General features: G+C 41.1%; 4 protein-coding genes across 8 annotated transcripts; 3 read left to right on the top strand and 1 right to left on the bottom strand.

Annotated features, from left to right (window-relative positions):
• The first annotated feature begins 15,994 nt into the window (after positions 1 to 15,994).
• On the top strand, positions 15,995 to 60,629 carry SCN4A (sodium voltage-gated channel alpha subunit 4). 3 transcript variants are annotated; one of them, XM_075845764.1, is made up of 25 exons: positions 15,995 to 16,252; positions 17,973 to 18,091; positions 18,821 to 18,910; positions 19,165 to 19,293; positions 21,261 to 21,352; positions 23,489 to 23,776; positions 25,017 to 25,080; positions 26,444 to 26,585; positions 26,989 to 27,201; positions 30,989 to 31,143; positions 31,720 to 31,829; positions 32,571 to 32,809; positions 34,032 to 34,205; positions 34,385 to 34,741; positions 38,709 to 39,167; positions 40,613 to 40,736; positions 46,196 to 46,350; positions 47,265 to 47,438; positions 48,510 to 48,632; positions 48,736 to 49,014; positions 50,388 to 50,441; positions 50,618 to 50,755; positions 50,886 to 50,990; positions 58,672 to 58,942; positions 59,455 to 60,629. In XM_075845764.1, the coding sequence occupies exons 1-25, from the start codon at positions 15,995 to 15,997 to the stop codon at positions 60,615 to 60,617; spliced, it is 5,475 nt and encodes a 1,824-aa protein (XP_075701879.1). In that variant the 3' UTR covers positions 60,618 to 60,629. The 3 variants fall into 3 exon arrangements, with proteins under 3 accessions (XP_075701879.1, XP_075701877.1, XP_075701878.1); XM_075845762.1 differs by having other exon boundaries at positions 30,989 to 31,141; positions 31,715 to 31,829; XM_075845763.1 differs by having other exon boundaries at positions 30,989 to 31,141; positions 31,715 to 31,829; positions 40,616 to 40,736.
• A 1,917-nt stretch (positions 60,630 to 62,546) lies between these two features.
• Positions 62,547 to 121,063, bottom strand: RDM1 (RAD52 motif containing 1). 3 transcript variants are annotated; one of them, XM_075845766.1, is made up of 10 exons: positions 120,883 to 121,063; positions 103,679 to 103,858; positions 101,849 to 101,971; positions 101,122 to 101,284; positions 97,779 to 97,877; positions 96,348 to 96,436; positions 95,986 to 96,075; positions 69,726 to 69,821; positions 69,459 to 69,589; positions 64,412 to 64,576 (listed from the first exon to the last, which is right to left on the bottom strand). In XM_075845766.1, exons 1-8 carry the CDS (start codon positions 120,979 to 120,981, stop codon positions 69,807 to 69,809), a joined length of 858 nt encoding a protein of 285 aa, XP_075701881.1. In that variant the 5' UTR covers positions 120,982 to 121,063; the 3' UTR covers positions 64,412 to 64,576; positions 69,459 to 69,589; positions 69,726 to 69,806. The 3 variants fall into 3 exon arrangements, with proteins under 3 accessions (XP_075701880.1, XP_075701881.1, XP_075701882.1); XM_075845765.1 differs by lacking the exons at positions 69,459 to 69,589; positions 69,726 to 69,821 and adding an exon at positions 62,547 to 62,928 and having other exon boundaries at positions 64,401 to 64,576; XM_075845767.1 differs by lacking the exons at positions 64,412 to 64,576; positions 69,459 to 69,589; positions 69,726 to 69,821 and having other exon boundaries at positions 95,905 to 96,075.
• On the top strand, positions 71,862 to 86,590 carry CD79B (CD79b molecule). Its single transcript, XM_075845087.1, has 6 exons — positions 71,862 to 71,916; positions 77,016 to 77,057; positions 78,982 to 79,272; positions 82,398 to 82,516; positions 83,093 to 83,134; positions 85,031 to 86,590. The coding sequence occupies exons 1-6, from the start codon at positions 71,862 to 71,864 to the stop codon at positions 85,127 to 85,129; spliced, it is 648 nt and encodes a 215-aa protein (XP_075701202.1). The 3' UTR covers positions 85,130 to 86,590.
• Positions 90,850 to 94,494, top strand: GH1 (growth hormone 1). The gene is made up of 4 exons (XM_075845459.1): positions 90,850 to 90,987; positions 93,592 to 93,708; positions 93,809 to 93,961; positions 94,128 to 94,494. The coding sequence occupies exons 1-4, from the start codon at positions 90,862 to 90,864 to the stop codon at positions 94,329 to 94,331; spliced, it is 600 nt and encodes a 199-aa protein (XP_075701574.1). The 5' UTR covers positions 90,850 to 90,861; the 3' UTR covers positions 94,332 to 94,494.
• Positions 121,064 to 121,764: the final 701 nt, after the last annotated feature.

Consider the following 121,764-nt stretch of genomic DNA (forward strand, 5'->3'; position numbering starts at 1 on the left):
GAGTGGGGGAATGCTTGAAGGGGGATTCCACCAAAACCTTAAAAATGGCCAAGTACGGTACATCGGAAGCTAAGGGTGCAGCTACTTACAGACACATTGTCATTCTTCTGTTTTGTTGTGGCGCCCACCATTATGGCTGCATGTTTCAAAAATTACCGCTACAACAAAAACTAAATATGACTATCTCTGTAAGGTCTTGTTCATACAGTGCAGATTTGCTGCAGATTTTGCTTTAATTTTTTTTAATCCAAAAACAGAATTGGATTCAGGAGAGCACACCTATAAAGCCTTCCTTTATATATTTATTCGCTTTAGGTTCAGTTCCTGGCTTTGGCCTAAAAAAAATACATACAAAATCTGCAGCAAATCTGCACTGTGCGAACAAGTCCTAAAGGAAACAAACCATAAATATAAAACTTAAAAATGTCATGTCTATAGTGAGTTTAGGGCCATTGTGGGTGCATGACATGTCGGGGAGCTTTCCAGGCCGGGAGATCTCACCTATGTGATTTTTGCTTGAAGGGGTGTTCCAAAAAATAGGTTTATGACATATCAATTAGACGTGATGAGTAGAGGTTCAGCCACTAATGCAGAGAAAGGGCTGGTGGCAAACATGAGTGGAGACATGAATATGCATGAGCAGTGATTCTCCATTGAAATTAATGGGAGTTATGAAAACCTTTGAGGGGCAATTTCTCCATTGATGGTTGGCACCGGTACAAAAATGGTGGGGATCCCACCTACCCAACCGCTATCAATAAGACATTTGTGGCATGTTTCAAAAAGTATTTGTCTAAGCTGTCATGGTTAATAACGGAAGACATGATGCTAATGTGAACAGAGTCTAATTGAGTCATCTTAAAAAACATCAGTGGCCACATTCATTATAGGTGTCTAATATTGACAACAGTTTTTTGGAATATAAAAAAAATAATTACTGACCTATGTACTTCCGTTTTGTAATCCTTCTTATATGCGTCAGATCTGTTGTCTGACAGTTTTTCGTGTACAAACCGTGGCGCATGCTATATAATGTGATGCCCTTTTGCAACAAATTAGACTACAACCCTAAACAGGTAACTTTTTACCATGAACGACCTACTGTCCCGAATTTCACCCTGAGAATTACAACAGTTAAAATCGGCAGTGAAAATCGACTGCGTTCTGCAGATATGGAGATCGCGCAGTTCTGATTTCCGCTCTGAAGTTTTCCGGTAAATGTGGGTGGTGTTTTAATAGCCCCATCCACGTGTATTGTACTATAAGTTGCTGCGGAATCCGCCACGTCTAGACCCGGTCTAATCGTGGCATCCGGGGAGGAACAAGGGGAAAGTTACAGATGGTGCTTGATGTGAGCACACCACAATGTTCTGCTTTATTTTATAAGAGCAGACAAACTTTTTAACGCCATACATGACTTAGGCTTCGTTCACATCTGCGCTAGGGATCCGTTCCAACGTTCTGTCTGAGCTTTCCGTCGGAACGGAGCCCTGACAGACACAAACGGAAACCATAGGTTTCCGTTTCCATCACCAGTGTGGTGACGGATCCGGTGCCAATGGCTTCTGTTTGTCTCAGTTGTGCAAGGGTTCCGTTGTTTTGACGGAATCAATACCGTAGTTGACTACGCTATTGATTCCATCAAAACGACAGAACCCTTGCACAACTGAGACAAACGGAAATTATTGGCACTGGATACGTCACCATTAAAATCAATGGTGATGGAAACGGAAACCTATGGTTTCCATTTGTGTCTGTCAGGGCTCCGTTCTGACGGAAAGCTCAGATGGATTGTTGGAATAGATCCCTAGCGCAGATGTGAACGAAGCCTTAGGGTGCGGCCTACTTGATGCGTGGAGTCTCAGGTGCCAGACAGTCGGTAGTTTACTATTGTTTTCTACAAAATTATCTCTGAAGTGGAACTCAGGACCCCCCTCTATTAGGCAGATCTGCTAAGTACCAGCGAGTCCCATTGTTCCAGTTTCGGCTCACCCATCTATTACATGGTTTCCCAATCCTTTTAATTTCACATTTCTTACAGGTAAAAGATTCCAGGGCAATATAAGCGCATTACCAGGGATCTGGGAGTCAGACCATTAGCGATCAACTGATCACCGGAGCAATTTTCTTTTAGAGAAGGGTTTATTGTATCAGAAGACTGTGCCAACTGTCATTCCAAAATAATATATAATACAATGTACATGTAAGGTGAAGTTTGGAAGATGCCAATAATCAGCAGAAGACTGGCGCTATGTGACTGCTGTAATGATCTTGTTTATGACGAGTCTGAAAATGAGCTGAAGCTATATTTATAGAAGAATTATTAGAGAAGGTCCATTTTTAGATGAGTTCAGTAAGAGTGCAGTCATTTGGCAGTGTGAAAATATATTTTATTTCTTATATAAACTGTACTTATAAATGATATACGATTTTTTTTTTTTTTTGTAAGAAAAATGGGATGTTTGCTGAGACCTCTTGTTCCTACCCCGAATTTCGAAACATCTTAGGGCCTGTTCACATCAGCGTTGGCTTTCCGTTCCGGCGTTCCGTCTGAACCACGTGCGCCGTGGATTCTGATTTGGCGCTTGTTCGCTTTCACAGTCATCTATGAGCATTACGCAAGCGCAAAAGCAAGCCCTAGATTGGCTGAAGCTTTAGCACTTCTGATTGGAGTATATACATGTCTATCGCTATTCTGAAGGGCTAGCCGAACGAGGACTGTTTTATTGAACCTCTGTCCTGACTAGCCCGAGTTACGTCAGGAGAAAAGTTATAAATAGGGAATTTAGCCACGTTCACCGCCATAAGCCCCATTTCCCCTGAGGACGCTACTACGGTGGTGAAACATGTCGGGGGGGCTATTCTCTTTTTAAAAACAATGCAGTCTGTTAGTTGAAGTCTTCCGTAAGCGGACTGCCGCCGCTGTTTACGGTTATCTCACACAGGCGGTGTGGTTTCAGAGTCCGCATTCTGACTCCGTATTGAGACGATACGCACGGTTTAATGATACCAGTAGAATACTATTGGGACATTCACATCACATTGGGTATTTTAATTCTAACTGTGTGCTTAATATTTAGTTATAATAAAAGTTATGTTTTATACAGATTAGGAAGTATTCGTTTGGTACCTGGGAAACAAGGGCTAATTTATTTGGTGTTTTGTGTCTAAATATTTACCCACCAGCTGCCTGGGTTCACTATTCGTCGCTTGGCTACCAAGTCGGCTCCAAGTGGGGTTGTTTTCAGCTAGATTTTTTGGGACTCATTTTTGGGTCAGAGTCTGGGCCCACCTAAGGATCCTCTGGAGGGCCAGTCCGACCTTGGAAACATGGGATTATGATTATTTTTCAGTTGAATCTGAAAAATCGGAGGGATACGGAAGTGTAGTAACACCCAATGCACCTCTAACTTGTATCTGTCAGCTGGACTTCAGGCCGTTCGGATCGTTCCCGCTGGACATAACATCGCCGGAGATGTCTGCTAGCTGCTCGTGTATATCAATGGGTCAGATGGCGCGATAGCGGTCATCCACAAGCCATCTAATGTTTATCTAACATGGCAGATGTTTGCTTTGGACAATCCCTTTTTGCTAGAAAGGTCCCCTGTTGAGACCCCTAGTTATTAGCTGTAATCAGGAACCTAGAGCCAGTGTACAATTTCCTTGCATCGCTGCCACAGGACAAATGGTACATAAAATAGTGCACATTGAAATCCGTGTTGTATTTCGCACCTGGGCGGTTTGTGGTCACCCAGGAGACAATACGTCATTCATACTACTACCTAAAATGATCTACATCTGTATTTACCGTAAGCCAAGTGCCTCATACTCACACAGCATTAGGACAGTACAAGTACCCCCTAGAGACCTGGCATGTACCCCCGGGCTACACATACCAAAGGCTGAGACCAGCCAATGCTCAAGCTAAAACTCAATCTTCTATTCAACGCATCTAGCTCAGTGCTTCTATTCTGCGTAAAGTAATAGGAAGGGACAGATACAATCTTCTTGGTGTGAGAGCTGCATCTTCTTCTCTACTAAGATTGAAATAACTTTGTTGTTCTGAATAGTGCAGCAGTCCAACCAAATCTATTATTTCCCTTGTGAATATGTAAAAAAAAATATGAAAGTAAAGAGCTAACATAGAAGAGGTTGTAAGGTGCAGAAGAGCTGAGTTTGTCATCCGGCACAATTTATGGTGTTGTTGCATTGTCATAGTAAACCTACTGAATTTTCTTATAGGGGAAGTCTGGTTCAGAAAACTTATTTTCAAATAGGCTATTAGGGAATTCTGAGTTAATAAATGGAAGTCCGTAATTTTGGGCATCCAACATTTAGCCAGAGCAAAAAGTGGCTACAAAAAGCATCTCTAGCTCTGGAGGAACGTGCGTGCGTGCGTGCGTGCGTACAGTAAAGAGAGCCCATTTTTAAAAAAAAAATTTTTTTAAAAGGCACTATGCAATGCCCCCTTTCTCCTGTGGTGGCGCTGCAGAGGAATTGAACACTTGTGGCTGGATTCCCCTACAGATTACAGGTGATCACTGGGGTTCCAGCAGCAGGACACTCTGTGGTCAGCTTATATATCAAAAAAAGACATTGTCCAAAGCAGGTGACCCCTTTTAGAAAGTTGACAAATGTTGGGCAGGATCCTCTCCATAAGCCAAGGCTGCAGCAGGTGCGGGATTCCTTTCCTAAGAACTTCCATAGAAATAATTGGACCCCATCATTTGCTACCGCATGTGGGTGTAGTTTCCAAAGCTTCTACGCGGGTCTGTACGCTAAATGTTATGCATTTTGCATTCCAAAGTGGACAAACTATCACCATTTACAATCAATGCAGTCTCTATATATATATATATATATATATATATATATATATATATATATCAGACAAAAAATGGCGACAGCACCCTGCGACACTAATGCCACCTAAACCACTAAATATAAATAAATATGCACTAAAGCTAAATCTACTTATAATAGGGAGGTTCTTAGTGCACATTTTGATCAAAAAGTGTTATCCCACCTGCCACGACAGCCGACCTCTGTAAGGTGGGAACCTACTCTGCACATACACCCAGAACTGGGACTAAGCCTACATATATACCTGGGGATGGTAGGATCCAGCATTGAACTGATTAAAATCACCCAGGGCAGAATTGGAGGAGTAGAAGAACAACAAGTGGAGGCAGTCACTAACCCCACATATATGAATCACATAAACACAACAAAAATTGAACAGCACATTCCAACTAAATGATACAAAATGTATATACACTACCGTTCAAAAGTTTGGGGTCACCCAGACAATTTTGTGTTTTCCATGAAAACTCACACTTATATTTATCAAATGAGTTGCAAAATGACTAGAAAGTATAGTCAAGACATTGACAAGGTTAGAAATAATGATTATTTGAATTAATAATTATCTCCTTCAAACTTTGCTTTCGTCTTGGAATGCTCCATTTGCAGCAATTCCAGCATTGCAGACCTTTGGCATTCTCGCTGTTTATTTGCAGAGGTAAATCGGTTGAAATTTCACCCCATGCTTCCAGAAGGCCCTCACACAAGTTGGATTGGCTTGATGGGCACTTCTTGCGTACCATACGGTCAAGCTGCTCCCACAACAGCTATATGGGGTTGAGATCTGGGGACTGCGATGGCCACTCCATTACAGATAGAATACCAGCTGCCTGCTTCTTCCCTAAATGGTTCTTGCATAATTTGGAGGGGTGCTTTGGGTCATTGTCCTGTTGCAGGATGAAATTGTCTCCAATCAAGCGCTGTCAACAGGGTATGGCATGTCGTTGCAAAATGGAGTGATAGCCTTCCTTATTCAAAATCCCTTTTACCCTGTACAAATCTCCCACTTTACCAGCACCAAAGCAACCCCAGACCATCACATTACCTCCACCATGCTTGACAGATGGCGTCAGGCACTCTTCCAGCATCTTTTCAGTTGTTCTGCGTCTCACAAATGTTCCTCTGTGTGATCCAAACACCTCAAACTTTGATGTTATGCGGGTACTATTTAATGAAGCTGCCAGTTGAGGACCTGTGAGGCGTCTATTTCTCAAACTAGAGACTCTAATGTACTTGTCTTGTTGCTCAGTTGTGCAGCGGGGCCTCCCACTTCTCTTTCTACTCTGGTTAGAGCCTGTTTGTGCTGTCCTCTGAAGGGAGTAGTACACACCGTTGTAGGAAATCTTCAGTTATTTGGCAATTTCTCGCATGGAATAGCCTTCATTTCTAAGAACAAGAATAGACTGTCGAGTTTCACATGAAAGCTCTCTTTTTCTAGCCATTTTGAGAGTTTAATCGAACCCACAAATGTAATGCTCCAGATTCTCAACTAGCTCAAAGGAAGGTCAGTTTTATAGCTTCTCTAAACAGCAAAACTGTTTACAGCGGTGCTAACATAATTGCACAAGGGTTTTCAAGTGTTTTCTAATCATCCATTAGCCTTCTAACACAGTTAGCAAACACAATGTACCATTAGAACACGGAGTGATGGTTGCTGGAAATGGGCCTCTATACACCTATGTAGATATTGCATTAAAAACCAGACGTTTGCAGCTAGAATAGTCATTTAGCACATTAACAATGTATAGAGTGTATTTCTGATTAATTTAATGTTATCTTCATTGAAAAAAAACTGTGCTTTTCTTTCAAAAATAAGGAAATTTCTAAGTGACCCTAAACTTTTGAACGGTAGTGTATATATAACCAATTCTGCTCTGCTACTTTTCTGTTTGTCCTTGCCTCTATGTTAGTTTCTTCTATCATAAAATTGACTCGTGTTATGTAGGTGTTAATCCGATTCTTTAGGTAATTATTATGTGATAAGCTGCTGATCTGTACTGTGAATCGTATAGGGAAGTTTAATGCAAAGATATCTACCGACGGCGTAAGAAAAATCACGTAAACTGAGGTCTCAATACAACATCCTTCTGGTGGTAATTTAGAAGTTTACTACTCCCAATTTCGTGTAATGTCTCAGCATGGGAATTAAGCCTCCTATATGCTCCCAAAAATTATGTCTGTTCATTTTATTAGCTGCCAAAGACGGTTTCGGGATTAAAGCTGTATTGACGCTGCCCTAGCAGAGGTGTAATATCCACTTGTTTACATCCCTCGCTCCTTTCAGACACGGCAGGGGCAACATGGCATGTCAAAAGATCTGGCGGCCTTACAGAGAGACACCTGCCTGTGGTACATGCCTGTCATTCCACGGGACCCTCCGCTTAAATCCACCATGTGCAACAGTTGTGAGTTAATGACTTGTATCACGGAGCAATTACTGACCTATGTGTCACTGGGTGGACGGATGTTTTCACAAGATGTAAGCCTCACTACTCGACAAATGACAACCTATTGTGATCCTGTTTCATTATGCCTCCTAATGATTGCTAGGTTGTACAGGTAATTTATTCATTTCTATCTAATCGTATTATTTATGTGTTCTTTTGTGATTATCCTCAGAGAGAACCTTCACTATAAAGCAAGGTTTCCCAATATTTTATCCATGTACCCCCCTAGTCAAGGATAGAACATCCAAGAGCCCGCAAGACTATCTGTTGTGGTTTTGGATGGAATTGCTCAATAGACAGCATATTAGATCGTGTTGTGCCGATTTGGTACGGATGATGCAGCTTTATTTCATATTTGAATCCTCTTGTCGCTTAAAGAGCCACCTTTCTTAACATGTCTATTTTACTAAATAATTGTATTCCCCATAAAATAACAATTCTGGAGAATTTTTTCTTAAAACTCTACATTGTACCCTTCCTCTGTTGTTATTCCTCCTAGAAATTTATGAATAAATTGACAACTGGGGGTTACTAGTTGGGGGAGTGCCTGTACACAGACTAACATTGTCCAATCAGTGCGGACACAGTGAGACTGTGTAGTGACACGCCTCTTTGACAATGGGAATGGTAACACCCAGTTGTCAATTTATTCATACATTTCTAGCAGTAATAACAGAGGAACTGCACAAAGCAGAGTTCTAAGAAAAGATGTTGCAGAATTGTAATTTTATGGAAAATACAAGCATTTCCTAAAACAGACATGTCAGGTGTTGTCATAGGTCTGCTTTACAGGGATTGTCCACTTTAATTAGCAGGGTTTCCTGATAAAAGGCTGATAATAGTGTCCCTCTGCTGGGACCACCAGTGAATAGCTTTAGTTTATCTATGAGGAATCCTGGAAGGAAGTGTTCACTGTCCCTGCAGCGCCACCACAGGAGAAATGTTACCATTAAAATCAATGCATGGACGTGATGGGTCCTCCAAAGAGAGAGAGCTGCTCTCTCTGACCATTCTTTGCTTTGGCTAATAGATGAGAATCTGACAGTAAGTGTTAAATTCCCCTACAGTGCCACCACAGGAGATAATAAGTATTACATGGGGCCCTTTGAAATCAACAGCCCTCCGCTCTGGCTAATGGACTGGGTACTTGAACAGAGGACCTCCTGTTCCTGGGACCTCATGGTAGTACTGTAAATGATGTCCCCTTTTTACAAAATCAGTCTTTTCATGGAAAGTGAGTGGTCTTCAGTGGTTTAGCTATAGGATATGTTGGGATCAGCGTCACACCCAGGCTCTGATGCATGACGAGATCCTAAGGACCATCTGCCACATAAGAAAAAAAACATGACTATATCCAAAAGTTACCGCTTTGGGACCATCTGAAATTTACCCAGGGTAGGGCAATGGTCTGTTTAAGGAGTGGAGGGACAGGAACATTATGGTTGCACAACATCTTTCTACAATATTGAGATGTCTCGCTATGCTGTAGCTAAAATAAATATATAGCTTGATGGACAGACTACTTCCCCATTATGCAAATTTTGAAGTTCTGCAAAAACCGACTAAACTTGCTACATACAGAGGCGACCGACCACATCTCTGATGAAATGATGGGCCCTAGAGCAGAGAAGGCCACTATTTCCTCTATATACAATCTAGTCTGGAACAGGTCCATTAAAATACAGCCGATAGAATGTGATAAAGCCTGGGAATAGAGAACGGAGATCCAGACATGGCTAATATCATACTTAAGGGTAGGGAGACTCAACGAAAGATGGAGCGAATCTTACTTTAAACTCATGCACAACGCAATATATGGTTTCAATATTCCGGCCTCGGTCTCGTGCCCAGATAGGATCACAGCGTGCCCTAAGTGTAAAGCAACTAGATCCGATATGTGGCATGGCATTTGGGTGTGCCCCGGATACCTAGACGTTCTGGGAAACCACAGGCCGATTTATCGAGTCCTTATGGTCATATTCCACCAAGTGAGACCCCATGATAAGGAGACCTCTTCTACTCCAAAAGCTGTTCCTTCGGTGGTTCATATTACCTTATTAGTGGTAAAGAGATGTTTGTTGCTACACTGGTTAAGCCCAAGCGCTCCTTCTATCATAGACTTGGTAGCCCAATTAAAAAAAACTTCTAGGCATGGATCGCCTGGATATGGAGAGGCATAAAGAAAGAGCGACCAGAGTTTTTTCAGGAAATGGAGACCCTTTAATGGACGGCATCTGAACAAACGGGAAATTGTAGATTTGGTGTCTCCTTTTCGTCATACGGCATGGTAGGCAAAGGAGTCCCTAAATGGACCACTTGATATCTCAGGGATGGAAAAACCCTGGATGAGAATAGAAAAGGCGGGCTTCCTAGGGGATGTATAGAGGGTCCACTAGTGATAATTTATACTTCGTGATTGGTAAACCTGTAATAATTAGACAGTTGTCGGGAATTGTGAATGTTTTCCGCTTTTTATATGATACGTCTGTTTCCTTTGATTGCTGTAACTTGCCGTATCTGTCCTACATCTCGATACTCCTGGGCTGCGTCTCAGAGGAATAATGACGATAAGCGACATAAGCACCGCAATTGTGAACTGTATTGTCCCTTCTCAATCTCATGTATTTGACAATGTTGTTATGTTTTATGTTTTGTTAAAAAAACAGAAAATTACAAAAAATTACGCATAAAAAAAACATGACTATAAATGGGTAGTGATAGGGTGACATGATAATTGTGCAATAATGTAGTAATACTAGACAACGATCTCGTTAACAAATATTTCACACACAAACCCATGTTCTGTCTCAACTGACGCCTAAGGTGTGGGGCTGTTGTAGGGAACGTTTGTGACCGGCACTAAAGGGGGCATCTGTGGCAAACACTAAAAAGAACACGCCTGTGGCTGAGGCATCTGTGACTGGCAGACACGGTCATGCCAGTTTCTGTGGTTTACCTTTAGGACCTTTGGGCCTGGAAAAATGTGCCCTGTGCCACATAAAAGTAGCTTGGAAATTTGACACCGCAGACTGGCATAATGTTTCGAGGCTAGGCACAGCATTCATGCTCCTAACTTGGGAAGGTCTGTAGTATTATGACTTTAATGGCCCTTTTACACAGACCAATGATCGAGCAAATAAATGTTCATATAACGCTCATTCCCGATCATTGCCCCGTGTAAACAGGGCGACAATCAGCCGATGAACCAGCAAATGCTGGTTCATCGGCTGATCGTGTTGTTTATGCAGCACAAAATGTTATCATTGTCGGCAGAAAATCTACCTGTGCCACTGACCTGATAGTAACGTATTGGGACAAGCGATCATAGCAATCATTGCTCGTTCCCATACATTAAGAAAAGATGGGGACGTGTGGGCACCACTATGTATGAAAGAAATCTATATGGGGTTCTGCAGTAACATGCAAAAAATATGCATAATAGGAGAGAGGAAAAGGCACATGTACAAGATTGCGCACACCCAAAATAATAAGAAAGGGATACGAAAAAACGGGAATGAAAAGACCAAACTTTATTATACACTACATACAAAATATAAAGCCACTTAAAAAACAGAATCAACAAACCTGTAAAAATGAAACCGGAAGCAAATGGGACAATATCAAAATAATACAATACAATAGCCGCATAAATGTATTATATGCAACTAGTAAACCTGGAAGGTAACCACATGCTGAACCACACAAGAATACAAAGTGCAAGATAATATCTATACCCCAATGAGGGGAAACTATAGTCACATAAATATGAAAAAATTATATATATTTGCTTGGTGAACCGATCTGTAATAGGCGGGTACAGCACTGACCCCTCGTCGTCACACGCTGTATGGTCCTAGGCACAAAAAGCGGATGCTATTGGCTCTAAAGAGAAATGATCATGATAGAGAAAAGTGATGCATGACCCAAATAGGCTGGGGAATAAGGACAGACGGCCCCACGTGTATCGCTGCCTCTGGGTGCAGCTTCGTCAGGGGTTCAGCTTCGTCCCCATACATTACTGATCATAGCTCCTTGTGAAAGAGCAATCGGCGTTAGCAGGTAAGTCGATGTAGCTACTTACCTGCAAACGCTGATGCTGCTGCAGAATCAACTGTAGCCTCTGGTGCCGGTGTCCTCGCTCGTCTGACACGATGCAGGACCTGTGAGTGACGTCACAGCGTGATCTCTCGAGAACACGCTGTGTGTCTGCACTGCCAGAAGCTGGGCGTTCTGAAGAGAAGTGGATGATACTTCTCGTCAGAACGCCCAGCTAGTAAAAGTATTAAAAACGCCCCGATGTACCGCACATAATACACGCCCACTTGGACTTTTACTTTTAAACACACCCACTTGGACTTTTGCAAGCCTCATTTGCATAACTACAAAAATGGTCATAACTTGGCCAAAAATGCTCGTTTTTTAAAAATAAAAACGTTACTGTAATCTACATTGCAGCGCCTATCTGCTGCAATAGCAGATAGGGGTTGCAAAATCTGGTGACAGAGCCTCTTTAAGTATAAAAATCCACAATGTCTTACAATTGAGTGATAGTCCACTATTCAATCTTAAAACATTCTGGATTTTTAGAATCCGGATTATGTTACCAATAGCTTGTTTTTTTATATAGATTTTAGCTGTTTTTTGCAATGTTGCTGGATTTTTAATGTCATTGGGATTAATAAGTGGGGATAACGTTTGGCTGGTTGTGGTGTCTATGCAATAATGTTGGTAATGGAATCCCTTAACCGCCAGTAAATCATTGATTTTATAAACTGTTTTTGGCCTTTTCATAGGTCTATTTATTTCAGGGAGAGCAGGTTAATAACCACTTTTGCTGCGGTTATAGCGCGCCCAGTTTTTCCTAATTATTCCTAATGTTGCAGTAATATAGCCCCCTGTCCATATCTTGGTAGATTTATTTAGAGCTCCAGATTTTCCATCCGGCACTAGAGTCCTACGCCTATGGGTGATCCTGCAGGTCCTCATGGCCGGTAGGAGCTGATTCAGTAGTCTCCATTCATCACTTATAAACATGCGATGTAACTCTATCAAATAAATACCAATAAGGGGTGTAATGGTTGCAATTTCACCTGGGCCCTATCGTATGGGGGGGCCTAATGGTCTCTCTGCCACACGAGGACACCATTACTACAAATGATACAAACTACCAAACCACACTGTTCAGAGGGTGGTCTGAGAAGCAGGCGTATATTATATGTATATGTGTATATATATGTATATATATATATATGTGTGTGTGTGTGTGTGTGTGTGTGTGTGTGTGTGTGTGTGTGTATGAAAAGGGAAATGGAGGGCACCGGGTATGTTAACTATACATTCTGCATGTATAGTGACATTTTTACTGTGGACCGGAGTCGCTTAAAAGAAAAGAAATAAATCCTTGAACATGAAACTTGTTCCAAAAAAGGAGCAGCTTGGAGGAAACGGGTCAAAGGACTGGCACTAGTCCACATGCTTTATAATGTTTGAAGGAAGGTATCAGTTCACAGCTAATCCAGCCGACAGGAGAAAGGTTAATTCCAGCTCCAGATTGAATTTAGTAAGAAGCGGAAGCGAGGGCATTTTTAGGTGTGCAAAATAGTAGGGAATGGGACGGAGTATGCAGAAGAGGGAGGACTAGTTTGGCAACCCCCGGATGTTAGTTTGTGCTCAGTTTTACTCTCCCTGCCCTCCTCATGCGTCTCTTGCTTTATGCATCTTTCCTTCTTCAGAAGGAATGAACAGAGTCATCAGGCTGCCGAAACTTGACCCCCTTATGGGTGATCCGGGATGGCAGCTGAGGAGCCAGCCTAGTGCCTGGAATCACTTCAGAGCAGCCCAGTGCTAAGAGGTCCTCACTTTCTCCTGTCTGTGTGCGATTACGAGACTAATTTTTACATAGTCACATAGGTTGAAAAAAGACACAGGTCCATCAAGTTCAATCTTTCACAATAAATTACCGGTCATTCATTGCTTGATTCATTTTAACCCTCAATGCCATTCGTCAGTAAATAATCAAGCCTTTTTTTTTTTAATGCTGACATTAGTATCTGCCATTACTACCTCTTGGGGAAAGCCATTCCATAGTTTGACCACTCTAACTGTAAAGAACCCTTTCCTATATTAATGCCTGAAACTTTCTTCCACATGCAATGAATGTCAATGTCCTCTGGTCATTTGTAGAGTTCTTGGAAGGAACAGATCATGTGCTAGTTCTCTGTATTGACCACATGTATATTTATACAGACCTCTAAGGCGTCTTTTTTTTTTTTTTTTTTTTCCAAGCTGAACAAGCCAATTTTTCTAGCCTTTCATTGCAAGCGACACCTCCCATTCCATTTAATAATCTCGTTGCCCGCCTTTGAACCCTTTCCAGTTCTCCTATGTCCTTTTTTACAATGTGAAGCCCAAAACTGAATTCCATATTCAAGATGTGACCTTACAAAGGATTTATAGCGGGGTAATATTACATTTGAATCACAGGTTTTCATCTCTTTTTTTATATACCCTAAAATCCTATCTGCTTTTGCAGCTGCTGCTTGACATTGAGTTCTCCTGCTTAGCTTATTTATTACCAGAATACCCAGGTCCTTCTCTTGTTCCGTTATCCCCCATTTTATTCGATTTAATGTATATTCATTAATTGCTATTATTGCGTACTAGGTGCATCACTTTACATTTATCGACATTAAATTTCATCTTGCCCATGCTCCCAGCTTATCTAGGTCTTTCTGTAATACTTTATAGTCAAGCTGAGTTTTAAGTATCGTACAAAGTTTTGTATCGTCAGCAAAAACTGACACCTTGCTATCAATCCCATCCACAAGGTCATTAACAAAGCGATTAAAAAGAATTGAGCCTAACACCGACCCTTGTGGTACCCCACTGCTGACTTCAGCTCATTTTGAGTAAGTACCATTTATAACGACTTTGTTTTTCTGTCCCTTAACCAATTCTTTACCCACATGCATACATGATCTCCAAGTCCCTGTGTCTGTAGCTTCAGAACAAGACTGTTGTGTGGACCAATATCAAATGCTTTTTCAAAATCCAAATATATCTCATCAACCGCATGACCAACATCCAGATTTGCACTTACCTCCTCATAGAAACCAAGCATGTTAGTTAGGCACAACCCGTTTTCCATGAATCCATGCTGGTTATCCGTTTTTAGACTATTCTCCGCTATATATACTGTTGCAGTTCATCTCTTAGAATACCCTCAAATATTTTGCGTACCACGGACGTCAAATTTACTGGGTGGTAGTTACTCGGTTCCACCTTTTTTACCCTTCTTAAATATTGGTACAATATCAGCCGTCCTCCAAATTACAAAATTGCTTTATACCTTTCCAAAGATCCTGACACATCGTACTACAGAGCAAGGCGAGAGGTTATAGATGGGGCCTAAGGAGCCAAATGTGACTGCACTTCTAAAAGAAAGCGTCACCCAGTGCACTCATAGCTTGAATAGCATCTGCGGCATCATCAGCTAGTTATCCTTTCCTATGGACCCGTTTTTCCATTTGTCGTATAGTTGCATATGTCGCCCATTGACTTCTATGACCAATATAAAAAATAAGTTATTTTGCCGGATCCCATGTATTGAAAAGCATAGTTGACTACGACTTAGAACGCCTGAAGGACACTGTCTTTCTTTTTTTGGCATATGTTGTGGCTATGTGGATACATTTGGCGCAAGTGCCATGAGCGTTGCCGGCGTATATTGCAGTTGACTGCAGCTTAAGCTAACAGACGCATCCCACTAATTTCTAATAGGATACATGCGACCTGCACTCAAACGTATTCAAACAGTCGCTGTCGTGTCGCGCTTTTTTTTTTTTTTTACTGCAGCTTCTGCAACATCGCAACGAAGGCTCTAATTCACTAAAGGGGCTGTGGGCCCTCTATTGCCGTGCTCAGACACTGCCCTAATACCTGAATGGTCAGTTTATCTCCTGGTTCCATGATCCCCTTTTAGAATTGAAGACTACCCATTTTTATATGCCCAATTAGGGTCCCCCGCTCAGGACCCCCCTCTATGAGCCAGAGTGTAAAGACCGTAAAATAGAGCACCTCTCGCTATGGTGGCGGACAATCCATTTAAATAACCGGCGTAACTTTTCCTGGTGATTGTGGCTAATGGGTTTTTAGAAGCCGGACCTCCAGCAAAAAGGGGATGTCCATATGAGACAATCCTTGTGTACAATTACAACTAGTATCCCTGCTGTCAATCTCCATAAATAGCAGATCTCTTCTGCCCTTTACTATATTGTACATTTAGGAATTCCTTCTTAACGGTAAGTTATATCTATTTGTAAACTTGTGTATTTTGAGGTTGAACTCAGGATAATGAATGTGTGACAGACATTTTTTTTTCCATATCAAAGCACAAGATACACATATTATATAGGCATAGTTGGGGGGGGGACTGGCAGGGCATATGCGCGGGGTGCTGGGTGCCAACAAGCTACACTACCTAGTTTGGGGTATTTAGATACTTATGATATTGTGAGTATATGTTGTAGTCTTCGCTTTGTATCATTGTAGTTACCTTATGTTGTTTGACAATATCGTGCTTCATCGTATGCATGTTATTATATTATCGTTATTTTGTTATTTTAGGTGTTCGATTCCCAGGCAGACACGCCATATTACACCTCTCCTAAATACAGAATGACAATATGGCCGGCAAAATGCTCCCTCCCGGCCCTGACAGCCTGCGGCGACTTACCAGAGAGAGCCTTGCAAAAATAGAAAAGCGATTTGAAGAGGAAAAAATTCGGAAAGCCAAACAGATTGAAGTTCTTGAGGACGCGGTACTAAAACCCAACAATGGCCTGGAGGCTGGGAAGAGTCTACCACTTATTTATGGTGATCCACCATCGGAGCTTATTGGGGTGCCCCTGGAAGATCTGGATCCTTTTTACAGTACCCAAAAGGTAACATGTGGATCTTCAGAGACTGTATATGGCTTGATTCTGTGAAGTAAATTTTTTTTTTATTTCATATAAATGGGTCTGTGCAATTTTTTTCGGAAGGAGTTTCCAGGACCTGTATAATTGACAATTGTAAACTAATAGACACTGGGCCAAAGTGGCCAGTAGAAGGGCAGGAGGATCCTTAGGTGGGCCTAGGTTCTAGCATAGTAAGGGTATGTTCACTCACAGCAGATGCGTTGCAGAAATTTATGCGACTGTCTCACACAACTCAAGGGGGTTTCCAGAAATCCATGGACATGCTGCAGAAACAACCCCATTCACATGTATAAAACTGATTTTCAAGTGCAGACATTTCTACAGCAAATCGTGTGTGTGTGTGTGTGTGTGCGTGTGTGCGTGTGTGCGTGTGTGCGTGTGTGCGTGTGTGCGTGTGTGCGTGCGTGTGTGCGTGTGTGTGTGTGTGTGTGTGTGTGTGTGTGTGCGCGTGCGCTGCATAGAGACACCACTTGCAGATTACAAAACCACTTGCTTCGGGGATCTTTTATGTTTTTAGGTTGTTTCAAATTGGACATGCTATTATTCTGCATAGCAGCTTGGTGGACCCTCAGGATAATGTCCTCTGGTGGGCACATTGTACCCTTCTCTAACACTGAATAGAGAAAATTGTAGATTGGAAACCTCCACAAATAATATTCTATTCTGCTTTAATTCACATTATATTTATTATAATTTGTATGTTCTGGGAATTGATGAAGTTTTGGCTACCATATGATCTGGATCCTCATACTCCCCTTAAGGTTAAGGGGATTTTCCAAGAATACACTTTGGCATATCAGATGAGCAGAGCACCTCTACAATCTTGATCATAGTGGGGGTCCAGTGCGTGGCAACCCCCAAGGAGAGAATTTACCCTATATCAGAGGTTCAATTAAATCCAGGACTTGACAGACAACTCCTGAAAGGAACATCACCATCCCAAAAATAAAAGGGGTAGGAGGGCAACTGCCTGAAAAATCTTATGTCTCCTGTATATCTTATATGCCAAACAGATCACCTAAGTGTTTATGAGAGAACCTCTGAAATTAACTAATTGTTGAAATCATATGGATTAGGAAACCTAAAAAGGTGGACTATTTTGCTGTCTTAAAACATAGTTGTATATGCATACTGTGAAAAAACACATGAAAAACTGCATACAGCTGTGACGAATTTATGCGCACATGTCGCAAAATGCTAATGTTTTAAAGAAATTTAGTAAAAGTTATTTTTTATACATACACTCCGGATCAATCTCGTTTATCTGGTGGTATTAACGCAGATTTTTATTGGCTGTGCTGACCCTTTTGGGTTTTATCCTTTAAGACGTTTGTATAGTGTCTGGATATTCACATTTTAAGTGCCATCAAGCAGCTAGGATATGTACAGCACCCATAGAGATCTATAAACCCATACTGTACCTCTGTTTTCATAAAGCGGCATACAGGTGTTCTTTCTCATGGATCACATGCCATATAAAGAGGTATTCTTCCCCTGACACTGTGGCTTGTCTACACCTTTATGTACTGCTACATCTGTTCTATTGTAAGTGCAGTGTTACTCTATGGAGTACGTCAATATCGCCATCATTTCATAACTTTTATTGTGCTATTTGTAGCTTCGGAAATTGCTTCCATGTCCTGCATTTCAGCTCGGTGTCTAAACTTGTCTTATCTTCCCACAGACGTTCATAGTCCTGAATAAGGGCAAAGCAGTATTTCGGTTCACTGCCACCAAAGCTATGTACCTACTGGACCCTCTCAATCCACTGAGAACAGGAGCTATTAAAGTGCTGATCCACTCATATCCTTTATGAAATAACGGGTTGTCTATAATGTTACTATTGATACCGTTCTATAGTTTTTATGTTATATAATCCGCAAGTGACCAGGGAATTTACAGCAACTCCACTCAAAAGCCAATAATTCAGGTGGCCAAAGTGAACCCCATTATCTTACTCCTCTCCAGCCCCACATTCACAGTGATCCAGAAAACCGGGATATGGGGATTTTTTTGTATTCACTTTGTGGAGTTTGTAGTTAAGGAAACAACGGCTCTACAAGGTTAAAGGGTCAATACGATTTTTTTTCTCCATGCAGGATGTATATTATATTAGAGGAAGATCATCACCTGTGAGAACAGGTATCAACCAACACTACTGTTAGGACCTTGTCAAACAGCTCCTCATATCTCAGCTGCCTTGACCCTTTTGGTATAACATTAAGAGGGAGTGGAATATTTGAGTTATTTGCAGTCACTCGTGAATTTTTAGGTTTTAGTGGTCGTGCTTTATAGAGATTGTCTGAGATTTTTTTTTCCCAGAAACCGCGCCATTCTTGTCCATAGGCTGTGTCCAGTATTGCAGTTAAAATTCATTTAAATGGGGCAGATGCAGCCCATGGACAAGAGTGGTTCAGTTTCTGGAGAGAAGGCAGAACTTTTATTCTGATTTCATCATGTAGAGAGTGGAGATTTCAACACTTAGATAGATCACATTGTGCCTTGGCTTATATTTCCTTAACTCATCTTCACAATATTCAGTTTTTTTATTATGATAACAATTTTAACAAATTGTGTCTTCATGACCATGAGTGACCCGCCACCTTGGTCCAAAAATGTGGAGTAAGTAGCATCTATCTAGTTTCTGCCAAATAGTTATACTTTATTTATACTCTTATATATTGGATGTATATACACTGCCACTCAAAGCTCATTTTCTTCAATCGGGCATCTTCTTCTTTTTTTTTTTTATCCGTAAAGTAACATTATTAGAACAAATCTATGTATCTCATATCTATCTAATCTCATTTTTATAAGATGTCTGATTGACATTCTCTGGAAACCTCTTATAATTTTTTTCATCTGTGACGTTCTAGGTACACATTTACAGGCATTTACACTTTTGAGTCTTTGATAAAGATCTTTGCCCGAGGGTTTTGCATCGACAGTTTTACATTCCTCAGGGACCCATGGAACTGGCTGGATTTCTGTGTCATTTTAATGGCGTAAGTAGAAGGTAGACATTGTTGTGGTTACTAACCTGCTCACCAAGATAATTCATTTTAGAATGATTGGTATATATATATATTTTTTTTTTACCAGCTAATTATTTTCTTTAATGATCTTATTAATATTTTTTTTTTCTGCATCCAATATGTATGTCTCATTTATATATTTTTTTTGTCTATGTCTCTGGTATGTATAATATCAATGAATAGAGCATATGGCAAGCTAAAACTCCATCATATACTCCTTCAGCTCCGAACTTATGGCAGATGCATGTAAAAAACCTATACTCTCCCCTTACTGCAAACTTTGGTCCCTGTGATCAGCTCAGTACAGAGAACCCATTTAAGAAGGCGTTTATGTAAGAAAATAAAAAAAATCGAAATCTTGTAATGGTTTCGAGTATTTATATGATAGAATCTAATGAGATGTCAATCAGTCCATAAGTGACATCACTGGCGGTCTGGTGTGTGGCCCTAACTGGGCTAAAAACTAATCCCAGTACCTGATCCTACCATGGAAATACACTGTTGACTTTGGCACTCTAACCCATTTCGTGCCAATGTCGAAGGTTTCATAAAGCCCACAGATGAGAGAACATTTATATCCTGTACTGAGGATATAAGCTTTAGGGGAGAATTCACTAACTTTTCTACGGCAGTTTTCTGTCATAGAAATGTCACAAATCTATCAAAATTCGCAATTTGCATAAAAAAATTAAGACTTTTCATGCATTTACGCCGCCCAGGGCACTTTTCTGTAAAGTGATTGGGGCTTAACGAAAAGGGACGTGGCATGCCATGGACCGACAAATTTAATTTACGCTAGAAACTGGCGTCAGTTATAGCAGAAATCTATACCAGATCGCAGCTGGCGTAGATTTCCATTACAGGTGCACGGACAGCCAGAGATGTGCCTAATTTAATAGAGCCTTGCGCCTCTTCATAAATTAAGCTTTCTTTCTATTAAATGAGTTCTAGAATTGACAATTATCACCTATCCACGGGATAGGTGATAATAGTCGGATCGCTGTGACCCACACCAATCGTTAGATCGGCGGGGGTCTCTAACCCCCCCCCCCCCCCGTACCTCTTCAGTTCGGGACCACCATTGTGATCGGTGGAAGTCCCAGTGATCAGACATGAAACGCCAGGTTCCCCGATTGTGTGTTTATGTTAACCCCCTGGTCTTGGACATATGTTCATAATGATGAACCTCTGCAACCTATACTTACCTGTACTTACCTATATCATATAATTGGTTACTTATTTATTAATGAATAGACTGATCCAGGAGGTAAAAATGGTCATTCACAGTTGCTCATTCGTCCATCTATTTGTCAGATTATCTAAGTTTGAAAGGTTACGTGTTGAGATCAAAAATCTGATGGGGCAAAAATATTCTTTAGAACCACGCATGCACATAGTTTTATTCTCTGATTTATATTCTAACATACATGCATTCCCCGGAATACCATTCTTTCAAAAAAATTCTCTCAATATAAGCATGCACATGGTCATATTATGGCTCTGTTCATCCTATAAGTTGTACGGAGGCATCGTAGGGCACCCATGAACTTCTCTGGGGCCTACTGTACCTCTGCATTTTTTTTTGTTTTTTTATTTGTTATATTTACTTATTAGGATGCATCAGATGTTGTATCAGAGCCATCCTCTTCTTGAAGCATTGCTTTCGGGGAGAATAACCCTGTAATACAGGGCTGCAGGGAGCACCATTCAGCGGCACACCGCATGGCCACGACTCTTTAATACGGACCTGCCAGGTCTCTGTGTGCCGCCATGTAGCTTCCTGTTCACGGCTTTGTTGTGTGCATGAGGCCTTATCTTGGTTAGTTTGGTTTTAGCTAATCTGCATGACCTGCTAAGTGCACGGGTTGTGGTCGCTTGCGTTGGTCTTTCATTTAAACGGCTTAGGGTATTTCTATGTTTTATTATTATCCTTCTAGTTATACCACAGAGTTTGTAGATCTGGGGAATGTGTCGGCTCTCAGGACATTCCGTGTCCTTCGTGCACTTAAAACAATCACTGTAATTCCAGGTTTGTATCGTTTTATATCCTATTTATGGTTTTGTCAGCGTTACAGTATGTGTTCTTCACCTTTGTTGTTGAGGATTCATGAACTCGGCAAAGCTGTGTGTGGGCACACCGAGCCCCTATAGTTCAGTATTATGGCCCCATAGGCACTTCGTGTGCTGCCATATTATGCCTCCATATTCTCCCCTAAAAGAAATGCTTCTGGGGAGAATACCTTCATTATACTTCGTGATAGAACATGACGCAATTTTTTTTTTTTTTAAACATACTTTTTGATATCTATATTACAGATCCGTACAACACCGTTCCGTAATATGGCCGTGTCCATGAGGCTTTATATACATAGGCTTTCTGTTTATACTATAACTAGTTGTTTTACCCAGGCTGGAATTTCTTGACTCCTCTTTTGTCATTAAAGGGTTAACACCAAGCTGTTCATGTCAGTTTTTACAGATTCACACCGACTCGCTGGTTGTCTCCCGTATCGTTTACACAAATTGTCCATGTTTGTTTCCTTACTTCCCTGACCCCCTATAACCTTCTGTGCTTGTACGTCTCCCTTTATTAGACTTTGACCGTGTCCCTATTTTAGTAAGTAAAATGTCAGGTGTTACTCACTCTGACAATATAGTCCCCAGCTACATATACTTTATCGGGAGAGTCAGGCAGGGCTGCAGTCATGTCTTCTCCAGAATAAGGAAACTAGGGAACGTATCCAAATGTCCTGGCCATGAAGACGACCCAAGGGAGAATAGTACGATTAGTTCTGCAGTGTTGTGTAAAGTCGGAAAACTAGTGCAGCGTATGTGATCGTCGGGGCTAAGCTGCGTGAAAGAGAGACACCGTGTGGCATCTGTTCATCTTACACGAAGAAGACTCGCAAAACGCAACCATCTAGGTCAAGAAACACTGTAGAGCACCGATTTCCAACTTTGGTTCCTCAGAACCTGTCAAAGGGTTACCCAAAAGATAGCAGCAAACCATGTCACTTTTCCAGCAGGGATGGCATAAGTGTGCCCTACGATGCTTGGCATGGGAGCAAGCAATAAATCTCGGCCAGAATACAATGCTATGAACTGTTTTACCAGTCCCTACACCAGGCTTTTGTGAGGTAGTAATGTGAATAGGGGTCTCCTTGGGAGTGGAGAATTTTTATTAAGGGATTCTTTATGGTAATCAGGATCATTGGATTACTAAGACATTGACTCTAGCAATGATTACCAACCGATCGGTTTGTTTTTTTGCAATTTGGTAGGAAACCAGAGTGCCAGTTATTGCCCATGAGTGGTGGATTTACCCAAGGAAGTACGTATCATAGTGACAGTCCATGTGGCTGCTATAGGGTCCCTGGAGAGAGGGGTCTAGTACCCCTTTTAATAAGAACCTAGACAGGGATATGGGCTCCACAGGTTGCAGCAATGTTCGCAAACAAGGAAGCGGAAAATTTACTCCATTAGGCCCTGTTCACACTGAGTTTTTTGACGAGTTTTTTGGGGCAGAAACCACACCAAAAAACTCCTCAAAAACCGCCCGAAAATGCCTCCCATTGATTTCAATGGGAGGCAGACGAGTTTTTTTTCCACGAGTAAAAAAAACTCGTCGTGGTAAAAAGAAGCAACATGACCCATCTTGAGGCGGTTTCCTCCTCCAAAACCCCATTTCAATGAGTCAGAAAGAGGAAAAAAAACCCTCGACGAGTGTTTTGACGAGTTTTTGTCAAACCACTGTGCAAAAACCTACTGGAGCAGTTTTTGCAGGAGGAATTTTCCTCCTGCAAAAAACTCAGTGTGAACACAGCCTTAATGAAAACGGGATGGGAGTACAGAACCGCCTGTCCTAAGTGGTAGGGAGTGTGTTGGTGTCAGGCAGCACGTGAAAGGGACCTAGTTTTTAGTTTTGCTATGGAGATTGTCCTCTGTGTACTGTACACCACTGCCAGGGCCCCAGTGCTACATGTCAACAGTGCTAAACATTGATCCACTGTGCATTTGACTATAGAAACCCCATACACAATTACTCCTACTTCATGACTATGTGTTAAGAACGCTCATACATTTCACTAACGTACATATTTTCAGTAGATCCTCTTTTTGAGATTTTGTGAGGTGTTGTGATGATGATCCACTTCACTTGTTCCAGGCTTGAAGACCATCGTTGGAGCCCTCATTCAATCTGTGAAAAAGCTGGCGGATGTGATGATTCTCACGGTCTTCTGTTTGGCCGTCTTTGCACTTATTGGTCTTCAGCTGTTTATGGGAAACCTGAGACAGAAATGCGTCCGCTGGCCACCCCCTGAGGAAGCGTATGAATATTACAGAAACCAGACTATGAGTTCTATGGATTTTGATGACAACTCCACCTTCTACAATAACACCGACATGTTTACCAACATATCCATAGACTGGGGCTCCTACCTCAATGATGAGTGTAAGGCAAATAACAAATTTAGTGCAAATCCATAAAAGTTACTTATCTTTTAAAATCCTTCTTCATTATTCACAGTGCATGTATCTTAAAGTGTGTGTTAACTTTTGAATGCTATAACTGTTCCGCTGCATTATAGGAGCTCCGCTAAGCATTAGGGGGGTGTCTCTCAAAAATGTTGACTGTTTTCAATAGCGACCAGCAGAATGGTGAATTCGGCTCTGGAGTATAATACAGGCTGTAACTCCGGATCAGTGTATAGTTGTCAGTAATGTATTTTAAAAGTTACTTGACTTCTTCACCCCTTATGACCAAAGTGGAGACTTTCTAATACTGGTGCACCGTCCAAGCAGTGCATTATTTTGTTACGCTAGTAACTTGTCATATTCTCTAATAGGTCTGACTTGATCAGAAAAGTGTTCAAAAACACTTGATAAAAGTTTTACACGTGACGAGATTCTGAAGCCGCAGCAACTTTTTCCAACATAGGGTTATGTCGGACCAAGTGGTGCAGGAGCTCGACAAGTATTGTCTTCTGTCCGAATGCTATTATTTTCCAGAAATTGGACTAAATACAATACAATGATCGCTCCCACTGTACTTTTTGTAGCATTCTTCTATTCTTATTTTTGTAGCGTCTTTCTACACCACTGCTCCTTGGTTGTTACTGCTTATATTGAGTATATGGTGACATGACATTCATGTGGTGTGCCATCAGCTGACCATGGAGGCCAATTGCAAACTTTTTATGTGACGTCCTTATAGAAAAACATCACTGCAGTAGACCGTAACCGCATGAAGCTATTAGGGGCGCAATATCACCTAGACATCACATCACCATTTACTCTTTTTTCTTATGGAGACTGGGGAGTAAAATTGTGTAGTAACACTAGGGAATTCAAAAGTTGAGTATCTTGCAAAAAAAATTCAAGAAGTTGTCCAGGATTAGGAAAACATTACTTTTTTCTTCCAAAAATAGCACCACACCTGTCCACAGGTTGTGTGTAGTATTGCAGCACAGCTCCATAGAAGTTATTGGGCTGAGCCCCAAAGCAACATTTGTAGCCTGGTGCTACTTACCATGGTATTTATAATGCCTGTGTGCTTTTATATGCCTTTGGACTCCCTCCTTATAACTACGTCCCCGGTTCAAAATGAACATCGGTTAATAAAGATAATTATTAGTTAATAAGCTATAGCAGATTCCTCAACTAATTTATTCCTCACCTTTTCGCCAATGTAGCTAACTTTTACTACCTGGACGGAGCGCTGGATGCTCTTCTGTGTGGGAACAGCAGTGACAGCGGGTGAGTGTCATTTATTTTCCCCTGCAGACAACATAAATAAAGTTAAAAGGGTTGTATGAGATTAGAAAAACTAGACTGCCTTATTCCAGAACAGTGCCACTCTTGGTCATAGGCTGTGTCTGGTATTGCAGCTCAGCTCCATTCAAATGAATAGAGCCGAGCTACAATACCAGACACAGCCCATGGACAAGCGTGGCGCTATTTCCGAAAGAAAGCGGTCTAGTTTTTCATATCTTCATCAACCTCTTAGAGCTTTAATTTCAGTGTTAGTATTTAATATACCTCTAAATGTCTGCTTTTTTTCATATTGGCTCCGTGTGTTTACTGTATTTTATTTCTCATGTGTGCTTCTATGTTGCAATGTTTTTGCACTCGTCGTTCTCTGTTCCCATTTTTAGTTTCTGACAGAGAGAGCCGGGACATATTCGTTTTTAATGGTTGAAAAGGAAGCCTAATAAATCCAAACCGATCCCATTGATTTTATTGGGATACATGAGATGTTTTTTGTTTTTTTTATTGGGTAGAATAGTTTAGCAGATTATGCTATTCCGTCTGTCCAAAAAGCAGTGGAAACCTGATAGAATGGAGACTATCCGAAGCTGGTGTGAATCCACAATATTGAGTCCAGGGCTTGCTATGTGTCTATACTATACCTACTTTTGCCTCGGACATGGGGAGTTTTCTTCCTGAATCTGCATGTTCCTTTAGATGTCATATAACTTACATCATAAAATGTATAGCTGAGGGCAGACCGGGGTAACTTACATCATAAAATGTATAGCTGAGGGCAGACCGGGGTAACTTACATCATAAAATGTATAGCTGAGGGCAGACCGGGGTAACTTACATCATAAAATGTATAGCTGAGGGCAGACCGGGGTAACTTACATCATGAAATGTATAACTGAGGACAGGCCGGGGTAACTTACATCATGAAATGTATAACTGAGGGCAGGCCGGGGTATCTTACATCATGAAATATGTTACTGAGGACAGACCGGGGTAACTTACATCATGAAATATGTAACTGAGGACAGACCGGGGTAACTTACATCATGAAATGTATAACTGAGGGCAGGCCGGGGTATCTTACATCATGAAATGTATAACTGAAGGCAGGCCGGGGTAACTTACATCATGAAATGTATAACTGAGGGCAGGCCGGGGTATCTTACATCATGAAATGTATAACTGAGGGCAGGCCGGGGTATCTTACATCATGAAATGTATAACTGAGGGCAGGCCGGGGTAACTTACATCATGAAATGTATAGCATGTATACAGCTGTTTGTTGTGGTTATTGAGTTCTATTTGTCTTTTTGGAATTCTGACCTTGTACTACGAGTGTAACTTTTACCAACAGGAAATGCCCAGAAAGCTTTACATGTATGAAGATTGGAAGAAATCCCAACTATGGTTACACCAGCTATGACTCCTTCAACTGGGCCTTTTTGTCACTCTTCCGGCTGATGACTCAGGACTATTGGGAGAACCTGTTTCAGCTGGTATAACGCTCTTAACAGTACTGACCCTAACCATGAGTAGTCCCGTGTTTTTGTCATATTCCAAATTCACCCTAATTAACCATTTAGTAAAATGAAGTTTTGTTGTTCGAATGTCATCTCATTCAGGATAAACCAAGCCTTCATGTTGTATAGAACCAGAAATGCCAACATAGGTAGAGGTCAGTGGTCTCCAACTGGTGGCTCTCCAGTGGTTTCACAAATACAACTTCCGGCCTGTGGCTGTCAAGGCATGCTGGGAGTTGTGGTTGTAAAACCGCTGGAGAGCCATTGGGCGTAAACAATCGGTGTAGGTAATGTTCTCATTCAATAAATCTAATGCTATACAGTCACTTTGAGTCAAAATTGGTTGAATTAAAAAAATATATTTTATTTTTGTTCCTAGACTCTCAGAGCGGCGGGTAAAACCTACATGGTTTTCTTTGTCTTGGTGATATTCCTGGGCTCATTCTATCTTATTAACCTTATCCTCGCTGTGGTGGCCATGGCTTATGCCGAGCAGAATGAAGCCTCCATTCAGGAAGCCTTAGAAAAGGAGAGAGAATTCCAAGAGCTGCTGGAACAGCTAAAGAAACATCAAGAGGAGCAGGGTCAAAGGGTCAGTATGTTACACAAGTGATTTGTATCTGCCTAACCTCAAGGAGAAGGTCGGCATCTTGGAGTTTGAAAAGATTAGGTTACAATTCTACAGGTTTCAAAGTTTCAATCTCCCGGCATTCCTTGCTGGTTCAGTGTCTGCACAGAGCTGGTGATCTGCATTCTGGGAAGCATAGTCTTCAGATAGTGTAGTCAGCACTGTACAGCTATCATATATGTAGGAAAAAAAGGTATTAAAGGAGCTTCGCTGTTATGTTTGCTTGTTGACTGTTTCCATTAACAAGCGGCAGAATTGTGAATGCAGCTCTGTAGTATAATACATGCTATAACCCAGGATCAGAACAACATAATGATTGCAATAAATCTAAAAAGGTATTCCATTTTTTTAATGCAGATAATATTTAGATGTAACTTTTTAAAATGGTATTCAAATTATATAATGTAGCCAATCAGATCCTGGAAACAATTACAGCAGCAGAAGATGAATGTGTTGAACTTGTGAGAGGCAGTGACCTGCTCATGTTGGCTATATGTGATATACACAATGCCATAATATCAGAAAGGAGGTAAAGACCAGATGGAAACCAGCAAATGAGAGGCGAAGTCTTTCACCAGAATAAAAAACATCTGTCAAGCTAGTTTTACTTTTTTTTTGTTCTGCTGTACATCTAGGAAACAAGTTGTTGTTGTTGTTGTTGTTAAAGGCCATGTACACCTTTTGATAACGTGGTTTATATATATATATAGGTATGTATGTATGTATGTGTGTGTGTTTGGTGCAACTTTCTAATTACATTTTATTACAAATTATTTTTACTTTATGAGATACAGCTGCTTTGTGTCCTGTATACAGAGCTGCTGTGTCTTGTGCTGAGACCTGAATCCATCATGTCCGCAGCACTGAAGGGTCTCTGACATGCAGGTTCGAGCTGTTATGGATCACATTTAAGTTCATAATTTAGATGTGATCAATAACAAGTGGATCCTGTGTGTCAGAGACCCGTCAATGCCGCTAACCTGACGGATTCAGGTCTCAGCACAAGACACAGCAGCTCTGTATACAGCATACCAAGCAGCTGTATCTCAAAAAGTAAAAATACTTTGTAATAAAATGTAATTAGAAAGTTGCACCAAACACACTGATAGACACACATATATATATATATATATAATGTGTGTGTGTATATATACATACAATGTTTTCAAAGGTGTACATGGCCTTTAACCTTCATCATCTGCCCATGACTGTGCAGAAATCTTTTTTTTCTTGTCTGTATTTGAGAATTTCTGAACATGTGAGATACATAGGGATGGGGAGCTCTATAGCAAACATTAAAAATTAGGCCATTTTCAGGTGCTGCTTGACATTACCACACTCGTAACCACTCAGGACAGAAGCTTCGCAGCACCTATGTATACCGGTTCTCACTATCTATTAAAATGGGGATGAGACCAACCTCAAATGGGTCTTCTCTCTCCTGAGGTATCCTACACCCTTGAGAGTAACTTCGATTTCCTATGTCGACAGTCATCGTGAACATGAGCGGACGGCTCGCCGGAGAAGTCACTCGATAGACGGCCAGTGTACGCGCCATCCCACCCTGCAGCTGCACTAGAAATGGAAGTGTTTTGTCAGTGTAATGTTCTGTAGTGACAGCAGCCTGTGCAGTACACAAAGTGTTATTACTGCTAGCAGTAGTAATGTACGGTGCTCCTCTGACCTTTCATATAACTGTAATCCGATGAGCTGATCCTTCTCGTATTTACGCTTGCACAACTTGGTAAAACAGCCAACGCAGCACTGAACAAGAATCATAAGAAGTATGATACTTACAAACAGCAAGACTTCAAGAAGTATACTTGGGGTCCTGGAGATCGCTCTGATTGCTAGCTCTGTGGGCAGGATTCTTCACCTACGTTAAATGCTTGTTTATAATCTGCCGCCCCTAAGTCGTCCTTAGTATCTCCTCTCAAGATCTGTGCCTCTGTTACCAAGTATCACAGTTCACCTGCATAATCCAGTCGGGATCTAAATATAGAGCCATCAAGAATATCCTTCAAGGGCTTTGATTGACCGGCATATGGAAAAAATGACCCAAGAGCATTTTTCCATAGTCCCTGACTATTGTTTAGAGAAGACGTGAGGATTCGGCGGGATAGGTTGAAAATACAATTTTACCGATCTGGAATATGTTGTTGACATGGAAACCTCTGGCAATGCCACATTGACAGCTTGGATAGTCGTAGCTTCTGAAGGTGAAGATGGCCCCATATTTAGACTTGTCCAATCTGATACATGGGAATAATCTAGTAGGATCAGAAAAACATGTTTTCCAGGAATGCTTCCTATCTTCACCTGGTATATAACTGCTAGAAGGGGGTACTATTAACGCACACGTAAAAATGTATTACATCTTCAATGTGAATTCAACCAAATGCAGAATATTTAAAGTGGGGGTTTTTACCAAATGCCTCGGTGCCCACGACAGAGACTGCAAAATTCTCCTTCTCCACTCCCGATTTATACTCACATTTTCTAAATGTACTACATTACATATTTTTACATAGGGAGGTTTTAGGCTTAGTGATCGCATTCCTGTAATATTCCTGGGGGTATAGGGTGTCTTAGCGGTTTATACCTAGTATCTCTCGTTCTCTAGTGTGGTGAAGGAGTTAATTTTGATTTCCATTAGCCTTGGTGGTCTAACGAGGTTTATTTAGTAACACTTCATAATAATAATAATAATATAATTCTATTGTTTATTATTATATAGGTTAGGAAGGTGAAGGGGTTATTGAAAGTGGTCCAGGGCAGGAAAGTGTACCGATTTTTATTTAATTTTCGTTCATCTAAAAAGATCAGGGGTTTTCTCGTACAAAGCTCCAAATCCCCTGCTTCCCTTAACACAACCATCCAGAGAGATTATAAAATTCTGTCTGCCTGCAGCTTTCACTAGAGGGAGCTCATACAGAGATTTATACAGCGCCTTTTAAACTCCATAAAATAAAAATCATCATCGGTGAGCAACCCATTTTTTTATTTTTTTTTCATTTTAAAGGGGTTTTTCCATAATCCATATTAATCACCTATCCATATAAATATCTGATTGGTGGGGGTCCGACCACTGGGACCGGGACCCGTACCGACCACAAGAACGGGCTTACCTTGCTGTTCCTGGGAACCTATAGGAATAAAAGTAGTAGCGCGCATGCTCGGCCACCGCTCCATTAATTTCTATGGAGCTGCCGAAGATAGTGCTCGGCAGCCCCATAGAAATGAATGGAGCGGTGGTCGAGCATGCGCACTACCGCTCCATTCCTATGGGGCTCCCAGGAAGGGCAAGGTAAGCCCGTTCTTGTGGTCGGTACGGGTCCCGGTCCCAGTGGTCGGACCCCCACCAATCAGATATTTATATGGATAGGTGATTAATATGGATTATGGAAAAACCCCTTTAAAATGAAAAAAAAATAAAAAATGATCGGTCGGGGCCCCAGTTCCAGCGGTCGGACCCCCTCCGATAAGATATTTTTTTTTCCCTATCCTGTGGATAGGTGATAAATGTTGATTATGGGAAAACGCCTTTAACTCTGTTTTTCCTGATCTGTTTAGAAAGGTATTTCCGAATATTAGGAAGCCCCCTCTAAGTTTGCCCATGCCCTGTATGATGCCACTGATTGGTTGAGACACAGAACTACAGTTACTCTTACTGACGCACGGTTTAGTGTCCTGATCTTCATTATCTCTAATGTATTGATATCTAGTACAGCTATTACTATTTTTGTTTCAGAAAGCCAGCATGGCCTCTGTGGGACTTGTCAATGAAGAAAGAAAAAAATCAACAGATATGGATTTAGCAGAAGAAGACCGAGAGAAGATGGACTGTAATGGACGAGTAATACCCCGAGTGGTGATAGAAACAGTTGGTTCTATAGATGAAGATGTGCGTCCCATGACGTTTCCTCTATGTGAAAATAGTATAAAGATTTCGAATGTCTTATTTTTACTCAGCCTGATTGGTAAAAATTGGGGTCTGTGTCTTAGGGGGAACAATAAGGATGCTACATTTACTTATTAAAAAACTTATATCTTATCTTTCTTCCTATTCAGCATGTCCCGATGTCCAATACGGCTCCCAATATAATTTCCCTATCTCATGAATAAACTCTAGGGACGCTTTTTTTTTTTTTTTTATAGGCCCATTAATCTATCTGTATGTTCTTGGAGTGTGGAGGAAGCCGGGAAACCCGGAGTAAACTCATGCAAAAACATAAAAAACTCCATGCAGATGTTACCTTTGGTCAAATTCAAACTCGGGACCCCAGTGCTAAGCACTGAGCCCCGGACCATAGCTCAGAGCAAGAATAAAGTGACTATTTTAAAAAAAAAAAATTTCATAGAAATTGCAAAAAACCTACAGACATTAATCCATCGCTACTTACTTAATTTGATATATTATTTAAACCTAACCCATCCCAGCTTGCAGTGACCACCTATGTCTTCTCCTTGTTCCCAGGCCAGCTCGGTAAATACTGATCTTGAGAAGAACTCCAAGATGTATTTGAAGGAACCGACATTAGAAAAGAGAGCGGGCAGTTCTGTCAGTGTTGTCTCTGAAGCCATGATAGAAGGTCTGTGCAATGGGAAGGTATTTAACACCAATGTTGTACACCTAGTCTCCTAGATCGGTATTCACAGTTCATCCATATGTTGCATAGTAAGACACTGTTCATAGATTGGGCAGATATCACTATGGTATCTGTTATCTTGTATATAACATTCTTGTGGATCATCGTTTATCCTATATAAGCAAGGATTCGGATAAGAATCAGGTACCCAAGACAAATGTAAACCTGTGCGTCCAGTAATTTGGTGCCTTAGTCCTTTTTTTTTTTTTTGCTTAGTCACTGGTGCCATTTGGTTCTGGCTTGGTTATCCAGTGATTTTGCTGCCCCAACCTGTGGTTTCCAAAAAGGGTTATCCAAAATGAAAAAAAATAGTCTTTTTTTTTTTTTTTGGGTGGGGGGGCAGCGCCACCTTTGTCCATAGGGTGTGTCTGGTATTGCAGCTCAACCCCAAAGACCGTCTTAAGTACTACTGACGGAGGTTATAAGAGATTAGTAATTTATCCAACATTTTTGCAGAATAAGATAAGCTAAACGTCACTTATTGGGGTCAGGGGAATTTCAATATTAACTCCAGGACATGGGAGACGGCTCCCTCTCACAGCTATGCCTCATCCAAGCCCTTCTAGAACAAATCGGTAGGGAAAGACTTATAATATAATTTGTTCAAACACATATAATATTCACATCTATTATTCTCCATTGTCTATATCTTCGTAATCTGGCTCAATGTCTTCCTTCATTCAGAACTAGAGGAGGCTCAGCAGCAGTGTCCACCTTGGTGGTACAAGTTTTCAAACCGCTTCTTGATTTGGGACTGCTGTAAACTCTGGGTGCAGCTTAAGGAGTTTTTAAAGTTTGTGGTCATGGATCCGTTTGTAGACCTTGGGATCACCATCTGTATTGTTCTCAACACACTTTTCATGGCTATGGAACATTATCCAATGACCGAGCAGTTTGAGAATGTGCTATACGTGGGGAATCTGGTAAGTGTCTACTGATCCTTGGGGGGGGGGGGGTGTTTATGTGAGGGATTTAAAATGTAGGGTATTAAGCATTCTAAGTATGGGGATACAGGGCCAGATCATGGTCTATGGAGACCCCTGGTCTATACATTGTGCGGCTACAGTTTTTGTAAGGAAAGGAAGCAGCCAGATACAGTTACAGTATCCTAAAAGATGACATACAGTAGCACAATAAGAAGATTCCCATGCAAAGCCCAAATAAAACCACCATACAGTGCCCAAAATAATCTGACCCTAATGCCCATATAGCAACTATATAATAGTGCCCTAATAAGACTGCCATACAATGCCTATATAACCGTGCTATACCCTTCTCAGATAACAGTGCTCATGTTCTAGGTTTAGCCCCGGCTGTCAATCATCCTGAGGGTTGTGGTGGCGGCCATTAGATCAGGGTTGCCACCGTCCCTGAATTCCTGGACAGTCCATAAAAATATGGCACTTTTTTTCCCAGTGTTTGTGGGGAAAAAATTGATGCGTCCGTGAGTTTTTGGAAGGTAGAGGAGCTTGTAGAGATCACTGTGATTGAAATGATCATTTTACAGGTCACCGTACATGCTGCTGTATTTAGTTCAGTGTTCTAAAATATAGACATAGATTAATCTATATAATTCATAATCTATAACTCATTATGGTTTTCCAATTTGTACATACGTAATCAGGTTGGCAACTCTGCCCTACTAGATGAAAGTCCCAGGTTAATTTCCCCCTTCTGCACTCCCCATAATCTGGCCCGGGGGGGGGGGGGGATTTTCTTTGACCCAATTGACATCTAAACCGATTGAGACACATGATTTCTAGTCTAGTCCACTTTGCCCTCTAGTGGCCAGATTTTATATTGCACCGTAAACAAAAATAATAAAGGAGACCCAAGTTTTGACATTTTTATTTTTGTTTTATTATTTCAAAATATGTTTCATGTATTTCTTTATTAAAAAGAGACTTTCAGACTTCCTAGAAAAATCTACATTTTTGTTTTGTTGCCTTCCCGTGAGTAGCTTTCTCAAGTTTTCCAGAGTATGACCTGATTTCTGCTGAGGTCTGTTGGTATGATCTGTAATAAAGAAATTACTGGTCCAAAAAAAATAATTTCTTATATATTTTTATATATAATAATAAAAATAATAACTTTATATAGTGGCAGCATTAAATAGGTCAATTTAAATTTTCTACACTTTTCCAGGTTTTCACTGGCATATTTGCAGCTGAAATGTTCTTCAAGGTGATTGCCCTGGATCCATATTACTACTTCCAGGTGGGATGGAACATCTTTGACAGTATAATAGTCACCCTGAGTTTGGTGGAGCTTGGTCTAGCCAATGTGGAAGGTCTGTCAGTGTTGCGCTCCTTCCGTCTGGTAAGTCCTGAACCCAACTTGAGACATCTGCGTAAAAATATTATTTGTGTCTGTCTAGTCGTAGAAAAAAAAAATGTCCAACTGTTCCCTAAGCGGAATCGAGTTTCTAAGAGACTATTGATATCGTTTTATATGTTTATCCTGTTTGTAATAACTCGTATATGTTTTTATCCTTCTAGCTCAGGGTCTTCAAACTTGCTAAGTCTTGGCCCACGTTGAACATGCTCATCAAAATCATTGGTAACTCGGTGGGCGCCCTTGGGAATCTCACGCTGGTCCTGGCCATCATCGTCTTCATCTTTGCAGTGGTTGGGATGCAGCTTTTTGGAAAGAGCTATAAGGAATGTGTTTGCAAAATCAACTCGGACTGTGTTCTTCCCCGGTGGCACATGCATGACTTCTTCCACTCCTTCCTCATTGTTTTCCGGATCCTGTGTGGGGAGTGGATTGAGACCATGTGGGACTGTATGGAGGTGGCGGGACAAGCCATGTGTCTCGTTGTATTCATGATGGTCATGGTGGTTGGTAACTTAGTGGTAAGTGTTATATTTAATATTATTGCGTGTGAGGAAATATTTACGGTGCCGTTGGCCTGCTATAGGCGTATACTGTATCTCTGATTTTATACATAGCGCTAATTCTTTAATGTATTCCAAAATAGTGGTTCAACCTGTAGCATAATCCTATCGGGAGATTTGTTAATCCTGGTCCTAGGTCCCTCAGGGATCTAAGTTGCAGTGGTATAGCTACAGGAGTTGCAGAGGAAGCAATAGCCGCTGAACCCCCAACTACTTTGGGACCCAAAGACTAACGAACCATGCAAAATGCTGGACTATGTGTTTATGCAACTGGTCTATGTAGGGTAGAGTCATTTCTACTTACTAATCGATATAATTTATGATGTACATTAGTGTTAAAAAAAAATAAAAAATACCACAGAGTTTAAAAAAAAAAAGCAAATAAAGTGCAAAATCATAACTTTTATTTGCCTAAATGCACTGGAAATGCAACACATTCAATTCCAAATCAAAACTAGAACAAAATGTATCCGGTCTGTGTTAATCCTTTACAGAAAGTAAAGAAAAAGGAATATTAGACCGTTCTAAAAACAGCAGTGCCAGCAATTTCATTAAAAATATAATGTATAAACTGAAAAGAACGGCTTGACATCTGTGTTGTATGGAGTCCACAATTTCTGGCACCTCAGAACAGGATCCAGTCCAGGAAGATTGGACGACATTCCCCAGTTCTTCTGCGTTTTTGGGTTTTGCCTCATAAACCGCATTCACAAGTCACCCACAAGTTCTCCATGGGATTGAGGCCAGGGGATTGGGCTGCCACTCCATTACCCCAATCCGGTTTGTTTGTAACCAAAATGTTGTTCGCTTACTGGTGTGTTTTGGGTCATTGTCGTGTTGGGACATCCATTTCAAGGGCATTTCTTCTTCGGCATAGGGCAACGTAATCTCAAGTATTTTGATATATTCAAACTGATCCATGATCCCTTGTATATGATAAATAGGCCCAACACCATCGTATGAGAAACATCCCCATATCATAATTTTGCAGCACCTTGCTTTACGGTCTTCATAGTGTACTGTGGCCTAAATTCAGTGCTCGGGCGTCGTCTGACATACTGTCTGTGGCCACTAGATCCAAAAAGACCAATTTTGTGTAATTTCTCTTTGGGCCAGTCAATGTATTCCTTGGCAAATTTGAACCTATTCAGGACATGTCTTTTGTTTTCAACAACGGGACTTTGCGGGGCATTCTTGCTGGTAATGTGGCTTCACTTAATGGTCTTCTGATTGTAGTAGTGCTCACTGGGAACTTCGCATCTTCTTTGATCTTTCTGGAGGTGATCATTGGCTGAGCCTTTGCCATTTTGGCCATTATTCGAACAGTAGTTCCCGGCTTCCTTCGGCATCTTTCAGGGTTTCGTTGCCCCTTCTAGGTATTTGTGATTATTTTAGCGGAGCAGCCTATAATTTGCTGCACTTCTCTATATGTTTTTCCCTCTCCAATCAACTTTTTAATCAAAGTCCCTTTTTATCAGAACAATGTCTGGAACGACCACTTTTCCCCAGTATTTCAGAAGGAAATGCACTATAACCAACATGTGCCACATTTGCCACCCTCCTACCATAAATAAGGGCCAAAATTTACACCTGTTATACCAAACCATGCCCCTTTCAATCATTCAGAATGAGCGGCCGCGTGTCCTAATTGTTGCATCTGTTTTTTTTCTACTACTCTACAACACTTACAAGTAAATTATTTGCTATGTAGAAATATCACAAAACATTGATTTATTAGGTTAGTGATGTTGGACTGCTATTTTGTTGAACATTACTGTATATAGATGTGATCATTTCTATATGGTAGCATGCTTAGTAAGGCCCAGATGTAGCCCAAAGGTCCTATAACACAGTCCAATATGGGCCATGAAAAAACACCGATCAACGATAGATCATTGATCGGCGCTTGTTTGCTCCTTTTGCAAGGAGCAATGATTGTTTATGTATGGAGAGGAGCGCTCATTACTACGATCACTCGTCCCCATACATTTCTATCCTGTCCGCAGCGAGTCTCCCTGTTTACACCGGGAGATGTGTTGCCGACTATTTCTTGCAGCATAAAAGATACAATCAGCCGATGAACCAGCATTTGCTCGTTCATCGGCTGATCGTTGCCCTGTTTACAAAGTACAATGATCGGAAACTAACGTTCACATGAACGCTCCGATCATCGGCTCGTGTAATAGGGCCTTTAGTAATAGGCTCCAAATAATCCAAGCTGCACCCATGAAATACAATATATACAAACACTTTTTAAATAGGCAGAAGAGATATTTTTGAATGAGATATAAAGCAAGAACTGGGCTGAAGCATAAATCACTATAAAGCATGAAGTGACGGCGAGATATTACCGCTCACCACTGATATGATTGAGCCAAACCTCAAATGGATCCATGGGAGAATATACTTTAAGGCTGTTTGATCGGCCTCTTTTAGGGGTCATTTGCTGCTAAAGATGCAGAGAACTGTGTGCTGTGAATTGATGTGCATGAGCCCAGGTTCTGACAGACCTGAGAGCGGAATAGTAACACCTTGGCAGCTGGACAAACCATTAGTAAAGCTCTATTCTAAGCAGCCAGACATTTCCTCCAGCATTACTTTAAAGTTATAATAGGATTTAAGGGAAGCAACTCAAGTAGCAAAGTAATCCTGCCCGCATGGAAAATAGAAAACTAGAGGAAGGTGTCCTGGGGTATAATGCAGATATTGCAGATATGGGGAGATGAGATACATATATAAAGATGCTATTTAAATCTCTGCATCATATATCCCTTGTACCAGTTGACTTCTCTATCACATTTGCTTTTGGCCTTCAGTCCATACACAAATCCGAATGAAATATTGTCATTAAATCCTTAAATTAGCCAAGATTATAAAAAAATATATTTTTTTTCCCGACAAACCGCGCCACTTTTGTCCATGGGCTGTGTTTGGTATTGCAGCTTTGCGCTGTAATACCAGACACAATATGAAGACAAGTCTGGCGCAGTTTCAGAAAAAAATAATCATGGCGCTAAGATGGATTCATTTTCAGATGAATCCAAATGGACATGGATAGGCCCCCTTGATTTTAGTGTTAAGGTACCAGTATTTTTGGTGGCAAACCTAGTCCGCACTATTCTTGCCGCCAAGAATACCTGGGCGCTAAATGGAAACCCTGACGGGACTCAGAACAGTAATGTGGAGGCAGCGCAAATGTTGAAAGGCAATTGTATAGTATACACAGTTGTTGAAGACGTTGAGTCCCATGATAGATTCTTCCTTTCCTCCTCCAGGAGTGCATTAGAGAAAAACACACGCATATACTTACTGAGATAGCCTTGTTTTATTGTTTGGGAGCCGAAGCCCAAAGTCATAGCTATAGATGGGGTGCAGAAGAAGCAGGTACCTGATGGGGGCGCAAAGCCCCCTCTGCCACATACGAGAACACCAGTTTTATAAAAGTCAAATAGTAGATGGAGGCGTTTATAGATTTTGCATTGGGGCTTAGAAGCTTCAAGTTACACCTCTGCGGAAACCATCCTGATTCTTCTATGACAATGCAAAGAAAATGAGGCAACCTGTATCTATATACTCCAACAGCGCTTCATATGACTGAATGAATCATTCAGATCCCGACAAAAGCATGTGATCACTCAAACAGATCTCCATCGGACCCATAAACTTTGAATGGAATGGCAGTATACGTGCTCAACAGCCGCTCCATTAAAACTCCTCCCTGCGGTGATCGTGGGGGTCCCAGTGATCATACATTTATCCTGTGGATAGGTGATGTCATTGGGAAAACCCCTTTAAATACATATAGATGCATATGGCGGTAGGATGTAGTGAGCACCCCCATGTTGCTATATAGGGTGACGATGTATGTTCATCTATTTTACTATAGTAAACACTAATTCTGTATGGCCTCTGGTTCTGTTTCCAGGTTTTGAACCTGTTCTTGGCTTTGTTGCTGAGCTCCTTTAGCGCTGACAACCTCACAGCCTCTGATGATGATGGGGAGATGAATAACCTACAGATTGCTATAGGGAGGATCACTAGGGGCATCGACTTCATAAAGAAAACGGCCATTTCCTTGCTGCCATTGAAGAAGAAAGATCAGAACAAGGAGGGAGAGGAAGAGAATGGGGATGTAAATAAAGAGAGTTTTGCGCTAAACCACATAGAGACTGAAGAGGAGCCCAAGGCTGAAAGTCCAGTTGTTGATGCCCCGATGAAAAGGCCACGTTATATCATGACTGAGTTAGATCATATTAACCTGATTAACAACCCGCACTACAGGATAGAAGTGCCCATAGCATCTGAAGAGTCTGATCTGGATGTTCCTGATACCGATGACATCAGCACTCAGTCAGAATTTGAGGAGATGGTAATAAAACCCAAGGTAAGGCCATTGTCTACAGGGCAGGATTTGTGGAGAGCCTCTTTACCGCTGCATTTTGTATTATTACATATATAATACATGTAGATATTAGTTATCTGATGTATTATGTGTTTTATATCACGTACATGGGACACAATATAGCTTAGTGATAAGGTGGTAGATGGCCAGCTCATAATGGTTCATCTACAGTAGGTAAATTATAGCACATGGTAAAGCCAGAACCTCCTCTCGAGCAGTGATGTAACAGTTGTCACATATATGTGATTTGCAGCTCCTGGTCTGTGATCACATTCAGTGCGGATACTGCAGATCAGGTGTGGACAGACTTACAACCATGAACTTGGAGCCAGTAGGAATGAACTTGGCATATCCTCAATATTAGATCGGTGAGGGTCCGACTCTCGGCACCACCGCCGGTCACCACCTTTGTTTACCCACCTCCATACTTTTAGTAGCGGCCATGCTTGGTATTACAGCTCAGTCCCATTCACTAAAAGTACGGAGCTGTGCCTGGTAACCAAAGAAGGGGACACCGTGCACGCTGGAGCGCCACGGCCCCTTTAAACAGCTGATCGGGGGTGCCAAGAGTCGGACCCCAACCGATCTAATATTGATGACCTATCCTAAGTTTTAAATAACCAGATAACCCCTTTTAAAAAGCTGAATCATTTTATATAATAAACATTTCTGCATCTTTCTAATATACTTTTGTGTTTTGTTTCTCACCATTTTAAAGATCTCTACTTGCTGACAGTGAATGGAAATATTGTTTATATTCAGAACTTACTTTTGAAGGTTTGCTACAATTGTATGCAGTTTATTAAATAAGTTGCGGGCTAGACACATTACCAGCATACATTTTTTTTCTTGTCCTGATCGTTTGTTACAATGTGTCATTACAAATAAATTGTAGTCCAGACTGTTTAGCTCACAGAATATTGTGTAGATTGAATAGATAATACTTCTCAGCTGTGAGAGGTATTAGATCTGCATAAGCCTATGGGTCGAAACCAAGACTATTTCCATTCATGGACTGCAAGCAAAGATCTCTGAAATGGTGAGGAATAGAAACACAAAGTCTACTAGAGACACCAGTAAATATATTAAGAATATTGTTCACTTCAAGAAAAAATGTTCCAGCCTGGGGCGACGCCACTGTCCAATGGGTTTGGCTAGCCCATAGCGATCTGGATAAACCTACTATATTGTTGTGAAGCCAAGAATTCTGGAATATAATAAAATCCCTTTAATCTGCCATTCAACACAAACCGTCCCAAGCAGGTAGTCCCTCGGAGTTCCGGCATCTCGGTGTATGAGCAGCGGGGCGTAGAATTGTCTGATGATGATTTCTTTTAATCTTCTGGATTATATCTGTGACTTCTATGACACCGTCCTTAAGACTTGTTCATTCTTCTTCACTAACTTCTTTTTTACTGTCCCTGTAGAAGATGTTTTATGATGGTACGTCAGCGTGCAGCACAGCAGATTATAGACCTCCGGAGCCAGAGGAGGAGGAAGAAGCCTTAGAACATAAAGAGGAGGAAGGACCAGACGAGTGCTTTACAGAAGGTACAAAAAATATTGCAGTCAAATCAGTTATCCAGAAACCCCTATGATCTGAATGGGTTTGGCACGTCTAGATCTGGAGACCAACAACTGTGCCAAAAATGAATAATTCTGAAGGATTTTCATTTATAATATGATAATGCCTCATACTGTATCTCACTATGCCTAGACCCTCCTAATACTGTATATAATGCCTAGACCCTCCTAATACTGTATATAATGCCTAGACCCTCCTAATACAGTATTTCACTATCCCTAGAACCTCCCAATACTGTATATCACTATGCCTAGACCCTCCTAATACTCTATATAATGTCTAGACACTCCTAATACTGTATCTCACTATGCCTAGACCCTACAACGTCCCAATAATCTATATAATGTCTAGACCCTCCTAATACGGTATCTCACTATGCCTAGACCCTCCTAATACTGTATATAATGCCTAGACCCTCCTAATACTGTATATAATGCCTAGACCCTCCTAATACTGTATATAATGCCTAGACCCTCCTAATACTGTATATAATGCCTAGACCCTCCTAAGACTGTATATAATGCCTAGACCCTCCTAATACTGTATATAATGTCTAGACCCTCCTAATACTGTATCTCACTATGCCTAGACCCTCCTAATACTGTATCTCACTATGCCTAGACCCTCCTAATACTGTGTCTCACTATGCCTAGACCCTCCTAATACTGTATCTCACTATGCCTAGACCCTCCTAATACTCTATCTCACTAAGCCTTGACCCCACAACGTCCCAATACTGTATATAATGTCTAGACCCTCCTAATACTGTATATAATGCCTAGACCCTCCTAATACTGTATATAATGCCTAGACCCTCCTAATACTGTATCTCACTAAGCCTTGACCCCACAACGTCCCAATACTGTATATAATGTCTAGACCCTCCTAATACTGTATCTCACTATGCCTAGACCCTCTGGTCCCTATAGGGTCCTAGTTCTGTATCTGACTATATGCTTTAGACCCTCCTGTCCCTACAATGTCCCAATACTGTATATAATGCCCAGACCCTCCTGTCCCCACAATGTCCTGATACTGTATATGATGCCTAGACCTTCCTCTTCCCACAATGTCCCAATACGGTATATAATGCCTAGTCCATCCTGTCCCAATACTGTATATAATGTCTAGTCCCTCCTGTCCCCACAATGTCCCAATACGGTATATAATGCCTAGTCCCTCCTGTCCCAATACTGTATATAATGTCTAGTCCCTCCTGTCCCAATACTGTATATGTCTAGTCCCTCCTGTTCCTACAATGTCCCAATACTGTATATAATGATGCCTAGTGTCTCCTGTCCCTACAATGTCCCAATACTGTATATGATGCCTAGACCCTCCTGTCCCCACAATGTCCCAATACGGTATATAATGCCTAGTCCATCCTGTCCCAATACTGTATATAATGTCAAGTCCCTCCTGTCCCCACAATGTCCCAATACAGTATATAATGCCTAGTCCCTCCTGTCCCAATACTGTATATAATGTCTAGTCCCTCCTGTCCCAATACTGTATATGTCTAGTCCCTCCTGTCCCTACAATGTTCCAATACTGTATATAATGATGCCTAGTGTCTCCTGTCCCCACAATGTCCCAATACTGTATATGATGCCTAGACCCTCCTGTCCCCACAATGTCCCAATACGGTATATAATGCCTAGTCCATCCTGTCCCAATACTGTATATAATGTCAAGTCCCTCCTGTCCCCACAATGTCCCAATACAGTATATAATGCCTAGTCCCTCCTGTCCCAATACTGTATATAATGTCTAGTCCCTCCTGTCCCAATACTGTATATGTCTAGTCCCTCCTGTCCCTACAATGTTCCAATACTGTATATAATGATGCCTAGTGTCTCCTGTCCCCACAATGTCCCAATACTGTATATGATGCCTAGACCCCCCTGTCCCTACAATGTCCTAATACTGTATATAATACCTAGACCTTCCTCTCCCCACAATGTCCCAACTCTATATATAACGCCTAGATCCTCCAGCATCTAGAATGTCCCAATGCTGTATATAATGATGCCTAGTCCCTCCTGTCCCAATACTGCATATAATACCTAGACCCTCCTGTCCCTACAATGTCCCAATACTGTGTATAATGTCTTGTCCTTCCTGTCCAAATACTGTATATAATGATGTCTAGACCCTCCTGTCCCTACAATGTATATAATAATGCCTAGTACCTCCTGTCCCCGCAATGTCCCAATACTGTATATAATGCCTAGACCCTCCTGTCCCTACAATGTCCCAATACTGTATATAATGTCTAGTCCTTCCTGTTCCCATAATGTCCCAATATTGTATATGATGCCTAGTCCCCCCTGTCCCCACAATGTCCCAATATCGTATATGATGCCTAGACCGCCCTGTCCCAATACTGTATATAATGCCTAGTGTCTACTCTTCCAATACTGTATATGATGTCTAGACCTTCCTGTCCCCACAATGTCCCAATATTGTATATGATGCCTAGTCCCCCCTGTCCCTACAATGTCCCAATACTGTATATGATGCCTAGACCCCCGTCCCTACAATGTCCCAATTACGTATGTAATGCCTAGTCCCTACTGTCCCCACAACGTCCCGATACTGTATGATGCCTAGACCGCCCCGTCCCGATACTGTATATGCTGCCTAGACCCCCCTGTCCCTACAATGTCCTAATACTGTATATAATACCTAGACCATCCTGTCCCCACACTGTATATAATATCTAGACCCTCCTGTCCCTACGATGTCCCAATACTGTATATAATGTCTAGCCCATCCTGTCCCCACAATGTCCCAATACTGTATATAATGTCTAGTCCCTCCTGTCCCAATACTGTATAGGATGCTTAGACCCCCACAATGTCCCAATACTGCATATGATGCCTAGACACTCCTGTCCCCACAACGTCCTGACACTGTATATGATGCCTAGACCCCCATCCCTACAATGTCCCAATACTGTATATCATGATGCCTAGACCCACCTGTCCCTACAATGTCCCAATACTGCATATAATATCTAGTCCCTCCTGTCCCCACGTTACAATACTGTAATATGATGCCTAGACACCCCTGTCCCTACAATGTCCCAATGCTGTATATAATGATGCCAAGTCCCTCCTGTCCCAATACTGTATATAATGCCTAGACCCTCCTGTCCCCACAATGTCCCAATATTGTATATAATGTCTCCTGTCCCCACAATGTCCCAACCCTGTATATAATGAGGTATAGACCCTACAATGTCCCCATACTGCATATGATGCCTAGTCCCTCCTTTCCCAATACTGTATATAACGATATCTAGACACTCCTGTCCCAATACTGTATATAATGTCTAGTCCCTCCTGTCCCTATACTGTATATGATGCCTAGTCCCACCTGTCCCCACAATGTGCCAATACTGTATATAATGCCTAGTCCCTCCTGTCCCTATACTGTATATAAGCCTAGAACCTCCTGTCCCCACAATGTGCCAATGCTGTATATAATGTCTAGTCCCTCCTGTCCCAATACTGTATATGATGTCTAGTCCCTACAATGTCCCAATACAGTATATAATCGTGTCTAGTTCCTCCTGTCCTAATACTGTATATAATGTCTAGTCCCTCCTGTACCTACAATGTCCCAATATTGTATATGATGTCTAGTGTCTCCTGTCCCCACACTGTTCATAATGATGATGCCTAGTCCCTCCTAGGTCCCAATACAGTATTTAATGCCTAGATCTTCGGGTCCCTATGCTGTCTAGTGTCTCCTGTCCCCACAATGTCCCAATACTGTATATAATGTCTAGTGTCTCCTGTCCCCATACTGTCTAGTCCCTTTTGTCCCAATATTGTATATAATGCATAGACCCTCCTGTCCCAATACTGTAAATAATGTCTAGTGTCTCCGTCTCCACAATGTCCCACCACAATGTCCCAATGCTGTTCATAATGATGCCTAGTCCCAATACTGTATATAATGCCTAGACCCTCCTGTCCCCACAATGACCCAATACTGTATATGATGCAGACCCTCCTTTCCCTACAAGGTCCCAATACTGTATATGATGCATAGTGTCTCCTGTCCCCACAATGAACCAATATTGTATATAATGCCTAGAACCTCCTGTCCCCACAATATCCCAATACTGTATATAATGAGGTCTAGTCACGCCTGTCCCCACAATGTCCCAATACTGTATATAATAAGGTCTAGTCACGCCTGTCCCCACAATGTCCCAATACTGTATATAATGAGGTCTAGTCACGCCTGTCCTGACAATGTCCCAATACTGTATATGACAATAAAAGGTTCTAAGCATTCCTAAAGGAATGCAAAAAGTGTATTCTCAAAACAATGACAGTCAGAAATGTTACAATAATCTTGCACTTAGGCTGGTTATAGATGGTCCTAATATGGCTGCAAGACACCAGCAGAACTGCAGAGGGTCTGGGTTTTGGGACCTTATTATGATTTATTGCTTCAAAAATTTTTTTATTAGGTTTTTCAACATCATGAAAAGAGGGACGGAGAAAGTTACTTTACCCTAATTATGATCTAATCTTTTATTAAAAACCTAAGCAATAAACGTCAAATTATACGGTACATTTTTTTGTCTGGTGGCTGGGGAGGATTTTTAGTTCCTCCTGGCAGCTGTATGTCAGATACTTCTGGTGATAAGTTTGTCAAGGTTGGTGGAATAATTGTATATGCGTCAATGAACAGGTGAACACAGGCTTCAAGAAAAGAGAAGAGAAACCAGCACATTTACAAACTCTTATCTCTGTAATGGTTTCCATAATACAAGAGGATTGATTTACATAGATATGCAATTTCATGTCTCTAGGGACCAATAGTTCCCCAGTAACTTGTGAGTAAGATGGTGGTTGCTCACCTAACAAAAAAAACAGGTGGGCGTAATGACCAAGAATGAAGTATGGTGGCTTTCTAATTTATGTTAAATACAAGAGTATTGCCTTGAAAACCCAATAACTGCAAGAAGGAAGATTGTTCTCTAAATAGGTCCAAATCTCTGACCGGATTTATTTAATAAAATATCTTTATAGGGGTCAGAGCTCTGTTTTCCATTACAAGCTCCAAATCCTTCAGAGCATCCCAAGTTAAGTGATAAAATGGTAACTGTCTGCAGCCACCACTAGGGGGAGCTCACTGAAGACAGATTTATTATTGGGTTTAATGGATGCTGTGTAAGTCAACTGTTCCCAGGTGAAACATGGCAGATCAAAATTTTGCCATATTGTCTCTTGGTTATCAGTGGCCAATTAAAGGGGTATTCCAATGAGGGACCGTTATGGCATATCCATATGTTATGCCATTATACATATTGACTTTTATCACTGATATTACTCGACCAACATTTCCGTCTGGTTCAGTCACAAGACGTCTATCTGTATTAATAGTTATCGGTTTTTTTCAGCATGCGTACGAAGATTTCCATATCTGTATGTTGACATCAAAACTGAAAAGGGAAAGCTTTGGTGGAACATTCGTAGAACCTGTTTCAAGATAGTTGAACATAACTGGTTTGAGACCTTTATCATCTTCATGATCCTGCTCAGTAGCGGAGCCTTGGTAACTACTGAGTGATATTGTTCCTTTGAGATTAAGTAGTGATTTTAGTGTTTTATTTTTTGTATATTGGCTATTTGTTAAAATTTGCATTAAAGAGGCTCTGTCACCACATTATAAGTTCCCTATATTGTACATGATGTGATCGGCGCTGTATTGTAGAAGTGTCAGGATTCTGAATAGACATCATGTCCTGGCTGGTAGTGATATCTATTCACTGTCAGGACACTTGAGTAACGTTAGTGTGTGTGTGTATGTGGCTACACATAGTGATCTAGTAAGATTACTATGTGCTGCGTAAATGAATGGGGAGAAGTGTATGACGCTGATTGGTCACTGATTGGTCAGCGTCATACACTTCTCTTTACTCGGTCAAAAAGTAAAACACGCCCAGTTGTCAATTAAGAAACTCATTAGCATAAAGCTAAAATAGGTCATAACTCCCGTCAAAAATGATCGTTTTTCTAAATAAAAAACACTTTATGTACAAGATAGGGCACTTAAAGAGGCTCTGTCACCACATTATAAGATATAGGAATAAGCTGCATGCAGTTAGAAATTTTACTTGATACTGTCCTATATACCTGAATTATTTTTTTTGAAATCTGCATAGGAACATTTTTTGCTTTTAAATTTCATAACATATTCTTAAAAGTGTCGGGGATCTATTTTATATGTTACAGAGCTCCAATTACCCGGTTTACCTATAAAGTTATATGAAATAAATAATTCTGTCTACCTGCAGCCAGCACTAGAGGGAGCTTACTGCATCTGAATATATACATCTCCCATTGTATTTAATATTATGTGTAGTAAGTGCCCCCTAGCGTGGTCAGGATTTTAGAATTTACTTCTATGGCAGTGTAAAGGTATACAGGAGATTAGGATTTACAATTTATAGCTTTTTTTATTTACAGGCATTTGAGGATATCTACATTGAACAGAGAAAAGTTATCAAAACTATGTTAGAATATGCTGATAAAGTCTTCTCCTACATATTTGTGATCGAAATGTTGCTAAAGTGGGTTGCTTATGGCTTCAAAGTTTATTTCACGAATGCCTGGTGCTGGCTGGATTTTCTCATTGTGGATGTAAGTATTTAAAAAATACTTGTAATTTTTATGGCAGGCGGTGGATGGGGTAGACCTCTATGCAGTGGAGAAGATTAAGGGCCTGTTCACACTGAGTTATTTTGCAGGCCGAAAAATCAGTGTCAAAATTCCGTCTGGAATTTTGAGGCAGATTTTGGACTGCCAGAACGGCGTTTGGCACATTTTTATTGACTAAAAATGTTTTATCTGCCTCCCATTGATGTCAATTTGAGGTCAGAGACGGAAACGCCCCAAAGAATGTTGCTTCATTTTCCCGCGAGCGTTTATTTCCGCTCGCATGAAAAAACGCCTCCGCTTCCCATTGAAATCAATGGGAAGCGATTTTGGCCCTTTTTTTTTCCCCTGCGGTTTCCGTGGCAAAAAACTCTGTGTGAACAGGGCCTAAGTGTTACGGACCCTGAATCAAACGCTATACCTAGGTAACCGATCCCTAGAATGGGGCCACTCCATTCAAAATCCTCCTGCAGTGCGGAACGGAGGGGGGGGGGGTCAGGGAGCTTGCTTCTTGGTTACCCCCAAATTACAGCTCATCAATGAGGATCCCAGCATCTTGTGATCAGTTTATCTTCAGCAGACCCTTCTTGTCCAAAGTGGACTACGCTTAATATTGACGCGAAGTACTTATATACCAGGGGTCAGCAACCTTCGGCACTATAACTGTTGTAAAACTACAATTCCCAGCATGCCCTAACCGTCTTTGACTGGAGTACTAAAGCCTTTGGCTGTCAGGGCATGCTGGGAGTTGTAGTTTCAGAACAGTTGCCGTGCTGAAGGTTGTTGACCCATGTAATGCATTGTACAATGTATTCATTTTATATAATTACGTAGCCAGATTATCACGCTTTTAGAGGAAGTTTTTGCGTTATTGCAACAGCCTGTCCTCATTTCTTGGGTTTCTTGTGGATGGTTAGAATACGAGCCCCCTATGTGCGACCTCCTATAGTTACACCACATAACTTATGTGATACAGTAAATAAAATATCCATTGTTTAACTTGTCACATTGTTGTCTTGGTGCTTTTGAAGAATAATATGTATTACTTGCCTCTAGGTGTCTTTAATCAGTTTGACTGCCAACTGGATGGGTTATTCGGAACTTGGTGCCATCAAGTCCCTAAGAACCTTGAGAGCCCTCAGACCATTGAGAGCATTGTCAAGATTTGAGGGCATGAGGGTAGGTATACACACCGCTATTGGCCATGGTCCTAGCGTTCCATTAATAAGATAGAGGTAACTATTGACTTGTTTATTGCTCTGCCTTATCCTTGTCTTTTAAGGTTGTGGTCAATGCCTTGGTAGGCGCCATTCCTTCCATTATGAACGTGCTGCTGGTTTGTCTAATCTTCTGGCTGATCTTCAGTATAATGGGCGTCAACATGTTTGCTGGAAAATATTTTCGATGTATTAACACCACCACGTCGGAAATCATTGATGTTTCTGTGGTGAACAATCGGTCAGACTGCTTGGCTTTAAACTTCACTGAACAAGTACGATGGGTTAATGTCAAAGTGAATTTTGACAATGTCGGTCTTGGATACCTGTCTCTGTTGCAAGTGGTGAGAAATTTACTATTAACTTATGTCTCCATGGTATAACCAAAAAATATATACATTTATACAAGGCTGTAAGGTGTGGTCAAGTGAATAAGGATGAGCTGCAATACCAGACACTGCCAATGTATAAGAGTGGTGCTGTGCCTGGAAAAAACAAACAAAGCTTGGGCACCCATATGTCCATGTGATATCAACACAATAGCTAGCCATATACGTTAAAGGCTATGTAAACCTTTGCAGGGAATTTTTTAAATTTTAATACACAGGTCAGTCAGTGTGTTTGGTGTAACTTTATAAATAGTTTTTATTAAAAATTATTTTTACTTTTTAAGATACAGCTGCTCTGTATCCTGTATACAGAGTAGCTGTATCTAGTGCTAAATCCTGGTCCCATTAGGTACGCGGGACTGACTAGTTCAGTGACAGTGGGTCCTGCGTGTCTCTAACTCGCAGGATCCACCTGTAATCTATCACATATAAGATATGAACTTCGATGTAAGACTACAGGTGGATCCTGCGTGTCAGAGACAGACGGATTCAGGTAATAGCAAACAACACAGCTGCTGTTATAGAGAATACAGAGCAGCTGTATCTACAAAAGGAAAACAAATTTGTAATAAACTATAAAGTTACACCAAACACACTGACTGACATGTTTATTAAAAAAAAAAAAAAATATATATATATATATATATATATATATATATATATATATATAATATGCCCTGCAAAGGTTTACATAGCCTGTTATGAAATATTGTGTTGCAATCTTTCTAAAGAGGTTTTGTGCAGCCAGTCCTACTACACTTTTGGGATATCCGTTATTTACATACAACACAACTTTCACGTAACTTTTTTTTTTTTTTTTAACAGGGAGGGGTAATATGTCTGTTCTCAGATTTAACCTTTTTAAAAGTCTCCAAAAAAAAAACAAAAAACCTCAGATACTGGATCAGTGAGAGATCAAGAAAGTCAAATATTTATTTTATATGATTAAGTTAATATGATGAACAACATAAGCTCATTGGTTGTTCCCAGTATTTGGGATAATAAAATCAAGAGATTAAATCTGATCTCCAATCTAATTTTTTGTATGAGTAGAGAAAATGAGGTTGTAGAAAACAGCTGAAAAATTAAAGGAGCGATATAAAAAGAAAAAATATGGCACCTTTCAGAGATCGCACCACACTATTCAATGGACTGTATTTGTTATTGCAGATCAGCCCAATTCAAATAAATGGGGCCGAGCTGCAGTACCAAGCACGACCTATAGACAAGTGTGGTGCTGTTTTTGGATGAAAGGTGCCATGTTTTTCTTATGTGATAAAGTCTTATTGGTTATAAATATACAATTATTTTTTATTTTCCATATACAGGCAACGTTTAAAGGATGGATGGATATCATGTATGCGGCTGTGGACTCAAGAAATGTAAGTAAACTTGTTATGTCCATTGTAGAGAGGTATTGTTTTTTTGCTTTGTCTGATGGCATAGCCTTCTTATTATTAGTCTCTGTACCTATCATGTGTGTGTGAATATATGTGTGTATATATATATATATATATATTCTCATATAATAATTCTGAAAATGTCTTGTATTTTAAAGATTGAGGATCAGCCCATATATGAAGTCAACTTGTACATGTACTTGTACTTTGTGATATTCATCATATTTGGGGCCTTCTTCACGTTAAACCTCTTCATTGGTGTCATCATAGACAATTTTAACCAGCAAAAGAAAAAGATAAGTATTATATACATGAGCTTGTAATGCTACCAGAGAGTTCCTCACAATGTATAGTAATCGAAGCATGACCATTATATAAATGTGAGTGTATGAAACTGCAAATAACAAAGATGGTTTTCTCTTATACTTTGGAGGAAAAGATATCTTCATGACTGAGGAGCAGAAAAAATACTACAATGCCATGAAAAAACTGGGTTCAAAGAAGCCGGTGAAACCAATTCCCAGACCAGAGGTAAAATAGACACTCATAGTAAAGGGGTTCATACTTTCATCTCCTTTTATTAGAAGGTTCCCTCAAAAAAATAAGCTTATCACCGGGTCCTGCTGGTGGGACCCCAAGTGATAGATTTTCCTGTAGCTTCAATGAACGGTCTGTGTAATGCACGGACTGCTGGGTTCTCCATAGAGAGAGAGGTCTCTCTAGAGCCACTTTCCACTCTGGCTAACAGATGACGGTCTGCAACATAGCCCCCCCCCCCCTGTATTAACTCCAAATTCTCCAATAGGGTATTTAAAAATCACACATAATTTCATTAAAGGGCTTGTCCATTTCAGACAATTCATCTTCGAAGGATCCCCCCTAAAGATAAGCTGATTACAAGGTGTCCTGCTGCACGCACCTTTGTTGATCAGCTTTAATCTCTGGGGGTACCTGAAAGAAAGGGTTTAAATCCCCTGCAGCGCCACCACAGGGGAAATAGTGCATTACACAGTACCCCCTTAAATGAATGAGTTGTCTGTGTCAAGTCTTCTAGAGAGAGAGACAGCGAAAAACACTCTTTGTATGTGTTCTCTGCTCTGGATAATAAATGAAGGTCCTGAATGGAAAATTCTGCCTGTAAAAATGAGCTCCGGATTTTTTTAAGGTTTTTTTACCACAGGTGTTTTTTACCTCTTTCTTCAACAGGCAAAGGAAAAAAAACTGAGCGTTTTTTGTCAAAATCCCGTCTCCCATTGATTTAATGAGGTTTTTGAGGCGGAAAACGCCTCAAGATAGGGCATGTCACTTCTTTTTCTCCGCGAGAGGCAATGGGAGGCAATTTCAGCCTTTTTTTGCCACGGTTTCTGCTGCAAAAAAAAACTCAGTGTGAACAGGGCCTGGTAGGTAGAAGAAGATTGTCCAGCAGCTTGGATAGTTGTAACACGATGAGTTGTGTCACGTACTTTAAAGAGGACTTATCTGCCCAAAAACCTGCAGTTGACCTCTCAGTTAGATTGCAGGCGCCCCACAGATTCTGATGCTTTTTATTTTTTTCTTTTAGCCCCCACCGTTGCTGAGATATTGGGGCCATTAGTTCTGGTGTCCGATATGCAAAAGAGGCCTTTGACTGTCAGGTGGGCGGTTATCCCCTATAAAGTGACAGACGTTACCCGCCCACTTGACAGTCAAAGGCCTCATTTGCGTAACGGATAGAAGAACTAACGGCACCCATAGCTCTGCAACGGTGGGGTCTAGAAGAAAAAAAGTGTCAGAATCTGTGAGGCGCCTGCAATCTAACGGAGATGTCAGCTGGAGTATTTTGGGCAGGTGACAAGTTTCCTTTAACCCCTTCCCTCTTTAGCCACTTTTGACCTTCCTGACCGAGCCTCATTTTTCAAATCTGACATGTGTCAATAACTCCGGAATGCTTTCACCTATCCAAGCGATTCTGAGATTGTTTTCTCGTGACACATTGGACTTTAAGTTACTGGCAAAATTTGCTCGATATGTTCAGTATTTAATTGTGAAAAACACCAAAATTTAGCGAAAAATTGCAAAAATTAGCATTTTTCTCAATTTAAATGTATCTGCTTGTAAGACAGGCCGTTATACCACACAAAATTGTTGCTAATTAACATCCCCCATATGTCTACTTTAGATTGACATCGTTTTTTGAACATCCTTTTATTTTTCTATGACGTTACAAGGCTTAGAACTTTAGCAGCAATTTCTCACATTTTCAAGAAAATTTCAAAAGGCCATTTTTACAGGGGCCAGTTCAGTTGTGAAGTGGCTTTGAGGGCCTTATATATTAGAAACCCCCAAAAAGTCACCCCATTTTAAAAACTTCACCCCTCAAAGTATTCAAAACAGCATTTAGAAAATGTCTTAACCCTTTACACATTTCACAGGAATTAAAGCAAAGTAGAGGTGAAATTGACAAATTTCATATTTTTTTGCAGAAATAAATTTTTAATACAATTTTTTTTATAACACAGAAGGTTTTACCAGAGAAATGCAAAGCAATATTTGTTGCCCAGTTTCTGCAGTTTTAGGAAATATCCCACATGTGGCCGTAGAGTGCTACTGGACTGAAGCACCGGCCTCAGAAGCAAAGGAACACCTAGTGGATTTTGGGGCCTTATTTTTGTTAGAATATATTTTAGGCACCATGTCAGGTTTGAAGGGCTCTTGCGGTGCCAAAACAGTCAAAATCCCCCAAAAGTGACCCCATCTGGGAAACTACACACCTCAAGGAAATTATCTAGGGGTACAGTGAGCATTTTGACCGCACAGGTTTTTTACAGAAATTATTGGAAGTAGGCCGTGAAAATTAAAATCAACATTTCTTCAAAGAAAATGTAGGTTTAGCGATTTTTTTTCTCATTTCCACAAGGACTAAAGGAGAAAAAGCACCATAAAATTTGTAAAGCAATTTCTCCCGAGTAAAACAATACCCCACATGTGGTAATAAACGGTTGTTTGGAGACACGGCAGGGCTGAGAAGGGAAAGAGCGCTATTTGGCTTTTGGAGCTCAAGTTTAGCAGGAATGGTTTGCGGAGGCCATGTCACATTTACAAAGCCCCTGAGGGGACAAAACAGTGGAAACCCCCCACAAGTGACCCCATTTTGGAGACTACACCCATTGAGGAAATTATCTAGGGGTATAGTGAGCGATTTGACCCCACAGGTTTTTTGCAGAAATTATTGGAAGTAGGCCCTGAAAATAAAAATCAAAATTTTTTCAAAGAAAATGTAGGTTTAGCTTATTTTTACTCCTTTCCACAAGGACTGAAGGAGAAAAAGCACCACAAAATTTGTAAAGCAATTTCTCCCAAGTAAAACAATACCCCACATGTGGTAATAAACGGCTGTTTGGAGACACGGCTTGGCTTAGAAGGGAAAGAGCGCTATTTGGCTTTTGGAGATCACATTGAGCAGCAATGGTTTGCGGAGGCCATGTCACATTTGCAAAGCTCCTGAGGGGAAAAAACAATGAAAACGCCCAAAAAGTGACACCATTTAGGAAACTACACCTCTTGAGGAATTCATCTAGGGGCGTAGTGAGCATTTTGACCCCACAGATGTTTCATAGAATTTATTAGAATTGGGCAGTGAAAATAAAAACAATCCTTTTTCTTCAATAAGACGTAGCTTTAGCGCAAATTTTTTCATTTTCGCAACAAATAAAGGAAAAAAAAGAACCCAACATTTGTAAAGCAATTTCTACCGAGTACGGCAATACCCCATATGTGGTCATAAACTGCTGTGTGGGCACACGGCAGGGCTCAGAAGGGAAGGACCGCCATTTGGAGTGCAGATGTTGCTGGATTGGTTTCTGGGCGCCTGTGGGCCCAAAACAGTGGAAACCCCCCAGAAGTGACCCAATTTTGGAAACTACACCCCTCAATGCATTTACCTAGGGGTGTAGTGAGCATGTTAACCCTGCAGGTGTTTTGTAGAAATTAGTGTGAACTCGATGTTGCAGAGTGAAAATGGGATTTTTTCCACAGATATGTGGACAATATGTGGTGCCCGGCTTGTGCCACCATAACAAGACAGCTCTCTAATTATTATGCTGGGTTTCCTGGTTTTAGAAACACCCTACATGTGGCCCTAATCTCTTGCCTGGACAGTCGACCAGGCTCAGGAGTGAAAGCGTACCATGTAAAATTGAGGAATAATTTGGCGATTTACAAAGTATTGGTTCACAACTGCAGAGGCTCAGATGTGAAATAATAAAAATAAACCCCTGGGAAGTGACCCCATTATGGAAACTGCACCCCTCGAGGCATTTATTAAGGGGTGTAGTGAGCATTTTCACCCCACAGGTCTTTTCCATAAATGAATGCGCTGTGGATGGTGCAAATTAAAAATTTAGATTTTTCCCTAGATATGCCATTCAGTGGCAAATATGTTGTGCCCAGCTTATGCCACTGGAGACACACACCCCAAAAATTGTGTCATTATGTGGAAGGAAACTGCTGTTTGGGGACGCTGTAGGGTTCAGATGGGAGGAAACGCCATTTGGCTATTGGAGCATGGATTTTGCTTGGTAGTAGTCTTGTTTGGAGTCTTACTGGTGTTTCCGTTTATAATGTAGGGCATATGTAAGCCGGGCGGAGTATATAAGGGGCATAGTCAGGTGGTATAATAATGGGGTAAAAAAAAAGCAATAAAATAATCCATAGATGTGTGTTACGCTGTGAAGCAATCCTTTCTGCACAGGCCGGTGTCGCACTGATATATGGCGTACTTTATTATCCCCCTTTTGATCCACACTCCGCGCCTTTGTAGTTTGGGGAATTTTGCTAGGAAGTGTTGTCCTGGTATAATACGGGCACCGTCGCTTCCAGCGGATATGTTTGGGCCCTCCCCTTCCTGGTTCCCTAATTTTAGGTCCTTGATAAATCGCCTCTTCAAACAGAAGAAATGTTCCCCTCGGGCACAACTGCATATTTTTTTATTTCCTGACTTATTGGAGCCATAACTAATTTTATTTTTCATAGACGTAGCGGTATGAGGGCTGGTTTGTTGCGGGACGAGCTGTAGTTATTATTGGTACCATTTTGGGGTACATGCAACTTTTTGATCACCTTTTATCCTATTTTTTGGGATGCCAGGTAAACAAAAAAACGCAATTCTGGCACAGCTTTTTTCGTTTTTTTTTATACAGCGTTCACCACGCATTATAAACTACATGTTAACTTTATTCTGTGGGTCAGTACGATTCCGGCGATACCTTATTTATAGCACTTTTTCATGTTTTACAACTTTTTGCCAAGTTGTGAGAACCATAACTTTTTAATTTTTTTGTCGACGGAGGTGTATGAGGGCTTGTTTTTTGTGGGACGAGCTATAGTTTTTATAGGTACCATTTTTGGATACGTGCGACTTTTTGATCACTTTTTATTCTAACATTTGTAGGGCAAAGTGACTAAAAAACAGAAACTCTGGTAACGTTTTTTACGTTTTTTTTCTACGCTGTTCACCGCGTGCAATAAATAATATAATATTTTGATACCTCAGGTCGTTACGGTCGTGGCGATACCAAATACATATGGTTTATTATTATTTTTCAATAATAAAGGACTTGATAAGAGTAAAAGGGGGATTGTGTTTTATTTGATTACTTGAAACTTTTATTGTTTTCAAACTTTTATTATTTGCACTTTTTTTTACACTTTTTCTCAAGTCCCACTAGGGGACTTGAAGGTCCAACGGTCAGATTTTCTTTTTCTAATACATTGCACTACCTATGTAGTGCAATGTATTAGATCTGTCAGTCATTCACTGACAGCAAGCCGATTAGGCTTCGCCTCCCGGCCGGGCCTAAATCGGCTTCCGTAATGGCAGAGCAGGAGACCATTGTGTCTCCTGTTGCCATAACAGCAGTCGCCAGTCCCGATTGCCTCTCAGGGCTGGCGATCTGCTAGTAACCGCTACGATGCAGCAATCGCTTTCGATTGCTGCATCGAAGGGGTTAATGGCAGGGATCGGAGCTAGCTCCGGTTCCTGCCGTTACAAGTGGATGTCAGCTGTACAGTACAGCTGACTTCCACCGCTGATGACGCCGGATCAGCTCCTGACCCGGCGCCATCTTGCCGGCAGCTACGGAAGCCGATCAGGCTCCGCCGCCGGGCGGATCTTGACCGGCTTCGGTGCTAGGCAGACCGGGAGGCCAGTATTAGGCCTCTGGTTACTGGGGTTCCGATGAGCTGCAAACACCTTAAGTGCAGCGATCGCGTTTGAGCACTGCACTTAAGGGGTTAATGGCGGGGATCGAAGCTAATTTCGGTCCCCGCCGTTACAGCCGGATGTCAGCTGTAAGATACAGCTGAGATCCGGTGATGATGGCACCGGCTCAGCTTCTGAGCCGGTCCCAAACATTCGGCGTACATGTACGGCAAGATGCGGGAAGTCAATGCTTTCCATGACGTACATGTACGGCAAATGTCGGGAAGGGGTTAAGGAGATAATCCTGGGACAGCAACATTTAGAACAGGGAACCCTGGACACACAAGTACATCCAACATGTGAAAGAAGGACTAGTATAGATGGTTCACTATATGCACATCACATTTTTTAGATCATTCCAGCCATCTTTCACCGTGCCCCTAAGGGTATGTTCACACGTCCTATTTTTGAAAAACGGCCGTGTAAAAAAATGGCCGTGAAAAAGAAGTGCAGGTCACTTTTTGGGACGTTTTTGGGGCCGTTTTTCATTGACTCTATAGAAAGCTCCAAAAATGCTGCGAAAATCGCGAGTGGCTTAAAAAACTTCTGAAAATCAGGAGCTGTTTTTCCTTGAAAACAGCTCCGTATTTTCAGACGTTTGTGTTTTTCGTGTGAACATACCCTCACAATGCTAGCTAACCAGCCAAAGCAGTGCCAGCAAGCCACGGTGCCCCTCGTTCTATTCAGTCAAGGTATACCTATAGCGGTGCCCAAAAAATATAGAACATCTTCCAAAGGCACCTATGCAGGGAGTATTTAACATGCATATCAGGGTGCGGAAGGCAAAATCCGCTCTGCCCAATACATTCAATCTAAGAAGCACATAATCATTTCTTATAGTAAGATCAAACACTGAAGCTTCTAAAGACACTGGCGGCATTTGTCTGTGAAGAGGTATTCCCATCTAATAATATTATTGAAAATCACTAGGATATATTTTATCATTATGATTGGTGAGGGAAGGGGGTCTAACCTCAGGACCCCTGCCGATCATGAGAATGAAGGGGCTGGGAGGCCCTTTGGCTTATTCCCTGTCCACCAAGTGAGTTGGGCTGTTCCCCGTACAGCAGGTGACTGGGAGTATCGCTATAAATAGAAATACTGTGAAGGAGCAGCAGGGACATTCTGACATCCTAGCGATATGCAATGTCCTCGTATTATAGGAAAACTCCTTTAAGTTGCTGCTGGTGGATCCGGCACCCAGGCCTCCTTTTTGATGGCAGGCCTCATTATAGCTTGTATGGCATTAGTTCGGCGCAGCAGACTTCGTAAGATCATTGTATATTTCTCCTGTTATTCTAATTCTGTTTTTGTTACAAAGTATAGATTTAAAAATAAATAAATAATAATATTTATTTATGCTTTTCCATTATTTTTTTAAACAATCCAAAATTAGTGCAAGACCAATAGGCCCTGTTCTCGTGGAGTATTTTTGCAGGCCTCAAAATTCCTTCTGGAATTTTGAGGCAGATTTTGACCTGCCTGCAAATTCTTGCCGTGATTTTTGCGGCGTTTTCGCCTTCGGTCATTGAGTGCCGCGGGCAAAAACGCTTTCTCTGCCTCTCAATGATTTCAATGGGAGGTCAGAGGTGGAACCGCAGCAAAAAAAGAGCATGCGCCTTTTTTTTTTTTTACCGCTAGTGGCTAAAAACTTCTCCGCCTCCCATTGAAATCAATAGGAGGCAGTTTCGCTCCTTTTTTGCGTAAAAAAACAAAACTGTGTGAACTGGGCCAAAAGGAAAAATAACAAACAAACCAAAAAAAAAAAACACACGCAGGCCAACAACCATTCATTAAAACAGTACCTTTATATTACAGGAATCAAATTGGCAAAACCACACAAAAAAATTAGCTCTCTAACACTATAAAAAAAAAAAACAGGTCAGGTAATGTTCTGTAAATAAGTATGTTTCCTTTCGTGGTAACTTTTTTTTCCCTTTTTTTTCCTCCTTGCTTTCTTTCTACATGATCTAGAATCCGGTCCAAGGAGTTGTCTTTGATTTTATTTCCAAGCAAGCCTTTGACATTGTTATTATGATCTTGATTTGCCTCAACATGGTGACAATGATGATTGAGACTGATGACCAAAGTCAAGAGAAAATAAATATACTCTTCCAAGTCAACCTTGTGTTCATCGTCATCTTCACCACAGAGTGCGTCCTGAAAATGTTCGCTCTAAGGTATTACTTCTTCACCATTGGATGGAATATTTTTGACTTTGTGGTGGTCATCATTTCTGTGATTGGTAAGTATTAGTTATGTTCTACATCGCTGTAAAAACCCTATATGAATTGTAATCCTACATATACGGTCAGATAAAAGGCCCTTTTACACTGGCCAATTTTTTGGCAAACTAGCGTTGTGTAAACAGAGCAACGATCAGCAAGTGAACGCGCAAACGCTCGCATCGTTTTAAAGTGCAAAATATCATCGTTGTCGGCAGCACATCTCCCTGTGTAAACCGTGGGACGTGCTGCCGGTATGATACAAATATATGGGGATGAGCGCTTGTCCCCATACATAGCTGCTCGTAAAAAGGAGCAAATGAGCACTGATCAACAAGCTGTCTCGTTGATCGGCGCTCGTTGCGCCGGCCACAATGTGCCGGTGTAAAAGTACCTTAACAACAGAACTAAGTAACTCTCCACTGCTTATCATCATGTTTTTAGGAGCCAATTCCCCTTGAAAAATACACAAAATTTCTTGCCCTTTATATTGTGTGTATTCTAGAGTGTGAATTTTATTTTATTTTCCCAGGTATTGTCCTCTCAGACCTTATAGCGGAGTACTTTGTGTCACCTACACTTTTCAGAGTGATCCGACTTGCAAGAATTGGGCGGGTTCTTCGACTCATTAAAGGAGCTAAGGGAATCCGTACACTTCTTTTTGCCCTGATGATGTCTCTCCCGGCCTTGTTCAACATTGGGTTGCTCTTGTTCTTAGTTATGTTCATCTACTCGATATTCGGGATGTCTAACTTTGCTTATGTGAAGAAAGAATCTGGCATTGATGATATCTTTAATTTTGAGACGTTTGGGAATAGTATTATTTGCTTGTTCCAAATTACCACCTCAGCTGGATGGGATGGACTGTTGAATCCAATTCTAAACAGTGGTCCTCCAGACTGCGACCCTCGCGCAGAGAACCCTGGAACGGCTGTGCGTGGGAACTGTGGAAATCCATCCATGGGCATTATATTCTTCTGCAGCTATATTATCATTTCTTTTTTGATTGTCATCAACATGTACATTGCCATTATCCTGGAGAACTTCAACGTAGCCACAGAAGAGAGCAGTGAACCCCTATGTGAGGACGATTTTGAGATGTTTTACGAGACTTGGGAGAAATTTGATCCCGATGCAACACAATTTGTTGCATACAGCCAAATGTCAGACTTTGTAGATACCTTGCAAGAACCGTTACGAATTCAGAAACCCAACAAAATTAAACTGATCACTTTGGACCTTCCCATGGTAATTGGAGATAAAATACACTGCTTGGACATTTTGTTTGCACTGACTAAAGAAGTGTTGGGAGACTCTGGAGAAATGGATGCTCTAAAAGCCTCGATGGAAGAAAAATTTATGGCAGCCAACCCTTCCAAAGTGTCTTATGAACCTATCACTACCACGTTGAAAAGGAAACAGGAAGAAGTTTGTGTCATCAAAATCCAGAGGGCTTTCCGTAGGCACCTCCTGAAGCGTTCAGTAAAGCATGCTTCCTATGTCTACCGTCACAGTCAGGATTTAGACTCCGCCGTTGAAGACCCTCCAGAGAAAGATGGTCTGGTAGCAGATAGAATAAACTCTGCCTATGGACAATATCTTAATGATGGAGGAACCAATGGAGCTCAGCGTCCACAATCTACTAACAGATTTTCACGCAGCAGTGGAGATGATGTAAGGCAGTCCATCGTTTAGCTTCATACTTAGAAGAGGAGGGCTTCCTTTTGCATGTTGCGCAGAGACCCTAACTTGGAGCAAATATTAGGGTGCTGTAGGCGATTTTTACAGACAGAAAGGAACGGTTTACATTTTTTATATCCCAGATGTTCCTTTCACTAATGTGATTCTCATTACGATTTAGCACTAAAAAAATTATCTTCCCCCCCCCCCTTGAATGGTTATTGGTATGAAAAATGTGACATATAGTATAAACATAACATAGGCATTTAAAAAAACAAAAACTATATTCACCCTTACGTAACTTTGTACAGGAAATCTAATTTATTATTTTTATATACATAGTAATATTTTTGACAGTTGCCATATACAGAATCCTATGGAACAATGCTTGCCAAAGAATGGATAAGCTATGGTTAACATGCAATATCTTCAAAAGGAACACTATGGGCAGAACGTATACACTGTTACATTTGGTGCAGGGACCGGGGTTGTGAAGCAGTGCATGAAACAAGTATTTTGTCTTTGGGGTTTGTTGAATCCTTGTCTGATGTAGGTGATGAACATATGTTTTTTTGTAGCATTTACACAAGCCTACAGTCAGATTAAATTGAGCTATGCCCTTCAACCCCCTCTAGCATATATTGTATAGCTTATTGTCAGAAGACACCATCTTGTCTAGAGATGCCTTATCTTTAGAGGGAAAACCTCTTGTGGTCAGTACGAGCTGCTGCTTGTCGTCCTACACTATAAGGGCCCTTTTACACTGGCCAATTATCAGGCAAACGAACGTTCACAAAACGCTTATTCCCAATCATTTCCCTGTGTAAACAAGGCAACGGTCAGCCAATGAACGAGCAAACGCTCATTCATCGGCTGATTGTATCGTTTATGCAGCCGAGTGATCGGAGTAACGAGCTGTCTCGTTGATTGGCACTCGGGCTGTGTAAGAGGACCTTGAGTTAACTGGGAACAGTGGGAATGCAGACAGTACTTTAGCAGCCACCACATAATAAAACTATTACAAGAGAAAGCTAACTTAATTTTATCTAATGGGAGAACCTTTTTAGACCTTGGAGTGAATGTCGACCTTTTAACATCATGTTGTTTTTGAATCAAACGTTTTGGGCTGATTTCTTTATAGTGGTCGACGCTTTTGTTTTTCTGATACAGAGCTCCAAATCTCTTGTACAGACACAGCTATAAAAGATACATTACTGACTGCACTCCTGAGCTCCCTCTAGTGGTGGCTGAAATGTCTTATTATTTAAGTTTATGCAGGGGGTTAGGAGCTCCTATAGAAAATAAATCTGTGAAAAACTTTGGACTTATTTAAATGTAAAAAAATAAAATGTTGTTCAAGGAAGGACATTCATTTCAAGAAGCTTGTCCCGGTTAGAGTACAAGTAAAAGTACATACCTACTTAATCCCAGGGTATTTGCCCCGATTTATGTTAAATTACCAAGTAATGCATAGAGCCCGTCCTTCCGTCATTGAGCCTATATCTTCCTTTTTCCATTCTTACAGTAATAAGCCTTGACGTTGGTATCATACCATGGAAACAATGTGAGTGCTCAGAGCATGATTTTGTATTATGACTGGCTTGTTGCTTTTCGTGGTGTCGGGGAGATAAGAAGCGCTTCCTATTGTGCAGCATAGAAAATTAAACGCTGATCTTCAGATGCTTCTTATTTGATGATCTCACCTGCATGGTTGTATTCCCCAGTGGGAAATGCGAGACAATTATAACAGAAAAGTCTGTGAACCTCTGAGAAGTTTTCTGTATAAACCACTTACCTTATGTATGCGATATCCGCCGGCCGATGCATTGCAGGCTCCACATAGATTTATCAAGTACGCAAACCCTTTATGTTCTAATCTGCCATCTCTTGATAAATCTAGACCAAAGCTTTAAATTATTATATTTATTTATGATGATATTCTGCATTATATCAAGAGACTATAGACATTTATATAGTTGTGACATATGAGTTGAATGACTAGTTAGCGCTGTATAACCTGGTTCATAAGTCTTGAGACCAGTCACCTCTCTTGACATGTCTTTTTTAATTAATACTTGCATCTCCATGGAAAAAAAATGCTAGAGCATATTTTCCTAGAACTCTGCGCTGTGCCATTCCTCTGTTATTCCTCCTGGAAATATACATCTAGGCATTACCCTTTTCCTTGACAATTCTGGGAGGTGTTGTTTTTACACCAGGCACTGTACAGTAATCTAAAGGAAAAACTAACTGTGCCACTGGATTATAGCACCTATAGGTTTGTCGACTGTTTCCAATAACAACCAGCAGAATTGAGAATGCAGCTCTGGAATATAATACAGAATAATATCAGTACAAGATAAGTAATGCAATGTATTTACAAAGTGACTTCACTCAAATCTGAAAATTCTGGTGCGACTATAGTGAACTGCAATATTCCACCCTACCCCACAATCATATTCACAGGGGTCAATTGAGCCCTGCGAGTATGACTTGAGGGGAGTGAGATATTCGGGTTAACGGCAGTCATTTTCATAGTGGTTTGAGCTCTGTTTTTCTGCTACAGAGCCTTAAAAACCCTATAGAGTCATTTGATTTAAATGATACAATGCTGCCTGCCTTCAGCCACCACTACGGGGAGCTTAGGAACTTTCTGCATACTGTTATGAATAAACAGTATGCAGTAAGCTCCCTCTAGTGGTGGCTGAAGGAAGGTTGAATTTTATTATTTAATTCTACATATTTGCAGGGGATTTGGAGCACTTACCGCTATAAAATTATATTATGAAATAAATCGGCACTATATTTTGGATTAAAGAAACAAAATCTCACGCAACCCTTTTTAACCGTGATTGGTAGAAGCAATGACTGCTCATTTGAGAACTGCTTTGTGTGGCTTGTTTGCTTTCTGCTGGCATGTCCTGCCATGGCTTTGGGCTGCAGATGCACCAACTGGATTAGCGCTTACAAGAGGCCTTGGAGGCAACAACTTGATGGACTTTTTTTTATGTTATTGTTCCCATCTCATAACAGAATTTGACATTGGGAAAGAACTGATCGTTACATCTTTGGGACAGTTGTCTGCAGCAGTTTTTCTGTCCTTTGGTATCGAGGTCTGGTAACAACAGTAATTCATGTTCCATGAACAAGAAGGTGCCAGAGTACTAAGGGATTACCAGTATGATTTGGGTTTCTTATGATTGACGAAGGCCTTGTATAGAACTGGCAAGTCTTACCTTTGGCCCCATATGCTGAACTCCACCACTACAAGCAAGAACAACGGATATCCTTAAGTCAATATGAAGAGCTTGTCTCCTCTTCCGAAAAACATCAAGAACTAAAGATGTCCAGCACGACTTAATGCAACATTAGTATTACGGATACTGAGAAAGTAGATTACATCCAACTTTTTTTTTTCCTTAAGAAAGGAGATTTACAGTAGATGCTTTTAATTACAATTTAGGCTCGTCTGGAAATTTGGTTTCAATTGTTAATTTTGTTACTTTTTTTCAAAGGCATAAAAACAAATATGTCGGATGGGAAGGGCTGAGTATTACTCTATTAGATGGACATAAACATCAGTATACGTGGCTGCTGATACTGTGAAGTATTGAGATTTCTATTAATACTACTGTATGAAACATCCCCATCTTACTGCTCTGTCAGGATACGTCAAGCTCAATGTACTCAATGTCCCTATTCTCTACATTTCACTTGCTAAAGTAGCGGTTTGTGCACTAGTGCTGCTCTTCCTACCATAGGCTATGGAGAATTGACTTTGGTCACCCAGTCACCTACCTGCATATAAGTATACACAGTCTCTTGTCTGCTCCCTCCTCCTCAAAATCTGTCAGTCTTGTGTATGTCACTTTCACAACGCTGCGTCTAAACAGGGCCAACGCAGGAACGTCCACAAGCATCATGGTAGCTCTCAAAGCAAACACCTTCTCTTAGGGTTTCAATGGAAGGAGCAGCTTCGGAAATAGAAAACACGGTAATAAAAAAATGTTATGTATAAATAATGCACCCTGGAGAAAATTTGAACAAATAAATGGAATACGCTTTAACATTTAACCATACATTTTGTCTGTTAATAGATAATACAGTGTATCACGGGAAATTATATTTTTGCGTAAGCAGTTTTGTTGCCAATATGTCTTAAAACTTAACAAGAGGGAAACCGGTGGAAATAACTTGCACAGCCGAGTCTTAAATGAATAATGTATCAGCCACAACTTGTGATAGCAATTTATTAACAGTATGTTTACATTTCAATGTATGTAAAGACAATTCCAGCGCTGTGTAATTTTACATCGTATGCCTGTACATATTCCTGTCTAGTGCTGGAAGCGTAAAAATAGGAAATTAAATCATAGATCTTATTCTTGTATATTATCCAAATTCTAATAAATTATTCATTGGAAAGCTGGTAGTATGTTATTTGTTATGTATGACTCTCTGGACGCATTCATTGACACTTGTCCAATTTAATGGAAATGAGGATCAATCACTTCACAATGAAACGTTCTGCAACTTTCTAATATACTTTGTGATTCAATTCCTCGCCGTTCTCAGCTCTTTGTTTGATACGAGTCATAGTAGTTTGCTTCAATGTATCAGCCTAGATTCCAGGCTGATCACACAGGATTGTCTCTAGACTGTATACTATTGTTGCAATGCTCTGTATGTGTTCTAAACCTCTGAATATATTTCCATTCACTTACAGCAAATAGAAATATTAAAAGTGGTAAGGAATCGATGTATGCAAATGTGTGCAACTCGCTCCATTCACTTTTATGGGGGTACGAGTCTGTTTCCACAACTTTCCATTGAAGAAGACGGAGAGTCATGCACATTCCTTACCATTTTCAAGATTTCTACTTGCTCTTCGTGAAAGTAAACATTACATCCAGAGGTTAGACCACCTCACTACCTGGATGCAAAATAAAAGTAATATATATATATATATATATATATATATATATACACACACATACACATATATACACACGCACGCACATATATATACACACACCCCCACCACACACACAAGACACACCCCCCCACCACACACCCCCCCACCACACACCAAACACCCCCCCCACCACACACCCCCCCACCACACACACACACCCCTCCACCACCACACACACCCATCCCCCCCACCACACACACACACACAACCCCACTCACACACACACAACCCCCAACCCCCCCCCCCCACACACACACACAACCCCCAACCCCCCCCCACACACACACACACACACACAACCACACACACACACACACACAACCACACTCACACAACCCCACTCCACACACACACACAACCCCACTCCACACACACATCCCCACTCACACACACACACCACCCCTCTCCACACACACACAACCCCCCACACAACCCCACCCCACCCCCCACACAACCCCATTCCACACACGCCCACACACAACCCCCACTCACACACACAACCCCACTCCACACTCGCAGACCCACACAACCCCCACCCCACCCCACCACACACAACCCCACACACACACCCTCACACCCCACACACACACCCCACCCCACACACACACCCCCACCCACACTCACACCCCCCACCACACACAACCCCACTCCACACACCACAACCCCACTCACACCCCCCCCCCACACACACACACACACCCCCCACCCCACTCCACACACAACCCCACTCACACCCCCCCCCCACACACACTCACACCCCCCACCACAAACACACAAACAACCTCACTCACACCCCCCCCACACACACACACCCCCCACCACACCCCCACACACACCCCCACTCCACACCCACAACCCCACTCACCACCCCTCTCCACACACACACAACCCCCCACACAACCCCACCCCACCCCCCACACAACCCCATTCCACACACGCCCACACACACACACAACCCCACTCACACACACAACCCCACACACACACAACCCCACTCCACACTCGCAGACCCACACAACCCCCCCCCACACACACCCTCACACCCCACACACAACCCCACCCCACTCACACACACACCCCACCCCTCACACCCCACCACACACACACACACAACCCCACTCCACACACCACAACCCCACTCACCCCCCCCCCCACACACACACACCCCCCACCCCACACACACCCCCACACCCCCCTCACACTCAGACAACCCCACACACCCCCCCACCACACACACACACACCCCCCACCACTCACACCCACACTCAGACAACCACACAACCCCACACACTCACACCCCCCCACCACACACACCCCCCCACACCACACAACCCCCCACACACACACCCCCCCCCCACTCAGACAACCCCACAACCACACACACCCCCCCACCACACACACTCTGACAACCCCACACACACAACCACACCCCCCCACACACCCCCAACCCCACCACACACCCCCCCCCACACTCAGACAACGCCCAACCCCACCACACACCCCCCCCCCACACTCAGACAACCCCACAACCTCACCCCACACTCAGACAACCACCCCCCCCCACACTCAGACAACACAACCCCACATACACACCCACACACTCAGACAACCACCCCCCCCCCACACCACACACACACCCCCCCCACCACACTCAGACAACAACACAACCCCACATACACACCCACACCACACCCCCCCCCCCCCCCACTCCACAATTTGCAGCAATTACAGACCTTAGAATACCAGCTGCCTGCTTCTTCCCTAAATAGTTCTTGCATAATTTGAAGGTGTGCTTTGGGTTATTGTCCTGTTGTAGGATGAAATTGGCTCCAATCAAGCGCTGTCAATAGGGTATTGGATGGCGTTGTAAAATGGAGTGATAGCCTTCCTTATTCAAAATCCCTTTTACCGTGTACAGATCATCACATTACCTCCACCATGCTTGACAGATGGCGTCAGGCACTCTTCCAGCATCTTTTCAGTTGTTCTGCGTCTCACAAATGTTCCTCTGTGTGATCCAAACACCTCAAACTTCGATTTGTCTGTCCAGAACACTTTTTTCCAATCTTCCTCTGTCCAATGTCTGTGTGCTTTTGCCCATATTAATCTTTTCCTTTTATTAGTCAGTCTCAGATATGGCTTTTTCTTTGCCACTCTGCCCTGAAGGCCAGCATTCCGGAGTCACCTCTTCACTGTAGATGTTGACACTGGCGTTTTTCGGGTACTATTTAAGGAAGCTGCCACCGTTGTAGGAAATCTTCAGTTTCTTGGCAATTTCTCGCATGGAATAGCGTTCATTTCTAAGAACAAGAATAGACTGTCGAGTTTCACATGAAAGCTCTCTTTTTCTAGCCATTTTGAGAGTTTAATCGAACCCACAAATGGAATGCTCCAGATTCTCAGCTAGCTCAAAGGAAGGTCAGTTTTATAGCTCCTCTAAACAGCAAAACTGCTTACAGCGGTGCTAACATAATTGCACAAGGGTTTTCAAGAGTTTTCTAATCATCCATTAGCAAACACAATGTACCATTAGAACACAGGAGTGATGGAAGTGTGTGTGTGTGTGTGTGTGTGTGTATAAATACATACAAAAAAAGAGCACAGAAGCAGCACTCAAAGCAAAAAAATTTGACATTTATTCACACAGCAAATGCTAATTTACGTCATTACTTGAAGCATAGCACCAGCCAAATTTGTTTTTTAGTCACGTTGCTGCTCCTACCTTGTTTCATTTTTATATACATACGTGTATGTTTGTGTGTATATATATATATATATATATATATATATAGACACACACACACATGTATGAATGTGTATAAATATATATGTATGAATGTGTGTATATATATACACACACACATAAAAAATACAGTTTACGCGGGCATATTTTGGTGCATTTTAAGCGCCGAAATACACGTAAGCTTCCCATTCAAATCAATGGGAGAGCACACAGTTAGTACATACAGTGCGTTTTTGTTTTTTTACGCAGCACATTTAAAAAAACACGTAGTGTAAAAAGTAGCGCCAGGTGAATTCTTGGACACGTTAGATGCTCCGAAAACGTGCCAAATGTTCCATTTGTAACTAAGAGCCTTAAATGTACGCCAAAAAAAAAAAAGCAAAATGTGCGCACAAAACCCCACATGGAAAACCCGTCAAAAATGACGGTGCTTCACAAGAAACGCTAGTGTATTTAACACAAATGTATACAGTCTAGGCAACCAGTGGGTGCTAAACAGCCTGGATCCCAGACGGAAATATTGTATCAAGCTCTCAGTACTCACAGCAACCAATATGCTGCTACAGGTTCCATGTACACAAATTGCTGTGTGCATGATGCCTAGTTCTGCATAAATAAAAAGGCTTATAAATGTGTTAAAAACATATTTGCCAGATTACAGAAATATGCCTATCTAGGCACAGACTGCCTTAATGGGGGGCAATAATGTTGGGGTCACAACATGGCCACTATCCCTGAATGATATCCCGCACTGTTAAAATCTAAATAATTCTGTATAAAGTAATATTTCTATGAGATAGATGTCTACATGGCAGAAACAACAACACTTCATAGGAAATATTGAATGAGAACATTCCCCTATGACTTTATACATATATTTATGGACAGAACAACCATCAGACACTAGCATGAGCCATCTGCAGGATCGTGATACCAACTCATTGCAACATCAAGAATGGCATGATATTTCCATGTTCACCTTGTTAGGGCATGTTTACTAAATTCATCCGGTCTAATCCCTGAATACATGGAATCATGAATATAGCTCACCCTATATCTCATCCAAATGCATGACCCAACTAGAACCCGTAGGCCACACAACATAACAAGGGGTAGAGGTTTCCCATTCAATATTCACCCGTGGCTTAAATTGCATTTGTTCTGTGTCGCGTGTAAAATTACAGTGATGTCCGGTTCACTTCCCCTCACCCATAGTAAGCTGTTCATGTTTTACAATAAAACATTATGTATTTGAACACGCAGTTCAACCTGAAAAAAAATGTGAATTAGTCATAGTCATATTATTGTTAAAAATGGCTTGAAATTGAATAGTATCAAATATTACTAAATAATAAACTAACATTATTAAAAATCAATAGAAAACTATACAAATGAGTTCACCTACCTTTGTCCACCCTTTAATCCACTGCCCCTTCAAGACTACACAGGACTTGACAGAGTTTTGTTTGATACTCCTCAAAGAAGTCTATGGGAGCCTACCCTGTAGAAAGTCTCTAAAGTTTAGATGTTTACTAAATTGATCCAGAAACCGCATCCAAAAAACACAAAAAAAAATTCAGTTTTCTTTTTTAACATATAAATGGATTTTTATAAGTATAAATTGCAGTGCTCAATGTCAAGCAGCAGCTTCTAAAGCAAATAAGATTTTATGATGTAGAAAAAGAGTGATTTAAAGAGGCTCTGTCACCAGATTTTGCAACCCCTATCTGCTGTTGCAGCAGATCGGCGCTGCAATGTAGATTACAGTAACGTTTTTATTTTTTTTTAAACGAGCATTTTTGGCCAAGTTATGACCATTTTTGTATTTATGCAAATGAGGCTTGCAAAAGTCCAACTGGGCGTGTTTAAAAGTAAAAGTCCAAGTGGGCGTGTATTATGTGCGTACATCGGGGCGTTTTTACTACTTTTACTAGCTGGGCGTTCTGACGAGAAGTATCATCCACTTCTCTTCAGAACGCCCAGCTTCTGGCAGTGCAGACACAGCCGTGTTCTCGAGAGATCACGCTGTGACGTCCCTCACTTCCTGCCCCAGGTCCTGCATCGTGTCGGACGAGCGAGGACACATCGGCACCAGAGGCTACAGTTGATTCTGCAGCAGCATCGGCATTTGCAGGTAAGTCGATGTAGCTACTTACCTGCAAACGCTGATGCTGCTGCAGAATCAACTGTAGCCTCTGGTGCCGATGTGGCCGAAACGATGCAGGACCTGGGGCAGGAAGTGAGTGACGTCACAGCGTGATCTCTCGAGAACACGGCTGTGTCTGCACTGCCAGAAGCTGGGCGTTCTGAAGAGAAGTGGATGATGCTTCTCGTCAGAACGCCCAGGTAGTAAAAGTAGTAAACACGCCCCGATGTACGCACATAATACAGTTGTACTTTTGCAAGCCTCATTTGCATAAATACAAAAATGGTCATAACTTGGCCAAAAATGCTAGTTTTTTAAAAATAAAAACGTTACTGTTATCTACATTGCAGCGCCGATCTGCTGCAATAGCAGATAGGGGTTGCAAAATCTGGTGACAGAGCCTCTTTAAACCTGCAATCAAAATGTAATATGGCATATACAATGACTGCATTAGAAAAAAAGGCTAGATACTTATCTAATGACATAGCATTGAGGGTTATAACTAATTAGGCAGTAAATTATATATAATTGATAGGCTGAAATTGTTTATCATGTGCTTTTTCAACCTATGTAGCTATGAATACTGTTCACCCATAGAGGTCCTGTATAATCTTATGATATCACAGTGACAATTACACAGAACCAGCTGCGTACCAATGTGGAAAGTAATACTGGAGTGGGTGGCTGAACAGTGCGTCCATCCCATCTTCTAAATGAAGCTCCCCGTCAACTTAAAAAAGAGGTTCTGCTGCAGCAGGGACTATGTACTGTATAATACACAACCCAAATTCTGCAAAACTGAGGGCTAAGTGACTATTACAGGGGACTACTCCTTGATTAGAATTCATAGGGTAAATTATCCCATATATAATTGGCTAATAATAAGGGTATGTTCACACGCAAAGTCGAAAATGACGGAGCTGTTTTCAGAGAGTTTTTTCCATTGACACAATGAAAAATCGCTCCAAAAATGTCTCAAGAAGTGACATGCTCCTTTTTACGGGGAGTTTTTTTTATTCTTAAAAACGCCCCGTCTGAACGATACGCAGTTTTTCCCATTGAATTCAGTGGGCAGATGTTTGTAGGCGTATTTCGAGGCGTTTACACCCCAAAATACACCTGAAAACCCAGCGTGTGCACGTACCCTATGTCATTTTTCTAGCAGTAGTATATAACATTTTCAATAAATTAACTTTTATCGCGCGATTCAAGGATTTTTTTCTGCCTAGATACCTCTAGGTAAATTTGCTTTGTTTCAGATGGCCTGTCAGTTATCAAGAGGAAGTCCCTGCCCTGGGCTATTTGCATAATGCCCCCCGGCCGAGCGTCATGAGAATCTGCATGCTGACAAGATCTGCTTTGCACCCTGTTTGTGTCGATACTTCATGTTTCAAGATGACTTTGAGCGAGGTCGTACTATGCGCTCTGTGTATATCTGCCCTTTTATTAGGTAGGTGAAATTTGGGATTTGGTCATTGCACATAATGATTGTAGGATGTCCAGCTGAATGTATAAGGATTTGTAATGATTTATGTATGAAAAGCATTATTTGGATATACTACAGTAAACACTTATAGGTCTATAGATCTCCATGCAGGATGAACTGTGTTTTAAAAAGTATATATAAAAATATTGTATTGTTTTAGGGGGGACCATATATCTGAATTTTATTACATTTTGGTTATTATATTCCACTACTTGTGCTGTATAAAAATATATCTTTTATTTGGGACTATCCAGTTTGCATAGAAGCGCCTTGTTTACACGCTCGTATAGTACTTTTTCTCTGAAAAAAACTTTTTCCTGCACATCTGTGTGAAAGAGGAAGCAGTTGTGGGCATGTCTCGAAGTCTGGTAGTGATATAAAGGATAAACAGGTCTACAGTGAATACTGCAATATATACAGGCCACGTTCATGGTTTGGCTGGAGGACATCAGAACAGGGTCAAACTTTTGCAATTTCGAGTATGGGATGTTATAGGGTATGTCCACTATTTTATAGATTACAAATAGAATGAATCTACATTACAAACTTACTCTGCTTCCTAAGGACATTATGTTACCTATCTAGTTCTGGTCCTGAATTACAGTCCGGTACAGTCCAGAGCTCCATTTATAAGGGCTTGTCCACACGTAACGGAATTGCTGCAGAAAATTTCCACAGAAACTAGCAGGATTTCCGCTGCGGAAATTTACTGTGTTTTTCTCAATGTTGTGAAATGGTGACATCTCCTCTGAAAAATACATTTCAGTCCACTTTCTGCAGCAGGAATTTTGTGCTCGGAAATGTCACGCAGCGTGTGGATGAGATTTGTTAAATCTCACCCACTTTGCTGCTACTGTATTCTGCTGTGTATTTTCCATCCGCAATTCCGGACAGAAAATATGCAGCAATTCCGCTACGTGTGGACAAACCTTAATTCTGCAGGCTTCAGAGCTGAAATTTCCCAGCACACCTTGCTCTGGTAATTTCCATTGTGGGAAGTGTCATCTTTATACTATATAAAGTGATCTGTTGTAGAAAAAGCAATTTATTCCCCTGCATTACAGGAGCTCAGAAAAGCTTTTTTTTTGGGGGGGGGGGGGGGGGGGTGTCCAAAAACAAGTTTCCAACAGAAGCCAGTAGAATTGTAAATGTAGCTCTGTGTTGGATAGACTACAGACTGTAACTTAAGGTCCTCAATCATGGGCCGTGAAAACGAGTGCCGATCAACGAGGAGCTATGTTTGGGGACGAGTACTCGTTACTACGATATTTTGTCCGCATCCATTTCTATCAACCATAATATTTCTTGCAGCATAAACGATACAATCAGCCGACGAACGGGCATTTGCTCTTTCATTGGCTGGTCGGGAATGAGCGTTCATATGAACTGGCTCGTGTAAAAGGGCCTTTAGGGTGAATACAAGAGAAGTAATGTTAAAGGCATAAAACCCCCAGAATCTTATTACATGAAATGTATAACAAATAGTAAACATAAAATTACAGCTTCATCTTTGAACACCAGTTTACAGTAGATCAATTATTTATAAAGAGTTGAGTAACTTTGTAAATGTGTAACAGCGAAATGCTCATCCAAAGCTACAAGTAACGCACCTTTCCTTCTAAGCTTAAATTGTCTAAATGTCTACACAGAGCTGGTTCATTTGCCAAATTTTAACGTCTATATTACAACTAAAATACCTGGACCTCCCGTGGTCTTAGTGAACCGACCTTAGATCACAATAGAACCCAATATTATAGCAGTTTGGTTTAGTAGAGAATTAGGGGTCCAGGTGTTGTGGTCAAGTGTTGGCTTTCGGAAACCAGCCTTAAAAGAATTTCTCCGCTTTGGACAATCCTTACTTGTTAGAGGGGATCAATCACAAAGTGGCCCCCTCCTGGGAACCCCAGCGATCAGCTGTAATCTGTAGTGAAACAGGGCAGTAGGTGTTACATTTTTCTGCAGTGCCACCACAGGGGAAATTAAGCATTACACAGTGCTCATTCTAAATCAATGTGATGTCTGTGTAATGCAGGACAGGTCCTCAAGAGCAAGAGACACTGTTTGTAACTGCTCTCCACTCTGGCTAAGAGATGAGGATTCTGAGCAGGGACCCCTCTCTATTTACTCAGAATTCCCTAATATCTATGAAAGTGGGTTTTCTAAAATAGACTACCGATTTAATCTCTCTGAAAACTAACTCCCAGAATAAACTTCTATCGAAACTGCGACCAGCTCCACACTATAGACATGCTTTAACTCAAGATCACTATGGGTATAACAGTATATTTACAAAGTTACAAGGTTCGGATAGCACTAGGTAATGGTGTGGGTGCATGAGTAGGGGCCCAACCCGATCCAGTAAAGAAACGAAGTACTATGCACACCAATATGGAATTATTTATCCAAGTAATTAATTTATTTATTTGTAGCCAGTGACAGTGTGTGCGACGTTTCGGTCAAAACATTGTGTGAGCGCCTCACACAGCAGTTACCCACCAATCTTACAGCGCCAGCCACGCAGGACCAGCATTGACTAAAGTGCCTGAGGAAGGTCAATGTTTTGACCGAAACGTCGCAGACACTGTCACTGGCTACAAATAAATAAATGAATTACTTGGATAAATAATTCCATATTGGTGTGCATAGTACTTCATTTCTTCAGTATATTTACAAAGTTACTAACATTTTGTGTAGATTATATTCAAAAGGTGGAGACGCTTTAAGAAAAAAACAAACTGAAACCCTATAAAAACAAGTAGACACTGATGTTTTCTCATACCGCAGCAACTTGCAATCTAGTTTCACAAGCTTAAACAATGCAGTGCAAGGTAAATAAGTCCCACACTAAAGCCGAATTCAGACTACGTCCATGTGACAGTCGTTAAAACAGCCGTCACACGTATTTCAACGGACTGTGTGAAGGGTCAGTTGAAAAATAGAACATGTCCTACTTTGTTCCGTTTTCACGGATCCCGTCATAGACTCAAGTCTATGGGGTTCCGTGAAAACGGAACCCGCACGGGTGCAACTCGGATGTGAATCTAGCCTTATGAGCAGGACCAGTTTTCACTGTAAGAAAAAGGTTTGGTATAAAAATATACTAATTGTTGACCTCTTAAGAACCTGGCCTTGGGGACAGAACTTTTTTTTTATTTGACATAGTAATATGAGACTGTTTTTTCCGGGACGGGTTGTACTTTATGTAGGTGCCATTTTTTTTTTATACATTTACATTTTGTCAAAATGTAGCAAAAAGCAGTTCCGCTGAGGTATTATACATTTTTTTTTCTATAGCATGCACCAATCATCATATAGGACGCTATAAAATTTGCTGTGCAGGTTGTGACGATACCAAATATGTGTATATTATTTGGTTTTGTGACTTGTAAAAAATGTGTATATGTCTATTGAATTTACAGTTTTTTTTTAGTTAACAAAATTATTTAAAATTAATTTTACTTTTTTTTAAATCCCATAGTGGGATTTTTCATTTGGATTTTTTTACCTTTAATGTACTGGCATATAGCTATCTATTCTCGGAAAGCCGAACAATTAGTATACGGGCTCAATAAAAAGTCTATGAACCTGAGCTCTTCTGCAACTTTCTCTTAGCGATTGGGTCTCAGTGCTCGGACCCCCACCAATCGAAACTTCTGACATGTCAGAAGTTTTTGAAAGTTTAGTTATCCTTTAAATCAATATCTATGCAGGGGATATGAAGCTCTGCATCAGAAAAATTTAGTTACGGTCGAACTAAAGATATTGTAAGAGATTAATCATCCCCAAAACAATATGGTATTCAAAGGTGGTAAATTCATCTTAAAGAGGATTCGCTTATGTGAAAATGTTTAAAATTGTACTCAGCCATGTCTTAGGTATATCTATCCGTTTCTGGAAAAGCTAGTTAAGAGCCAATATGGCTACGGTCACAGCTCCCATATGGGTTACTACTCATCCAGAATGTCAACTATGACTAGATATGCAGCGACATATCCTCTGTTCCCATATCTCTACATAACCAGGCAGATTTGACATTTAGACGGAGCTGTAATAGCAGCCATATTGGTTGTCATCCAACTTTACCAGAAACAACTCGTGAAAATACACTTATCTTGAGTAGGCATAAATTTAGTATTGCACTTAAATTCAAGGAAACAGTGTCCATAACACCAAGAGAATCTTTAAGATATTTAAGGGGATTCCTCGATACAGATTTCTATGGCATGCTTAATGGATAAATGTCAGATTGGTGGGGGTAAGACAGCTGGTTTCCACCAATCCCAGAACCGGAATGCCTAGCTCCCGTTACCGGCTGAGAAGCGGCTGCACATCCATTAAAGTCAATGAGAGATACCAAAACATCCGCGAATTCGCACACTGCTTTTTTTTCATATATCCCTTTGACTTTCGTGGAGAATCACTGCACATGATTGGGCACCCTCATTCTCAGGATCGGCGGGGGTCCTTTGTGAAATCGATAAACCATAAGTCTGATGGCAAAATACTATAAATTCAATAGAATCTAGACTAATTATTGTCGATTTCTTTTTTTGCTGTTAGTTATATTATCTATTAATTTTCACCTTTCTTCCTAGTTAAAGTTGGCATGTTGGGGGGGGGGGGGTTGGAGGTGATTGTGTCTTAGCATTGCTATAGAATTTAAAGGGTAATTGAAGTTGTAAAAAAACCTTTGAGATGTCAGTAGATTTGATTGGTGGGGGTCCGAGCAGGGACCCCCACCGCTCCTAAAAAGGAACCGGCAGAAGTGCTTCGTTTTTTATTGGCTCTCCTGGGAAAGCCGAGTGAGTGGTGTATAGACTCATAGACTTTGTTTGGAGCCGGTACACTGCTCCGAGGAAAGACTATTAGAGACAAAGTGGAAGATATCACCTGAGCGCTTCTGCCACATTGTTTCAGCGATCGGTGGGGGTCTCAGTACTCGGAACCCCACTGATCAAAGCTTCTGACATGTCACTATCACATCAAAAGTTTAGTTACACTTTTAGCTCTCTAACAATGTAATAAGTGTTGCTTTTATACCAACTTTCTGTTTCTCTTTGTAGATCAGGGGTGTTGTGCAAAGGGTAACAGTTCTGAAGACCCAGGTACATTGTAACAGACTTATTAAACCAAACTACGTCCTTCATTTCTTAACAGAAAACTCTGGCCACTATGTAAACCTTTGTAGACTTTTTTTGAAATTAAATGTATATATTTTGCGCTTAAAAATATTTTCTAACATACGTTTCTAAAAAAAATTATTTGCGATGCAGCTTCTATGTATGCACGTGAATCCTGCTGAATGTCACATCAACGTAGATACACAGAAGCTGCATTGCATAAAGTAATGACAATTTTTCATCAAAAACTACATTAAAAAGGCAACAAAGCTTTACATAGCCTTTAATCCATACAATGTATAGATAAAAATGAATATTAAAACAGGATGCCGTAAGTGATTTAAGCCCCCCCCCCTCCCTGTATTGGTGGCTTCCAGAATTTTATTGGCGCTCCAACTGCTATAAAGGTATAATAAAAAATGGATTAGCACAGAATGTTGGACCTAAAAAACGACATTGTGTTGAAGGGTGGACGCGGCGGTGAAACAGCTGGTTTTGCCAGGGGAAGCTGCGGCCAACACTCCACCAAGCATGTTTTTTCATTGGGGAGATGGTAATTAGCCACTACCAGACCCCTCTGGAAGCGATAGACTTATCTCCTACTGGAATCAGGAATGTTGAAATCCAACATGCACGATTCTTTAGGGTCCGTTCACGCTGATTTTGACGCGAAAACCGTGTTGGAATTGGCGCCAAAAATCAGCCGAAACAGCGAAGGCATTATTTTCCTGGAGCAGCTTTCAGTAAAAAGAGGCGACATACTCTTTCTTACCGCGGTTTTGCCTTCCATTAAAATCAACGGGAGGCAGAGAGCATTTTCACAGCTTTTTTATTTTGCTCACAGCGCTCAATGGTCGAGGTTGGAAAGCGCCGCAAAAAAACTGTGTGTGAACAGGGCCTTAGATGTTGGGGGGGGGTGGAGGGAGAGTTGGAAAACCCCCATACACATTTGTTGGGCCAGCATTTATCTAATGTGTCTATTTACCCTGAGGCCTGTAAAGGTTTTATAACGGTACGCATGAAAACCTATCTCTGATCAGTTACAGACTAAAACAGCCAGGATGGGTAATAGTCGGTACATATTCTTCTTTGAATCTATTAATAGACAATGAGTATTAAATATGTTATTGTATCATTTCCAATTCTCTCTAGTGAATAGTAGTTTGCATATAGATGTTTCCACGGAGGTAACTTCACTAGGTCAAAATCAACTGAAATGGAATAACTGTGCTTTTTTCTGTAATGAACATTTGTTATTAATAATTATTAATAGTCTGACACCCATATATAGTTACATAGGTTATAAAAAAAGATATGTCTATTCAGGGGCGGACATAGACAGCAGTGGGCATTTGTTCAAGAACTGTATATGGGCCCCTCTCGAATAGCTCATCATGGAAAGACTTATGGGGAACTATTCTCCGGCAATTGTTAGCTGTGACATTAATTTGCTCAGTCCTATATAATCTTATAGACAGTAGGATGCCATCACTTACTACGGTGGAAAACCCCATATAATTTATTGACATTCTAAGGGGGAGTTCACACAGAGTTTTTGGAGGCAGAAACCGCGCCAAAAGACGGCCGAAAATGCCTCCCATTGATTTCAATGGGAGGCGGAGGTGTTTTTTCCCGCGAGCGGAAAAACCGTCTCGTGGGAAAAAGAAGGGACATCAATGGGAGGCAGAGAAAGCGTATTTTGCTGCTTTTTTGCCTGCAGGCGAAAATCGGCGTGCAGGCAGAGCAAAATCTGCCTCAGAATTCCAATCAGAATTTTGAGGCAGATTTTACGCCTGCAAAAAACGGAGTGTGAACCCAGCCTTACACTGTGCATCTCTCGAAACATTACTCTCTAACTAAAAATAAGCATTACAAGGTTGTTCATTAATGTTATACTTTGTTTTTCTAGGGACATTGATGCAAGACCCTCGCTTTATTGCCGTGAAAAAAGGTCGGACTATCTATATACAATGTGGATGTTGGTCGGGATACACAAAAAACTGTGTAGTCTCCTGGTTTCGTGGACATCAAAATGGCACACTGATCAGTTATGTAGAAGAAGAGCCTCGAATTATAATCAACCAAAGCAGTCTGATCATTAAAAATGTGCAAAAAAAAGACATTGGCGTCTACTTCTGTAACTATAATACAAGTGGAGGGCCACAGAAGTCAACCTGTGGGACAGAGCTAATGTTAGTGGGTAAGTATGGAATATAATCTGGAGTTTAATCAAAATATCTTCCAAGGGCGCTGTTATATATGAACTGTAGATACAGTATAAACTCAAAATAATGGCTAACACGAAATTTAGACTGAGGAACGTGGGCCACCAAAGGGAATTATTCTGGGGGCCCAACCTTCAGCTGCACAGAGAAAGACCGGCGCACCGCCAAGAGAATCGTCAGGGAACCAGAGGCCGGCCCACCACCACTTGTGAAGTTGGGAATATTCTTTAAAAAAAAAAACTAGCAACGGGTGAGCTGTGCTCCAGGAACAATAATTGAATTGTAGCGGACATGAAACTTAACAAAAACTTAAAAAGTTTGACCAGCTTAGAAAACCCATTTTCATATACCCTATTAGGGCATTCTACGTTAATAGAGGGGGTCCTCTGTTTAAGATCCTCATTTCGTGGACAGTGATTACAAAGAGCACCTCTCGCTCTGGAGGACCTGTGCTGCCCTGTATTACACAGAGAGCCCATTCATTGGAATGGTCATTGTGTAATGCTTACCTCCCCCTGTGGTGGCGCTGCAGTTAAATTGAACACTTACTGCCAGGTTTCTTCACAGATTGCAGCAGGACACTTTGTGATTATATTATAGTCAAGGGACCCTTCTAACAAATAGAGGATTGTCCAAAGCAGACAAACCCTTTTAGAACATTTTGCCATTATCCCTGAGTATATATAAAAAAATAATGATGGCCTTGAGAGTTTTGTTCAATTCTAGAAATATTGAAAGTTTTATTTTCCTAACTATTAGGGGATCTCTGTATGTATTACAGTTGTAACGAAACTTTGTCATGCACAATCTTTGTCAATGTGGCCCAGATCTCTAGGACTCAGGATTTATAGAGGCCAGTGCATGGACATAGACATCAATGTTTTGCACCTCCACAAAGAAACCGTATTTACATATAGGAAAAAATACAGTCATTACATGTTGTGCTAATTAAAGATGTATGTCTGTCAATGTTACTATAGAATAGAAGTGGACATAAAAAGGTTGAGTGACTTTATAAATACATTACTTTTATTGTATTGTAGTCCAGAGCTGCATTCACAGTTCTGTGCTGGCCCAATGTCTACTCATGGTTTACTCTCATGATTTTTATTCTAGGAAGTGTTGACTTTACACTAGGAACTGTAAAGTAATCGGATATAGGAATAATTAAGTGTTCCACCGTATTATAGGAGCTAAGCTATTAGGGCAATCTGTGGACAAGCATCTCAACGGTTTCCAGTAGTAACCAGCAGAATTATAACTATCTGTGGAGTGTAATTCAGGATCAGTACAGGATAAGTAAATGTATGTACACAGTGACTCCACCAGCAGAATAGTGAGTGCCGCTCTGGAGTATAATACAGGATGTAAATCCGGATCAGTACAGGACAAGTTATGCATTGTATGTACACAGTGACTCCACCAGCAGATTAGTGAGTGCTGCTCTGGGGTATAATACAGAATCAGTACAGTATAAGTAATGCCATGTATCTACACCAGCAGACTAGTGAGTGTCTCTCTGGAGTATAATACAGGCTGTAACTCAGGAGCAGTACAGGATAAGTTTCAGAATGTATTTACAAAGTGACAAGTGCATTTTGCGTGGGTTAATTCCCAATGTAAAACGGAGTTCCAAAAATGATAACACGTATCAATATACTTTCATTACTATACTGTCTATCCACACAAGACATGTTACACATTATAAGCTGCCACATCGGGGCTGTTTCCTGTTTTTCTAAACAGTCATACTGTGCCAAAAATGCACCTGTTCTATAATTTAACCCCTTATATCATGTGCATAACATGTGATCTCAACTTATTCCATACCTTGTTTAACAACAAGAGAACAGACATTTGCTGGATTAGAAGCAGATGAGAATGAAGGTATTACAAAGAGTCCTTTCAGTCCTCCAGAGCAAGAGCCACTCTTTGCAGCAGGGGTCCAAGGGATCCCCTCTATGAAATCCTTATTGGACATATGGACAATGGGTTTCCTAATGGGACAAACACTTTAAATGTACCTCCACTTGTACCCACGTCCTGACATGGAGACATGTCAGCAGATAGCATTAGTGAGAGTCCATCAACACAGCTCAGTATTATAGGAGCTATAAGGAGGGATAAGTAATTGGCCAAGCTAAAAGCAGAAGGGGCATGACACCTGGTGGGACACCACTGACCTCTTTATCTTAGGTATGGTCAGAGGTCCCAGCGCACGGATCCTTCTACATTCAGAAACACAAAGCTTGATTTTCTACTGTCAAGGTGGACCCCACAGGATGGTTTTGGCAACTGCCCTCCAAAAATAAACAATCAGCTATTTTGGAAGGATTGTGGGTCTGCCACAAAATCATTAGTGTCAGTGAAAACGTCACTTCAAGGTCTAGCAGTTTTCTATTTTATTCTGAAAATACAGCTCAGTTCGACCTCATATTGGTGGGCGGTTGTAGGTGGGTAAATAAGGCACATGATGCACGCCTGGCACTATGCAAGGAAATGCCTCTAATTCTACCAGTTTTTCAGCAAGATTTTGCTAGCCCCAGATGGCTCCACTATTGTCATTTAACATTTACAGACTTTTTTCAACAAATATGAGCACACATGTACACAAAATGGACCTGCTTCCAGTTCAGAAACAGCGCCACTCTTGTCCATGGGCTGTGTCTGGTATTGCAGTTCAGCCTGATTTACTCATACCAAAACATAATAAATTAAGAAACTAATGAAATCTTACCTAATGTACCGTAAAGTCAATAATCTGTGGATTCCATAATTCTGATCAGATCCTGCCATCTGGAGCAGTCATCGGGAGATTTCTCAGCAAACAGCCATGTGACCACATCTGCTCCGGGTTCTTCTATAAGTCCCAGCATGCATTGCTTTTGCATCCATGCTCACCATGCTGCTACTTATAGAGTGGAGCTGCCCAGTAGTAGTGTCTGTTGACTGTCCCATCTACTTATGGGATTGGGTCTGTAGTCAACTTCACTGGCAACCTGAAATACCTACCAAATCAAGATGGCAGCGCAGCAGTAGAGAAAGCAAGAAAATGTCAATAGAGAGCGAACATTAAAAAACTAAAATTCTTTATTTACAGGTTGCGGGAAAGTAGATACTGCAAAGGCAAGAAATACAATGAAAGATGCAATAATAGTGATTCAGACGATCCTTATTGTGCTCTTTGTAGTGATACCTATTACACTTCTAAGAGAGATGGTAAGTCTAATGTGGATAATGGAATACGATTGGTTAAATCAATATCCTATTCAAATAATTACTAATAGATATATGATCAAACTGACCGTATGTGGCATCTTAAAGGGGTTCTTTAGCATTAATAGGCTATAAATGTTTGAAGGGTGGCGGGTCCCCTCTGTGCGGTCCTAAAATGGCTGCAGCGCTTCTTAGAGTCTGAGACACACCCACTGTTCTGTCCAATCAGTGAACAGAGGGAGTGTCTTAGCCTCATTATGAGAAGCACTGTGGTCATTTTGAGACAACAAAGAGCCGGCCCTAAACCGGCAGAGTGGCACAACTGGAGGACACCCGGTAATATTACTCCATATACACCATCACATTTAGAATTTTATTCTGAGACCGGAGGGTCACTTTATAGTCCCGGAGAACCCCTTTTAATTATGGATAGATGACATATTTAACAGGTCATCCACTCTAAGTACTATTCCATTGTAATAAGTTTGCATCTTGACAGATAATATGATTATTAAAACCAAACCAACATATTACAGTTTATAGTCGGTATTAATAGTAGTTATTTTACTTATGTTATAGAAGAAAAAACGCAGTTTGAAGATCGAGGACCATACATATGAGGTATGTCGTTTACATTAACACTATACAGAAATAACAAATCAATGTTACCATTGCCCATATATACAAATGACTGAAAAAAGAAAAAAATGTTGAAGAAGAGTTATAAAACCTTAAGATATTTGGATAACCTCCAGCTGCTGTTGAACTACAAATCTCAGGATGTCTTGCCTTCTGCTTTAGGACAAGACAGAATTATTCTCACTCCCCATCCCTTAGACTACGGCTCCATGGGGAAAAAAGTTGCAAAACATCCGACCGTATTATATCTTTTTTTTTTTTTTACTACGATAGCACAATATGGCAGGAGGTGGTGGAGATGGAACAATGATACTTATTTATAATTAATTAACAGCAGCCTAATAACAATATGTCTGGATCTGTAATAATAATACAGTCATTATAACTGGACTTTACACATTTTTTACAATGAAATTCTGATTGGTCTTTTTTAGTAATGGAGGGGGAGAAAATGTAAGATCTCTAGTGGGAGCTTTATGTACGAGCAGAAGAGTAACATGTGAATTTGAGAGATTACTGTATATCCTAATAGGGGTCTATACATAGCCATAATTTAGATCTAATCACATTGTCCAAACATCCCCATCGTAGGATTTCACAATCAAATCTCAATTGAGAATGATGCTGCCCTCTGTTGTTCATGCATTACCTCAAATACAATTACTGTATATATTTATCAGATAAAAAAAATCTTATTTGCCAAATTTAAAATTATTTTTCCCCCTTTTTAGATTGAAGCAGGTCTGCATAGTATTAAACGACGACCATCCATGTAATAAATGTGCATTCAAGTGCGCTGAAGCGAGGGACGATCTTAGTTAGCAGCGCAGGCAAATAGCGGGGGATACCGAGGACCTGTCACCTCTCCTCACATGCCTATTATAGTAAATCCTTGTATTCCCCATGAAATAATTCTACAACATATCTTATAATTTTCTATTATTCCATTCCTTTGTTATTCCTCCTAGAAATGTATAAATAAATTGACAACTAGGTGTTACAATTCCCCTTGTCAAAGGGGCGCATCCCTACAGTCTCTCTCTGTCAGCACTGATTGGACATTATCAGTCTGTGTAGGGACACACCCCCAACTGGTAACACCCAGTTGGCAATTTATTCATACATTTCTAGTTGGAATAACAGAGGAACGGCACAAATCTCTTCAAGAACGTTGCGGCACAGATCATGATATGACAGCACAGTGTGAATATACCCTCAATTGGATCTAAGAAAACACAAAAATGTTTCAACCCCCCAACACGGTTTATCTAAAACAGTTACAAAACAAAACAAATAAAAAGAGTACACCTGAGAAGTACAGCCAAATGCGTTCACAGAACACTCGTTCTCAATAATTGCCTTCTGTAAACAGGGCAACGTCTAGCCGATGAACGAGCAAAAGTTTGTTCATCGGCTGATTGCATTGTTTTTAATGCCAAAACTTTTATCGTTGTCGGCAGCACATCATGTGTAAACAGGGAGATGTGCTGCAGACACAATAAAAATGTATGGGGACGAGCGATCGGAGTAACGAGTGCTCGTCCGTATACTAGCTCCTTGTGAAAGGAGCAAACGAGCGCCAATCAACAAGCTGTCTCATTGATTGGCGCTCCTTTACACAGCTCAGGTCGGGCCGTGTAATATCACCTTTTGTTCGATCTGTGTTTTGGGAAAGATGGGCGATGACTGATATGACCACCTTTTATAGTAGCCACATGGCTGGTTAACTAGTTCCTGGACTAAATACCAGATCTTTAAAATGTTATTGTGCAAACTGATCCATATGTACAGTAGAATTAGTAAAGGTTTGATATATAATCTTTTGCTGCCGACATATCTAGTATGTGTGACTAAGAAACGGTCTTGTCCATTAAACAGGGTCTGGAGGCGTATCAGACAGCAACCTATGAAGACATCCAAAATGTACGAGTCCTCGCAGCTAAGACCATGGAGGGAGAGCACCCATGCCTTGAGTAGGAGTGAGAAAATTAAAGCTGTTCTTACCCTTTCTTGCTAAATGTTGGGATTAAAGTCGCCAAGAAACCGGCAAGATCAGAAAGAACTTATTAGAACCCAAATCGTGACTGAACATTGCACGATGATGAAGATAACTATGTCACTAATGGACGGGAGGGAAAGACTATGTTAGTGATCCATCTGATCATTCCAAGGGAAGAACTGTGGGATCTTGTCTTCTTTTTACCCCCAAACCAATGGGTCAGGTGGGACGGTCGTGTATCCAGCTTTAGCAATGTATAATCGGCTATACTTACCACCTACAAATATGTACTATATACAGCTATCTATCATGCATCATTCAGACGTTTTGCTTGTATCAAGATTAAAACTACTTAAAAGGGGAAATCCATCTTAAAGGGGTTGTCTATTTTTGACAATCCCTTCTGGCTATAAGAGTCCATTAGAAATAGGCTGATCACAGGTTGTCCCGCTGCTGAGGACCCACAACAGTCAGCTGTAAATTGGGAGGGAACCTGACAGTAGGTGCTCAATTCCCCTGCAGTGCCACCACAGGCCAAGTGAAGCATTACATGGTGGTCACTGAAATCAATGGTCTGTGTGTATAACGTACAGACGTTTAAGATCCTCTAGAGACGATCTCTGTAGCCGCTGCCTACTCTGGCTTGTTACAGTCTCAAATGAGGGAGCCCCCTTTATTAACTTAAAATACCCTATTTGCAAATTGGAAAATGTTTTTTCTAAACTATACATTTAAACATTTCTTCCAACATGTCACATATGACAATTGTGGGTGTCAATGCCCATAGTTAAAAGACTGCAGAGTCCAGTAATGCATCCTAGCCCCCTTTGCTTGTGGGGTGGGATTACCACTCTGGTCCCTGGGGTGAGAATAGTGTCAGACAAATCTACAGAAAGAAGTCTAAAAGGGAGTATGAATTATTTACTGAGTACCATGTCCCTTCAACAGGAACTGGGGGCTATGAGCTTAATGGTGGCATCCTCTGACATGTGAGAAGATGTTTGCCAGTGGATTTCCCCTTTAAAGGGTTTATTTTTCCCATAATTAAAATTGATGTCAGGTTAGGTTTTAAGTTATAAAGGGGTAACCCCTAATATGTCATAACAATATGTAAAGGTGTATCATCATTATCTAAACTAGTGGTTTGTAACCTGTGGCTAAACTACAACTCCAGGGCTGTCGAGGCATGCCGGGAGTAGTAGTTACACCAGATTTAGAGAGCCACAGGTCGCTGACCACTGATCTAAAGCTTTGTTAATAAAATAAGCTACTCTCTTGTTATACTTCAATGTATTATATATTACTCACAGAATCATTTGCCTTTAGCGGAAAGTATTTAAACCAATAGATTGTGTAACCAAAAATATAATAAACCTTTGGGGCCTGTAAAAGTTGTGCAGGGCTTTGAACATATGTTGTATGGGTTTAAAATAAAAACATAAAGCTGACATCACAAGTCTATACAATAAAGAGGATGCTGGGATATTATCGGTGGTTAAGGAAATGATGGGCTTATTCACACGAACGCGGGGAAACTCGGACGTTTTTCACCCGTGTGGAAAAGCCATATTACAAGTCATTAGACGGATCATCATATTAGATGTGCTAACTAGATCAGGTAACAGCGTCCATAAACAGAAGACACTGGCTGTATTCACACATTCACAAGTAACGCTAATTAAATTAGTGGTTTAATCCAATTATATAAGGGGGAAAAAAAGACCTCCACAATGTTTTCAAATTAGTGCGCAAATCCACGCCAGAATTTACATGCTGCCCTCAATTCTGTGCAGATTATTTCCGCTAGATGCGGATGGGGTTTTAAAACCCCATTTATAGGTATTGTCCTATAAACTGCTACGATTATCAGTGTGAAATCTGCAGCAATTCCGCAGCTTGTGAATTCACCCTAATATGGCACATTTAGGGCATGTGCACACAGCATTTTATGCCAAGCAGAAGAAAATCTGCAAATTGACGCTTTTTTTTTTTTTTGTAGGCGCTTTTTAAAATTTAGCAAATGCTAAAACCGCGTCAAAAATCACTCCATACGAACAGCACATTTTTTTCTACCTTCCATTGATTTTAGTGGAGGTTCAGACACTGAAACCGCTCCAAGATAGGGCATGACAATTTTTTTTTACGGCAAGCGGACAAAGACCGCCCAGGAAACAAAAACGTCTCTACCGCCCATTGAAATTAATGAAGGGAATATTGGAGAGTTTTCCGGTTTCCGCGTCAAAAAAACGCTGTGGGAACAGGGCCTTATAAAACTTAAGGCCAGGATCACACACACTGATGCAGTTTTTGAGCCAAACAATACTGGACACAAGAAAGGAGATGCAGCAGTCTTTTCTTTCTTTTGGATCCACTTCTGAGTTCTGCATCAAAACGGTGTGTGATCCTGGCCTATTGTAACTTTGTATGATTCCAATTTCAATTGCGTTACGATCCACTGGATGCGACCTCGGGCTAATGCCAGACAGCAGTAATATGGCAGAACACTAGGGTCAGTATTACAGTGACAATAACAAGACTCTGCGTGGTTCTCCTGAACTCGGATCACCATAGAACCAGGGAGTTCTGACTGTTGCAGCGGCAATACAGACCCAAATATATGACGAGTGTCTGAAATTGGATGGGAAAAGCGTTATAATAGTTTTTTTTATTTTGAGTCACTTACATAATAAATAAAAAAAATAATAGGAAAGTGTGAAAGAAGTGTATGGAGGCTTCTAAACAACAAATCGGTGCGAGGTTAAAGCAAGGTCTCCTGCAGCATCTACTTTACCCTCTACGTCTGTCCCCTTTAATATTCACAATGGATGAGTAGCCAAAGACCAGATGGATTTCTACCTATTTAATATACAGGATATAGGTGTCACTTCATGCGTTAATGGATCATTCTGGAATTAACTATTTTTAGTCAAGTTTCCCCATAGTATTCCGTCACAGCCAAGCTACTCTATCAATGGTATAATCCAACCGGTAACATGAGCCTTTAAAAAAAAATAAAATACTGACAGACAATCCATATAGATGTTTGTTCGAGGAGAAATGTCATGCTGTTTTATCCATATTAAATAAGTGTCACACAAAAAACATTTCATACATGTATTAGTTGTGACCTGACCGCCGTATAAACCTTATACCTATTAATCACTTTACCTATATAAAGTGGCCACGACCAGACCAGACCCTCAAACTCAAGAAGACCTGCGGACCTCTCCCCTCCTGAGACCACAACCAGTAAGCAATGGCTTCAGGTATGTCTTCAAATAGAATATAAAGGGATTTTGCAGATATTTTTTCCAATAACAGTGCCACACATGTCCATGGGTTGTGTCTGGTACTGCAGCTCAGCTCCACTGAAGTGACTATAGCAGAGCTGTAACACCACACACAACCCGTGGACCGATAGCAAAGCGATGACCTTAAAAATTCCTAGTTACATCGGTCTTAACACACCAGTGATTGCCATTGCTGCTCCAATGCTGTTCCACAGCTTTCCCAGACTCCTTAATGGCAATTGTTCCTTGATTGGTTGTGTCTGGGAAAGCTGGGTGTCACCTTCTGTGGGAGATGTAATGGCACACATATTGATTAACCAGCTTTCCTAGAAAAAGATGTAACTAAGATTTTAAAAAAAACGTTTGACATGTCAGACGTTTTGATCGGTGGAGGTCCGAGAACGGAGACCCCCACTCATCACTAAAATAAAGCAGTTCGAATAAGCGCTGTGCAGTTTAGCTCCTGATCCATTTTCCGCGGAGCGGTATACGGGCTCATAGACTTTCTATTACATATACCACTCCAAGGAAAGCCAATCTAAAATGAAGCGGCACAGTGCTAACCTCTGCCGCTTCATTTTAGTGATTGGTGGGGTTCTCAGTGCTTGGACCCCCACTGAGCAAAACTTCTGACATGTCAAAAGTTTCGTTTACACTTTAAGGTTGTATATAAATGAATTCCCTCTAAAGGTGTATATAAGGGCTTATGCACACAAGCATATCATAGCCCCGTACAACCTCTGGGTACTGAGCCAGAATATGGAATGCATAAAAGATTCCATATTGTGGAATCATCGGGGTATGCTCCATCAGATTGCCTACAGGTCTGTATTACGGAGCTACAGGGACTCTGTTTGCCTCCGCACAGTATCTCACACACGACTTATGTGCATCAGGCCTAAAGGAGTGAAGAAGCTAGTCAATGTAGGAAAAGTGCACAGATATGTTCCATGAGAATTTTAAAGTAAGATACAAGTTGTATACCATTTGTTTGTTCATTTTGGTTAATACAAAACAATAGCTTGGTGGACTGATCAGAACTTAAAGGGGTGCTCCAGGTATATATTTTTTTCCCAGCGCCACTCTTGTCACGGGCTGTGTTAGATATTGCAACTCACCCACATTTATTTGCATGTAGCTGAGCTGCAATACCAGACACAGCAAATGGACAAGGGTGGCGCTGTTTGAGAAAGAAAAAGAAAACCAACCCTTTTTTCTAGTCTTATACAACCCCTCTGAAAAGAAGCCCTGTACATTGTTAAGTTCACACGTCGTGGATTTGACACAGATCTCACCATTTAGCATTGCAAAGGATAAAATCCGAAACATGTAAGCCCAAGGCTGAGTTCACACAGAGCTTTTTGCAGGCAGATTTTGATCTGCCTGCACGCCGTTTGCCACTTGCGCCCATTGAGCGCCACGGTCAAAAACGCTGAGAAATACGCTTTCTCTGCCTCCCATTGATGTCAATGGTAGGTCAGAGTCATAAACGCCAGAAGATAAGGCAAGTCGCTTATTTTTCCTGCAAGTGTCCGCCTCCCATTGAAATCAATGGGAGGCATTTTCGGCCGTTTTTTTGCGCGGTTTCCGCGTAAAAAATCTCAGTGTGAACTGGGCCTTATGTTTCCTGTAAACCTCATCTTTCTAAGGCCTCATGCACACAACTGTACCCATGTGCACGGCCGTGATTTCCGGGTCGGCCGGCCACGGAGTGTGAGCCACCCACAAATTTTCAATGAGCCCGGACCGCAGAACACGGCCCTAATAAGGCTTGCCCGTTCTTTCTGAGGTCCGGGCTCCGGGGCCATGCACAGGACCGTGAAAACCACGGTCGTGTGCATGGCCCCATAGGAATGAATGGGGCCGCAATTCTCCCGTGGATTTTCGGGGGAATTGCGGCCGCAAAAGCACGTTCGTCTGCATGGGGCCTAATACTCATCTGGATAATGTGAACTGTTCAATAGGACCAACTGAGCAACTAAAACTAACATTATTTAACAAAAATATTGTGGACAACAAATGGTAAGAAGCAAACAAATGTGTTCTATCGACTAATAGAAACCAAATGTAATGCAGAAATATTATTGACCTCTGACAAAATGATGACGTAAGGCCTCATCATGCACACGACTTTAAGGGTTTTTACTGTCCGCAATTGACGACATGAAAAGGACATGTTCTATATTTTGAAGATTATTTCTACGGCCTCTGATACACATCCGTAAATATACGGCATAGTGTCCATGGCCTATAGAAAAGAATGGGTCTGCAATTTCATGCATATTTATCTGATCTGTAATTACGGATGAAACCTACGGTCGTGTGCACGGGGCCTGAAGGTGCAGCATTTAGTGGTAACTTACGTCAGTACCTGCCTTTTATTTCTAGGACTATGCTCCTCTCTTGGACTGTTGCTCATCATGTGCCTTCAAAGCCCACCGGGGTTCAGTGCTTTCCCCCAGATACCACTGGCCAGTCTCCTCAATAACGCTGTAATCAGGGCACAGTACATTCACCAGGTGGTGGCAGATACATACCGAGACTATGTAAGTACCGTGTCCATTTCAGTGTAAAGATCTGCATACAGGATTTGGGAAGTTACAAAAGAAAAACTATAAATCAATAATAACAACAACAATAAGAACCTCCCGAGGTCAGTATAGGAACCTTTGCCATATAGCTCCTATTGATATTTAAAGTAAGGCTTCCGTACTAAAAGGGATTTCCAATCAGAGATGCTAATGGCATATACAGTGGAGGAAATAAGTATTTGATTTCTTGCTGATTTTGTAAGTTTGACCACTGTCAAAGACATGAACAGTCTAGAATTTTTAGACTAGGTTAATTTTACCAGTGAGAGATAGATTATATTAAAAAAAAAAAAAAAATCACTGTCAAAATTATATATATTTATTTGCATTGTGCACAGAGAAATAAGTATTTGATCCCTTTGGCAAACAAGACTTAATACTTGGTGGCAAAACCCTTGTTGGCACGCACAGCAGTCAGACATTTTTAGTAGTTGATGATGAGGTTTGCACACATGTTAGATGGAATTTTGGCCCACTCCTCTTTGCAGATCATCTGTAAATCATTAAGATTTCGAGGCTGTCGATTGGCAACTCGGATCTTCAGCTCCCTCCATAAGTTTTCGATGGGATTAAGGTCTGGAGACTGGCTAGGCCACTCCATGACCTTAATGTGCTTCTTTTTGAGCCACTCCTTTGTTGCCTTGGCTGTATGTTTCGGGTCATTGTCGTGCTGGAAGACCCAGCCACGAGCCATTTTTAATGTCCTGGTGGAGGGAAGGAGGTTGTCACTCAGGATTTGACGGTACATGGCTCCATCCATTCTCCCATTGATGCGGTGAAGTAGTCCTGTGCCCTTAGCAGAGAAACACCCCCAAAACATAATGTTTCCACCTCCATGTTTGACAGTGGGTACGGTGTTCTTTGGGTCATAGGCAGCATTTCTCTTCCTCCAAAAACGGCGAGTTGAGTTAATGCCAAAGAGCTCAATTTTAGTCTCATCTGACCACAGCACCTTCTCTCAATCACTCTCAGAATCATCCAGATGTTCATTTGCAAACTTCAGACGGGCCTGTACATGTGCCTTCTTGAGCAGGGGGACCTTGCGGGCACTGCAGGATTTTAATCCATTACGGCGTAATGTGTTACCAATGGTTTTCTTGGTGACTGTGGTCCCAGCTGCCTTGAGATCATTAACAAGTTCCCCCCGTGTAGTTTTCGGCTGAGCACTCACCTTCCTCAGGATCAAGGATACCCCACGAGGTGAGATTTTGCATGGAGCCCCAGATCGATGTCGATTGACAGTCATTTTGTATGTCTTCCATTTTCTTACTATTGCACCAACAGTTGTCTCCTTCTCACCCAGCGTCTTACTTATGGTTTTGTAGGGCATTCCAGCCTTGTGCAGGTCTATGATCTTGTCCCTGACATCCTTAGAAAGCTCTTTGGTCTTGCCCATGTTGTAGAGGTTAGAGTCAGACTGATTAATTGAGTCTGTGGACAGGAGTCTTTTATACTGGTGACCATGTAAGACAGCTGTCTATAATGCAGGCACCAAGTTGATTTGGAGCGTGTAACTGGTCTGGAGGAGGCTGAACTCTTAATGGTTGGTAGGGGGTCAAATACTTATTTCTCTGTGCACAATGCAAATAAATATATATCATTTTGACAATGTGATTTTCTTATATTTTTTTATATATAATCTATCTCTCACTGGTAAAATTAACCTAGCCTAAAAATTCTAGACTGTTCATGTCTTTGACAGTGGGCAAACTTACAAAATCAGCAAGGGATCAAATACTTATTTCCTCCACTGTATATATAGGGAAAACGACCGCTGGGACCACCAATGAGTAAAAACAAGGGGCTGTGGCCCTTTTATTTTTTTCTGGCACAGAGCTCCTACTAACCAGGCACTATGCATAAAATGGCTACACGGCCCCATCAGGCCTCCTTCACACAAATATTTGACGTTTCTGAAACCCTATAGAATAGCCGACGGGAAAAATGCCTGAAAAAGCGCCATCCCAGAGCATTTAGAAAAAAATGCTACAAACCAAACCGCAGTTGCGTGTTTATTTCACAATATACTTTAATGTAACATCTGACCACGCTAAAAAAAAAATGCATCAAAAACTCTTAAAACGCCATTAAAAATGCCACAAAAAATGCAGCAAAACCGATTGTGTGAATTCAGCCTTAAAGTGAATGGGGTGGCATTGCAGTTCCTACTCCGCACTTGGGTGTGATGCCCAGAGAAAAAAGTTGAAGGAGCAGCATTGCTTAACCTAGCACCGCAACCCCTTCATTCTAGGGGTTAGCAAGTGGTCAATAGGCTTCAATCTGGATGGATTAATCTGGAGCGGGGATTAAGTTCACCGTTTTCTCATATGCAAATTTGGTTACGATGGCAATGCTCAACTGAAGCTGCAAGGAAGCACCCAGCACCAAAAAATAATTTTAAAAACGGTACACGCGCCAAATCTTTCATGGAACATATAACGGAAAATCTTCACAACGGGATTGCAAAAAGCTGCCCTGCACCCCCGAACGTAAACTAGTTATTACATAATATTGCCTTCCTATGTCCGGCTGCCATGTTATTCTACCGTTCTCTTCCAGGAACGAACATTTATTCGTGAAGATAAGAGATATTCAAATAAAAACTCCTATGCAATGTTCTGCTACTCAGAAACCATCCCAGCTCCAACTGACAAGGACAACACCCACCAGAAATCAGTACGTGGTTTCCTCCGCCGTATACAGATCTAATCGACATGTATTATATTGTGTAGCCGCACCGCTAGCAGTGTTCCTAACTAGCATTCACTTATTACAGGACATGGAACTCCTGCGATTCTCCCTCACCCTCATTCAGTCTTGGATGACTCCAGTGCAATCGCTGAATAAACTCTTTACTAACCAGGTGTTTGGGAATGCCGTCTATGAAAAACTGAGGGACCTTGAAGAAGGATTATATGCGCTCATGAGGGTAAGTGAAAATCTTCAGTGTGACCAGAGTACTCCCCCTGCTGGTTATTAAGTGCTAATGCACTATATTCAGCAAAGCCTCCATTCTGTAACTCCCTCCTACTATAAAAATAAAGAACTTACAAAGAAAATAATTATTAAAATGAATCTTTTTTTGCTACCACCAGGAACTAGATGACGGGAACGCCCGTAATTACGGTCTACTGACGTTCACGTATGACAAGTTTGACTCGCATCCAGACACAGATGATGATGCACGGATTAAAAACTATGGCCTCCTGTCCTGCTTTAAGAAAGACATGCACAAAGTGGAGACTTACCTAAAGGTGATGAAGTGTCGAAGATTTGTGGAGAGCAACTGTATGGTTTAAATGTATCAGAAAATGAATACTGAAAATGGACGCCCTTTTCCCAGTCGCCCCGATACCTGCTGCATTTTATCGTCAGTTGCTTGGGGGGAAATCAGAATTTATGTAATGTTACCATTACACTTCCTGACCAGAAAATATTTGTTGCAGATGTATTATGTTATGCCTGGTCTCTTAAAGGTCTTTGTACTTTGTAAAATAATAAAAGAATAAAATGCAGAAGCCTCGGTCATGAGTGCCTATAATCTGTCCGTACAGCTTTAACGAGGGCTAGTTCAGCATATCTATAGTAATAATACACTAAAATAAATGACACGCACCCCTGTTGTGACACGATGGTTATGCATTACAAGGACTCCGTGACTTCCCAGCAGCTCCGCAGGCACAGTGTCCAAGATAGTCAGAAGTCAGAAACACACTTGTGCTTAAAGGGGTATTTCCAATTTGAACATTTATGTCATATCCACAGAATACTCCACAAATGTCCAATAGATGTGGGTCCTACCTCTGGGACACGCACATATCTCTAGAACGGGACCCCCCTGAACCCTGTCATAGCTTCTGCCACTGTTGCTGGGTTTTGGCCACTGTGAGAAGGTGGCCGGGTTTTCTGGAAAAGGCTGAGCGTGTTTTGCTCTGCTGTTTCCGGAACTCTGAAGGTATTGTTCACACACAAACTCAAAAACGTCTGAAAATACGGAGCTGTTTTCAAGGGAAAACAGCTCCTGATTTTCAGACGTTTTTTTTACGCCCGTTTTCAATAGACTCTATGAAAAACAACTGCAAAAACGGCTGGAGAAGTGACCTGCCGTTTTGAAAAACTGGTGCGAAAAAAACGGCCGGTCGGAACAGAACGCTGTTTTTCCCATTTAAATCAATGAGCAGATGTTTAGAGGCGCTCTGCTTCAGACTTTTCAGCTGTTTTTCAGGACGTTTACGGCCCGAAAAACGTCTGAAAACACTCCGTGTGTACATACCCATACCATGTTATGCATACGGCATAGAACAGTGAGCTACGCAGTTTACATGGCTCCAAAGTTTTAGAAACAGTGTAGCTTGATGTGCTTTCGCAATTCGGTATTCCAATTAACTTTTATGCACGTTCTGGAAACATCGTAGCAAAACACGCCCTGCTATTTTCGGAAAACCAGGTCACCTCATCAGTCAGTGACTGGAGCCCAGCGACAGAAGTTAGGATGGGGTCAAGGGGCCCCATTCTAGAGATAGCTGCGGCTCCCAGAGGTGGCTCCCGCATCTATCGGACATTTATGCCATATCTGCGATGAGAACAAGAACGATCTATACAAATATAACTTCTGAAACATGTCATGTAATCTGGTCACAGCTCCCTACGTGATGCCTAGTCAAGTAATAATTGTAGTTACCAGTGCTACAGCATGCAGACACTGATTTCTACTATCAAGATGGCGGACAGAAGAGGAAAGACATATGTTACAGGGTGGTAGAAATTATCTCAAATATCTGCTGGAGTTTCTTTTTAAATAAATCACTTAGGAATACCAAAAACGGTTTCGAATTTGCCATTTCATCAAAAAATGCTCACAAAAATAATCTATTTCACACAAAAAAAAAACATTTAATGTAAAAACAACATACAAAAAAATTCTAAATAACTTAAAAGCTTTTATGAATCTACCAAAGTGTCTTCATGGAAGGTGAGCTCTGCCCAGTCCTCCTCGTCCTCTCCTTCTCCCGGGTTCAGTGGTGTCCAAGTGAAGTCATTTACCTGTAAAATACAGAACATATTTACCAAACATAAAGATCTGCAGAAAAGACGACAAAAGCAACCTGGAGGATTTAATAAAATAAGTCATTCATTGATAAAAGCAGAACATTCAGGTGTAGAAGTGCAGAGTTTGTCATTTGGCCCAAATCATCTTGAGATCACAATTTTTTGACACACTGTAGGTCTGCAGGTCAAAGAGTTAAATGACAAACCGTATAGTGACTTAACCAAAAAGTACGTAATACAATACACGCTGGTGTCTTCTTATTTACCTGAATAAGTCCTTGCAGTTCTTTCTCTGTTAGGCAGTCCACGGTATCATCTTCGCCAGAAACATATTCCACAGCAACTTTACCACTGTCTGTATTAAAAGGAAGAGACAAGGAACCTGTAATTGCAGCAAGACCATTATTCTTAACAGGGGCAATAAACACCGCACAAACCCAATTTCTGTTCCTGAAATTCACTGGAAGAAAACTGTAAGCTACATGGGGTCTCGCTGCAATATATTGTGCACACCAGTGCAGGGTCTCTCATCAGCCCGACCACACTAACTTGGGTCACCTATAAGTTATCCTAAAAGAAAGGACTTAGGATAAATTCACATCTGCGTCAGGGCTCCGTTACGAAGTTCCGTCTGAGCTTTCCATCGGAACGGAGCCTTGACTGACACAAACGGAAACCAGAAGTTTCCGTTTCCATCACCATTGATTTCAATGGTGAAGGATCAGATGCAAATTGTCTCCGTTGTGCAGGGGTTCCGTCGTTTTGACGGAATCAATAGCGTAGTAGACAACGGTATTCATTCCGTCAAAACCCCTGCAAAACGGAAACCATTTGCACCGGATCCATCACCATTGAAATCAATGGTGATGGAAACGGAAACCTCTAGTTTCCGTTTGTGTGAGTCAGGGCTGCGTTTCCGACGGAACGTCAGAACGGAGTCCTGATGCAGATGTGAATGCAGCATTTTTACATTGACACAAATGGTAAAAATAACCATCCTGTTCGACATTCGTTTTTTTTTTTATTGGAGTAAAAGTCCTGTACTCTGCACTTTTATCTCCGTCAAAACAACGGATGACTAACAAAGAGGATGCAAACGGATTACAATTAAAAATCCCATTTATTTCAATGGGATTTTTAACTGATCCATTTTTATTCTGATCTAAAAACGGATCAGAGTAACGGATTATACAACGCAAGTGTAAGCTTAGCCTAAGGAGGAGACATAAAGGAAGCAAGCGCAATAGTGAGCACTGTACATTAGCCAGTCCTTTTGGCTGATAAGAAGCGTCAAGAAGGCGGAGGTAATTACCCGTTAATTGCCTGCGAGTAAACCCGCTCAGTGCTTCCGATAGGCCCGAGACAGCCCCCTCAGATGTAACTCATGTTATTATAATACTTCACACTCACCTCTTAGCTGCTTCGGGGGTCATTTAGAGGGTGAAGAATAATAAAGGCCGAGCATATGGTCTCCGGAAAAGGCAGAGAAGAGACAAAAGGCCCAGCGCTTTCCTAGTACTGCGGTCAATCCGCTATAGGTGGGGTTTACTATTATGGGGCCCACACTGATGGGACATTGATATTATAATGTAGCGATATGTCATCAATGTCTTAAGTGAGATAATGGGATATTGAATATTACAAAATGTTATGTAAGACACACACCAATACAAAAATGTGAGTGTTATGACTATTACCAAAAACCACCAACAGGATCTTCTGGAAAGCGTTAGACAAAGCCCTTTGTTCAGAATACTTCTGTACTTTCCCAGTCTTTGATATAAATTCCAGTGGATCTGGAAAAAACACACAAAATATGTATTTAATATCAAGCACTTAAACACCATACAAAATACAACTAAATATTATACTCTTGCATTTTCTATCAATTCACATAACACCTTCACTAGGACATTTATGGAGGTGCATAAAGCGCTACATGCAAAGGAAATAAGTGAAACGATGTCATTTACAGAGCCGTAATTCCTGCATACAAGACACTAAGTGGAAAGACTTTACTACACATCCCTATTTCACTCTCTATTGTTTTATACAAGGGAAATATGGCTCCGTACTACAAAATTTGTCATATGGTGAACCGCTCATTTTAGTCAGCAGTAAAGAGAACATAAAAGACAAATATTTTGACAAAGAAAACCAGACAAATTGGTGGGTTTATTTTGGGGTTTCTGGCTTGGGTGTTATGTCTTATATTACTGACTGAGTTTTCAACTCGATACCTCAAGTACCGCCAACAGGTCACGGTTCCAAGTTTCCCTTAGTATTACCACAGGTGATCTAAATATTGTTAGTGCTTTAGGAATTATCAAAAGGTGTTCTCTATTATCGATTTCCTCAAATCGTCACCTGTTAATGGTACAACCCCTTCTCCTATTCGTCTTAAACTAGACTAGACAGGCAGAAACGGTGCCAAATTAATCACAGTGGCGCATGCTGTATAATAAATTTGAACACTTTTCGAAACGGTCTAGGAAGGAAAAGTGTTTAAAACACAATAAATTTATCTCTCAGCATGTACGCAAGATTTTTTTAGGCAATTTGTGCGAGAATTCCGGTGCATTGCTTGGTAAACCTCCTCCAGTGCGTTAAGTCTAGTGACGGCCAGGAAGGGGGGGGTGCACGAGAAAAGGATTCTCCCTTTCTTGTACTTTGGACCCATGTGTCATGCATCGCCCTCCACTCGGCATAACATAGTGTAGCAGATTATGTAGTACCTGCCGTTGCTTAACGTAAGTGCATTTATTTGCACAATGGGCTGCACCATGGAATTGCAGCCACACAAATTTGCATCAGGATGTAATAGTGAATTTTGTTAAAGGGCTGTCCAATCCAGACAACAACCCCTGTGCAGATACTCTATTAGGGAACATGGACCTCATAAAGGGTTGCCCTTTGCTTTGGACCCAAGAACAATGTGATCTAACACGTTTCTCCTGCATGATGTTACAGGAGCCCGCAGCTTCCCCTGGTCATAATCGCTGATTGTGGGTGATTCCATCAGTCAGGGGGCTGCAGGGAGTATTGTACAGATACGAGAACCACTTTAAAGAGGCTCTGTCACCAGATTTTGCAACCCCTATCTCCTATTGCAGCAGATCGGCGCTGCAATGTAGATTACAGTAACGTTTTTTGTTTTTTTTAAACGAGCATTTTTGGCCAAGTTATGACCATTTTTATATTTATGCAAATGAGGCTTTCTAAAGTACAACTGGGCGTGTTTAAAGTTATGTACAAGTGGGCGTGTATTGTGTATGTACATCTGGGCGTTGTGAATAGAACTGTATGATGCTGACGAATCAGCATCATCCACTTCTCTTCGTTACCACCCAGCTTCTGGCAGTGCACAGACACACAGCGTGTTCTCGAGAGATCACGCTGTGACATCACTTCCCCAGGTCCTGCATCGTGTCGGACGAGCGAGCACACATCGGCACCAGAGGCTACAGTTGATTCTGCAGCAGCATCGGCATTTGCAGGTAAGTAGCTACATCGACTTACCTGCAAACGCCGATGCTGCTGCAGAATCAACTGTAGCCTCTGGTGCCGATGTGTCCTCGCTCGTCCGACACGATGCAGGACCTGGGGAAGTGATGTCACAGCGTGATCTCTCGAGAACACGCTGTGTGTCTGTGCACTGCCAGAAGCTGGGTGGTAACGAAGAGAAGTGGATGATGCTGATTCGTCAGCATCATACAGTTCTATTCACAACGCCCAGCTAGTAAAAGAAGTAAAAACGCCCAGATGTACATACACAATACACGCCCACTTGTACATAACTTTAAACACGCCCAGTTGTACTTTAGAAAGCCTCATTTGCATAAATATAAAAATGGTCATAACTTGGCCAAAAATGCTCGTTTTTAAAAAAAACAAAACGTTACTGTAATCTACATTGCAGCGCCGATCTGCTGGAATAGCAGATAGGGCTTGCAAAATCTGGTGACAGAGCCTCTTTAACTTCTAAGGTGTGCAAGTTTATCTGCAATGGTTAAATTGTGGTGGGGACTTCACATCCCAATAACATCACATAATGTGATTTACAGTCACAACATAAAAGTATGAACACACTCTTATAAAGACCCCGGTAGTTGGCGCGCAAAATTGATAATTATATGACCTAATTGCTAAAAGGCAAAAAAAAAAAAATAACTATTTCCCAACTACCTGTTATATAGCAATATTTTAAATGAAATATAAATTAATATTAAAAATGTAACCTTTGTTCAATAATAAGTAGCACACCACAGAATTATCAAAAAGGGTCAATGTAAACTGGCAGAATGGTGAATTGCAGACACTTACACCGGCAAATTATCGGGAACAAATGTTCACAGAAAGCTTGTTCCAGATAATTGCACTGCGTAGACAGGGCAACGATCAGCCGATGAACAGATTGTATCATTTTAAATGGCCAAAATATTATCGTCAGCAGCGCATCTCCCTGTGTAAACACGTAGACGTGCTGCCGATACGATAGAAATGTATGGGGACGAGCGATCGGAGTAACGAGCGCCGATCAATGAGCTGTCTCGCTGATTGGCACAAGTTTACACGGCCCTCGTCGGACCGTGTAATATCAGATTACGATTCTGACTAGTGCTGCGCTTTGTTTTCTAAATCAGCAGCTGCAATCCGATTTAACCAGTGATAGACTATTTAACTGCCAGAGAATTACATTGTATTAAAACATGGTTAGACCTTCCCCTCCCCCCCCCCCCCCCCCCCCGACGTGTTTCAGTACAAAAGTAGCGTCCTCAGGGGTATACTGGCACCTATACCCCTGAAGACGTAACTTTTTTAACAATTGTGTGGTGTGTTACTTGCTATTGAGTAAAGGTTACGTTTTAATAAAAAGTTGCTACATAATGGGATGTTGGGAAATAGGGCTTTTTGGGCTTTTGGCAATTAGGTAATATAATTTTACAACAAAAAAGTAGATACTTAACCCCAATTTTAGAAGCAGAATAAAGGGGTTGCAATATATCTTTACAATCCACAATTCTCAAAATGAATCATCACCGTTCTGCTTCTGAATATTCTCTTCTGCGACTCCGACTCCTCTGCTGCGAACTCCATGATGCGGGAGGGTCACTTCAACAACACACAGGTATGTTAGTTTTGCCTGTTCTTGTGGTTCCGATTCCTCCTCGGGGTCTTCATCCACACCAGTTATATTCTGCAGCTAAAGGGAAATAAGTTTTCATTCATTAAAGGGGCATTCCAGTCAGGAACATTGAAAAGGTCATAAGATACTAGATTGGTGGGGGTCTGACCACTAGAATAACAACCAATTGCTAGAATAGGGACCCTGATACCCCCCAATCTAATGACCGTGGTAGGGGTAGATTGTATGGAGTAGCGGTCAAGCATGTGTGCTACCATTTCATAAAACTTAAGGAAACAGCCGGGTGCAGTTGTGTATAGAAAAGCTGAATGACAACTTTTATAGTCACTAATAAGCTCCAACAGGGTCATTACCCAGCTTTCCTAGAGCTCTGAATGTCTAATTTTTCCAGCGGCTGTCAGGGCATGCAGGGAGTTGATAGTTCCAGGTTGCAGACCACTGCTCTGTACCTCCCCCAAGCACAGGATCATCAGGAGGTAGCGCATTGAGACCTGATCTCCATTATTACAAACTACGAGCATCAAAACCGCGAGGAAAAGCAAATGATCAGGTCACTGCTGCATATGTACTGAGGCTTCAAAATTGCGGGGGAGGGGGATCATTAGGTTTGCAATTACTCACAGCAATTATCCTGTTGGACCAGCCATTAAACCCCAGGTAGTAGTTCGCCAGCTCCTGACATTTGTTGCTGTACAACTCCAGAGACTTGTACGGAAATCTTTTCTGCTTGCCGCACATTTGCACCTAGGTACAAGAAAAACAGTCACATACGAGAAGAGACAAGCAGACATTACACAGAATTAGGATGGCTTCATACATATTTTTACGCCATTGATTAAGCTGCAGCGAATTCGCCACAAAATCTGTGTGTATCTGTATGAATATTCTCATGCACACTGGCCACACAGTTGCTGCAGATTTGACCCTTTGCAATGCAGCAGCAATCCAAGGAAAATCTGCATGTAAAACATGCAGATTTTGTGGCAAATTTGCTGCGGACAAATCTGTGGTGTAAAATCAAGCCACATGTGATCCACCTTGATGTTACTTATAGTAAAATATTACAGCACATGTTCACCATTGTAGTTTACATATACAGAATCAAAGGGATTTTCCCACCAAATACATCAGGGTCCCCACTGATCACTAGAACAGTGGTCGTAAAGGCGTTGTTCCAAGATTAAATGTTATCCCCTAACCACAGGATAGGTTATAAGATGCTGATTAGTGGGGGTCCAACTTCTCGGAACCCCACCTATCACGAGAACGGGAGTTACGTTCCTCCGAATGGAGCAGCAGGTCGAGCATGCACGCGGCTGCTCCATTCACTCTCTATAGCACTGCCAGAGATAGCCAAGCGCTGTACTCGGCTATCTCCGGCAGTCCCAAAGACGGTGTATGGAGCGGCAGTGCGCACGCTCGACCTGCCGCTCCATTCATTTGCAGGAATGATCAGCATCTTATCACCTATACTGTACTTAGGGGATAACATTTAATCTTTGGACAACCCCTTTAAGTCCCATTTCTCCTCACCGAACCGCAGAAAAAGGAGTTTGGATGGAGATACGCGCACTAGCAGATCTATTCAAAGTCTACGGGACTGTGCACGCTCGACTGCGGGAGTGGGAGTCCTAACAAGCAATCAGTTATCCTGTGGACAGCTCATAAATGGATTTGGTGGGAAAACCTCTTTAATCCACAATAAAAAGTTGAGACGCTGTAATCACAATTCTGCAGCCTTCAGGCTGGGTTCTCACGAGCACATTAACGTCTGTAATGGACGGACGTATTTCGGCCGGAAGTCCCGGACCGAACACACTGCAGGGAGCCGGGCTCCTAGCATCATAGTTATGTACGATGCTAGGAGTCCCTGCCTCTCTGCAGGACAACTGTCCCGTACTGTAATCATGTTTTCAGTACAGGACAGTAGTTCCACGGAGAGGCAGGGTCTCCTAGCATCGTACATAACTATGATGCTAGGAGCCCGGCTCCCTGCACTAAGTTCGGTCCGGGACTTCCGCCCGAAATACGTCCGTCCATTACGGACGTTAATGTGCTCGTGTGAACCCAGCCTCAGAGTAGAAATCTCCAGGCATTCCTTGTTGCTTCGGTGTCTGCACAGAAATAGATGTAATGCAACATTTCTACAAAGGTACACAAAACGTGTAAATGACAACTGATATCACGCAGGATTGGCGGGTGGGATTCACATTTCCTGCAGATCCATAAACTACAGGTCACTGTTAATGGCAGCCTGTATGCGGTCAAAAGATTGCAAACTGTATGATGTTGGTCAATTTTAAACATACACAACCCGAGTATTTAGATAAAAACCAGACGTAATGGAATATTCTAAACATACAAGACCCATGTGATGAGTGATGGTTTATGGTACTTGCTTGTGGCAGGTCAGACAGTTGACTACCACCAAAGTCCAGCATCAGCAATTACCTTCAGAGGGGCGTCCTGGAAGAGCTTCTTCTTGTCACACGCTGCCTGCGCTCTCTTGGCACTTTGGGAGGAGTAGTATTTGATGACGGCATAATAACCGGGCTCTGCTACACCAGCATTCGGGAAAAGCTTCAATGAGTACTGAGGTCCAAACTGAGAAAATACTTTTTGTAAAGAGCACTGCAAATAGAGAAGTGTGTGAGAACAGGTCACCCATAAAATGACTTCAAGTATTGTATTGCTGCAGCACAGGCGTGACCGCTCACATGTAGTTTAACCCCTTTACGACGAAGGCCGGCTATATCCATCCCATGCAGGTGCTAGTTCCCGCATATATCCGTCCTCTGATTGCGTGGGTACTGCCAGTGTACACACGCGATCAGCGGCAGGAGCACGGCTGTTATACACAGCCAGGCTCCTGCCGGAATTGAAATGCGCTCCGATTTCGGCAGTTTAACCCATTAGTTGCCGCTTTCAACGGCGACATCTAATGTGTTTGCCAGAGGGAGCTCCCTCTGTCACCCCATCGGGGCACCCACAAAGAAGTCGTGGGGTGCCGTTGGTTTCCATGGCAGCCAGGGGATTAACAAAGGCCCCCAGGTCTGCATTCAGCATCTGCCTATTAGCCCATGCCAAAAGGCATGGCCTAATAGATTGCCTGTCAGTTTTACACTGATAGCATTATATAAGCGATCAGCAGATCGCATGGTGAAGTCCCCTGGTGGGACTAAAACAAAAATGTAAAGCAGTTAAAAGTATATATAAAAAAAAAATTAAATAAAGATTACAGTTTAAATAAAATACATTTTTTCCCACAAAAAGTGGTTTTATTTAGTAAAAGTGTCAAAACAAATAACACATACAGTGAAGGAAATAAGTATTTGATCCCTTGCTGATTTTGTAAGTTTGCCCACTGTCAAAGTCATGAACAGTCTAGAATTTTTAGGCTAGGTTAATTTTACCAGTGAGAGATAGATTATATAAAAAATAAAAAAAGAAAATCACATAGTCAAAATTATATTTATTTGCATTGTGCACAGAGAAATAAGTATTTGATCCCCTACCAACCATTAAGAGTTCAGCCTCCTCCAGACCAGTTACACGCTCCAAATCAACTTGGTGCCTGCATTAAAGACAACTGTCTTACATGGTCACCTGTATAAAAGACTCCTGTCCACAGACTCAATGAATCAGTCTGACTCTAACCTCTACAACATGGGCAAGACCAAAGAGCTTTCTAAGGATGTCAGAGACAAGATCATAGACCTGCACAAGGCTGGAATGGGCTACAAAACCATAAAGTAAGACGCTGGGTGAGAAGGAGACAACTGTTGGTGCAATAGTAAGGAAATGGAAGACATACAAAATGACTGTCAATCGACATCGATCTGGGGCTCCATGCAAAATCTCACCTCGTGGGGTATCCTTGATCCTGAGGAAGGTGAGAGCTCAGCCGAAAACGACACGGGGGGAACTTGTTAATGATCTCAAGGCAGCTGGGACCACAGTCACCAAGAAAACCATTGGTAACACATTACGCCGTAATGGATTAAAATCCTGCAGTGCCCGCAAGGTCCACCTGCTCAAGAAGGCACATGTACAGGCCCGTCTGAAGTTTGCAAATAAACATCTGGATGATTCTGAGAGTGATTGGGAGAAGGTGCTGTGGTCAGATGAGACTAAAATTGAGCTCCTTGGCATTAACTCAACTTGCCGTGTTTGGAGGAAGAGAAATGCTGCCTATGACCCAAAGAACACCGTCCCCACTGTCAAGCATGGAGGTGGAAACATTATGTTTTGGGGGTGTTTCTCTGCTAAGGGCATAGGACTACTTCACCGCATCAATGGGAGAATGGATGGAGCCATGTACCGTCAAATTCTGAGTGACAACCTCCTTCCCTCCACCAGGACATTAAAAATGGCTCGTGGCTGGGTCTTCCAGCATGACAATGACCCGAAACATACAGCCAAGGCAACAAAGGAGTGGCTCAAAAAGAAGCACATTAAGGTCATGGAGTGGCCTAGCCAGTCTCCAGACCTTAATCCCATCGAAAACTTATGGAGGGAGCTGAAGATCCGAGTTGCCAAGCGACAGCCTCGAAATCTTAATGATTTACAGATGATCTGCAGAGGAGTGGGCCAAAATTCCATCTAACATGTGTGCAAACCTCATCAACTACAAAAAACGTCTGACTGCTGTGCTTCCCAACAAGGGTTTTGCCACCAAGTATTAAGTCTTGTTTGCCAAAGGGATCAAATACTTATTTCTCTGTGCACAATGCAAATAAATATATATAATTTTGACAATGTGATTTTCTTTTTTTTTTTTTAGATATAATCTATCTCTCACTGGTAAAATTAACCTAGCCTAAAAATTCTAGACTGTTCATGTCTTTGACAGTGGGCAAACTTAGAAAATCAGCAAGGGATCAAATACTTATTTCCTTCACTGTATATGGTATCCCCGCGATGGTAACGTTTTGAACAATAAAGTGAAAGATAAAACGGAGGACCCAGGTAGCTGGTGGGCTGAGGTACAAACAAATCACATCAATATTGCCAAAGGCAAAAAGATGATCCCTTGTTTCCCAGGTACCTATTGAACGCTTACGAATATTATAACGTATAACTTTATTGTAAATGACTATTAAGCATAGAAATGAAGATTAAAAGTGCAATGTGAACTGAAAGTCCCTATACAGTAATGCTATCGTTGCTGTGTAGTCTGTACTGAGCGCAGGGTCAAACCACCACCTCTGATGAGCGCACTGCCTGTGTGACACAACTATAGTTAGCGGCTGCAATTCGCTTAGGAAAGGACTTAGAATTAGCAGGAACACATTGAATTTTAAAAGGAGAAATGCCCCCCCCCCCCACATGTTTCACCACCGTAGTGGCGTCCTCAGGGGAAAATGGGGCGGCGAGCGCGGCCAGGTCTCCCATTTATGACCTCACTCGTGACGTCAGCTAGCGCCCAGCCAATAGGGGACTCGCTATCGCGCCTGCGTAGTGGAAGGAGATTTCACCGGATAGATAAGTGTAGAAGCCAGTTCACTGCGCATGTCAGTGAACTTAGAATGATGATGAAACAATAAATCACAGATGTACCAGATGGAAAAGGAAGAAAGTCACTGCGCATGTCAATAGACTTGGATACAGAAAGGCAGTGGAAGACACAAATTTAAGTATGTTAAATAGATGGATTATAATAAGAAATACAAATATATTCCACTATCCGTTATTCTGTATCAATATCCATCTACTTGGTAGAGTATCTTATAATTGTTAGTAAGACCATGTACAAAAAATATATCTAGGTGATAGGAGAGCTGTCAAGGATGGAAAGAAGAGATCACTACATATATCCGTGAGCTTGGACATTGCTCAGTAATATTAACCCGATCACCAGTAGGGGGGTGTGTGTGTGTGTGTGTGTGTGTGTGTGTGTGTGTGTGTGTGTGTGTGTGTGTGTGTGTGTGTGTGTATATATATATATATAATGTAGAATTCTGAAAAAATCTGAGAATAACTTCAGAAAATGGAGACATCAGCAATGTGTACACATATTTAGAGACAAAATATTAGTAAAAATAATATGCGAACGCGACCATATCAGGATGTATTTGTAAGGTTAAACCAGTATTGACCATATTTAAGAGGATAGGGATTATTAGGAAAGCTCATAGGGGGTTCAGGATCTACAAATTACTTATATTCACAAGAAGGCCACAAAAGTGAAGCCTCATGGAGTCCACCAGGACTAAGGCTGTCTAGGAGGTAAATCCACCGCGCATCCTCCTGTAACAACCTACGGTGTAAATGACCTCCTCTGGGACCAGGTTTCAGCACGGTGATACCCCGAAATTGGATGGATCTGGTGTCATTCTCGTGCACACATCTCATGCGTCTGGACAGTGGAGTATCTTCTCTTCGCTTAATGGAACTTAGATGCTTTGAGATTCTTCTTCTAAATTGTTGAATTGTTTTGCCTACATAAACGTTAGGGCATGGGCATTGTGCAATATATACAACCCCCGCACTCTGGCAGGTAATAAACGGTCTGATCTCATAGGACATCCCATTAGAAGGATTGACAAATTTCTTCTTCATTTTTGGCATAAAAGGACCAAAGGAACAATGTCCACATGGATAGGAACCAAAGGTAGGTGAGTGGAGCCATGTATCACGTGGTATAGATGGTTTTGAATAGTGGCTATGAACCAAAAATTCTCAAACATTTTTAGCAAAAAAAAAAATAGCAGCAAAGGAAGCCACAGGTGTGCTCACCGAATAGATTGTCCTGGGCTCTGTAGTTCCTCAGTTGGAGTGGAAGAGGGGGCTTGCAGGCAAGGGATCCAGAGAAATTAAGAATTGTATAAAAAAAAATCCTCAGCACATCCACATTAGAAAAATATAAAAAGTGCTTTATTTCGACATAATGTAAATGTCCATAAGACACAGCATGGGACGTGTTACCACTAACGCGTTTCGAACAGAGTGTTCTTACTCATATCATAACGTAACACACTTAGGACATGTGTTTTAAAATTAACATCGACCAATCCTGTAACATTTAAAGTCAGAAAGGAACTACCACCTTTTTGAAAAGCAAGTTAATTAATCTGCAGGTTTGCGGCAGCCGCACCGATACATAGAAGCTTGTACACAGTAGTCTAGGTAAAAAGATATGCGGTATTATACAAGTTTATGGAAAGAAACCCATAGCACACATAATAAAAAATTATACAAATATACATATGGCATAGATCGATATTTAATGAAAAAACGCAAGTAAAAATGCAAAGTTTCTACCATTCAGTGCGTTATTTTTGCGCTTTCCAACTTTTTCGTTTGCAAAAAATTATATTAAACTAAAAATAGGAAGTTTGTTGCTGTAGTAGAATTGTTTGTTAGTAGAAAAAAAACATTAAGTATAGCAACGTTGAACAAATGCAATTGTGTGATTTTTTTCTTTAGATGATTTTAGCAGAGATCATATGCACTAGATATATATGTGAATTTGTTCATAATATACTTAGGGTCTATCTGCACCCTAAAACAAGGGGGCGAAAAAGATCTCCCCTCCAGTTTAATCCTTTGGGGTAACTGGTTTCCATTTGGAGAATCCAAAAGGCTTCCCTGTTGTGGAGATGATTTCTCCAATCACCTCCTCTAACTGCTTATTCACTTCTTCTATATCATGGAATCTAAAATATTCCAAAGAACTATTGTGTATCCATAAAGTGTTTGGCTGCTCCAGATGTTTTGGCAGAAGTTTTTAGGATATCTGATATGTGTTCTGCAATGCGTGTTTTTTATTTTCTAGTAGTACAGCCAATATATTTGAGGTTGCACGAAACGCATAAGATGTAAATTACATGATGTGTATCTCAGTTTATAAAATAATTTATTGGATGGATTTTTCTGTTGGGTAAGTTAAATTCTTTCGTTTTTGTGCTATATTTACATACATTACATCTATTGCCACCACATTTAGAAAAAACCTTTTTGCGATAACCATATCTTACTAGTAGTGTTAGATGTAAAAACGCTCGGTGAAAGTAGATCACCCAGACTTTTGCCTTTTTTAGCCACATATTTGCATCCTTGGTTCAAGATTTTGGACAATATATTATCTTGATATAACATAGGAATATTTTTTTTAATGATATTAGTGATCTGGGTGTAATTCGAGCTGCGTGCAGTAGAGAAAACGATAGGGGATATTAATGAGGAATCTATTATCCTTCTGTTATCCTAACTGCGATTGTTGTGATTTATTTTTAACAAAATTCCAACCTTTTCTCCGCATTCACTTTTCCTGGCTCATGTGCGATGTCTTCTTTATCCCCCACAATCTACTGTTCAATTTCATCTAAACAGATCTAGTACCTATACCCCAGAATTACAGGAGTTCATTTTGAGGTCTGTGGAGTAACAATTTTTTCAGCTTTGACAATGAGTTTTTCATTCAAATTGAAGGCGCTCCCATGGGCTCTAAATTTTCCCCTTCTCTAGCCAATCTTTATATGTCCTGGTGGGAAGAAATATACATGTTCTCTGAAATTAACCCGTATAGCATCATGTGGTCTGGGCGCTATATTGACGACCTGCTCCTGGTCTGGGCTGGAGATGTAACTTTAACACCACATTTCATACATTTCATCAATGACAACAATTTGAATTTAAAATTTACTTTTAATACCTCCAGTTCTGAAACTTCATTTTAGGACTTACTTCTAAATGGGGATCTACAAAACAAACTTTTTTCCACGTGTTTATACCGTAAACCCTTAGCAGGAAATACTATTTTACTTGCATCCATTGTCACCCTAGTCACACTGTGAAAGCAATACCGCAAGGTGAACTAATCAGAACTAGAAGAGCGTGTTCAGACAATCTGTCTTTTTCTATACAATGCAAGGATCTAGAGCAGAGACGGTCACACAGAAGCCAGGAAAAGTGAATGCGGAGAAAAGGCTGGAATTTTGTTAAAAATAAATCACAACAATCGCAGTTAGGATAACAGAAGGATAATAGATTCCTCATTAATATCCCCTATCGTTTTCTCTACTGCACGCAGCTCGAATTACACCCAGATCACTAATATCATTTATATTTCTATGTTTAATCAAGATAATATATTGTCCAAAATCTTGAGCCAAGGATGCAAATATGTGTCTAAAAAAAGGCAAAAGTCTGGGTGATCTACTTTCACCGAGCGTTTTTACATCTAACACTACTAGTAAGATATGGTTATCGCAAAAAGGTTTTTTTCAAATGTGGTGGCAATAGATGTAATGTATGTAAATATAGCACAAAAACAAAAGAATTTAATTTACCCAACAGAAAAATCCATCCAATAAATTATTTTATAAACTGCGATACACATCATGTAATTTACATCTTATGCGTTTCGTGCAACCTCAAATATATTGGCTGTACTACTAGAAAATAAAAAACACGCATTGCAGAACACATCAGATATCCTAAAAACTTCCGTCAAAACATCTGGAGCAGCCAAACACTTTATGGATACACAATAGTTCTTTGGAATATTTTAGATTCCATGGTATAGAAGTGAATAAGCAGTTAGAGGAGGTGATTGGAGAAATCATCTCCACAACAGGGAAGCCTTTTGGATTCTCCAAATAGAAACCAGTTACCCCGAAGGATTAAACTGGAGGGGAGATCTTTTATATTTATGTCTTTTAGCCAGATTTGTCTTCTAGTTCTCCTAGTCCGCCCCCTTGTTTTAGGGTGCAGATAAGACCCTAAGTATATTATGAGCAAATTCACATATATATCTAGTGCATATGATCTCTGCTAAAATCATCTAAAGAAAAAAATCACACAATTGCATTTGTTCAACGTTGTTATACTGTATAGATGTGTGTATGTAGCGCTCCTGTACACACAATGCGCTGCCCAACATCACAGCCAATTCCCAGGTTGCTTAAATCTTTTTTCTACAATCAATTCTACTACAGCAACAAACTTCCTATTTTAAGTTTAAGAAAAATTTTTGCAAACGAAAAAGTTGGAAAGCGCAAAAATAATGCACTGAATGGTAGAAACTTTGCATTTTTACTTGTGTTTTTCATTAAACATCGATCTATGCCATATGTATATTTTTGTAATTTTCTATTATGTCTGATATCCCTTATACCATCAAATTAATGTGTGCTATGGGTTTCTTTCCATAAACTTGTGTAATACCGCATATCTTTTTACCTAGACTACTGTGTACAAGCTTCTATGTACAGGTGCGGCTGCAGCAAACCTGCAGATTAATTAACTTGCTTTTCAAAAAAGTGGTAGTTCCTTTCTGACCTTAAATGTTACGGGATTGGTCAATGTTAATTTTAAAACACATGTCCTAAGTGTGTTACGTTATGATATGAGTAAGAACACTCTGTTCGAAACGCGTTAGTGGTAACACGTCCCATGCAATGTCTTATGGACTTTTATATTATGTCGAAATAAAGCTTTTTTTTATATTTTTCTAATGCGGATGTGCTGAGGATTTTTTTCTACAGTACTAGTTAGCATCCCATGTAGATCAGGATCGGCCAAAATAATGGGCCAATGTTTTTCACTCTCTGGGAACAGCCGTCATAAGTCCCAATGCATCTAATGTTAGTATTAGTTTCTCCCGAGTTTTTAGTTTAATTTACTAGAAGATCCATTCGATCTGTCACCCTGACATAAGCTCTATGCAAACATGTTTTTGGGGGAGCCTCGTGCTCTAAATTTTCGATTTAAGGTGTCACATACTTTTTGAAACGCAAAATCGTTAAAAGAGTTTCTTTTAGCTCCTAGGTACTAACTTATAGGGATTCCCTTCTTCAGGCATGGTGGATGATCGCTATTCCAATATAGAAAACTATTAGAGCCATTAGGTTTACGAAAGATGTCAGTATGTACTGCCACCAGGATCTAAGGAGATTCTCAGGTCAAGAAATTTATCTCAGTTTCGTGAATTTCATACGTGAACTTCATACCAATGGTATTAGTTAAGAACCGTGAGAAAATCTGAAAATATTGTCTTTTCACCATCCCATAAAATAAAAATATCATCGATATAACGACCCCAAAACAAAATGTGAGAAATGTAAAACAGAAGATTTTCCGGAAAAAATTGAAAATATTCCCACCACCCCAAAAAGAACTTTGCATAAGTGGGTGCAGAAACTGTGCCCATCGCAGTGCCTTTTAATTGATGGTAAATTTTACCATCGAACGTGAAATAATTGTGTGTTAAAAGAAAATCAAGAAGTGTAAGGACAAATTTGTTGTGTGACAAACTGAATCCCCCTGGTGCTGAGAAAGTGTTTTACGGCTGCGAATACGAAATTATGTTGTATATTAGTGTATAACAATTCTACATCGATACTTGCTACAAGATTAGTCACTATTACATGAATTTCGTGAACCTGGTGACAGTGTCATTAATATCCCGCAAGAGGGATAAAAGTGACAAAAGATGATAAAATGTCATCAACATATGTGCTGATCCCTTGTGTTAAGTTATCATTGCCCGAGACTATAGGCCTGCCAGGGACAGGGTGAGAGGCCATATGGACCTTCGGCAGTGCATAACAAGTAGCCAAAGTAGGTGCAGGGTTAAACATTTGTTTGAATTCATCTCGTGTGATAAGATCTTTAATTTTAGTTTCAAAGTATATTCCGTTGTTGAGATAGAAATTTATCAGTAGGATTACTATCCAGAATTGTATATGTGGTGGTGTCACCAAGTAACCTCTGGACCATACTCACATAGTCAGTGCCGTCCATGATCACTATGTTCCCACCTTTATCTGATGGCTTAAAAATGAGATCTTCATTCCTGGATAATTCTTCCAGAGCTAATTGTTCACTTTTACTGAGATTATCAAAGACTCTAGAGCTTTGTTCTGAGTTGTCGTAAATCCGTACTGACCATTTTTACAAAAGTATCTATGTGCGAGTACTGTGATAAAGGAGGTGTACTCTTAGATTTAGGACGCAATGTAGAAAAGGGACCAATTGCCTCACTCGCTGGATATTCATTCTCATCATACAAATCCTCCAAGGCCCTAAGGGCCATCCTCTCGCTACGATCAATATCGCCATTATCCTGTGAAGTTGCTTTGTGATACTTATGTAATGCAAGTTTTCTGGCGAACAAATTTATGTCTTTAATCCATAGAAATTAATCATATGCCGGTGTTGGGGGGTAGGACAAGCCCCTACGTAAAAGATGCTCCTGATGGAAACAAGTTGGTAAGTAGAGAGATTGAAAATTTGCATTTCGTTTTCTATTGTATCACCCCTTGTTAGATCTCTTCCGAATGCTATTTGTGATTGGGTCCCCATCGTAATGTTGCTGGTCCTAAAAATGAAAGGCATTGGGGGGAACGGTAGGAGTTCCTATTAAACATGGGATATTCGTACCGGTTTGATTTACCATCGATCCGATAGAATTGGATGTCATGGCTGATGTTGAAGAGGTAAGTGAATTGATAGATAAGGATGGTGCTGTAGAGGTTATAGGTGCCCCCCCCCCCCCCATACGTGGGATTTGGTCTGCATGGTGCAGCGTTAGGATGAGTACTACGGTTATGCGTGTACTAGTGATCTGGATGTCTCCAAGGGTCCTGATGTTTTTTTGGGGGGGGGGAATATAATTCCGGTTTCTAATTTTACGTTTGGTCCCTAGTCTTACTTGTTAATTTAATTGTCTAGAATAGTCCATACCTGAGAAATCAGATTCTGACTGATCGGTATATCTCGTTTCACGGTTATATCTTGTATTTTGATTATAGGTGGGACGTGGTCTAGGAATGAAAACTTGTCCAGTATCAAAATCTCTACGGTCTCGTACATCTTTCCGATGTTTCCTATCCTTAATTTCCCAGATATTTTTGTAATCGGGATTCACATACCGTGACTTCCGGTAAGGAATTAAGTACCTGTATATCACTAAATTCCTTACCGGTATGTGAATCCCGATTCCCAAAAAAAAATATAGAAAATCTACAGGTGGAAATTAAGGATAGGAAACATCGGAAATACGTACGAGACCGGAGAGATTTTGATACTGGACAAGTGTACATTCGTAGACCATGTCCCACCTATAATCAAGATACAAGATATAACCGTGAAACGAGATATACCGATCAGTCGGAAACGGATTTCTCAGGTACAGACGATTCAAGACAATTAAACGAACAAGTCTAGGGACCAAACATAAAATTAGAAAACTTAATTATATTGCCCGCAAAAAACATCAGGTCCCTTGGAGACATCCAGATCACAAGTACACGCATAACCGTAGTACTCATTCTAACGCTGCACCATGCAGACAGAATCCAACGTATGGGGGGGGGGGCACCTATAACCTCTACAGCACCATCCTTATCTATCAATTCACTTACCTCTTCAACATCAGCCATGACATCCAATTCTATCGGATCGATGGTAAATCAAACCGGTACGAACATCCCATGTTCAATAGGAACTCCTACAGTTCCCCCCAATCCTTTTTTAAAACCAGCAACATTACGATGGGGACCCAATCACAATTAGCTTTAGGAAGAGATGTAACAAGGGATAAAACAATAGAAAATGAAATGCAAATTTTCAATCTCTCTACTTACCAACTTGATTTCCATCAACAGCATCTTTTACGTAGGGGCTTGTCCTACACCCCAACACCGGCATATGATGAATTTTTATGGATTACATAAATTTGTTCGCCAGAAAACTTGCATTACATAATTATCACAAAGCAAAGTCACAGGATAATGGTGATATTGATCGTAGAGAGAGGAGGGCCCTTAGGGCCTTGGAGGATTTGTATGATGAGAACGAATATCCAGCGAGTGAGGCAATTGGTCCCTTTTCTTCATTTCATCCTAAATCTAAGAGTACACCTCCTTTATCACAGTACTCGCACATAGATACTTTGGTAAAAATGGTCAGTACGGATTTACGACAACTCAGAACAAAGCTCTAGAGTCTTTGATAATCTCAGTAAAAGTGAACAATTAGCTCTGGAAGAATTATCCAGGAATGAAGATCTCATTTTTAAGCCATCAGATAAAGGTGGGATCATAGTGATCATGGACGGCACTGACTATGTGAGTATGGTCCAGAGGTTACTTGGTGACACCACCACATATACAATTCTGGATAGTAATCCTACTGATAAATTTCTATCTCAACAACGGAATATACTTTGAAACTAAAATTAAAGCTCTTATCACACGAGATGAATTCAAACAAATGTTTAACCCTGCACCTACTTTGGCTACTTTTTATGCACTCCCGAAGGTCCATAAGGCCTCTCACCCTGTCCCTGGCAGACCTATAGTCTCAGGCAATGAGAACTTAAAGAGGCTCTGTCACCACATTATAAGTGGCCTATATTGTACATGATGTGATCGGCGCTGTAATGTAGATTACACCAGTGTTTTCTATTAAGAAAAACTATCATTTTTGACGGAGTTATGACCTATTTTAGCTTTATGCTAATGAGTTTCTCAATGGACAACTGGGTGTGTTTTACTTTTTAACCAAGTGGGCGTTGTGGAGAGAAGTGTATGACGCTGACCAATCAATGACCAATCAGCGTCATACACTTCTCTCCATTCATTTACACAGCATATAGCGATATCACTATGTGCAGCCACATACACACACACATTAAAGTTACTTAAGTGTCCTAAGAGTTAATAGACCTCACCTCCAGCCGGGACGTGATGTCTATTCACAATCCTGACACTTCAGTAACGTTTGTGTGTGACTTACAGCACAGAACATTGAGATCACGCTGGGCTGTCATTTACAGCGTAATCTCGCGAGATTACGCTTGCTGTGCTGTAACTCCCACACAAACGTTACCGAGGTGTCAGGATTCTGAATAGATATCACGTCCTGGTTGGTAATGATGTCTATTAACACTCAGGACACTTCAATAACGTTACTGTGTGTGTAAGTGGCTGCACATAGTGATCTAGTAAGAGCACTATGTGCTGACTAAATGAATGGAGAGAAATGTATGACGCTGATTGGTCAGCGTCATACTCTTCTCTACACAACGTCCACTTGGTCAAAAAGTAAAACACGCCCAGTTGTCTATTAAGAAAATCATTAGCATAAAGCTAAAATAGGTGATCACTCCGTCAAAAATTATCGTTAGTGCGGATCACATTATGTAGAAGATAGGGCACTTATAATGTTGTGACAGAGCCCCTTTAACACAAGGGATCAGCATTTATGTTGATAAAATGTTATCATCCTTTGTCACTGCCCCTCCATCCTTCTTGCGGGATACTAAGGACATTGTCACCAGAATTCACGAAATTCATGTAACAGAGAGACTACTCTTATAGCAAGTATCGATGTAGAATTGTTATACACTAATATACAACACAATTTTGGACTCGCAGCCGTAAAACACTTTCTCAGCTCTAGAAGTATTCAGATTCAGTCACACAACAAATTTGTCCTTACACTTCTTGATTTTCTTTTAACACACAATTATTTCACGTTTAATGGTAACATTTACCATCAATTAAAAGGCACTGCGATGGGCACAGTTTCTGCACCCACTTATGCAAACTTATTTTTGGGGTGGTGGGAATGTTTTCACGTTTTTTCTGAAGATCTTGTTTTACATTTCTCACATTTTGTTTTGGGGTCGTTATATTGATGATATTTTTATTTTATGGGATGGTGAAAGGAGAATATTTTCAGATTTTCTCACGATTCTTAACAATAAAACCATTAGTATGAAGTTCACTTACGAAATTCATAAAATGGAGATTAATTTCCTTGACCTGAGAATCTCCTTGGATCCTGGTGGCAGTGTACATACTGACATCTTTCGTAAACCTACTGGCACTAATAGTTTTCTATATTGGAATAGCGATCATCCACCGAGCCTGAAGAAGGGAATCCCTATAAGTTAGTACCTACGAGCTAAAAGAACTGCTTCAACGATCTTGCTTTTCAAAAAGAACGTGACACCTTATATCGAAAATTTAGAGCACGAGGCAACCCCAAAAAACGTTTACATAGAGCTTATGCCAGGGTTAGGGCGACAGATCGAATAGATCTTCTTGTAAATGAAACTAAAAACTCGGGAGAAACTAGTACTAACATTAGATGCATTTGGACTTATGACGTTTGTTCCCAGAGAATGAAAACCATCTTAGAAAAACATTGGCCCATTTTTTGGGCCGATCCTGATCTACATGAGGCGCAAACTAGTACCCCAAGCTTAACTTATCGTAGGAGTAGAAATTTGAGAGAATTTTTGGTTCATAGCCACTATTCAAAACCATCTATACCACGTGATACATGGCTCCACTCACCTACCTTTGGTTCCTATCCATGTTGACATTGTTCCTTCTGTCCTTTTATGCCAAAAATGAAGAAATTTGTCAATCCTTCTAATGGGAAGTCCTATGAGATCAGACCGTTTATTACCTGCCAGAGTGCGGGGGTTGTATATATTGCACAATGCCCATGCCCTAAAGTTTATGTAGGCAAAACGATTCAACTATTTAGAAGAAGAATCTCAAAGCATCTAAGTTCCATTAAGCGAGGAGAAGATACTCCACTGTCCAGACGCATGAGATGTGTGCACGAGAATGATATCAGATCCATCCAATTTTGGGGTATCACCGTGCTGAAACCTGGTCCCAGAGGAGGTCATTTAGACCGTAGGTCGTTACAGGAGGATGCGCGGTGGATTTACCGCCTAGACAGCCTTAGTCCTGGTGGACTCCATGAGGCTTCACTTTTGTGGCCTTCTTGTGAATATAAGTAATTTGTAGATCCTGAACCCCCTATGAGCTTTGCAGACATTTTTGCACTTCCTAATAATCGCTGTCCTCTTAAATACGGTCAATACTGATTCAACCTTACAAATACATCCTGATATGGTCGCGTTCGCATGTTATTTTTACTAATATTTTGTCTCTAAATATGTGTACACATTGCTGATGTCTCGATTTTCTGAAGTTATTCTCAGATTTTTTCAGAATTATATATATATATATATATATATATATATACACATTTACCAAAAAAAAAACTTTTTTGCGAATTCATTTATATGCCCTAACCTACTGGTGATCTGGTTAATATTACTGAGCAATGTCCAAGCTCACGGATATATGTAGTGATCTCTTCTTTCCATCCTTGACAGCTCTCCTATCACCTAGATATATTTTTTGTACACGGTCTTACTAACAATTATAAGATACTCTACCAAGTAGATGGATATTGATACAGAATAACGGATAGTGGAATATATTTGTATTTCTTATTATAATCCATCTATTTAACATACTTAAATTTGTGTCTTCCACTGCCTTTCTGTATCCAAGTCTATTGACATGCGCAGTGACTTTCTTCCTTTTACACTTGGTACATCTGTGATTTATTGTTTCATCATCATTCTAAGTTCACTGACATGCGTAGTGAACTGGATTCTACACTTATCTATCCGGTGAAATCTCCTTCTACTACGCAGGCGCGATAGCGCGTCCCCTATTGGCTGGGTGCTAGCGTTGCGGGGTTAGAGCACCCTTCTGTCAATCATTCTAACCACAGGAGCAAAAGCCAAGACCTTTATTGGTTGGGCGTTAGCGCTGCGTGATTGGAGCAAATCTCTCCACCTAGGGGCTTGTCTTATGAGGATTACTTCGATGGGTAGCATCAGTTTAGCTGACGTCACGAGTGAGGTCATAAATGGGAGACCTGGCCGCGCTCGCCGCCCCATTTTCCCCTTAGGACGCCACTACGGTGGTGAAACATGTGGGGGGGGGGGGGGGGCATTTCTCCTTTTAAAATTCAATGTGTTCCTGCTAATTCTAAGTCCTTTCCTAAGCGAATTGCAGCCGCTAACTATAGTTGTGTCACACAGGCAGTGCGCTCATCAGAGGTGGTGGTTTGACCCTGCGCTCAGTACAGACTACACAGCAACGATAGCATTACTGTATAGGGACTTTCAGTTCACATTGGACGTTTAATCTTCATTTCTATGCTTAATAGTCATTTACAATAAAGTTATACGTTATAATATTCGTAAGCGTTCAATAGGTACCTGGGAAACAAGGGATCGTCTTTTGTCCTTTGGCAATATTGATGTGAACAATAAAGTGAACGCATTAATTAAACCGCCGGATGAAAGGCGTAAAGAAAAAACCTCAAAAAAACAACGGCAAAATTCCCTCTTTTCTCCCATTCCCCCCCATAAAAAATAAAAGTTAATCAATAAGTCCCATGTACCCCAAAACAGTACCAATGAAAACTACACATTGGCCTGCAAAAATCAAGCCCACCTACGGCCACATCGACGGAAAAATAAATAAAGTGACGCCTCTTGGAACGCGGCGATGCAAAAACAAGTAATTTTTTTTCTAAAAGGGTTTTTGTTGTGCAAATGTAGGAAAACATATAAAACCTCTACATATTTGGTATCCCCGTAATCGTGCCGACCCGTAGAATAAAGTTAACATGTTATTTACGCTGCATAGTAAACTGTGTCAATTTATAACGTGAAAATCAATGCTGGAATAGCTGCTTATTTTCAATTCTCTCCTAAAATAAAGTTAATAAAAGTTAATCGATATTTTATATGCATCCAAAAATGACGCAATTGAAAAATACAACTCGTCCCGCAAAAAGCAAGCCCTTATACGGCTATGTCGATGGAATAAAAAAAGAGTTACGACTCTTGGAATGCGACTGTGAGAAAATAAAAAATAATCCTTGGGTCATTAACGTGCAAAATGGCCTGGTCATTAAGGGGTTAAGGATGTGCCACCCAAAGGAACCTTATTCTCCCTAAAACATTGCTTGAAGGGGAAGTACCAGAGTAAGGGCCTGTTCGTTCCGTTCTGGTGTTCCATCGGAGGTTTCCGTCGGGTGAACCCTGCAACAGAAAGTGAAACAAACCACAGCTTCCGTTTCCGTCACCATTGATATCAATGCAATGGTGACGGAAAAATTGCTAATGGTTTCCGTTCGTCTGCGCTATTGATTCCATCGGAAAACCGGAAATCTGCATTAGCGATGTCTCCGTCACCATTGATATCAATGGTGACGGAAACGGAAGCTGTGGTTTCAGTTTGACTTTCCGATGCGGGGTTCACCCGACGGAAACCCGGAACGGAAAGCGAACAATGATGTGAGCAGGCCCTAATCTGGCATGGGATGAAACATACAATTTTTTCTCTCTCACAAATTACACATGAAACGGTGAGAAAAAAAAAGAAATATTACAGAAATTGTCTGACAAACTGGCTTTGCTGCCCATAGCAACCAATCAGCGCTCAGCTTTCATTTCTCTAACTTGTCTGGTAAAATGAAAGCTTTGCTGTGATTGGTTGCTATGGGCAATAACCGTTTTCATACATGTGCCTGCAATTAACGCCATTTTTAATGAAATTTCACCACAAAACTTGCTTATTTGACTGGTCAGATAGTACTAGTATTTAAGGGCTGTAACAGTGTGAAAGAAAGCTGTGGAGTAGCAGTACTTTTGAGCATGAAGCTTCGTCTATAGCTGCAATCTTCCTTTTTCTGGACTGAATTTTCCAGGGAATAGTGGATACATACAACGTGCGTGACAGAGAACACATCTACGGGAGTGCGTACGTCGTTTAATACATAGTGTGAGCTGATACAATGTAGATGAGACTCACATAAATCTCTCCCTCCGGTAGCTGCGCTGTGATGTTCCACACAAAGACGATTTTATTACTTTCTATAGGGATCGTAAACGTCAGAACTTCGGGCTCCATCACCCGGTAACGATACTTGCCAGTGGCAGCCTTGTACGCGCCGCGAAAAACTCGGACCCGCTTATTTTAACTTTTAGCGAATCAGAACGCTTTGAATTGTCATGTGATATCCGTAACCATAGCGTCATCAATGACGTCTAAACCGTAGTGGCCATTTTTGTTTTGGGCATTGCATTCTGGCCTGTGTATTGAATGAAATCTTGGTCGTTTTGGACTCTTCTCCTGGTAGATTATGAAGAGACTGATTTACTGATGGAGTTTAGTGAATAAATAACCAATAAGAAGATGTAACAAATCCTAATCGTTTTTCAATAGTAATGTAGTGACTGGGGTATTGACACTAAAATATTAGAGGAAAAGGAGTTTCTCACGAAAGACTTATAGAATATCAAATACATATGTCATAAAATTCTAGCGTGTCTGAACTTTAGATCCGCACTGATCACAGCGGTGTCCTGGCTACGTTGAGAATAGAGAAGTGGTTGAATATACATTTTATTACGCGGTTTACTCATGGTAGATCGCAATCTTATCGCCACTAGTGTTAAAGGGACACTCCGAAAAACTGATATCATGGGCCTGAAGAGGCGGAGCATGACACCGGCATTCTGTCTTTGGTGTTTTTTGATTCGCTGTCATGCCCCATCCCTTAAGGCTCTAGACAAGACATAACACAGTGTATCAGTTTTGTCTAGTGTTGTTTTAACCTACGCGGGTGAATAAGATAGAATGTGTACATGCGCTTCCATGCACTCCTAACAATCTTATCACATTTCTATATTT

Source organism: Rhinoderma darwinii, chromosome 13, assembly GCF_050947455.1.
Source record: "Rhinoderma darwinii isolate aRhiDar2 chromosome 13, aRhiDar2.hap1, whole genome shotgun sequence".
Taxonomy (NCBI): Eukaryota; Metazoa; Chordata; class Amphibia; order Anura; family Rhinodermatidae; genus Rhinoderma; species Rhinoderma darwinii.

Excerpts from the sequence above, each read along its gene's own strand:
- SCN4A (XM_075845762.1), top strand. The coding sequence starts at position 15,995 with ATGGCCGGCAAAATGCTCCCTCCCGGCCCTGACAGCCTGCGGCGACTT. Across the intron at positions 31,830-32,570 it reads CTCTGAAGCCATGATAGAAG|AACTAGAGGAGGCTCAGCAG; the intron begins GTCTGTGCAATG and ends TCCTTCATTCAG. Across the intron at positions 46,351-47,264 it reads TGCTCAGTAGCGGAGCCTTG|GCATTTGAGGATATCTACAT; the intron begins GTAACTACTGAG and ends TTTTATTTACAG.
- CD79B (XM_075845087.1), top strand. The coding sequence starts at position 71,862 with ATGACTTTGAGCGAGGTCGTACTATGCGCTCTGTGTATATCTGCCCTT. Across the intron at positions 71,917-77,015 it reads TATATCTGCCCTTTTATTAG|ATCAGGGGTGTTGTGCAAAG; the intron begins GTAGGTGAAATT and ends TTCTCTTTGTAG. Across the intron at positions 77,058-78,981 it reads TAACAGTTCTGAAGACCCAG|GGACATTGATGCAAGACCCT; the intron begins GTACATTGTAAC and ends TTGTTTTTCTAG.
- GH1 (XM_075845459.1), top strand. The coding sequence starts at position 90,862 with ATGTGCCTTCAAAGCCCACCGGGGTTCAGTGCTTTCCCCCAGATACCA. Across the intron at positions 93,709-93,808 it reads ACAACACCCACCAGAAATCA|GACATGGAACTCCTGCGATT; the intron begins GTACGTGGTTTC and ends CACTTATTACAG. Across the intron at positions 93,962-94,127 it reads GATTATATGCGCTCATGAGG|GAACTAGATGACGGGAACGC; the intron begins GTAAGTGAAAAT and ends TGCTACCACCAG.
- RDM1 (XM_075845765.1), bottom strand. The coding sequence starts at position 120,981 with ATGGAGCCCGAAGTTCTGACGTTTACGATCCCTATAGAAAGTAATAAA. Across the intron at positions 103,859-120,882 it reads TACCGGAGGGAGAGATTTAT|TGCTCTTTACAAAAAGTATT; the intron begins GTGAGTCTCATC and ends CTCTATTTGCAG. Across the intron at positions 97,878-101,121 it reads GAATATTCAGAAGCAGAACG|ATCCACTGGAATTTATATCA; the intron begins GTGATGATTCAT and ends TGTTTTTTCCAG.